The following is a 143,587-nucleotide window of genomic DNA, read 5'->3' as shown; positions in this document are numbered from 1 at the left end:
ATTCCAGAGAGAGACAGAGCTTCCATTCACTGGTTCATTCCCCAAATGGCTGCCATGATGCAGGCTGGGCCAGGCTGGAGCCAGGAGCTCCATCAGAGTCTCCCACAAGGTGCAGGGGCCCAAGCACTTGGGCCATCATCCACTGTCCAATGTCAGCAGACATTGCACAGAGAGCCACAAAAATTCTAGATCTGAAACACATCAGAGGTGGCAGAAGAGTCAGTGGACGTGAGGACGGAGTGAGAATTGAGGTGCAGCCCCCGGGTCACACCAGGACACCCCAGGTGTGTGACCTGTGACCCCGGGCCACACCAGGATGCCCCAGGTGTGTGACCTGTGACCTGTGACCCCGGGCCACACTAGGATGCCCCAGGTGTGTGACCTGTGACCCCGGGCCACACCAGGATGCCCTAGGTCTGTGACCTGTGACCTGTGACCCCGGGCCACACCAGGATGCCCCAGGTCTGTGACCTGTGGCCTGTGACCCCTGGGCCACAACAGGAAGCCCCACGTGTGTGACCAGACTCTCAGAAGGAGAGGGGTAAGGAACTCCCCACACCCCAGACCCCTGGGGTCTCCTGGGATGCCGATCCCCGGGATCCGTGAACACATGTACAGCTCGGGCCGGCCTTGCTCTGTGCAGCAGCGACCAACAACAGGGGCTCACGGCTGCTGGCACGAGGCCGGGGCCTCTTGGCAGTGGTGGTAGTCTCAGGGTTGATCTCACACTGGACTCTGGCCGACGTGAAGTGGGGACAGCCACAGCCAGGTGCACATGTGTGCACGTGCCAGGCCTCCTGCCCGCCATGGGGTCTGGGTGTAGAGGATTGCCGCTGCTGCCATTGCTGCTGGGTTTAAAGGTAGCGCTGAGAGCCTGCAGGACTTGGGAGGAACGCCGGGCACAGGGTCGGACAACCGGGCTGGGCCGGGAGCTCTCCTGGGCGCTGAGGGCCCCTCCCATGGAGTATGGCTGGGGGAGACAGAACCTTGGGCTCCTCCTGGCCCTGGGCCTGCTGCGCTGCCTTCCCTCTCACACAGCTCCGTGCACACACGTGTGACGGGGATGTTCGCGGCGCACCAGGCCCGGCCTGACCCACTGGGTCCTCACAAGCCGACCTCACAGGTGTGCCGACCACTGGCACTTCTGGGCCCAGGTGGAAGAGGTCACAGGCAAGGGGACCCAGGAAAGGGTCCAGGGCTCGGCAGCGGCACCGCTGCCTCCTCCTCCCCCCTGGCCTGACAGGGAGATCCAGTCCAGAGAGGCACGGAAGCCTGGGGTCTCCAGGTAGCCCCCAGCAGGCAAGAAACCCAAGGCCCCTCCATGCGCAGTCAGAGCCAGGGCCGGTCCCCCTAGAAACCTCAGTGCTCCAATTCCCTCAGTGACCGCCAGGGGGCGAGGAAGCTCCAGCTCCAGCTCCACTTGGTCTGGGGTGAGGCGGACACAGCGGTACTGGGGTCAGCGCCGCCCACCCCAAGCTGGTTATGGGGTCTGCTTCCCACCCTGCTCTGTCCCTGAGGGGCTTCAAGACCCCCGTATCCTCGCGGCCCCAAGTTCTGGACTGCTGGACGCCAGAGTGAAAGTAACCGCAAGGGGTCCAAAGCCCCAGGGCAGGGCAAGAGGCCTCGGGTGCCACCTCTCAGGGGGTCCCCAACGTCTGTCTGTCCCCTAGGTGAGCGCCTGGCCACCCTGCTGGTCACGCGCGCTGCCGCCGCCTTCTTCCTGGACGGCCTCGCGGAGGACATGCTGCGACATCTGCACGACGCCTTCCGCGAGAGCCCCTCCACCGCGCGCTGGCAGTTCCAGGCCGTGCTGTCCATCCGGGACCAGGAGCGCGTCCGGGCCCAGGCCCAGGAGGCCGCGGACCTGGGCTTCGCCTGCTTCCAGGAGGCCGTGCGGAGCCGCCCCGAGCTCCGCGAAGATGCGGACTGCGAGCTGCTGGCACAGGTGACTTGGGCGCTCTGAATCCTGCTCCACATGGCACCAGCCGGGGCCTAGCCTGCGCTGGGCACCCGCCTGGCCGAGTGCCTGCTGCTGGCCGGGGACGTACCGGATGCCCGGGCTCTGTGCGAGGGCCTTCTGCGGCCCACTGGCCCTGGGGACGCCGCGGAGGACCGCGCTGGGGAGCATGCACAGCTGCTGGGGGAGCATGCACCACTGCTGGCGCTGTGCGGCTTTTGTGTGCTGCACCCCAGGGAAGCACAGGGAGCCTGGGAGGACTTCCCCGCGGTGGTGGAGCAGAGAGGGCTGCACCCGCGGGCTGTTGCGGGTCTGGCCGGCAGCGCCTTCCTGGGCACAATGGATTATGTCACCGCGTGCGGGCTTTGGCCAGAGGAAGCACTGGTTGGCCTCCAAGGCCTTCGTGCCCTGGAACCAGCGCGGGCTGCTGCTGATCATGCTGCAGGAGGAGGGCCGCCAGATGCTGCAGTGCCTGCCCCCGCCCCCCGCCGGGTTGCCAAAGTCAGGCTGCCAGTAGTACCTCCACGCCCCTGCCAGGGCTGCTGTTCCTGTCTGGTCCTGCGAGGCGGCGGCGATGTTTCTTCCTGTTCTGGGCGAGCTCCCTGGACACAGGGGACACCTTGGGCTCTGGGTTGGACACACCCCTCTGCCAGACACTGAGAGACAACAGCACCCGTCACTCCCGGTTCCATTTCCTTCTGGTCCTCCTTTCTCTGTTCACATACCAGTCACAGCGCTGAGCTTGGCTGCGCCAGGTGTGTATCAGGTGTGCACCTGCTCCCACCCGACAGCCCCAGATGTTTTGCTCTTAGTTCCAAGGCCTCTAGGTGGCATCCCCCCTCCCCTCACCATGGAGATGGCCCTGGGGGTGCTGGGTCAGGGAGCAGCTCCCCTGCATGGCCCCTGACTTCAGAAGCCCCTCCCCCCATTTGAGAGACTTAAGGACCCAACGGGTGAATCTCCAGCTGCTGCCATTTGTTCTCCTCAGTTGGGGGGAGGTGTGTGGGAGGTGCTTCAGCGGGCAGGGGGCAGCGGTGACATCAGCACACACACAGATCCTGCAGTCCCCTGCTGGATCCCCGGGGGAGGAGAAACCCTCAGGACCAGGGACTCCCTCCATTCTCTCTGGGAAGTGTCACCATCATCCAGTCTGCCCCCGACCTGCGCCCCTGAGCCCACAGGGCCAAATGGCTCGCTCCTGCTTCTGCAGAACAGAGAACTGAGGCAGAGTCTGCTCAGGGTCAGCCCTCCTGCTGACCCTCTGCCCACCCCCAGGCCTGCTGTCTGAAGAATACCCACCCACGGGGTGGCAGGAGGCTGGAGCCAGAGGCTGGGGTCCAGGGTCAGCCACCAGGAAGGGCAATCAGGGTCCTGCGGTCAGCGCAGCCCGTGAGGGTCCCTCTGGGAGCCCAGTGTCTCCACGGCCCGACCAGAAGGGCTGCACAGGCCAGGTGCACAGGGAGGCCTGTGCACCCCCCCACACCTGTGTGGATGAGAGGTGCGTGGCAGGCCCAGCCTGAGCCACCTTCCCGCAGGGATGCCCGCGGTGTGTACCAGCTGGCCTCATTGCTAATGGAGCTGGACGTCGAGGATGAGGCTGCGCGCCTGCTGGCCACCGATGCCCTGGGCCGCCTGGGCCACCTGGATGACATTCACAGGGCCCTGCAGGCGGCGCTGGCGCAGGGACCGCTGGTGGCCGAGGTGCTGGTGCGGCTGGCGCTGCTGCAGCTTCGCAGGGGCTTCACCTTCAATGCCCACCAGATGAGGAGCCCAGGTGGGGGCTCTGCCCCTGACCCCGTCTTCCGTGCTCCACCTGGCAGGCTGTCCAGGACACAGCCAGGGCAGTTGTCCCCCAGTGGTTAAGGGAGGCTCCCGGCCCTCAGGGCCCTACCTGTCTGGCCCTGCGACCCCTCTGCTCCTGGGTGAGACCCACTCACACCTGCGTGCATGCTCCAGGGGCCACACTCTTGGAACAGGGGCAGCAGGTTAGGTGCGGAGGGGGGGACTTCAGGCTGGGGAGGCCTGGCCAAGGGTCCTGTCTGCCTCTCCCCGGCATCCCCCTAGCCCTGGGGGCAACAGCATCCTGGAACAGGAGCTGCTGGCCAAGGCACTGGAGCATGCATGAGCCGCTGGCAGGTGGCAGCAGGGGGTCTCCTTGGGGACCGCCTCGGGAGGTGGGGTCTGTCCTCCCAGAGCCTTCCTGCTTTGTTCCTGGCTCTGAGCTTGAGGATCTGGGAGCCTTCTTCCAACTCCAGCTGGCAAGGTGTTCACCTGTGTGTGGGAGCCTGGCGACCCTGAGACCCCCACCCCAGCCGCGCGAAGGCATAGCAGAGCCACACCCTGCACTTTCTGGGCTCCAATCCAGGGGCGAGTTGGGAGCACCCCCAGAGTCTCGGGAGCACGAGGAGGATCGGGCAGCCGTGCCTGAGGGGCTGCAGTGACCGGCTCCCCCTGCAGCTGGTGAAGAGGCTTGTCCAGGCCAGGGACACTGCCTGCCACCAACGCTGAGAGATGAGGGGTGGACGCCAGGACTCACCTGCAGGAGGAGGGGATCCCACCCCAGTGGCCTGGGAGACTGGATGCAGCGAGCCCCCTCCTTGGAATGTGAGACCGCCTGGAGGAAGCCACGGAGAGAGACGGAGACCCGAGCGGACCGGCAACAGTCCAGGGCCCCATCTGGGGCGTCCGAGACCCCCAACCAGGAAAGGCTTTGTGCCTGGTGGATTTCCCCGCGAAGCACCGACATTTAGAGAGACCCACAGAGGAGGGAGAGACCCTGACCCCAGAGCCAGGCAGGCGCCCCCTTCAGAAAGCAAGTGGGAAATGGCGCAAAGAACAAAAAAAGCAAAGCTCATGCAGACTCTGCATAACACGCGTTTTCAAGGACTGCTGAAGCCCTCCTGCAAGACCCCTACACCTAGCACGGGGCCCCCGAGCCCCCCGGGCCCCAAGGTCATCTTCTACACCTAGAGGTGCTGACCACGGGACCCCGCCCAGGGTAGGCAGGTGGGCCTCGGCCCCCCAAGCCCCGAGGTCTTCTACACTTAGCACAGGGCCCCGCCGGGGGGCGGTGCCCTCCGTCTCCCAGAGCCCCCAGGCAGAGGCCGGCTGTGGCCATGGCCACCCAGCCCGTGCCCAGGGCGGCGCCTTTGACCAGGTGATGGCAGGGTGTGCTCTGGGGGCCGTGTCCAGCCTTGTTCAGGGGCTCTGGGTAGCTCACTTCAGGATAGAGGCCGGCGAGAGATCCCTTCTGGTGCCCAGTAGAAATGGGGTGGGCGGTAATGGGGTTCATTGTCATGGCCAGAGTGCGGCAGGCAGGGCAGCCCCTCCAGACGGAGTCCCACCCCCGCCCGCCTCCCTTCCAGGAAGCCGTGGCCGACATCATCTCTGCCCTGAAGCTGGACCCGGCCGCTGTGGTCCCTGAGCTCCACTCTCTGAGGCGCGACGCCCAGGGCCTCCTCGAGCAAGGCCTGCACGCTCACTGCTGGGCGCTGCTGAGCCGGCCCCTCCAGGAGGACGACGCCCAGGGCCTTCTGGCCGCTGGGGAGGCACTGGTCCAGATGGACGGCGCACAGCCCAGTGGCACCTGCTGCTGGCGGACGCCCTCATGGCGCTGGGTATGCCCGGCCTGCGCCACCCTTTGACCTGATCCGCCGGGAAAGCGACCCTGGACGGCAGTGACTTCTGAGGCCTCAGCCATGACCACTGACCTCCCTCTGTGCCCCGCGGAGGTCCGGCCCTGCCCGGGTGGCCTTGCCCCACATCTCCCTTGTGCTGTGCCAGCAGCTTCCTGAGAGCGGTGTCCCTACTTCCGGTTCTGCTGGGGCTGGTGTGGGGACCACCCCTTGCTGTGACCATGGGGGAGAGGCAGGGGCTGTGCAGCAGGTGAATCCGCGTGCCTCTGCTCGCAGACCCTCGCCCACGCCCACACACCCCCTCCCACCCCCACAAGCAGCTATGAGGCAGCCGGTGCCCGTCTGCAGGGGCCCTGCACGCCGCTCAGGAGTCCGCGGCAGCCCGGGCGGGGCCTGCTCCTGCTGAAGCAGGGAGACTTGCGGGCCGCGGCCCGAGACCTGCAGGGCCTGGCCAAGCAGGATGCCGCGGACCTGGGCTTCCTGCTGCGGCTGCTGGAGGCCTCCCAGCAGCAAAGCCTCGCCCAGGTGTGCCCGCGGGGTGAGCGTCGCGTGTGCGGTGCGCGCGAGCAGCATCACCAGCTGGACCCGGGTCTCCGGCCGGCCGCTACGGCCAAGGGCCTCTGGGCTCGCTCGCAGGGGGCGTAAGCCTCCGGGGGGGCCGAGGGAGACCCCTCGGAGCCCGCGCTGCACCAAGCCCGCCTCGTGCAGGGCGGTGCCACAGCTTCTCCCGGGCCTGCGCATGCCGGGGGCTCCCGCTGCCTCAACCAACAGCACCCGATGGTGGGCTGGGTACCGGAGCCCGGATCCGGGAACACGCGCAGGGGTCAAGGCTCTGATGTGGGGCCGGGCGGGGCCTCTGGGGCTGGAGACGGGGCTGGGCGGGGTACTGAGCGGGTACTGGGCGGGGGGGGGGGCGCTGGGCTGGGCCTCTCGACTTGGGGAGCATGCTGGGGGCCTCTGGGCATGGAGGCGGGGTCTCAGAAATATGATAAGCACCTGGCAGGGATCCCTTGGCTCTAGGAGGAACTGGGCGGGGCTTCTGAGCTCAGAGGCAGGGCTGAGGCAGCATCTCTGAGAAGCTGCGGGCTTGCCTCTGGAGTCCAAGAGGCTGCTGAGCGACGCGAGCAGAACCGGAAGTAGCAGTTCCCCACTTCCGGTGGCTGGCGGCCGGTGCCCCCCACTCGGTCTGCGCACTCCTCCCGCTGCACACCCAGCCCAGCTGTGTGGGGCCTGAGCGCGCCCTCCGGGCCGGGCCGCAGTCTGGCGCGGGGTCTCTGTACAGCCTCTCCCGGGAGTTCATGAGCCCAGGAGGGTGACCGAGGGGGCTTCAGCTCGGCCTGGAAAGGAAGGCGCCGGCGGCATGGCCGGAGCTGGGCACTCCCCGCCGGCCCTGCCGTCCGGAGGGTGAGGTGGGGCCGGGAGTGGCTGAAGCGCCGAGGCCTGGTCAGCAGCCTGCTCGTCTGCTGCTCCTCCGCACGCGGAGGAGCCGCACCGGACCGGGCGCTTGTTGTTCCCTTTTTTTACAAGTCCTTTCTATAGTAAAGTAAGAATAAGTAAACAGCAAACTCCCAAAGCAAGAATGAGTAGAGAGAAATGAGAAAGAACGAAGTAACGAACTTCCCCGCGAACTCTCCAACGCACTCTCCAACCAACCCACACCACCATGCCGTCTCTCTCCTCCTATATAGTCCTCTCCACCAATCCCAACTTGGCTGCCCACACGCCGAGCACGCCGCTCTCCTCCAATCAGGAGCAGCTCCTGCAGCTTGTCAAGTTGGTGAGAGGCAGCTGGGTAGAAGCTGTTCACTTCTCTCCCAGCGCCATATTGTGGGAGAGCAGATGCATAGAATAAATCTTAATTCCAGTAACAGTATAGTCCGAATTGCTCCCCACAGATCCCCCTTTCTTTTTATTTTTTGGCATTGATACGCGCCTGTGTAAAGTTCAGTGTGATCTTCATGCTATTGACTCTTGTTTGTCGTGCTACTTCAGAGTTTGTTGAAAAATGTCCCGTATTCCAAAGATCTCAGGGATTGGTTATTCATTGTTTTCTTCCTCAAATGGAGTTTTCTTCTTCTAGATCTTCTGCTGGCAGGTTTATCAACCGAATTCTTCTCTCAGGGGTCCATATTGGTTGTGCCGCACCCTGTGGAAAAAAACAAACGGCGCCTCGTACTCTTCTGAGTAAGGGGAACGGGCCTTTCCATTGGTTGTCCTGTAAATCCTTCCACATTACCCACTGTATTGATTCCTTATCAGCTGATTGAGTATGCATTTCTGCAGGTGTTTTACCGTTCTTTTTCTTGTTCAAAAAATTAATTGTATAAAGAGCTAGGGCCAAGACGTCCTTGTTGGATGTGGCCATTTCCCCTATTCCCCCTTTTTGTTTAATTATTAAATTTTTTAAATATAAGTGAGCGCGTTCTACCACAGCTTGCCCCTGTGGATTGTATGGAATACCGGTAATATGGGAGATTCCAAATTCTTTCAAAAATGCAGCAAAACGCTTTGATGTATACGCTGGGCCGTTATCTGTTTTGATCACATGAGGAACTCCCCAGGCTGCAAAAGCCTGCAAGCAGTGTTGGATTACTTGTTGTACTCCTTCTTTATTCATGGCTGTGGCCATAATTACACCTGAGTATGTATCTACAGTGACGTGAACACAGCTTTGTCGCCCAAAAGAGGGGATATGTGTAACGTCCATCTGCCAGATATGTCCTGGTTTAAGGCCACGGGGATTGGCTCCCGCAGGAATCTTTGGAACTATGGTAACAACGCACTTTTCACAGGATCTAATGATATCTTCTGCTTGCTTGCGGGGAATATTAAATTTAAAACTTAAAGTGTGGGTGTTAACATGCCATTTAGAGTGATATTCTTTAGCTTGTTCCAAAGCGGTGCATGCAAGCAAGAATCTTGAATAGTGATCTGCCATCATGTTTCCTCGAGTAAGTGGGCCAGGTAAATTAGAATGAGCTCTTATGTGGCCTATGTAAATAGCATGCTCTCTTTGATTTAATAACCCCTGAATTTCACTTAGATAAGAATAGACTGAGGAGGATTTAAGAATAAGGCACTGTGTAGCGAGCATCTGAACTGCATTCACCACATATGCACTATCAGACAAAATATTCATGGGTGCACTCTCTCTGCGTAATACTGTTGCGATAATAGCCAATTCTGCATGTTGTGGAGAAGGGGATGCTGTTAAAACAAAATATCGTTGATTGTTAAATATAGCTGCTCCTGTTCCGCCTTTAGCTCCATCCGTAAATACGGTAACTGCCCCTTGAATTGGATCCCTTCGCACCTTCTGCACCCGTTTTATTGAAACCTGTGTGCAGAAGTTAACAAATGGATGGCGAGGGTAGTGATTGTCAATCTCTATTTGTAGAATGAGAACTATGTATGCCCATTGCCAGCATTCCCTTGTAAAGGCTTCTACTGCCTCTTGAGCAAAGGGAACTACACATCGCTTTGGAGTCTTCCCCGCCATTTCTGTCACCTTTTTTATTGCTGTTAATATTAAATCAGCCACTGCAATGCCTTGGGAGTATAGTACACGCGGTGCATGTGAATGTGGGTATACAAACAACAAGGGTCCTCCTTGCCAAATGACTGCGAAGGGATACAGCTGTTCCATAAAAATTAATATTTCTAGGGCTTGTTGTGGATCACATCTTTCCATCTGCATTGCTTTAATTTGTTTTTCAATTTTCTGTAACGCCAAGCGGGCTTCTATTGTCAGTCTACGAGGGGAATCAAGCTGGGCATCTCCTTCTAAAATATTGAATAATGGCATCATATCTTCGGTAGTTAATTTACAATAGGGCCTCAACCAATTTAAATTGCCACATAATTTTTGGAAGTCATTAAGGGTCTGTAACCCATCTATTGCAATTTCAAATTCTAATGGGGTTACCTTTTCAGAAGTTACTTTAAGTCCTAAGTACTGTACTACTTCCCCTTTTTGTATCTTCTCTGGCGCTACTTGTAACCCAACTTTTTCCAAATATAATAGCAGCAGCTTATATGCTTCCATTAGGTGACTTTCACTTTCAGCCGTTATTAACAAGTCATCCATGTAGTGTAAAATTTGTACTTTTGGGCACTGTTGACGAACCGGCTCTACTGCCTGGTCAACATATAGCTGGCATATGGCAGGACTGTTAGTCATTCCTTGGGGAAGCACCTTCCATTCATATCTTTTGTCGGGACCTTGATGATTAATGGAAGGTACGGTGAAAGCAAACCTCTGAGTGTCTTGTTCATGTAGAGGTATGCTAAAAAAGCAGTCCTTCAGATCGAGTACTATTAGTGGCCAATGCTTTGGGATCATAGTAGGAACCGGGAGTCCGGGTTGCAATGCCCCCATGGGTTGCATCTGCTGATTAACAGCCCGTAAATCATGCAACAACCGGTATTTCCCTGATTTTTTCTTTATCACGAATATTGGCGTATTCCATGGGGAGGTTGATGGTTGCAAATGGCCTGCCTCTAATTGTTGTGATACTATATCATTTACCGCAGCCAACTTTTCCTGGGTAAGGGGCCACTGTGGTATCCACTTTGGCTTGTTGTCCAGCCATGACAATGGCAGCGGCTGCATCTCAGTGGCCCCCACGAAAAACCCGTGTCCTGTCTTTTAAAATCGCCTATGGGCTGGGCTAGGTTCCTTCTGCCTTCTCTGGAGCCTAATCCTCTCTCCTGATATCCCTTTTTATACATAATACGCCGTCCTGTAGAACTCTCCAATTGATCCTCATTTGTTAACGTCAGTCCCAATTGTTCTAAAATGTCTCTTCCCCATAATGTGATGGGGAGTGCACTAACATAAGGTTGCACATTTCCCTTGTTCCCTTCTTGATCCTGCCAATGAAGCACCTGAGCACTCCTTGATGGTGTCATGGCCGCACCTAGGCCTACTAAAGTATTATCTCCTGGCTGAAGGGGCCATGACTTCGGCCAATCATTTTCCGAAATTATACTTACATCCGCACCTGTGTCTAGCAGGCCCTGAATCGACTTTCCTCTAATGGTTAAGGTCCACAGAGGTCGATCTGCTAGAGATAGGGACAAGGCTGCAAATTTCTCCCCTTGGGGTCCATGAACGTCCTGCGCTCCAATCATGATCAGTATTTGAGCCACAGGTTCTTCTGGTTTGATTTGAATAATACCCTTTGTAGATTGTATTAGCACTTTTAACTTATCAAAAGGTAACTGAATGACTCCGGTGATGACCATTAGGCCTCTCAAAGCATTTGTTTCTTTTCCTACGATTATTCCAAGTCCGTTATGCTCCGCTGAAATTGTTTCTGCCCTCACCTCTATGGCTTGTGGCCCCATTTGAGGTGTCAGTACCGAATATTCGGTGGCTCGTAACTCTGCGCGGTAAATATTTGGTTTTGGGACCGTGGCACCCACCGATTGTTTTGGCCCCGGGGTGCAGGGGCCCACATTCCGTTTTTTTGCTGTTGACCATATACACCTGATCTTCTTATGGGGCCCGGCTCATTTGGCATCCTCTGGGGATTGCCTGCGCTGTTTATTTTAAAGTAACATTCACTGACCCAATGATTTCCTCTTCTACAGCGTGGGCAAAGGCCTGGTCTTCTCGAGTTCTCTATGCCCTGCCGATCTCGGGCTGGAAATCTGGCCCTACATTCCCTCATTAGATGCCCTTCTCGACCACATCTAAAGCATATACGTCCCCTCATGTTCTGTCTAAATTGTCGGGTTACTGCTACTGCAGCATGTGATCCAGAAACTACATCATCCATGACATCCCTACAGATTTTCAAAAAGGTAGGGATGTCCTTATGCTGCCATGGTCTAAGAGCTTCCCGACATGTTTTATTGGCCTGTTCATACGCCAATCTTTTGACTAAGGGCATTGCTTCTTCCACGGTTTCGAAAATGTTTCCTGCTGCTTCCATTAATCGGTTCACGAAATCAGCGTAAGGTTCGGTAGGGCCCTGTACTATCTTAGTTAGGCTGTGTCTTACTTCTCCTTTTCTGGGTATCACCTTCCAGGCTCTTCTTGCTATCTCTCTCACCTGTAAGAGGACAGCTGTTGGTAATCGGGCCTGCTCATCGGGACAGGCAAATCGCCCTTCTCCATTTAACATTTCCTCATCCCATGCTTGATTCCCTGTTTGATAGTTCTGCTTTGAATATTCTCGCGCAAATTCTTTATAGGCAGCTAGCCACAAGAGGAAGTCACCCCCGCCTAACACCGCCTTTACTAAGTTTCTCCAATCCTCAGGTATTAGGCCTTGCTGCCCGATGTTATCAAGGATTGCCTGAGTGTAACTTGCATGGGGCCCATACAATTGTACTGATTGCTGCAACTCTTTAAGTAATTTATGGTCAAGAGGCGTCCATCCCCTGTTTCCCTGTGGATCCTGAATTACAGGAAACACCTGGCCTGGTTCCTGGTACTGCTCCCAAGCAGGTTTTCTATAAACAGCTCCCCTTTGCTTGTTTTCGGTTCTTGGCCTTTCTAGCTCCTCCTGCATACCTACTCCCTCCATCACTCCTTCTTCCTCCCACTCTTCTTCAATCTCATGGGGAAAAAAGGGGCTTTTCTTTACAGGAGGAAACTTTGGTAGTACCAATGGGCGATACCGGGGTGGTGATTCATCCTTTATGGTTGAATTTGCCAGCCTTGTATGGCCAGGCATCTCTCTCGGGGGCGAGGTTCCCTCCTCAGCTTCCTTCTCCCCCCCATAAGCTTCCTGGCTCTCTAAATCCTTCTTTGATTTTCTTCTCACTTGTTTGTTACAATAGTTGCTCGCCTGGCTGCCCTGCCATAATTCTTCCTGCATTTCACTCCCCTCATTAAGCAACAACTCGATCCCTTCCGTGGGGTTCTGAAGCACCTGATCAACGAGTTGCCACAGCTTCAGCACTTCTATCGGTTCCCCAGCCTCGTGCATTTTCCGTCCCACCTGCCTCCACTGCTGTGGAAACCAGGGGGACGTCTCTACGATTGCTCTTACGAATGCATGAATTTTCCTCCCCCCTCGTTTCCCTTGCTTAGAGGAAAAGCTGCGAGGAGGTGGGGAGTAGGAAGAGAGAGAGAGAGAAACCATATTTAGCCCATAGATGATCTTTAGGGAGAAACAGAGGATGGTGCCCAGCAGGAGGAAGAGGTAGCCAGTGGGCAAAGAGTAGCCAAAGAACTCCATTGTCTGTACCGTCTGTGACATGTTGGAGCAGTGAGCGTAATGGAAGACCGAGTCTCCCAGACGTTCCCAGTTAATACCTCCTTCCTAGCTTCTAATTTTCTTCCCCCGCGGCTTTTTTCCTAGGTTCTGACTAGCTTTTCACCGGCACTCTTTCCGTCCGGCCTTCCCCTAGGCTCTTTGCTAGTCTCTCTCTCCAGTAATTTCCCACTTCTTCCCGGTCTTTCCCTCCTAGGTTTCCTATCCGAGTCACGGCACCACTTGCTGCTCCTCCGCACGCGGAGGAGCCGCACCGGACCGGGCGCTTGTTGTTCCCTTTTTTTACAAGTCCTTTCTATAGTAAAGTAAGAATAAGTAAACAGCAAACTCCCAAAGCAAGAATGAGTAGAGAGAAATGAGAAAGAACGAAGTAACGAACTTCCCCGCGAACTCTCCAACGCACTCTCCAACCAACCCACACCACCATGCCGTCTCTCTCCTCCTATATAGTCCTCTCCACCAATCCCAACTTGGCTGCCCACACGCCGAGCACGCCGCTCTCCTCCAATCAGGAGCAGCTCCTGCAGCTTGTCAAGTTGGTGAGAGGCAGCTGGGTAGAAGCTGTTCACTTCTCTCCCAGCGCCATATTGTGGGAGAGCAGATGCATAGAATAAATCTTAATTCCAGTAACAGTATAGTCCGAATTGCTCCCCACACTCGTCCCTCGGTTGGTTCGCTGCCTTCCCGGCTTTGGGTCACAGAGGCCGGTGGGCCGCTGTCCTGGGGGCGGGGACAGCCTGCGGAGGCCAGCGGGAGGGGCTGCAGAGCCAGCTGGGACGCAGGGAGCACGGGGAGGGGGCCCCAGAGGTGGGCGGCGCTGGGCGCGGGCTGGGCAGACCCAGGCTCTCTCCCTCCCTCCCTCTGAGCAGGCCGCTGCCCGGGAAGCCAATGCCCTCCTGGACATGGGGCGGCTGCGGCAGGCGCTGGGCTTCAGCTCCCTGGCCGTGCTGGCTGGTGGTGGGGGCACCTGCCACCTGCGCCTGCGTGCCACCTGCCTGGCCCAGCTGCGGGAATGCGACCTAGCCCTCAGGGACCTGGACCAACTGCTCCAGGAGGGTGCAGGTGATGGGGACCTCCCGCGGTGGGCGGAGGACCTCTGTTCTGAAGGCCACCTGCTGCTGAGCTTGGGGACGAGGTGGGGGCCGCGGCGGCCTTCAGCCGGGCCCTCACGCTGGCACCTGCCCCTGCCCAGAGCAGCCTGTGGGGTCAGCCGGGCCGGACCCCCACCATCCGCTAGTTCCTGCACCAGGGGCAACGCTGCCTGGAGCAGCAGCGCCACGCAGAAGCCTGGACAGCAGCCCAGAGCGGCCTCCTGGTGGACCCCAGCCACCGCGGCCTGAAGCGGCTGAAGGCCAGAGCCCAGAGAGGGGTGGACTCGGGCTGCTGGCTGCACTGACCCAGCCATGGCGCCCTGTCATCTTCAGCCTCGGGGTATCGCCCTCGCGGCACCCCAGATCAGGAGGAGCCTGGCACCAGGGTGGGTCCCAGTGGGATGACCAGCCTCCATCTTTTTGGCCCCGGGAGTAAAGGGACAGCTTCCTGGGAGGGTCGTCCCAAGGCTGGGGACCCTGGCGCACGCCTAGAGCTGGGAGGCTGAAGCAGCAGCCCAGGTCTCGCCCAGGACCAGGCCACGCCCTCATGCTGTGCCTGGAAGCCCCTCTTTGGGCCTGAAGCTGCCTCCCACCTTGGCCCTGGCCTGAGTCTCAGGGCTGCTGCTGAGTGCTTTCCTGGAAGTCACTCACGGGGCTGCTCCCCATCTCGGGCCATGGGGGGCCCAGTGAGCCTGAAAATCCTGAGTGGACCCTGCTTGGTGCTTCCCTGGAGCTGCAGACAGCAGGGGACTAACCGTCCAGGCAGGCTCTTGCTTCCTGCCGAGGAGCATGGAGACCCCTCCCAGGCAGGTGGGGGAGCCCAGCCGTGCCCTGTCTCTGCCCATGCTGCAGCATGAAGAGGTGCTGGCAGACCAGACCCCAAACCCCCTCCCAGGCCGCCTGCCCCAGTCTCTGCCTGCTCCTCCCTTGGGCATGAGCCACAGCGCCCCCACCCCTCACCTCCTGTTATGCACCTGTCCCACCCCAAGCAGCAAAAGTGGCCCTGGGGGTCAGCAGCCCCACCCTCGTCCCCTTTGAGTGCTCCCGGCACCTGCTGGGCTCTGACCACAAGGACAGGGGCTACAGGGACAGTGCCTCCCACTGTGAGGATGAGGGGACCGTGGCGGGGGGGAGCTCCACTGCCTCTCTCCTCTCCGCCTCCCCACTCAGAAGCTCCCAGGAGGCCTTGGCGAAGTTTCCTGGGGCACCGTTTTCACCAAGTTTTTCCTCCAGTGTCCACTGTCCTCCTTCTGTGTCCACCATGTGCTCGTGGGCTCTACAAAGATGGCCTAACAGTGCGAGGAGCCAGGGATGGGGCCAGGTTCTGGTCAGTGCCCAGGCAGTGAGGTGAGGGCAGGTGCCGAGGGGCCGGGCAGCCGTGCCTCTGGCCTTGTCCTCCCCACCCTGGTGTCCTGCCCTGTCCATCCCTGGGAGGCCATCAGAGCTTGGCTGCTGGGGTGCAGACACCCGACCTGCCCAGCCCCTCCCACCCCAGGGGGCAACAGCACCCTTGGCTCATCTGGCAGCGGAGGCACCGGGCTACCACCAAGTGTCAGGTTGAAGCCCTCACCCCCCAGGGGGTGGGACTGGGAGGTGATAAGTGGTGGGACTCACGGGGGAGAGGACATGGCTGTGCCCTCCTCAGAGTCTGCTGGAGCCTTGGCCTAGAACCCCAGCCTCCAGACTGAAATAAACTCCTGTGCATTTTCAGATATAAAACTTAGTTTTGTTCATTTAGTTTCTGTTTAAGCACATTCTATAATATAACAGTGCCACTTAAGAAAGTAAAGCCCTACAGGTGTCTGTGGGGAGCAAACCGGACTAGACTGTTACTGGAATTAAGACTTATTCTATGCATCTGCTCTCCCACAATATGGCGCTAGGAGAGAAGTAAACAGCTTCCGCACAGCTGCCTCCAGTTCAACCAATTAACTGTAGGACTTGCTCCTGATTGGAGAGCAGCGTACTCGGCGTGTGGGCAGCCGAGTTGGGATTGGCGGAGGAGGACTATAAAGGAGGAGAGAGACGGCATGCACCAGTAACATCTATGGGGAACATCTAAGGGAACCCGTGCAGCCCCCGAGAGACCCGGCCGGCGGTGTGCCGCTCCCCTGCGGAAGTGGGGAATGCGGCCAGGGGGAACTGCCCTTCCACGGAGGTGGAAGGGATAGTAGCCAACCCGGGAAGAACCAGCAGCAAACCCGGGGAGGGCCGAGCAGACGAAAGAACAGCGCAGGGTCCTGTGTCGTTCCTCCACGAAGAGGGGGAGCGACATAATGGTGCCGTGACTCGGATATGAAGCCTAGGCAGGGTTTAGTGTTGCTCCTCCACGAAGAGGGGGAGCGACATAATGGTGCCGTGACTCGGATAGGAAACCTAGCTCGGATAGGAAACCTAGGACGGATATGAAACTTAGGAGGGAAGAAATGACTCGGATAGAAAACCTAGGAGAGAAGAAACGGGAAGAAGTGGGAAAATACTGGAGAGAGAGACTAGCGAAGAGCCTAGGGGAAAGCCGGACGAGAAAGGTGCCGGAAGAAGCTATTGAAAGCCTAGGCATAGACTTGGATATGGACTGTGGGAAAGAAGTTAGGATTTGAAAGCGAAAGTGAAAGCTTTCATAGACTCGGATGCGGACTATGGCGGGGAAGCTAGGAGATTGAAAGCGAAAGTGAAACCTATAAGAAGCTTGGACTCGGATACGAACTGTGGGGAGTAGCCAGGAGAAATGAGAGGAATATTGTTGGAAGAAAACTTAGGGAAACATACCGGGTAGAGAAAAATGTTAGGGAAATTGAAGCCGCGGGGGGCAGGCCGAGGCGGAAACGGAAGCCACTTTGGGATTCTCAAGTTAGCCCGGGAATAGGGGGCGAAAAGTTGAAACCAGAAGCTGAGACGCAAGCCAGGTTGGGATCCGTCTGATTAGCCCGGGGAGCAAAGGACGGGAAGCCAAACCGTGGGGCGGAGACGTACGCTGGGTTGAATTCGCCAGGCTAGCCCGGGGAACTTGGATTGAATGCTAGTGGTGGAGACGCAAGCTACGCTGTGTTACTCGCGGAAGCCGCCGCGTGCAGAGAGAGCACGGGGCGTGAATAGATAGGGAACGCTGGCGTAGGCCGTGGTTCAGACGCGAAAGGGTTAAGCGTGGAGACCGCGGAGCGCGCGAAGCCGAGCCGCGCAAAGCCGGGAAGCTGCGCAGATGAAAGAGGCGCAGGCTGAAGCAGCTCAGCTGGGAAGCCGCCGAGAAGTAGCCTCGGGGCGGGCAGCGGGAAGCTGCGGGGATAAGAGAAACAGAAGTTTTAGAAGTAAAGTGAGAGAAATAGGAATGCTGGAAGACAGAAGTAAAATGGGAGAAATAGGAATGCCCGGAGATAGAGAAATAGAGAAAAATAAGGCCTCCCCTCAACATGGCAATGAGAAAGCTTGGATTCGGTCTGCCTAATCAAGTGAGGCGATGAGCACCTGCGGGCAGCTAGCAGCTTATGCGCCGCAGGTCACCGAAGACAGGCACGAATTAACATCAGTAAGGCTTCCCCACAATACAATATTAAGCTTGGATTCGGTCTGCCTGATTTAAGGCGGTAAGCACCAGCAAGCAGCTCGACCAGAGTATGAGCTGCAGGTCACCGAAGATAGGCACGAACCAACACTAATAAGTCTCCCCCACAATACGGCAATGAGAAGGCTTGGATTCGGTTTGCCTGATAGGTTTTGTAAACACCTGCAGGCAGTTCTAGCAGAGCAGAGCATGCGCTGCAGGGCACCGAACACAGGCACGCATCAGCGCCTAAAAACCTCCTCACAACATGGCGAAGAGAGGACCCGGATTCGGTTTGCCTGATAGGACTTGTAAGAGCCTGTGGCAACTCTAGCAAGTAGAGCAGAGTGTGTGCCGCGGGACACCGAAGACAGGCGCGTATCAACGCCAAAAATAAAAAGAAAGGGGGATCTGTGGGGAGCAAACCGGACTAGACTGTTACTGGAATTAAGACTTATTCTATGCATCTGCTCTCCCACAATATGGCGCTAGGAGAGAAGTAAACAGCTTCCGCACAGCTGCCTCCAGTTCAACCAATTAACTGTAGGACTTGCTCCTGATTGGAGAGCAGCGTACTCGGCGTGTGGGCAGCCGAGTTGGGATTGGCGGAGGAGGACTATAAAGGAGGAGAGAGACGGCATGCACCAGTAACATCTATGGGGAACATCTAAGGGAACCCGTGCAGCCCCCGAGAGACCCGGCCGGCGGTGTGCCGCTCCCCTGCGGAAGTGGGGAATGCGGCCAGGGGGAACTGCCCTTCCACGGAGGTGGAAGGGATAGTAGCCAACCCGGGAAGAACCAGCAGCAAACCCGGGGAGGGCCGAGCAGACGAAAGAACAGCGCAGGGTTCAGTGTTGCTCCTCCACGAAGAGGGGGAGCGACAGGTGTCCCTCACGTCTTTTAGAACACAACAGAAACACCTTAAGTTAGGCCCTCTTGGTGCTTCATGACCAGATTCCTGCATAATTTTCACACATTCAGATACAAAGCATACTTGAAAGTCAGATTCAGACACCATCCAACACAAATAGAACATTTTTCCAAGTCCACGATTATACTTGCTCATTTCTCTCCCAGATTTACTTATACCGGAATCCTTGTCATGGCTCTATAATGAGTATACTCTCCATTTCTAGTCCTTTTATTTTTTTACAGTCTATTTTAGAATCCATTCTTTGGATTATTACCCTCCCTCCTCTGCTTGACCTTGAGTGTGTGACGTGTGGTTTTCTCTTGTTTCCAGCATTTCCAACAATCCTATCCACAGTGAAAGCCTGGTGACTACTTCATTCCCACACTTGCTTTCCTGCAAACACAGTGGAATCAGGTGCTTGTTAATCATGAGATGTAAACAGTGAGTACTGGGGCCGCATTGTGGCATAGTGGGTAAACCTCCCACCTGCAATGCTGGCATTCCATGTTAAGTGCCAGTTTGTTTATGGCTGCCTCTCTTTCAGTCCAGCTCCCTGATAATGGGAATAACAGCAGAAGATGCCCAAGTGTTTGGCCCCTGTCCCTCAGGTGGGAGACCTGGATGAGCCCCCAGCTTTCCCCTGGCCCAGCCTTCGTGGTTGCAGCCATCTGAGGAGTGAACACATGGATGGAAGATCTCTGTTTCTCCTTCTTTCTCTGTAACTCCGACTTTCAAAATAAATAAAAACTTTTTAAAAAGTGAGTTATCTGGAAGCTCTTAATGCTGGGTACAATTGCCCCATGCAATATGTAGGCTGCACTTGGTGAAGGCAATGGATATTTGGGTGCTTTGCCCAGGTTGTCTTTTCTGGAGAGAGCTGGAGATACGTAGAACAAGACTTCACAATAACCCCTTGTACTACTAACCTTCCTGCTGACCACCTCTCTGCTGTTTGTATTTTTTATCACAAAATAATTGAGGCTACAATTTAGAAATGATAATACAGGTCATCTCCTGAGACCATACATGGATTCTTTTTTTTTCTTTTTGAGGATATCTAGGGCTTTATTTTGTAATGCAGAGGCCATACAGCAGATGGAAGATCTCTCTCTCTCTCCCTTTCATTGTAAGTGTACCTCTCAAATAAATAAAATCTTGAATCAGGAGGAGAGGGAAGGGGAGGGGGAAGAGGACGGAGAGAAGGAGAAGGAGAAAAGACTAAAACATGCCTTCCCTGTCCCGGAGCCGGCATGGGTTGCCACTTGCACCATGGGCACCAGTTCGAGTCCCGGCTGCTCCAGTTCCCATGCAGATGGCTGAGAAAACAGTGGAAGACAGCCTGAGTGCTGGGGCCCTGCACCCACATGGGAGACCTGGAAGAAGCTCCTGGCTTTGGCCTGGCCCAGCCCTGTCCGATGGGGCCACTTGGGGAGTGAACCAGTGAATGGAAGACCTCTCTCTCTCTCTCTCTCTCTGTGTGTGTGTGTGTGTGTGTGTGTGCATGTGTCACTCTGTCTTTCAAACAAATGACCCAAGACAGCTTCAAAACCAAATGAGGTCTGAGCTCTGGATTAACACAGGGACCAGGATCTGCCCACTCTCCATGAAAAGTCCTCTTCTGCACAGGGAATGCTGGGAGCTCTCTTTCCTTACTCAAAGCTCTGCTCAAATAACACCCATCCCAGCCTTACACTAGCTGGGCCCCCGTTCAGGGGCAGCCAAGATGAGCCCGAGTTGTGGGGGCAGGTCAGCTATGTGTGGGCTGCCTCAGGGCCTTTGCACAAGCCAGTCTCCACCTGACTGCTCTTCCCGCTCATCTTTTGTCTGGTTGCTACTTAAGTGTCGCCTCCTGCACAGATCTTCCTCGGACACTTTATCCACGTCACCGGGAGTTAGGTCCTGTGTCTGACCATTGTCTCTGCAGTTATACGGCCTCACCTTACAGTGGCTGTCTCTGCCCACACACCATGAGCACTGAGGAGCTGGCAGACACGTCTTCCCCATCCCCCTGATTTTTTGCTTGGCAATTTTGCAAGATGATTGCATTTTTCCTGAGAAACCCCAAAGGAAGATTAGTTCACATAGTCAGTCAGATAAAGCTGAATAGAAATAACACAAGACAGAGAAATGCAAGGAGGGCAGGGTTTGGAAGCTTGCAGTCTTTGAGATATCAAGATTTATTTATTTATTTGAAAGGCAGAGGTAGAGAGGGAGAGATCTTCCATCTGCTGGTTCACTCCCCAAATGGCTGCAATGGCCAGGGCTCAGCCAAGCTGAAGCCTGGAGCCTGGAATGCCATCTGGGTCTCCCATGTAGGTGGCAGGGCCAAAGGACTTTGGCCACTCTCTGCTACTTTTTCAGGCACAAGACTCAAACGGGCTCATGTGGGTTCTGGCATCAAAGGTGGTGGCTTAACCAGCTCTCTTGCGGTTTGTTTCCTATTTTTTGAGAGATTCTCTAAAATAAGTTAACTTTGATTTTCATTTGTCAGAAATTTCTCAGTAAGTAAAACAAACTGCTGGTAGTTGTCATGAAAAGTGGAAAGAGTTAGCTATTTCTTAAAGGAGAAGAGACTTTCACACAGATAAACCAACAGGTCACTCTGGTTAGTCAACAGTTTGTGTTTGTGCACAGTGCCTTAGGGTCCCCAACCAATACAACAATCAGTTGAGCTGGAAAACAGGCTGAACTAAGTGGCATGCTTTCACAAAGTGACCAGTCAGGATTTCCCATACAAGAGTTCTGTGTGGTTCTAAAACAAAATTCCACCAATTGCTTTGACACACATTTGTCACTGGTCTAGTGATCCTCAATTCATTAGCCCTCAGACTTGGCTTGGCTTGGCTTGGATGTCCATCTAACCTATGCCTTCTAGAATGACTCCCTTTACAATCATCAGACAAAAACCTATCACGTTAAGACTTTGTATACATAAACAACTGCATCTTAGACTTTTAGTCCCTAGAACCATGAGCTTAATAAACTTCTTTCCTTTATTTTTTTAAGACTTTATTTCTTTACTTGAAAGAGTTACAGAGGGGCAGAGGCAGAGAGAGAGAGAGAGAGAGAGAGAGGTCTTCAATCGCTGGTTCACTCCCTAGATGGCCACAATGGTCAGAGCTGTGCTGAACTGAAGCCAGGAGCCAGGAGCTTCGTCCAGGTCTTCCACGTGGGTGCAGGGGCCCAAGGAATTGGTACATCTTCTGCTGCTTTCCTAGGCCATAGTAGAGAGCTGAATCAGAAGTGGAGCAGCTGAGACTAGAACTGGTGCCCATATGAGAAGCCAGCACTGCAGGCGGCTGCCTTACCTGCTCTGCCACAGCACCGGCCCCCAACTTCTTCCCTTTATGATTATCTAGTCTCAAGTGTTCTGTCTTGGTGACATAATAAGGACCAAGACAGTCACAAACTCTGAGATAGTAAAATACACTGAGCATCAAGAGCCCAGTGGAACTAGTCAGAAGTCAAATTACCAGTATCTCTACCTGACTGCAGATCCATTGGGCAACTGGAGTTTAGGGCCCAGTCAATGCACCTGTGTTCCAAGCAGTCTATGGGGAGTCAGCGAATGGTCTCAGTAGAATCTCCAGAATGACCACTGTTGAGGATCTGAGATAAAAAGACACAGCTGTGGTTAAGCCTTAGCATTACAAGAGGAAACTCTGCTTGCAGATAACTCCCTCAGAGCATAGCAGAATGCTGATCTTCCATGACTGCTTGGGGCAGCGTGGCGCTCAGGGACTAAAGGATGTTCAGAGGGGGAGTGAGCTTGCATCACCATTAAGTGTGGCTCCACGGGTGAGAGTGCTGCTGGCTGTTGGTGCTCAGAGGTACAGTTCGGTGGTGAGTCTGCCCTGATGGGCTGACTTTCACAATGAGAGCTGACACCAACAATTTAGTTTTGCAAATGTGTATTCATACAACTGCATTGTCCTTGATCTTTTAGAGAGGTTTAAACAATGAACACGGATCTTTATTGCCACAGCTACAGAACAACCAAACTTTCCTAAGTTTGCTGGAACATTTTTATTCTCACCCTTGCATAGTGGAACCAATGTGTCAGACTATTTCTAGTTTGAATATCCTGATTACTCCATCAGATTCTTGTGACCCATCATGCATTTTAACATCACATTGCTTTAGCCTGAAAAATCTCCTGAAACCACACTTCCCAAGTACAAGCTGTTTTTTTTAAGACTTATTTTATTTGTTTGTAAGGCAGAATTAGAAAGAGAGAGGGAGAGAGAGATACAGAGCTCTTCCACCCAATGGTTCACTCCCCAGATGGCTGCAGTGGCCAGGTCTGGGCCAGGCTGAAGCCAAAGCTAAGAGTCAGGAACTCATCCAGGTCTCCCACATGGGTAGTAGGGGCCCAAATACTTGGGTCAGTGCTGCTGCTTACCTGGGCCCAGTGGCAGAGAAGTAGAGCTGAAGTGTAGCAGTGAGAACTTGAACCAGGGCTCCAGTATGGGATGCCAGCATTGAGAATTAACCTGCTGTGCCACAGTGCCAGCCCTGCAGATGTGAGTCTTTGTCCCTTCATTCAAGTAGCTACTATTGATGGAAATCTATTGGTTATCTGAGATAGTAATAGGAGAGTGAAGCAGAATGGTTAGAGAGAATGTAAGAACATGCTAGGTTTGGGTTTGATCAGTAAATAATTATTCAGTATGTAGACACTTTAAAAGAATGAGCTCTAATGCAACTACCTGTCCCCAAAGAACTCATTTACTGGGGAAAGGTGAGGTTAAATGGCACAACAGCTGGGATGCCACTTGGGACACAGGCATCCAATATAGGAATGCCTGATTCGGGTCCTGGATCCTTTGCTTCCAATCCAGCTTCCTGATAAGGTGCATGCTGGGAGGCATCAGGTGATGGCTATAGAACTCGGGCCCCTGCCACCCATGTGGGGAACTTGGATTGAGTTCTAAACTCCTGGCTTCAGCCTGACCCAGCCCTGGCTGTCATGAGCATTTGGGGAGTGAACCAGCAGCACTCTGCTTCTTTCTCTATATTCATCTGTCTCTCTCAAATAAAATTAAAATAAACAAATATTTTAGAAGATGTTTATATATGAATCTGAAATTTTGAGGTATGTGTTTTAAATGTACTTCAGAAATTATTAGGAAAAATCTAGTTTGATTTGAATATTCACTTTTTTGAAAAAAAAAACTCTCTTTTTTTGTGAGTCTACTAATGAGCTTGTTGAGTACTTGTAGTAATGAACATGATCAAGTGCTTCATTGCAATCATCAATTAGTTGAGAGCAAAGAGCTAAGCGGTCCATAAGTCAGAGAGGCACAGAATGAGCAAATACATCTACATCTGAAGACATTAGAGACTCAAAACTAACAATCAAAATGCTCTTGACAGTTGAAGTCTCTATCATCCAGAGGTAGCCCTGTAAATTAACCACATTCTGTCTTCTGCCAAGGAACTTGATGTTGAATGCGGCACCAAAAGACGGCCCAGTAAAATGGTCTGTATTCACATTAGGGTAAAATACATGCATTTCTGAAAGACACAGAATTGGATGACTCAACTACAAAATATTTCTGACTCAAAGCAAATCCAAAGTGTTATCAGTATCATCATCAGTGTGAGCAGTAGCCCCTCATGACCAGTGTCCCCGGAATGATTCTGGATCCCCAGTGTCACCATCCCCGGCATGAGCAGTGAGACCAGTGTCCCAGTATGACCCATGTCACCATGCCCAGTATGAGCAGCCTCTCCGGGGTGACCATCTCTAGCATCCCAGGTCACCAGTATGTCCAGCATCACGAGGAAGGTGAGTCTGCAGAGGGGAGAAGAATTCAGTCAGAATTATTGTTCTAAGTCATCTTTGGACAATGGGGAAAACTGCCCTCCCTGGTGTTCTTTTGAGGCTTTAAGGAAACTGGTGGCTGGATTTGTTTTCTGTTACTGTAACCCAATAGCAAAGACTGGATAATTTATTAAGAAAAGAAATCCATTTCTTGGAGACTAGGAAGCCCAAAGTTGGGGGCTGCATCTGATGGGAGCTTTCTGGTTGGAAAGGAACTCTCTGTAGAGTCCTGCAGTTGTGCAGGGCAGCTCATGTTGAGACAGAGAAAGTGTATGAGCTTTGGTCTCTCCTGCTTTTCTTATAAAGGCACTAATGCAAACCCAGGAACCCCACTCCCATACCTCATCTCATCCTAATGACCTCCCAAAGACCCTCACCTCAAATACCATGTAACATTGAGGACTAATTTTCTTTTTTTCTTTTTCTTTTTTAGACAGGCAGAGTTAGACAGTGAGAGAGAGAAATAGAGAGAAAGGTCTTCCTTCCGTTGGCTCACCCCCCAAATGGCCACTGTTGCCAGCGCACTGCGTCAATCCAAAGCCAGGAGCCAGGTGCTTCCTCCTGGTCTCCCATGGGGTGCAGGGCCCAAGCACTGGGGCCATCCTCCACTGCCCTCCCGGGCAACAGCAGAGAGCTGGACTGGAAGAGGAGCCACTAGGACAGAACTGGTGCCCCAACTGGGACTAGAACTCGGGGTGCCGGTGCCTCGGGCAAAGGATTGGCCTAGTGAGCCGCGGCGCTGGTCTTTTTTTTTTTAATTTAAAATTTATTTGAGAAACATAGACACAACACCCCCCCTCCCACCTGCTGGTCCATGCCCTCAAATGCCCACAACTGCCGCCCAATCCCCAAAGGGCATGGCATGGCCTTCTGCTCTGGCCGCCCAATCCCAGGAGCATGGGGCTGGGCCCTCTGCACTGGCCTCCCTATCCCAGAGGGTGGGGCGGGGCCGTCTGTTTCGGCCACACCCAACCCCGCTCCCACCCTCCACCCATCCAGGCCGGTGCTCCGGGACCACAAAGGCCTGCAGACGCTGCTGCAGCACCTGACCTCCCGCAGCCTGACCATTGTGAGCAACGCGCGGGGCATGCTCTGGAACCTGTGGGCCCGTAGCGCACAGGACCAGGAGCTGCTGTGGGACCTGGGTGCCGTGGGCATGCTGCGCAACCTGGTGCACTCCAGGCACAAGATGATCGCCATGGGCAGTACCACCTCCCTGAGCAACCTGCTGGCCCACCGGCCTGCCAAGCACCAGGCGCCGCCAAGGCCGTATCCCACGGCACCTGCGTGCCCAGCCTCTACGTTGGCAAGCAGGGGCGCTGGAGGCGGAGATCGACGCCTGCCACCTGGTGCAGGCGCTCGGCCTTCTGGAGATGCAGGCCCTGCCCTAGGCCGCCGAGGCCGCCGCCAAGAGGCTGCTGCTGCCGCCCCTGTGGCACCTGGACTGGCTGCCGCGGGACTATGCCTCTGACTCAGGCTGCTTCGACGACAACGCCGCACCATCCCTGTCCGCAGCCACCCCAAGCCCGCCAGCCCGGCCGTGCTGTTCTTCTTCCTGGGCAGCCCCTTCCTGCAGGGCCAGGCGCTGGCCCGCACCCAGCCAGTCCGCCGCGGCCTGGAGCTTGAGAAGGAGGCCGGCGGCGAGGCGGCCGTGGCGGCCAAGGCCAAGGCCAAGCTGGCGCTGGCGGTGGCGTGGATCGACTGTCTGGTGGAGGACATCTCGGGCTTGCACACCTCGTCGACTGACAGCTTCAGCCTCAGCTCCAGGGACCCCCGGCAGGAGGCGCCGAAGGAGGGCCAGGCGCAGTCCTGCTCCTTCTGCCGCGGCCCCGAAGGCGGCTGGCCGGAGGTAGGGGGCCGGGCGCACGCCCTGCTCCGGCTCAAGGCGGCCCACGCCAGCCTGTCCAACCGCAGCTTTAACAGCGGCAGCACCAGCTACTGCCCGCGGGAGCACATGCAGCCCTGCCCGCTGGCCGAGCATCGCGAGGAGCTCCTGGGCGGGCAGCCGCAGCCAGCTTGGCTCGACCTCGACCCGGGGGGCAGCCAGGCCGAGGGGCCCACCCGGGACGCCGCTGGCGCCGACGCCTGCGTGTGCACCATCAAGCTGTCGCCCACCTATCAGCACGTGCCCCCCCCCCCGGCGGCCCCAAGGCAAACCCCCGCCGCGACCTGGAAGCAGGCCTGGCTGCCAGCGGAGGGCCTGAGCCAGGTGCCCGAGAAGCTGTGGGCTGGCCGGCTGCCCCCAGAGGCTGGTAGCATAGGAGGGGCCCCTCTCACTGTCCCGCTGCAGCTTGCTGTCTTCGCTGTCCTCCGCCGGACGCCCGGGCCCCTGCGAGGCCAGAGACCTGGACAGCGACTCCTCCCTGGAGGGCCTGGAGGAGGCCGGCCCCGAAGAGGCGGAGCTGGGCGGGGCGTGGCACGGGCCCTCCTCCCTGCCCATGGCCATCCCAGCGCCCCAGCGGGGCCGTGGCCAAGGCCTGGGCATGGAGGATGCCACGCCATCCAGCTCTTCCGAGAATTGTGTGCAGGAGATACCGCTGGTCCTGAGCCGCTGCAGCTCCGTGAGCTCCCTGGGCAGCTTCCAGAGCCTGTCCATCGCCAGCTCCATCGCCAGTGACCCCTGTAGCAGGCTGGGCAGCGGCATGGTGAGCCCCAGCGAGCTGCCCGACAGACCATGCCGCCCAGAGGGCTTCACGGTGGAGAAGCTGGACGAGAAATTCTGCGCCTCCAGCCTCAGCGTGCTCGCCCTGCAGGAGCACTCCTAGCAGCAGGACATGGAGCTGAGGCTGCTGCCGCCCGCCTGCCCCGACCACGGCACTGGCTGGGATGGAGGTGGCGCCTGGTGCCGCTGGGGAGAAGTCTCCGGATGCCAGGAGGGGCCGGCGCTCGCGGGCTCCCGCAACCACATGGCTGCGGACCAGCAGCTGGAGCTGCTGCACGAGTGCCTAGGGGCCGCAGTGCCCGTGTGACTCCGCAAAGTGGCCTCGGCGCTGGTGCCCGGCCGCCGGGCGCTGCCCGTCCCTGTCTACAAGCTGGTGCCCGGGAGGATGACTCGTGAACCAATTCGGCGGAAGGCATGCTGGTCAGCTTCTCCAGCGCCGCGTCCCTCAGCCACAAGACCCTGCAAGGGCCACCCAGGGAGCAGCCCTGAGGCTGGCTGGACAGGCAGGAGCCCCCCGGCCTTGCAGCCCCCTCTAGCCAGGTCTCGGGGCACTGGCTCAAGGCCGGGGGCACCAGCTGGAGCCCAGAGCAGGCCCGGGGCACAGGCAGGAGCCGGGCCGGTCTGGAGCTGCCCCGGTCCGGCTCCCAAGTGCCCATTTGGACTGGGCTTAGGATGAAGGGGGGGTAGTCCCTGTGCCTCAGGATGCCCACTGAGGAGGCCGGGTACTGCTTCTAGGACTCTGATGAGGCGCCCTCCTCGGCCGGGCTGCCCCCGTGGCGACCATCTGCCATCCCGCGGGCTCTGAAGCAGGGCGGGAAGGAGGCCCCGGCCCCAGCCAAGGCGGCTGCTCAGGTCCAGCTGCACCCCTGGGCCCAGCCCCAGGTGATCTCCGACAAGACCCCACCTTGCTACTCCCTGAGCTTCTTGGCCAGCTCGCTCAGCAAGCCAGAGCCATATGAGCGGCCGGCCAGCCACCTGGGAGGCCGGGAGCCCATGGTCCCCCAGGCCCTGCACCGGGCAGGTGGACATGACAGCTCCCCCAGCCTGCACTCTGAGGAGGCACTCCTGCACCACTGCATAGGCTCAGCCGTGCCCAGGCGCCGGTCTCCGGCCTCTGGCCCTCATTGCAAGGCATGGGCTGCCGGGCAGGACTAGTGGCTGGCAGAGGCGCCCCGGGACTGTAACCAGGAGGCGGCCAGCTCAGACCGGGCCACTGACCTGGAAAGCATGGAGTGGCCCGCCATCCAGGAGGGCACCAACTCCATGGTCACGTGGCTGCACCAGGCTGCCGCAGCGGCCCCCTGCGAGGCCTCCTCCCAGTCTGACTCCCTCCTGTCCCTGGGGCCTGCTCTGGAGGACTAATTTTCAACATGAGTTTGGACACACACACACACACACACAGACAATAGCAATAGCTTTGTTTCCTTATTGTCAAATAACTAAGCCAAATATTGTGGCTTGATTTCTATAAATGAATCCCCTGAAATGTATATTTAGATATGTATTAATAAAATCAGAAAAGTAATGCTGATTCCATTGGGGGTGACAATGAGGTATACAAAGAGAGATTTTTCACTAATTTTTAAAAAATTTTATATTTCCTTTTTTTAAAGATTAAGATTTTATTTATTTATTTATTTGAGAGGTAGAGTTACAGACAGTGAGAGGGAGAGAGAGAAAGAAAGGTCTTCCTTCTGTTGGTTCACTCCCCAAATGGCCACAATGCAGGAGCTGCACTGATCTGAAGCCAGGAACAAGGAACTTCTTCCCAGTCTCCCAAGTGGGCACAGGGGCCCAAGGACTTGGACCATCTTCTGCTTTCCCAGGCCACAGCAGAGAGCTGGATTGGAAGAAAAGCAGCCAGGACTCAAACAGGCACACATATGGCATGCCGGCATCACAGGTGGAGGATTAATTTACTGTGCCATGGCCCTGGCTCCAGATTTTTCATTTAATTTGTATGTTTTTAAGGATTGCTGTGTGATAGAGTATTTGTTTCAGTATTTGTGGTATCAATTGTAATGATACGATTTTGATGATTTGATATTTTGCTGTTTTTCAGATAATCAACAGTAAGGCTGTCATACTTTTTTTTCAGGGATAATAAATCTATTTTAATAACGTTACTTTTGACAGCGGTTTTTGTCCATGAATGTAAAGATAACTCTCGACACCCCCCACCCCCGCTCTCTTACAAACTGGGGGTTGGGCTGCCCTTGCCAGGAAGTGAGAAAGCTGCAACATGGACAGTCTGTGCCTCCCACTTGGAGAAGGGGACTCCACAACGTGTTGGGAAAAAAGACCTACGCGTTCAAATTCCTGGTTGTACACCTACCTGTACATTGGTGTCAATTGAATGGCTCAAATTAGACAAATATAGATTCCATATATACAAATATTCTATTATGTATAGGTATAGTATATCTATTGTAAAAGGAAAAAATTTTAAACTTTTGACTGTGCATGCACGGCCCAAATCTGGTTCTCACTCCTTAATCCCAAAGTGTGAACAGGTCCCCCTCTAACCCGCTGTGCCAACTTCACCCTGACCCTGCCCTTCTGTGCACACCCTGTCCCCCCCACGCTGCAGCTCCTGGGCTCCTCTCCTTAGTGTGACTGCGCCAGCTCCAGAGCCTCTGAGCCCAAGACAGAGCGGGATGACCTGCAGCCACCTTAACCTCACTTCCTTAACTGCACTTTAACCCTCAGAGACTTCTGCAGGCAACAAAGTTATACACTACAAGCCCCCATGCAGGAGGCAAGGCCTCCCCTCTCTAAGAGAAAAGACAGCAGGATTCTAGCTCCTGGAGTCTGCTAAGTTTCAAGTCAGTTTCTCTGCACAGCACCGGAAACGCCGTGGTCTGGGCCTGTGCTGTGTCCCGGTGAGCTAAGCCTCCACCTGCAGAGCCGGCTTCCCCCATGGGCGCTGGTTCCTGTCCCGGCTGCCCCTCTTCCCTTCTGGCTCTCTCCTAATGGGCTGGGGAAGCCATGCAAGATGGCCTGAGGGCTTGGGGCCTGCTCCTGCCTGGGAGACCCCTTGTAGTGGCCATCTGGAAAGCGAACCAGAGCATGGAAGACCTTTCTCCCTGCCTCTCCCCTCTCTGTAATTCTCTCTCTCCAATGAATAAACACCACAGTAAGAATGAAAGGCCTGGAGTTACAAACACCAGGAGGCTGTGGTCCCGGAGAGCGCCCCCTGCCGCCCGGGCTCCGCAGCCCCGCGGCCTCCTCCAGGGGGCCGGCCCTTCCCGCCCTCCCGGGAGCTGTGGGCGCGGCTCCCGCATCCTCCTCCCGAGGAGCTGCGTCCTGAGCCTGGGGCCGGCGCCCGTCCTCCTGGAACCCTGTCCCTCGGCGCGGGGTCCGCCCCGCGTCCGCGGTTCCCTGTCTTCTCCTCTGACTCCGGTTCCGGAAGGCGGCCCTCAAGTGACCCCGCACCACTGTCCCCGCTCCGGAGCCCTGGCGCGGGGTCCTCCATTGTCCACAGCTCTGTTTTCTGAAGCGGGTCCGCATCCGGGTTCCCCAGGGGGGCGGCAGCCCCCAGGGCCCTCGGCGGCCTGCAGGCCGGGCTGGGGGTCGTGATGGCGCCCTCGGGGCAAGGGGCCTGGGCTTCACAAGGGGCTGAGGGCAACGGGTGGGTGGGCGGGGCTAGCCGAGGGCGGGAAAGCACCGGGCCGCGCGGCGGTGGGCGTGGCCTGTGGGAGCCCAAGGTCTGGTGCGGGCTTGTCCCGCGTGTCCGTGTCCCCGCCCTTCCCAGCTGTGTGGGAGCTGGCGGAGGAGCGGGTGCGTGGCGCTGTGGCCTGGGGGGTTTCCCCTCTGTGGATTTAATGATCGCTCTGCCACCTCGAGCTCCGGCTTCCGTTCTCTCTAGGGGTCCCGACCCTTCCTCCCTTGCCCGTGGACCACTCTTCCCGGGGTCTCTCTGGCCCGGATCCTGAGGGAGCAGCAGAGTCCGGAGGAGAAACCAGCGCTGCCCTGGGGGAGCTCTTTGTGTCCCCTCTGCCCTGGCCCCTCGCTGAGCTGCTGTTGCTGTCAGGCTGTGGTGCCCGGAACTCCAGCGTGTGTGTGTGCGCATGTGCGTCCACGCACTTTCCTCACGGAAATGTATTGATTAAGAAGTGATTAGTCCCTGACCCCAATCACCAGTGCCATAAACCACAGCATGGGTCCCGTTATTTCCCTGTTACATGCGTTGATTGGGGAGTTGGGATCACACGTGGGGACTTAACCCACTGCACTGCCCTGTGTTCCGGCTCGGTCATCAATGTTGTTAAAGACGCAGGTACAGAGCACAGTGCAGAGGCAGGGTGGAGCCACGAATGAGGAACCTGCTGGAGGCTGTATTTAAAAGACTGCTGTGGCCAGCGCAGCAGCTCGATAGGTTAATCCTCCACTTGCAGCGCCGACACCCCGGGTTCTAGGCCAGGTCAGTGCTTGGGCCCTGCACCAGCAAGGGAGACCAGGAGAAGCACCTGGATCCTTGCTTCGGATCAGCGCGGTGCATCGGCCTTAGCGGGAATTTGGGGGGTGAACCAACGGAGGGAAGACCTTTCTCTCTCTCTCACTGTCCACTCTGCCTGTCAAAAAATAATAATAATAAATAAAATTTTTAAAAAAAGAATAAAAATTCTCTAAAAAACAAAAAGCCTGCTGCCTGTTGTCAGGGCAATTCCTGGGGACCCGATGTGCAGAGTGCAGACGTCCCTGTGAGGTCCAGGGTGCAAACCCGCCCTTTGGGAGCCACCTCTGCCCGCTCATCTCAGCTGCTGCTGTCCGGAGAGCCCTCTCAGAAGTTGGAGGAGTGACCCCCAAGTGCCCCACAGGGAAGCTCAGCTTCCCAGAGATTCATGGAGGTTGCTAGGGCTGGGTGCTTTGAAAATGCAACATAGTGTGCTTTTCCTGTTGTTTTCCTGTGGCCTCCAGGACTGGGTTAGACCTGGGGCCCGGAGAAGGATGGGGGAGGGGAAACCCAGCTGACAGCAGGCATGGAGTCCCTGTGTCTCTGTGGCTGTCCTGGAGTGCAGAGGGGGAGGGAGGGGCATGCTCATCAGGAGAATCCTGGAGGCCCAGGAAGAGCCCTCAGCACACAGCTGCCTCAGAGAGAACCGCTGGCCTCTTCCTTCTCTTTCTTGCTAGGCAGGGAACAGAATTGGATTCTGGCTGAGCTTGTCTGAAATCCACTGTGTGAAGGTGACAGGCATTGTCCAGAGGATCTTCAGGGACCCAGTGCACCAGGCACTGGAGACAGGAAGAAGGCACGAGTGCACTCAGACAGACCAGCAGGCACTGCAGCCCCCAATTGGAGGACACCTGAGCCCACCCTGAGTGACAGACCCTGGGCTGCACAGGTGACACCACTGGTCCTAGGAACTAGACACTGCCCGTGGACAGGGTTCTGCTGTCCCTGGACACTGTGAGGATCTTGAGATGGGCTGTAATTATGTTACAGGAGCCAGCATGAATTTTCCCAGTGCCTGCTCCTTGGGTCTCTCCTTTCACATCAAGAGCTGGTGTCACTGTGTCAGAATGGCCAGTCCATGGAGATCTTCCTACATGGTGGAGCCAGGGAAACTGAGAAAGCAGGTGTGGGGCCCTCAGTGTTCAGAACGTAGGACATTCATCACACATGGGAAGGGGTTTGGCAACAGCATGTCCTTGGTTGGACAAAACAGCCTGAGGTGGCCAACTCTGCAGGAGGCCTTCTGCAGACAAGTAGAAATACAACCCCAAAGGTGCCCACACATGTCTATGACCACCCCGTCCCCAGGATATCAAGTACTTGGGTTCCTGCCACCCACACAGGGAGACCTGGATCGAATTCCCTGCTCCTGACTTTGGCCCCAGTCCAGCCAGGCAGTTGCACACATTCGAGGACTGAAACAGAGGGTGGCAGTACTCTCTGTGTCTCTCCCTCTCAAACAACTAGTTTCTGTGATGGAGCAGTGGTTTACTAGCCCAAGCATTCGCCTGGAATGCCGGCATCCTATATGGACACCTGTTCGAGTCCTGGTTGCTCCTCCTCTGATCCAGCTCTCTGCTATGGTCTGGGAAGGCAGTAGAAGATGGTCCAAGTCCTTGGGCTCTTGCACTCATGTGGGAGACACAGAAAAAACTACTGGTTTATGGCCTCAGATTGGCCCAGCTCTGGCCATGGTTCCCAATTGGGAAGTGAACCAGTGATTGGAAGGCCTTCTCTCTGTCTCTGCCTCTCCATGATAATTCTCTTTGGTTCAAACTCTGCCATCTGGGCCCAGGAGGGTGGCAGCATTATCCCAAACATTTCCAGAGCCTCTACTCCTGGTCCGTGCAGTGTCCCATGGCTTCTGTCTTGCCTGTCAGCCTGGGTAACAGATGCAGGAGCCCTGATTATCTTGGAATCCCCTTCAGGGTCACCTTCATTCTTCTTGACAAAAACTGCATGTTGTCAACTGATGCCCTGCATTACTCCGTCCTCTCCATCCAGGAAGGCCGTCAGCCCACTTTCATTTCAAAACCATTCTGCTCACCCTTGGTGAAACCTGCAGATTCTGTCCATGTCATACAAGCATCTTTTTCAAGGCACAGTCTAGCCACACCCTGGTGTTCTCTTCCAGAACACATTTCATTTGTTGTAATATGGATAGACTCAACTTTCCAAATCTTCAAATTCTAGTTTCTTTTTGTTCAGAATTCCCAGAAATTAAATTCTCTTTTTGGACGTTACTATAAAGAGTCAGATGGCCATTGGCCAGTGCTGTGACATAGAAGCCTAAGTCCACACCTGCAGTGTCAGCATCAGGTATGGGCACCAGTTCAAGTCCAAGCTGCTCCACTTCTTATCCAACTCCATGCTAAGGTGCCTGGAAATTAAGCGGCAGTTGGACCACTTGCTTGGACCCCACACACATCTGGAAGGAGCTCCTGGCTCCTGGCTCCTGGCTCCTGGCTTTGGCCTGACCCTGCCCTAGCTATTGGGGATTGACCCAGCAGCTGACAATCTCTCTCCCAGTATGTCTGTATCTCTCCCTTTCAAATAAATTCTTTTGAAACACTGCCAGAAGGCAAGCCCCTGAATCAGCACTTTGCTGAGAATTCACCTCCATTTAATGTCCAGTTTCATTCCTGGCAAGTTATACCTTCTAGAAAAATGCCAGAAACCAAGTTCCCTGCCTCTTACAAACAACGTTCACCTTGTTCCTGGTCTTCAATCACATCCATTCCTCATTTCCACTGCAGACCTCACCAAAATCCCCATTCCCATCCATAGCTCAGTGTGCATCTGAAAACGCCTCCAGTGGGGACCTGTTCCCCAGGGGCAAAGCTGCTTCCGTCCTTGCAGGATTCATTAGACCTGCACCTCAAGTCTCAGGATGATAATCTGTGTCTGGTGAGACCCTGCAAGGACTTATGGAATATGGACAGTTGTCCATGAAGCTCTGTGTCAGATGGGGTCTGGGATCACTTGCAGGCACTAAAGTCACCATTGCTAAAGTCCTGTACATAAATGGGTAGCATTTGCATTGGACCAAATATTCTCCCATATGTTTTCAGTTGTCCCTAGATATCTTATAATACCTAAAGACACTACGACATAAATGGTATACTGTGTGTAGAAGAATTCAAGGGGAAAAAGATGGTATATGGACAGTACAGATGCATTCTTTTTCAATGTTCAAAATCACTGCGAATGGAACCTGCACTTGTGGTCCCCTGGATCCCAAGGGCATCATGGGATAAGGCACTGTGTCATGTGGTCATGTAGGCTAGGAAGTCCCAAGACCTGCTGGCAGATGGCTGGCCTTCCAGGAGAGACACTTTGATTCTGGCCTGGAGTCCCAAGTGCAGGAATGGAAACATTCAAGGCAGCCAAGAGGTTTTTCCTGAATTTGCAGGCATTTGGGGAGTGAACCAGTAGATGGAAGGTATTTCTCTCTCTCCACCCCAGCACTACCACCTCCCTCTCCCTTTTCTCCCACTGTTCATCCTCTGCCTCTTCACTGTAATGCTGCTTTTCAATAAACTTTTTTTTAAAGAAGGCAGGTGCTGACATCGTGGGACCATGGGTAAAGCCATCAATATGACAGCGGCTTCCATGTCAGAGTGCCTGGTTCAAGACCCAGCTGCTTCTAAGCCATATTTCCTGTAGTAATGGGAGGAAGCAGATGGCTCAAGTTGTTGGATTCCTTATTTCAGCCTGGTTTAGTCGTGGCTGCCGCAGGCATTTGAGACATGAATCAGATGGAACATCTCTGTGTGTGTGTTTCATTCTATGTAGCTCTCCCTCTCTCTTATGTTTGCCTTGCAGATAAATAAATCAGTCTCTCTAAATATTGGAAAACCTGGTTCTGGCACTGTGGTAGGGTGGGCTTTGCCTCCACCTACAGTGCCTGCTTCCCATGTGGACTCTGGTTCAAGACCCGACTGTTCCTCTTCTGATCCGGCTCTCTGCTATAGCTTGAGAAAAGCAGTCTACTTCATATATAAATAGAGAGAGAGAGAGAGAGAGAGAGAGAGAGAGAGAGAGATACAAGGGTAAAAAATTGACACACCCAATATGAGATGTAATGTATTATAACACTGAACTTAAAAAATCCAATGATAGAGAAAAAAAATCCAATGGTATGGGCTAACAGGATATTTGCAATAACATTCCATGTTGGGGTGAGAATGCTTTTGAACTACAGAATGCCAGGATCCAGTCTTCAGGAAGAATTCTATTAGAAATCTAGTATTAGACTTGAATATAATAACTGACACAGGCATGAATGGTTAACGCATGGTAAAATTGTTAAAGGAAGGCCATTTTCAAACTGGAGATTTATACATCTTCCAAGCAGCACTCTCCAAAGTTTTTATTTCAACTCTGAAATTTTATTATCCAAAGTGTATGATTTTTACAGAACAAAAGTAAAAGCAGGTATCAAAATCAGCAAAGAGTTTGCAAAATTTCTGCAGAGATTTTCACCTAAGTTAGGGCTGGTGAAAGTGGTATCCAAGGTAAAACCTAGATGACTGCTGATTTGTCTCTTGGCATAAATTACCAGGCGGTTTGTTCTGGAGGTACTGAATAACTTGTCATCATCAGTGGTCAGTTGTTGAGAACCAACTCGAGTTGTCAAACAAATCCAAAAAAATTTTTACATTTTTTTTTTGTTGCATTGTGGCATTTTACTGAAGTGGCATTTATTTTTTTCTTCTTGGTAATTTCTTTTTGTTTTGAAATTTTTTCATTTCTTTGTACCATTTTCTTATTTAGAAAGATAATTGAATTGGCATTGTACGTTGTTTCCTTAGTATTGCTATTTTTGTTTTAAGTTTGAAATTTTTGCAAAGTTGTTAAATTTTAATTATTTGGCATTTTCTCCATTAAATGAAACAGTGAATAGGAATGACATTTTACACTTGTCTGAATAATTGCTTTTCTCTTTTGTCATTTGTAAAGTATAATCATTTTTAAATTTAAAATTTTTTTAACATTTTTGTATTTACAAAAACACTGAACTTAAATGGAATTTTACTTTTTTTGCTGAGTTTAAATTTTTGAAAAAATTTTAAATTATATATATTTCTAACTTTTTCCTATTTAAAAAGTTACTAAAATGAAGTGGCATTTTAATTTTCCTATTACTATCTTCCTATTTTTTGTTTTTTATTCTTTTAAAGTTTTTAAAATTTTTAATTTTAATTTTTTCAGTATTTTCCTTTCAAAAACACTTAAATGACATTTTTTCTAATTTTTTCTTTTTAAAATTTTTAACAATTTTAAAATTTTTTTTAATCTTTCCTTTTAAAAAAACAAGCAAGCAGTACCATTTTTCTTTTCTATTTTTACTTAAATTTTTTTTTTCTTTTCAAATTTTCAAAATTTTTTTGGAATTTTTCTTTTTATAAACACTTAACTAAAACAGGGAATATGTATTGGGACCTGAATCAAAATTTTTGAGATTCCAGTTACACTCCTGGACACTGGAAACACTTCTGGGCCTGGACAGCGATATCTTAATGAGAAGTTGTAGATTTTAGGAGCCCAAGATGTGCTGACAGGGTGTCTAAGGCAGCTGTTACACTGAGAGGAGGCACACTCAGGTGGAAACATAATTCCCTCCCTAGGATCCCAATTTTCATGAAAGGAAAACAATTGTGTCATCACAGGTATGACAGACAGTGGAAGTAAGAATGGTAGCTGTGAAAAACAGGTCCACCACAGGGCAGTGGTGCCATTGGCTCGGATTATTCTTTCACCAGGAGCACGTACTAAGCAGCGGGCATCCAGAATCTGCGAGGACTCGATTTTCCATGTCGGGCTGGGGGCAGGCATATGGCCCCTTCTCGTCCTGCAGCTGCCTCAGGCCAGCAGGAACACGGCCTTGCTGTTTGCTGGGGCTCTGGATGCCTTGGCCCACGTCCTGCATCAGGAGCCCCCAGTTCTCCTGCAACACTGAGTGGAGTTGGCAGGACCAGCAGCTGTAGGAGATGAGCGTCCTCGTGATGAGGTCCTGCCCGCATCTGCGCTGCCTGACTCTGGACGTGGAGAGAGGAGTGTTCAGAGAGGTGTCTGGTTCCTTGATGCAGGCTCAGACCACCTTGCCCACCTGGGCCCTCCCGGCCACACTGCTGCATTCATCACCATGAACTTGCTGTTATCATGCCCATGGAAGGGTGCCTCTTGTGTTGATGACCGGACCTCTGCCAGGGCCGCTGCTCACTCCCTTTTTGCTCAGGCTCTGAGGGGTCACCCTCTCCACAGTTGTTAGGATACAGAGGAAGGAGCGCATCTTTAGGATGTACAGATCAACAGACAGCTTTCACCAACTGACCGATGCCAGGGTCAGGGGACCTGATGGGCACACAAGATGTTCTCTGCCTCCTGCGGGGATGTGGGAGGGAGTACACAGCATCCCTGCATCGGGTGCTTGGCCAAAGAGTGAGGCTGAGTGTAAAATTGAGGAAAGCATCAGAGGTCCTCAGGATGCAGACCCCGAGCCAGACACCTGGCCTGCGCCTTCACACAGTCAGCGTTCCCATCATGGAAGACAGCAGAAGGGGGAGATGGTTGGGGTTCAAAAGGAGGAAAGAGACTCTTCTTGTCCTTTTGAGCCCCAAAGTCTCCTCCTGCTGCAGTCCTCTATGCGGAACGCTGGCTGTGTGAAGGAGAGGGCCAGCTGTCTGGGTCAGGGTCCACATCCTGCAGAATCGATCCTCTCCTCTGCTCACATGTAGCCTTGTGTGCAGGGCGCTGTGTCTCTGACACTGCCCACACCGAGCTCGCCCCATCCAAAGGCAGTGTGTGCCCAGGGTCCTATGCTGTTTGCTTCCAGCTCCTCCTGACCTCAGATCTCAACAGGAGGCAGTTGGAGAGGAGCCAGGTGGTGTTCTCTCCAGAGCAGCTGTGGAGTCAGGCCTGGGTCTCCTTTGGTGTTTACTCAGATTGGAGTTGAAGACTGTGCCAGCTCTCAGGGAAGCAGCCTAGTGGATAAAAATAGCCGAGGGCAGTTCATGGTGTTGAAATTGCGTTCTTGGTGTTCTGGTTGCTGTTGAAGCGGAGCTCCTGTGTTAGATGTTTTGAAGAGGTGGGGATGTTACAATCAGCAATACTGTTCTGTACTTCCAACTGTACTTGGGATCTGAAAGAGGGAGAGAAGAAAAATCAAAGGAGAGCAGGGTCAGGTCCAGGTAAGAGCTGAGCCTGCATCTGGGCCACCGTGGGGCAGAGGCCAGGCAAACTCAATTCTAGTGGGGAGACTGGCTGAAGGGGAGCCCTGGGCTGCTGAGAGGGAAGTGGCAGCCAAATGAGCAGAGTCCTGCCCTGAACTCCAGCCCAGCTCTGCAGTGCTGGGGAACCAGGGCCCTTGGCCTTTCCTAACCAGGAGAGGGTGATGTCACCCCACTTCTTCCTGCTCTCTGGTGCATTAGAAATGGACTAGTTTTCTGCAGTAAGCAAAGAGAGCCGGGAGTGTAACCACAGCACAACTCATGTCAATAGAACAGACACCAAGTTTCTCTGAAGATGATTCCACATCTAGTTACACCTAGGACCATTCTGCTGTGTGCCTAATAGCTCACTCACTCAACTCTGAAGGGAACATTAACTTTAAAACAGGCACTCTTCAGTCATCCTAGAGTTTCCCCATTTTTTTTTTTTCAGTTCCCCTAAGAAATTTTCTTTTGGAGAATATCCTGTTTGTATACTGGTCAGAGGGAAGGACAAACATGGGAAAATGAGACCTAAGAATCTGCATTGGAAATTGGCCTAGGAATAAGATCAGATAAAATGTGATTGTTCAATGTATATTTCTCAACCCAATAGAGGACTTGCAATCAAGTGAGTGGATGGTGAACAGCATGTTTTAGGGAGAGAAGTTGAACTTCAAACATTTTAACTTGATTATGAGGGGAGGTATCCTATTTTGTGGGTCAGGTTTCTACATGACAAGGATTTCTTACTGTATCTTCTATTTCAAATTATTGATCCAAACAGAGAGGTTACAGTTCTACCCTATCTGAACAAATAGAAATGAGCTATAATCTGTGCACAGTGTAAGAAGGAACAAGTACATCTAAGACACACACACAGGATTACCTCTGTCTAGGCGTGAAGGCCCAGGAATCTGAAGGTCAGTGCCCACATGTTGGTCTGTGGTTTTCCCTTCATCTCCTGGCCAGGAAATTGGCACGTGATTTTCCTCTCTGTGGGCTGTGGTTTTCCCTTCATCTCCAGACCAGGGAATCGGCACGCAATCTTCCTCTCTGTGGGCTGTGGTTTTCCCTTCATCTCCAGGCCAGGGAACCGGCAGGCCAGTTTGCATTTCCTGGGCTTCCATTTTCCTTTGATAACATTTTCTTTTGGGGTACTTTGGACATCGCTGGGGCTGATGCTATGACTCTCACACTTTCTGGTGATGGGATCTTTGTGAGGACCTCCCTCCAGCTGGGAACAGGTCTTCCTCTCGGGGGCAGCAACAAAACTCAGTTCTGAAATAGAACCACAGCCATCAGGATTGGTATTCATGCTCTCTCTCTAGCAGTCAGGCCTGCAGCAGAGGGACAACAAGTAAGGAAAGGGGCCCTGCACAGTCATGTCCTGCACAGGCACTAAATTGTTTTCATTCGGGTTGATTTTATACATACTCACTGATAATTTATCACTAGGCAAAAGTAATAATCATGGCTCAGATGATCAGAATATTCAACAAAGTTGGACTAATAAAACACACAGCTCTTAAGTTTTAAGGCACAGAAACCACACTGGATATCTGTTGAAGGTTTGGGGGATGGAGCAGGATCATCTAACCTGGAGGGCATTGTAATGAGAGACAAGGACAGGGGACCACTCACAGCTGGAATGAACAACACTAGCACAAGAACACATGCATTTCATACATGCACATGCTTTGCTGAACATACACCAAGCACATCGATTCATAGGATATATGCCTTCAGTGCCTGTCATATAGATAATAATATATATGATGTGGCCATCACTTTTCTGGTCAGTTGAAGGGGGAATCTAGTTACAGACACCTGAAGAATGGAGAGACAAGCTAAGGTGAAACACAAAAGTCAGGAAGAAATCCCAGGTGGGCTGTAAGGCATTGCTCTGGCCTAGCACACACATCTCCCTCCTGAGACAGTGTCTGTGCACTTGCCTTCCTCCCCATGACTGCCCAGCCCTGGCACTGGGTGTTTCTGAGACAAAGCAACACAAGAACTGGTCTGTGGCAAAGACAAGTTCAAGGCCTCACTGGGACCCTGAGTACAAAAAGCCTGAGGGGAGAGACAAGGAACTTTCAGGCCATGGGACACTCCTGAGCTGGAGGTCTATCTGAGAACCTCAATGAGGTGCTGACCCTGCTCAGGGATGAAGCACACCAACGTCTTCCAAGTGGCAGATGTTTGCAGGAACTTTAGAAGTTCTTGTTTGCAGATCGGAACTTTTCTTCTGATATTTGAAATTCTCTCAACACAGTTTATTACAGAAGAAAAGTTTTAAGTATGAGTATCCATACTAGCCACATCACTGGCATGTCTGCTGAAAACAAGTGGACTGAGCCTACAGACAAGGGCCAGGCCAAGGAGTGGTCTCTGATTGCAATGCACACAAGGTGGGGTGACCTGGAAGAGTGACCTTGTTGAGCCTCAGGATCCTCTCCCCAAGGTGGGGACAGAATCTCCACCAGGAGAGGTCCAGTGAGGGTTGCATGGATCAGGACGGCACAGGGTCTAGCACAGCACAGATGCCCATGAGAGTGGCCTTCATAGCTGGGTGTGAATCGCTGTGTCCTGGGATGACTCTGCGCATCTCTGTATGTCTGTACAGAGGAAAAGCGCATGGTCTCACCAAGAAAAGGTGTCTGCTGATCTATAGCACTGGGGGGACAACTGTCACTGCCAATTCTACTGCAGAACACTGAGAAACAGGGAAGGACATCAGGATTTCGTGATTTTCCTACAGAATGATTTGATGAGTGAAGGTGCCTCAAACCCTAAAGATTCCTCCTGAGAGAAAGTGTAAAACCTCATCAAAGCTCAGATTCAAGGAAATTGGACTTTTTCTCTGCCCCCCCCAAGTAGCCATACTCCAGGGCTCCTACTCAACAAGAGGCACTCTGCCTGTGATGATGTGAGGGACCTCTCAGCCTCAATCAGTTACTGAATTGATTTCTGTCTTGGTGCAAGGTTATGGAGGCTTTGCATGAGAAAAAAATGCCGAGTTTAGACACTGGATTAAAACTACAGGCCTCATATGAGCACAAATCAGTACTGTGAAGCAGAAGATGAAAACCTCACCATGGACACAAGTGTGGGACTGGACTGCTGTGGTTAGCACCAAGCTGCTTCAGAGAAAACAGAGTCTGCTGACCAAGGATACCTAGTGTCAGATAACTAAGGAAACATTGTACAGACTGCCAAAGCTTTAAGCCTGAGAAGTTTGGAGGATGCTGTTTACAATTGCAACTGCTGTTAAAATTAAGAACATCACAGTGACTTGTTAAAGAAGCCTCTCCAAGAGAGCTGGTGGTGGCTCAGTGGTTGCCATCATGCCTTCCCTTCCCCTCCTTCCCTGTCTTGACGTCAAAAGCTGCACCTTGAAAGTGGGCCTGGTGATAGCCAAGGGATTCCCCCATTGGATGACTATGAACAAACTCCACCCAAAAGCCATATCCAGACGGAGATAAGTCCCCAGGGCCTGAGTGCACAGTGGTCTGTCTCACCCAACACAGGTGCAGCAACCCAAGACTACAGAGGCCACCTGGGAGACGAGTGGAGTGTTCCTGTTCACAATGGAGCACTCACTGTCTACAAGAGCAGAGCAGACAGGCTGTTTCTCCAGTGAGGACCAGGTGCTCCTAGAATGGGACCAGTCAGAAGCTTCCAGAAGAAGTGTAGGAGTTAAACACGTACCGTGAGAGTCTTGTGAGACATCTTGATCTTCAATCTCTGGAATCTCCCTGATGAGACTGGAGGGAGGGAAAGGTGGGTGAGAAACAGAAAGGGAACAGAAAGCCCCTTTCCAAGCAGTTCCAAAGAGGAGGCTTCCAGTAGTGGCTGGGCTGAGCAAGGGGCCACCCACAACCTTGTCCCTATCTGGGGAAGACTGGCTTCTAATTTCCTAGTAGTCCATGCTACTGCCTCCCAGTTACCTGAAAGTGTATGTGACAACTTGCTCTTGTACCTCCACTTCATGATATTGATTTTCTGCAAACAAATTCAGAGAGATTGACCAGGTTAAGCAGGTTTTGGGTCAGATATGAGTATCCGATGGCCACTACTACCAAGGGGACAGATTGTTCTCGTGTGAGAACAGGAGACTGTGACAGAAATCCTCCAGGAGGACTGAGTTGACATCAGGAGATGGCCTTGGTGAGCCATCCTGGGCAAGGGGTCAAATCTCCCTGTTCACAGTTGGATCAGCATCTCAATAACCTCTGCCCAGAACCCTTAGAAACAGCCTGCAATGGTCCTCAGGGATTCTAAGCTCACAGCCCAAGAACTTTCTAGGAGGCAAACTGCAGTTGTCAGGCTGCTCTCATTAAAGGACCCAGGTTGCTGACTGTGGAGAGGAGGTAGAACACTGGGAGAGAGCTATGCATGGAGTCTGCATGCCCTGGAATTGAAACCTGTTTGATGCCACACAGAATCTTGGCTATTCTAAGAGTTTCTCATGAATAATCTCCCTCTTGTCTTTGGGAACAATACAAGCAATTCAAGAGCATGTATTTCAGGATGAACTCTTCCCTAGTCAATTCATCTTCCAATGGAAATGCCATTGAGAACATGAATGACAGAGATGCCTATATGGATTCTGTGGCCTGGACAAGCATGGATGTCAAAGGGCAGAGCTGAGGTTTGGGATTGAAGAAAAAGTAAGCAAGTGGCGACAGTGATCCTCCAAGGTTCCAACCAGGGGGGAGCAAACACCACCGGGGCACATGCTGCTGAGCTTGCTGTGAAATGGTCACAGCTCTGTTCCACAACAAATAAACAATATGAATTCTAACTCCTGCTTACAGCTCAGTTCAGGATTTTGAGTCTACAACCACAAGTCTGTAGGTCTGGCATGTAGCAATGACTTCACTCATCCTCAGTGGGGATAGGAGTACAAGGACAGAGCAGTCACCAGGGGCAGAGATGAAGGTTTACCTGCTCTCAAAAGAGATCATTCTGTACATAAACTGCCCACCAATCTGCTCTGGCTTTCTGAGCATAAGCAGCTCCTGTATGCTTGCAGTCAGACATCCCAGGCACAACTGGAGCCTAGAAATGTTCATCCAGGGAACTCTGTTCTGTGAAACAGCAACCACTTTCGACAGAAATGCAGATGGGCATGCCTCACTGGGACCCTGAGTGCAAAATGTCTGAGGGGAGAGACCAGGAACTTTCAGGCCATGGGACACTCCTGAGCTGGATCTCTATCTGAGAACCTCAATGAGGTGCTGACCCTGCTCAGGGATGAAGCACACCAACGTCTTCCAAGTGGCAGATGTTTGCAGGAACTTTAGAAGTTCTTGTTTGCAGATCGGAACTTTTCTTCTGATATTTGAAATTCTCTCAACACAGTTTATTACAGAAGAAAAGTTTTAAGTATGAGTATCCATACTAGCCACATCACTGGCATGTCTGCTGAAAACAAGTGGACTGAGCCTACAGACAAGGGCCAGGCCAAGGAGTGGTCTCTGATTGCAATGCACACAAGGTGGGGTGACCTGGGAGAGTGACCTTGTTGAGCCTCAGGATCCTCTCCCCAAGGTGGGGACAGAATCTCCACCAGGAGAGGTCCAGTGAGGGTTGCATGGATCAGGACGGCACAGGGTCTAGCACAGCACAGATGCCCATGAGAGTGGCCTTCATAGCTGGGTGTGAATCGCTGTGTCCTGGGATGACTCTGCACATCTCTGTACCTCTGTACAAGCAAAAGCACATGGTCTCATCAAGAAAAGGTGCCTGCTGATCTATAGCACTGGGGGGACAACTGTCATTGCCAATTCTACTGCAGAACACTGAGAAACAGGGAAGGGCATCTGGATTTTTTGATTTTCCTACATAATGACTTGATGCCTCAAACCCTAAAGATTCCTGCTGAGAGAAAGTGTAAAACCTCATCAAAGCTCAGATTCAAGGAAATTGGACTTTTTCTCTGCCCCCCCCCCCAAGTAGCCATACTCCAGGGCTCCTACTCAACAAGAGGCACTCTGCCTGTGATGACGTGAGGGACCCCTCAGCCTCACTCAGATAATAAATAGATTCCTGTCCTGGTGCAAGGTTATGGAAGCTTTGCATGAGAAAAAAATGCCGAGTTTAGACACTGGATTAAAACTACAGGCCTCATATGAGCACAAATCAGTACTGTGAAGCAGAAGATGAAAACCTCACTATGGACACAAGTGTGGTTAGCACCAAGCTGCTTCAGAGAAAACAGAGTCTGCTGACCAAGGATACCTAGTATCAGATAACTAAGGAAACATTGTACAGACTGCCAAAGCTTTAAGCCTGAGAAGTTTGGAGGATGCTGTTTACAATTGCAACTGCTGTTAAAATTAAGAACATCACAGTGACTTGTTAAAGAAGCCTCTCCAAGAGAGCTGGTGGTGGCTCAGTGTTTGCCATCCTGAGTTCCCATCCCCTCCTTCCCTGTCTTGACGTCAAAAGCTGCACCTTGAAAGTGGGCCTGGTGATAGCCAAGGGATTCCCCCGTTGGATGACTATGAACAAACTCCACCCAAAAGCCACATCCAGACTGAGATAAGTCCCCAGGGCCTGAGTGCACAGTGGTCTGTCTCACCCAACACAGATACAGCAACCCAATACTACAGAGGCCACCTGGGAAACCAGTGGAGTGTTCCCGTTCACAATGGAGCACTCACTGTCTACAAGAGCAGAGCAGACAGGCTGATTCTCCAGTGAGGACCAGGTGCTCCTAGAATGGGACCAGTCAGAAGCCTCCGGAAGAAGTGCAGGAGTCAAACACGTACCATGAGAGTCTTGTGAGACATCTTGATCTTCAATCTCTGGAATCTCCCTGATGAGACTGGAGGGAGGGAAAGGTGGGTGAGAAACAGAAAGGGAACAGAAAGCCCCTTTCCAAGCAGTTCCAAAGAGGAGGCTTCCAGTAGTGGCTGGGCCGAGCAAGGGGCCACCCACAACTTTGTCCCTATATGGGGAAGACTGGCTACTAATGGTGCAGACAGGATGCGATGTCTTCCATTTGAGGAGGCTCCTTGCTGACCACCTGGGGTAGACAAACTGAACGTTAACACAGGCAGCTTTCATGTGAGGAAAAATCAAGTGCTCATATGAAGCACGTGGCAAATGGAATGCCAGGTAAAACAGAAACCCCACTGCCTTCACTGAGAATAGTTTGTATGTGTAGATATATAATATTTACCCATGAATCAACTACAGCCAAATATTAAACGTTATTAAATCTATGTGTGCTTGTAGACTTCTTTTTGCTTATTTGTACTGCTTGAAGTCAACGAAAAGTAAACAGTCAAACAGTACTGTCATCTTCTTGGAGAAAGAGTATTAGGTTTGAGGTGATAGGTGAGTAGCAGAAATATTGAAAGTGCATGGAGACAGAAGCAGAGAGAAATAGAGGATTTCCTCTGTGATGAGGTCATTAGGATCTCAGCCTGGAGAAATGACTCTCAGTTGGTCCACTAGTACCCATGAGTATTTGGAAAATGAAAACTGGCTTCAACAGATTTATGTAAATTACATGCAGAGTCAATGAATTCACATTTTAGGATACTGGAGAGTATCACAGCTTCAGCTGTCAGTCTTATTCTCAGTGCTGAGGCACTAGTTTCTGTCAGGTGGTTTCACGTGATTAATGGGGTGCAGAGAAGCTCATGAGAAGAGGAGACCTGTGAGCAGCACCCTGCCCTTCACTGTACACAAGAGAGGCAATGATGGCAAGGAATCCCTGGAGAGGCTCCTTCATGGAGTCAGCCTGCTGCAGGTCACTACGTGGAAAAGGTAGGGAGAAGTAGTACCCTAACGATGGCACACAGCAGTGCTCACGGGGTACCACAGGGTTGGCTCAATGGATGGGAGATGCCCAGTGGCACTGCTCTTCTTCCCTGGACCAGGAGTCTGCCCGTGTCAGCACTAAGCTCACTGCCCAGGGTTCCTAAGACTCACCTGGAGTGTGATAGGGCTTGTGTCTCAACTTCCACTTCATCATTGTCATTTTCCTTTTCTGCAAATGAATTCAAATAGGCACAGTCATCTAGGATGATTCCCTCAAAGCCTGTACAATGCGCTGTCCAGCGCTAGCACAGCACACCAGTATCCTCAGTGTCACTGCCGACTCCTCAGATAGGAATTGTCTAGAGGGTGGAGGTCATTTCTGAGGGAACTAGCTTGTTCATTTTTCTTTGACACATGAGGTAAACCTCCCTATTCCTCCAGTCATCACACCAATAATCGCTGACCTGATTCCCTACACAAATGAAACAAATTTTCCCAAGTGTGGGTGCTGTGGCATAGCAGGTAAAGCTGCTGCCTTTAACCCCAGGATCCCATGTGAATGCCGGTTCAAGTCCTGGCTCTTCTACTTCTGATCCAGATCCCTCTAATGCACCTGGGAATGCAGTAGAAGATGGCCCAGTACTTGGGCCCTGCACCCACATAGGAGACCTGGAGGAAACTCCTAGTTCCTCCCTGGGCCTGGTCCAGTCGATGCCATTGTGGCCATGTGGGGAGCAGACCAGAGTATGCAAGAGTTGCCTCTCTTCTCTCCCTGTTTCTCTCTCTAATTCTGCCTTTCATAAGGTAAAATCAAATCTAAAATAATATTCTCTGGAGACACTTGGTTCCTAGTGTGATTCCTTTCCATGAGAGGGAGTGCAGTGCCCATGGTTCTCAAACAAGCTATCTTGGTAGTTTGTGGTTTACCATATTTTGTGCATTGAGGATAAGATAAAAGGTGGAACAGGTGAATTTTCAGTTCTGGGTATCAGAGTGCATGTGTGCAGCACAAGAGAAAACTTGGCTACTCATGGAATCTCTAAGCACAGGTCTCAGACTTGCAGCCTGGGGACACACTACTAAAGGAATGGCAGAACATTCTGTACGTGTGGTAGGTAAAATGATGCCAACGTTGAAGGGACAGACAACGTGGTTGGGTTCAATGAAACAGGGGGAGTATCTTGACTGCAATGGAGATGAGCATGGTGCTGGCTCTGACAGGAAACAATGTCACATGACAGGGATGGGGAATGACTCGTGTGATCAACACTGCAGGGGGCAGAGGGGTCTGCTTCATTAGGCACAGACGGCAGAGACAAGCATGAGATGTGCTGCTTAGGTTTTGTGCATCTGTGACATTCTTCTGGCAATGACTGAGCACTGGAATCTGAGTGACAAAGCCACACAAGGAATGGGAGGACAGCAAGGCTGGATGGGCCAACCACACCTGTGCAACAGACTGGTTGAAAAAGAACAGATGCTGAGAATGTCTCAGACCATCCCATGTCCGGGAGCCCTCTCAGTCAGGTGGGAGTGAGGAGTGCAAGGATAGTGCGGGCTCCTTGGCAAGCAGAGGGGGTTGTATCACCTCACAGTGGGGGACTCACCATCTGCATCTGGAGCAGAGAGCATGTCCTGCTGCTGCAGGGGGCACCAGCTGCTCCACGTGGAATGGTCAAGCTCAGAAACAATCGGAAAAATCGAGGGAGTGAGGTAGCACTCGTCCAGCGAGTCCTCTGGGTCTTCCTGCTCTTGCTCCTCTGGGAGCTCCCTGCTGAGATGGGAGGGCAGAGACACTGAAGACACACATCACAGGTACAGAAGTGACTTTGTCATCAGACTACAGGTAAAAATATGTGAGGGATTTTCAAAGGGGGAATATAGAGGGAAACAATACAAAAGGGAACGTTAGGAACAGAGCCATTTCATCATTGGCTGAATGTTCCAAATGGCTCTAGTCACCAGTTCCTCCAGCATTTCGATTCCCTAGTAGTCCATGCTACACTGTCTGCTCTGCCTCCGAGTTACCTGGAAGTGTATGTGACAACTTGCTCTTGTACCTCCACTTCATGATATTGATTTTCTGCAAACAAATTCAGAGAGATTGACCAGGTTAAGCAGGTTTTGGGTCAGATATTGGTATCCAATGGCCACTACTACCAAGAGGACAGATTGTTCTCATGTGAGAACAGGGAACTGTGACAGAAATCCTCCAGGAGGACTAAGTTGACATCAGGAGATGGCCTTGGTGAGCCATCCTGGGCAAGGGGTCAAATCTCCCTGTTCACAGTTGGATCAGCATCTCAATAACCTCTGCCCAGAACCCTTAGAAACAGCCTGCAATGGTCCTCAGGGATTCTAAGCTCACAGCCCAAGAACTTTCTAGGAGGCAAACTGCAGTTGTCAGGCTGCTCTCATTAAAGGACCCAGGTTGCTGACTGTGGAGAGGAGGTAGAACACTGGGAGAGAGCTATGCATGGAGTCTGCATGCCCTGGAATTGAAACCTGTTTGATGCCACACAGAATCTTGGCTATTCTAAGAGTTGCTCATGAGTAATCTCCCTCTTGTCTATGGGAACAATACAAGCAATTCAAGAGCTCTCTCCCCAGGCCCTTTAGGATTTATTTATCTAAAATCTAGGAGTGTTGCTATAGTACTGACTCATCCTATCAGACTGATCATGGTGAATAAGGGTAGAGGAGTTTCTATAGAATGCTGAATGAACTCCATAACACCTCACATAAATAATTCTATGCAGTTATAGAGAAACATTGAACACTGATTTTGAAGGGATGTTCCTGGATTCAGCTATTTTTTGGAACTGTACAGTGAGTACAGTATAAAAGACTTTGTGTCCTGGTTTTGAGATGATTGCATAGCTAAGATAAGCTGTCTTAAAGGAGATAGAGACTAGGGATGGAAGTAGGGAAACTAGGATCACAACTTGGCCCACACATGGGAAGTGTTACCAAAAGCCTGCATGGGGCTAGAACTCCAGGGATGCAGTAGTAGAACAGAATGATATCACTGCAGATGACAGCAGGCATTATTTCTAAGTTAGAGTGTCTGAAAGGCACTTCCTATACAGGGCCTCTGTATGTTCCCATAGGCTGGGGTGCAGTGAGACAAACAGCATCTGAGGGGAGGGAAGCTCCTTGACTCTCCTGATGTCTATGTTCAGTGCCACAACCTGGACCCTGATTGAAACCAACTTGTGTCTGCAGGGCCTGTGCTCAAAAGTGACCCTAATCAACCCAAGAGTTATTGTGTACAAAGAATGGAGAGGGTACCTGGGAGAATGGTGACAGGTTCTTCTTTCTTGTGTGAACAAGCGTATTCCCCATCTACACCTAGCACACCGTGGGTGTCCTTAGCATCAGGAGACATTTGCACAGTGCCCTCAGGCAGGCAGGAGTCACTCGGCAGGTGGTCAACAGCACCAGTGATAGATGTTTCCTGCTGTGAACTTTGTGGGGTTTCCATTTCATCCACTTCCAAGAGCTCCCTGAGAAGCCAGGTGGGATAAGGATGACAGAGATGAAACCAAGAAGGAAGAGACACCAGGGGGTTGGCTGGTTTGGATGGGGTGCATAAGGGATCAGTCATAGACAGCATAGAGGTGGTTCCCTCCACTCTGGACACCGTGTGACTGCCTAGGGGGAGAGGGCCTGGGAAGAGATCAGCCTCTGCTCATCACACTCAATACACAGCAGCTAATGAGGAAGCAGCCTCCACTGTCGCTGCATGGCACAGTCACAGCACAAGCACACATTGACAGCCATACGGGCTGACACCCTGTGCTCAGGTTGGGTTGTTGCAGTGTCCTGCAGCCATGTGATCAAGGTCCTAGGGGCTTGGCAGATTCTAGAGGTGTGCTACCTTCTGGGCCTTCTCTTAACCAAGTCACAGAACAACAAACATGGTTTTGTAGAGGTGCTTTTCTGCAGTTGAACCTGGCTGGATTCTTCCTAACTGCTCCCTTTGCACATTGCCTCTTTGCTAGTTTTCTCTGATGAGAACTTCAGCTAACTCTGTAGAAAGGAGATGAGCATCTTCCTCCCTTTTCCAGAAAGCAGAGAACAGAGGTTCCCTTTGTGTGCAGGCAACACCTAAGGCTGTGAGTTCATGATGGATCCTATCAGCAACTAGGACCAGGACAACAGACAACTACTTGAACAGGGGGATTTCCTAGTTGGCAAGGAAGGACTCAACACAATCTGCAGTTGTGTTTCTGCGTGCATCTCAACTCCATGACTGTCTCGGCCCCTTTTCTGTTCTTTAGGAGACCCTGCGCATCCTTTACCCATTTGTTGCCAGCTCCTAATCATTCACTATTACCTGTCAGCAACAGGTCCTTGTGCTGGTGTTTCCTCCTCTTCAATATTTTCTGTAAACAAATTCAGAAATGTCCAATCAGATATTATAACCCCCTACCCCACTACAATCAAGGTGGCCTCTGTGTGCATATGAATATCTACATATGGGCCAATAGTGGACAAAAACTTCAAATATTCTGTGTTTAAAGGAACACCTTGCCATTCTCTTGTGGTCCATCAGGCTTTGTGTCTCTGCACTTGGAGATCAGAATCATGGCAGATTCTGCCTGAAACTAGGCCAACATCCTTTGCTCCCATATCACTGGAAGCTTCTCAAGCTTCCCTGGGACTTCTGCCTGTTATCCCTCATCCTGCCACTAGTGGGAGTCCAAGGCATGGGTTCTATGTTCCCATGGGTCTCACAGAGAACCTCCAGCTGTCATGAAGAAGCAAAGAACCCGACTTCCATCCCTCCCTCACAGGCCCTCCACGTTTTCTCTGCTGTATCATTAGAGGAAATTCTCTCTGTGTTATGAGTTCCCTTCTCAACAGCTTTCCTCACTGAAGTTCTACTAACGCTAGTGCCTGGTCTGGCACTCCCAGGGAGAGGAGGGCCTTTGTCCTATTGGGAAACATACAAAAAACAGCTCCCACCTTTGATGGTTACATCTGCTCTGCCCGAGTTTTTGGTCCATTTAGTGAATGAGGATAGAGAAATCCTGGATGGAGAAAGCAATCAGCTGTCTACCATTTGAAAACCACACTGAGCACAGAGCTGGAGGCTTCCATTCAACTTAGCTCAGTGACTTTGTTCAGCCTAACAGTGGCCTCACTCCACAAGGTCTTTCTGGTCTTAATATGAGGATGGACCCTGCCTCTTCCCCCAAAGGCCCACCACAATCAGGAAGGGAGGAGAGCTTTGGGATACTGCAAACTTGAAAGACTTCTCTGCCCCTGTTTTTCCCAAGCAGAGCTGACCTTGTCATGGCACACATGTTCAGTATCAAGAAGAGCTGAGGCAAATGCCCATGGCAGAGAGATGAATGCATCTGAACCCCTGAGGCTTCTCAAATGACAGCCTGTGCCCAGCTTACCTGCTCCAAGCAGGTCCTCAAGGCACGCTGACAGCCGGACAGCCTCAGTGAGCAGTCGTCGGAAGCCCTGCCCCGTACAGGTCTCAGGGTCATGCACAGTGAGCACGTCCTTCAGGTACTGCTGCAGGATGTGGGCTAGATTTCTCCCCCTTTGGACCTTTGGACGTAACTGGGAAAGTTCTTGGTCCTGATCTTCAAGGATGCCACGGCAATGTCTAAGGTGCAAGAGTGGAGAAAGTTCTAGATGGGAAGGGATGAGTGTTAGGCTCTCTGTGTTTCAACAGATTTTCATAACAATGCCTTATAGTGCCCTCCACCAGCATCACCACTCAGGTTTGGAGAAATATCTGTGCCAAGAAAAGCAAAGGACAACACAAGGCCTTTGCTCCCACTTTTAGAGAAAGATCTTGTCACAATTCCTGAGATTCCATTTGGGTTATTTTCTATCAACAGTGCAAGGATTCTTCCTTCCTCACCTGCCTTCATAAAGGTGCTAATTCAGTTCCTCCTTCCAGCCACAGGCATTTCCATGTAGGAAGACACACAGTGTACAGTGCAGTGACTGGGAATCATGGTGCATGCAGGGGTTACATGGCAAGAAACAAGAATGAAGGTCTGGCAGGGCCAAGCTAAGCATCAGTCTTCTATATCAGGAGGTGATGGTGACTAAGGGTAAATGAGGATTGATTGCAAGGTGACCAAACAGAGGAGCCCAGCATCCCCCCTCCTCCCCTGAGAAGACCCAATGCAGCTCCATCTCGAGGTGAGTGCCCACAGAAAAGCACCTCCACACTAAGGGAACCATGAGAACATGGGAAGAAGAGAGAACAGGCATAGCGCCACCTACAGAGGACCAAAGCTAACTGGTGACTGGATTCCCAGAAACACAGCCATGGGGATTTCCTGTTGCAGAAGAGAGAGTAAACAGGAGGGCCCCATGGGAGCCCATCCATCTGGACACCTTACTTACAGACTCCACACTTGCAGCTCTGAAATCAGATTCCTCTGCTCCCTCCTTGTTTTATAACGTCTGAGACACAGGGCTTTGCTGTAAATCTCTGCCCTTGTTTGGCACAGGCTGGCTCAGTTTTTGATTTGGGCTGCCCACTAGTGAAACACATCCCCACCTGCCTGCCCTACACAGAGAGCCTTACCTGAGCAGCTCAGCAGACCTGGGCTGCTTTGGCAGGGGCCTCCACGTGTAGCTTCTTGGTCAACACGGACTCCATGATGTCTTTTTTTATTATTATTATCTATTCATACCATTTTATTAGGGAAATAAACAGTAATTGAGGAGGGAAAAATGTATTTTCATTTTAATTTCTCCTGAAGGGAGAATTTTTTCAAAGTACCTATTCACTTTTACTTTCATTGTAAAATTAATTTTTACCATTTATTTTTAAAAATTTATTCATTCATTTATTTTAAGGAATATACATTTCATAAGACAACTTTAGGAATATAGTTATTCTTCTCCCCATACCCAGCGTACCACCCACACTCCCAGCCCAGCTCCTCTTCCCTCTCTACTTCTCAGTCTCATTCTCCATTGAGATGCATTTTCAATGAACTTTGTACACAGAAGACCAACTCTATATTAAGTAATGATTTCAACAATTCCCACACACACCCACACAAGAATAAAAACTGTTTGAGAAATGTTTCACTGTAACTCTCTCTTAATAAAACTCATTGAGGACAGAGGTCCTGCATGGGGAGTCAGTGCACAGTGACTCCTGCTGTTAATTGAACAATTAGCACTCCTCTGTATGTTGTCAGGGACCACACAAGGCTCATGACATGAGCTGACTAGGCTATGGAAGCATTTTGAAAACTCTGTCTGTATTTAGACAAGGCCATCAGCAAAGTGGAAGTTCTCTCCTCCCTTAGAGAAAAGTGCATCCTCCTTTGATGGCCACTTCTTTGTCTGGGGTCCCACAGTGATCCTACATGGAGAACATTTTTTGCCACAGTGCCTTGGCTTTCCATGCCTGAGATGCCTCAGTTCTCCCTTCTGAGCTGCCCCACTGGAGACACCCACACACCTCCCACCTGCCTGCCCCACACAGACACCCTTACCTGAGCAGCTCTGGGACCGTGGGCTTCTCTGCCAGCGGCTCCTCCAAGTGGAGCTTCTTGGTCAGTATGGACTCAATGATGTTTTTAAACTTCTCACAATCTGGGGAAAGACAGACACGCAGAACTCAGGGAGGTGCTTTTGTAGTCAGTGCCTGCTGAAGACCAAAAGAACTCCAGGGCCAGGCTCCAGATTGGGGGTTTCACATCTGTATTTCATCACCTCACTACATAGCATCTGAAATTTCCTATTTTTAAAAGATTTATTTATTTATTTGAAAGGCAGAGTTACAGAGAGACATAGGCAGAGAGAGAGAGAGAGCGAGAGAGAGACTCCATGAGCTGGTTCACTCCCCAAATGGCTGCAAGGTTGGAGCTGTGCCAATCTGAAGCCAGGAGCCAAGAGCTGTTTCTAGGTTTCCCATGGGGATGCAGGGGCCTAAGTACATGGGTTTTCTTCTACTGTTTTTGAGGCCATAGCAGAGAGCTGGATTGGTAGTGGACCAGCCAGAATTGAACTAGTACCCATATGGGATGCCAGCACTGCAGGCAGCAGCTTTACCTGCTGAACCACAGCACTGACCCTGCTATTTCCCAATAAAATGGGAAAAAAGAACCTCAAAGATACAGAAGGTGACTTGACAATGTGATTCCACTGGTGTTTACAGAATCAGAGTTCCCAGCCCCTGAGCTCAGACTGAATCATGAGCCACTGGACTCAGCAAGTCTTGCAGCCTCTCAGGTCAAACAAGAACCTGGGACATGATGTCATCACCTTCTGTATGTTTGGGAGCTTGATAAGGGTGTAGGACTGTTTCCTTGCATTGGGTAAGATTTCAAGTGTTTGTTATTACAGTCTTAAGGGACCATCTTTCATGGAACTGTGTAGAGTACAATGTATAACAAAGTAAGGCCCTGAGGCAATATGGCCCAATAAAAAGTATAGTTCCTGCTAAATTAGAAACAGTGCAATAAGGGCCTCATGGATTTTGTTGATCTTGAGCAAGGAACCATCCTTGGAGTTGTATAGGAAAGAAGGAGCACATTTTATTGTGACAATCTAGATTGTACCTATGAATGGGAGAGAAATCAAAGTTACAGAGAAGGTGGGCAATGGGGGGCACTCAGGTGAGTAGCCCTGATTCCCCCTGTACACCCTGTGTTCCCACTCCCAGGTCTCAGGCAGCGTCTTCCTCTTCTGGAAGAAGAACTTGTGCTCTGGGAGCAGGATTTTTCTCCCAGTGGGGAGGCTGTGTTGTGAGGGTGTTTCCATGGATACCAGAGTTCCAGTGCACAGGAGACTCTCTGTCTCTCTGGAAGCCCATCCTGCTCACTCTGAACACATGTCCACTTCTGGACCTAGGACAGTGCTTTGCCAATGGGAAGTCAACAGAAGCTTGAATTGAGTGACATACGTTAGCCCCAGAAATGAGGCCCACAGTGATGGTATAAGGCTGCAGGAGCTGACACAGACAGGATGATCATAAACATGCACTCAATATGGTGGAGCCTGAGCCTGAGGACAACAGGCAGCTCTATGCCTCATCAGGAATCCATGACAGATTCAGCACTCCTGTCACCCTACACCTCACTGCTACCTTGGAAAACTTGTGAACCCTGTGTGTCAGCTTGGGAGTGTGGTCAGGAGGAAATTAAGTTCAGCAAAAGGAAGACAAAAATCACGTAGTGAGGCCATTTAGTTCCTCAGGAGAAGATACAGGACAATCATCACTGTGGTGAAATGACCTGAGAGAACTTACTGTATTTTTTCAGCTCCATGGCCAGGGCAAAGTTTGTAGCCTCAGCTATGAGAAACTTCTCCTGGAGCTCCCAGCAGTCCTGTTGGCTCTTCGCCAGCTGGGATCGCAATTGCTGGCATTCGAGGTCGTTCAGTTCTGCCACGGGATCTGATGCAGGGCTGTGGGATCCTGCCATGCTGATGGTGTGTCACAGCAGGACAACAGGGACTGGGGAGAGGAAACCCAAACACAGGCAAGGGTCAAACAAATGACATCCAAGAGTTTCAGGTAGGCTTGAGGGGTGACAATAACTGTCCAGCTTCACTTACTGATGTGAAACTCCTGATCCACAGCCCAACAACACTGGGAAGTTCTTCACTGGACAAACAAGGATAAAACTGCCAAAGCCTAGATTGAAGGCACTGCCTGTAGCTCAGTCTCTGCTAGGACTGGCTGTTGTGTGGCAGCTAACGGTCTGCCGTTGCCATCGCAGAATTAGAAGGTGGAGAGCGTCACGGAATCTTTGGAACTCTGCCTTCCAGGGGCCTAAGCTAGGTTGAGGCACAAGACCCCCACTGGTGGGGACAACCTACCCATCTGCCAGTCTCATAGTTATAGATCCTGCACTGACACCACAGACCATATCCCCAAATCACCTAAGCATGTATCACTCATATAGCCATGTATGTGTATGAAAATACCGAGACAGAAAATGTGTCCCAACAAGCCTTCCTTTCTCTGGGCTGTTAGGAAGTCACCCCACCTGCTGTTTAAAGAGATCTCAAGGCTTTTCTACCTGTTTGAAATGATGAATTTTAAGCTTCCCTGATAAATGGGTCATTTTATTTTCTTAGAAAGGAATTTTGAGAGTTCTTTTACTTCACTGAATAGAATTGTTATATCAGGTATGTAATTTCAAAATGTTTTCTCCCTATGTTGGCCTGTCTATTCATTTTCTTATCGATGACTTTGAACAGGAAATTTGACATATTGGGACATTTACGAATTTATTCTCAACTATTTATATAATGATGACCTACTTATTTTTAGGAATATGTGTGTTACATATTTGAAGTAGTTTTTTAAATTAACTTCTTTATTTAATGTTGTATGTATGTCATAAATGCAACATTAAGAACGTAGTCCTTCTTCCCACCTACCTGCCCTCCCACCTATTCTCCCCCTCTTCCTCCTCCAACTCTCCTGTTTAGTCTGAGAAAGAAAAAAAGACAGAATGGAACAAGAAAACTAAGAGAACTGTTACTCAACAGCCTAGCAAAGGGCTGTCCAAGGTTACTGCTTCTCAAAGGTGATTATATCTCTCTGTGGTTTGGAATGGTGTTTCCCTGATGAGTACTGATAATGGGCAACTTGTCATAACCTGGTAGCAGTGCATATTCCTTTCATGGAGTAATTCTACTCAGGTCCTTTGCCAATTTCTCAGATGAATGATTAATTATTTTGGCTACTCAGTTCTGTGAGTGCTTTCACACTATAGCACAGAGAAAGCAAAAGCCTTGTGAACAATGTACATAGGTCTTGGCCCCATGTGGGGATCGTGGGGATCGTGGGGATCCTTACTTTGGGGCTGTGGAACTGCACCACTGCCATTTTATTGGATTGTGCAGTGTGTTGCATGGCAGAATTGAGCATGGATGAGAAAATGTACCTAGCTGAAGAGGGCAGGAAGGGTGCGCTTTCTCTTTCTCTCCCTCTTTTTTTTTTTTTTTTTTTTTTTTTTTTTTTTTTTTTTTTGGTGGTGACACTGAAGTTACCAGGATCTCTAGTTTGCATGGAAAGCTTGTGTTCAGCATAAACCTGCTCTGATTCCATCCAGGGATCTCCCTGGCCAGGTGCACAGGTTCACTGTGGAGTCAGTTTCTCTCCTGACCTCAGTGCTTATGGAAGGTGGCTCCTTCAGGGGCTGGACAGTGGAGTAGGCCTTTCTGAGTATCCCCTGAGGTTTCCGACACAATGTGTCCTTCATCTCACCCACACTTGGTCTCACCCTAACATTACCTTGTCATTCTCTGGGTCATTCTCACGTCCCATAGAGCTGCTCATCTTCCTTCATCTGCACCTTCAGTTCTGGGTTCTCAGGATGTGGACTCAGCTCCGGATCTGGGAGGAGACACAGAGGAGGGACTAGGTCAGCTCTCAGCCTCAGTTCCCAGGGCACGTGTGGTTCCCCAGGGACTCAGAGGAACCTAAGCAGCAGGACCTCAGAGAGGAACAATACACACTTTACCTCACTGATGAGGAACCTGGGGTCCATAGAGACTAAGAGGTTTTCTCAGCACCACAGCACCTGATGGAAGGAGGGCCACCCTATGAGCTTTGACCTTCAGCTTCCCTGTGCCGAGCATGGCTCTTATCTTCCAAGAATGCATTGTTGGGTTTTGTAGACTTCAGATAAAGCACTGCTATTTCTGCTGCTAAAAACAAACAAACAAAAGTATGAGGGTCATTCCTTGGACACAGCTTTTCCCACATTTCTATTGTCCCATTATGTATTCTCTGTCTGTTTTCAATCACTGGGTGATAGAATGGGACCAGAGAACACACAAGTTGAATGAGTATTTAACACAGCCCTGCCTGTCCTGTGTGGGCCCTTACCTCTGGAATTCTCCCTCAGGATTTCTCCTCTGCTGCAATGCTGGAGAGTGTCAGACCTTGTGGAGGTCATTTCTGTATGGAGATCCATGTTCTTCTTTTTGTCTCCTGGAGCCAGGGAGAGTAGAGATTCATTCTGGACCTCTGCGGACCTAGCTTTTCTGCTAGGCAATGTTGCCAGTTTCAATGATAAAAAATTAAAAACCACAATGACCAATGGATATCGGGTCAATAAAGATTTTCCTGAGGTGCCTGAGATCGTGAGAAAAGCCCCTGTTAGAAAGTGATCAGAGCCAAGCACGGGGCATTGGCAGACTGACTCAGGTAAAGTGTATGTGCAAAACAACCAAGAGAAGGCTGCTGACACCAGGAAGAAGACACACATCAGAGGAGTGTGAGAAGAAAGCATGATTACTGGATCAAATGAAGATGGAAGTATCACAGGCTGAGACCCAGAGGCAAGGCCCCACGTCACAGAGGATTAGTCCTCGGCCTTGAAAGCTATCCCAGGAAGTCCTGTTGGATTTACCCATCTCAACTTGATAACTTTTGGATCCATGACTTCCTTGTAGGCTCCATTTTTGCCCTTGCTGAATTAGAGTCACTGTCATTGTCACCCTATGTCCACTGCACATGGGGACAGATAAGCAGTGTGTTTATTGTCAGAGTAGCACAGATGGAAGGAATCACACACAGCATCCACATGTAACAAATGCCTCCAACACCTCATTCACATCTCCCTCCATGACCCAGGGAAATCCCACTTGAGGTGTCTACCTCACAGGTGCAGTGTTTCCTTTCCTCATATGTTCTGGATTATTAATTCTTCATTAGCTAACAGTTTGGAATTCCAAAGTCAATGGTTTTATTGTATACTCACAACCATCTTGATGAGAATTGATAAGTGCTATCCAATTCTATACAGATACAAAAAATTAAATACCTTATGAAAAGTTCAACCAGGATGTGAAAGTCCTCTTCAATGAAAATTCAAACACATTGAATCTAATGAAAGAAAATGAAGTAGACACAAAATAATGGAATTCCCTCATATATTCTTGATTTGGAAGAATTAATATTATTAAAATATCAAAACTACCCAAAACAACTTAGAGATTTAATGTAGCCCCCATCAAAATACTGATGACATCCTCACAGAATAAGAAAAAAATCTTAAAATTCTTATGAAAACACAAAAAGCTTGGAATACTCAAAATATTCTTAACAGAATGAAGCCAAAGCTGAAGGCACCACAGTTCAAAATTAAAGATATGCCACAAGGCTACTGAGACCAAAACAGTATGGTACCAACATAGCAATAGACACATAGGACAATGGAAAAAAAGAGAACCCCTAGAAATTCACGCACCTACATCCCACTTACTTTTGACAAAGTTGTGGAAAACAATACCTGGAGATATGCACATCTGTTTAATTGGACTGGGAAAATTGGATTTTAGTTTACAAAAATCAACTCAAAATGGATCATGATCTAAATCTAAGATCTGTAACTATGAAACTAACAGAGGAAAACATAGCACAAATGTTCTAAGAAATAGGCAGCATTAACACAGTTTTTGGGCTAAAACCAAAAGAACATGGACAGCAAAAGAAAATTGGAAAAATCTGATGTTATCAAACCAAGAAGTTTCTGCCCAGGTAGATACATTTTTACAGGCTGGGTAAGTGCACCCGATGCTGTGAAATCCAAAGAACTGCCTAGAAGTAACACACTGGCAAACACAGAGACTGTCTTTGGGAAAGGATGGGAAAAGATGCTTATGCTAATGGATACTAGATGTGAGCAAGAGTACCTATAGTTGGATCAGATAAAATAGGTTTGATGATAAAAACTGGAACAAGAGATGACAGTAGCTATAAAATGATCAAGGGTTTGATTCAACAAGAGGATGTGACAATGGTAAGTGCATATGCACCCATTGTTGTAGCACCCTAATTTATAAAACAAAACTATTATATCTAAAGGACACATGAATTCTAATGCAGTGATAGTGGGGGACTTCAACACTCACCTTTCATCAACAGGAAGAGTTCACCTGGAAAAAAAATTAACAAACATCAGAGAGAAGCTACTACAGACCAAATGGCCATAACAGATGACTACAGAATATTTCACTCCACAGCTGCAGAATACACATTCTTTTCATCTACATATGGAACATTCATTAAGACAGATCCATAAAGCAAATCTTACAAATTCAAAAAAATTATAATGTATGCTATAATAGTAGAAATCAACAACAAAAAACCCCCAAAGATATACAAATACATAAAGGCTGGATAAGAAACCAAGAGGGAAATTTAAAAATCCCATGAATCCAATTAAAACGGAAGCACAACACACTGGATTTGATGGGAAATTCTAAAAGTAGTATCAGAGGAAAGTTTATGGGATTAAGTTCCTACATCAAATAATTAGAAAGACTTCAAATAACCTAACAAAGTATCTCAAAAATCCTAGTAAAACAGGAGCAGACCAATCCCAAATCTGTGGAAAGAAAGAATAAGGATGCAAGCAGAAAGAAAGGAAAGAGAGACAGAGAAACGAGGGCCTCACACGCAAAATCCAGAACACTGCAGGAACCCAACACGCAGTGGCGTCCACCATGCAAGACTCGTGTGCTCGCAATGCTGTTGTCTGATTATCTCAGAACAGAGCAGTCATCCAATACAAGAGAACACAGAGCATCCCACTGATCGAAGCCTTTCCAGGCCTATTGAGTGTAATCTGAGTTGATAAAATCTCACAATAAAGAGTTAAGTGCTGGTAAAAGTTAACAGAAGGTAACAGGGGCTGTCTAGTTTCTGCAAGGGGGTATAGAAAAGAACATTCTCATCAGTGGCTGTGAACGTGAATGGGAAAATCTTCATGCCAGGCAATGGGGCCAGAACAGCACCATCAGGAATGTACCAGAAATTTGATCTTGCAATTGCCTTTATAGGATTACAACCTGGAGAAGTACTTTCACAATCAATAAGGGACACACCAAATATATGTAGATGATGCTCCTTGAGACATTATTAATAATACTAAACATTTGAATCATTTGAGGAATACTAACATAGGTGAATAGAAGGGTCCATTATACCATGAACAGTTATCCATGAGTCTAAGGCAATGAGGAGATTCTGAAAGAGCAGAGGGTGATGGGCTGGTAAGAACTAATGTGACTGAGTAGATACTGTGTGCTAGACACAGACAGGCCTCAATGCTTTGCCCCCACATCTCATTAAAACATGTGCCAAGTCATGTAGAAAGTACTCCTACTTGTTCATTGCTTAGTGTCTTCTCTACCATGACTATTATGAAACACCAGTGAAAGAACCTGAAGCAGACACAAACACTAGAAAGACATCCATGTACATGGATTACAAGAATTAACATAATGAAAATGTCTACTCTATACAAAGCAATTTACAATTCAAGGCAACCCACACCAAAATATGAAGCACATTATTCATATAACTAGAAAAAGCACCTAAGAATTTATGCGGAAAAAGCACAAAAGACACAGGTGTTGTTTTCACCCTATTGGAGGAGGGATCCTTCCCATACATCCCTGCAATCTCATTAATGTGAGCACGGGGTTCAGGCAGGATTTCTCCACATCTGATTTAAAGCAGAAGGAGATGGGGCCCGGCTGTGGCTTTGTAGGGGAAGCCTCTCTCAGTCGGGCCAGGATCCCGTTCATGTCCCAGCTGCTGCTCTTGCAATTCAGCTCTCTGCTTATCGCTTAGGAGAGCAGTGGAAGATGGCCCAAGGGCTTGGGCCCCTGCACCCATGTGGGAGGCCCAGATAAACTCCTGGCTTCAGATCAGCCCAGAGCAAGGCATTGAGGCCATTTCGGTGGTGAACCAGCAGATGGAAGCCCTTTTTCTCTGTCTCTCCCTCTCTCTGTAGTGCTAACCCTCAAGTAAAGAAATAAATAAATGAATCACACACACACACAAGTAGATAGGATGAGGATAAGAGAGAACAGGTGCAGAACAAACTGAATGACTCAAATCCCGGGGTGGAGCTGCCTCGGGCCTAGCAACCTTTCAGGGAAGACATGAGTGAACTCATGTGGCCCACGCGAAAGGACACCACCCTGCTTCTTCTTTTTTTAATAATTATTTTATTTTATTTGAAAGACAGAGTTACAGAGAGAGGTGTAGCCTGAGAGAGAGAGAGAGAGAGAGGTCTTTGGTTCACTCCCCAAATGACAACAATAGCCAGAGCTGAGCTGATCCGAAACCAGGAACTAGGTGCTTCATCCAGGTCTCCCACGTGGGTGCAGGGGCCCAAGGACTTGGCCCATCCTCTACTCGTTCCCAGGCCCCAGCAGAGAGCTGCAGAGCCAGTGGAGCAGCCCCCATGGAAGTCGGGGCTACAGGCTGGGGCTCTAACCCGCTGTGCCACCTGGCTGCTGGACCCTGCCCTTCTGTGCACGCCCTGTCGCCCCCACGCTGCAGCTCCTGGGCTCCTCTCCTTAGTGTGACTGCGCCAGCTCCAGAGCCTCTGAGCCCAAGACAGTGCGGGATGACCTGCAGCCACCTTAACCTCACTTCCTTAACTGCACTTTAACTCTCAGACACTTCTGCCTGCAACAAAGTTATACACTACAAGCCGCACGCAGGAGGCAAGGCCTCCTCTAAGAGAAAAAACAGCAGGATTCTAGCTCCTGGAGTCTGGTAAGTTTCAAATCAGTTTCTCGGCACAGCACCGGAAACGCCGTGGTCTGGGCCTGTGCTGTGTCCTGGTGGGCTAAGCCTCTGGCTGCAGGGCCGGCTTCCCCCATGGGCGCTGGTTCCTGTCCCGGGTGCCCCTCTTCCTTTCTGGCTCTCTCCTAATGGGCTGGGGAAGCCATGCAAGATGGCCCGAGGGCTTGGGGCCTGCTCCTGCCTGGGAGACCCCTTGTAGTGGCCATCTGGAGAGCGAACCAGAGCATGGAAGACCTTTCTCTCTGCCTCCCCCCTCTCTGTAATTCTCTCTCTCCAATGAATAAACACAACAGTAAGAAGGAAAGGCCTGGAGTTACAAACACCAGGAGGCTGTGGTCCCGGAGAGCGCCCCCTGCCGCCCGGGCTCCGCAGCCCCGCGGCCTCCTCCAGGGGGCCCGGCCCTTCCTGCCCTCCCGGGAGCTGTGGGCGCGGCTCCCGCATCCTCCTCCCGAGGAGCGGCGTCCTGAGCCTGGGGCCGGCGCCCGTCCTCCTGGAACCCTGTCCCTCGGCGCGGGGTCCGCCCCGCGTCCGCGGTTCCCTGTCTTCTCCTCTGACTCCGGTTCCGGAAGGCGGCCCTCAAGTGACCCCGCACCGCTGTCCCCGTTCCGGAGCCCTGGCGCGGGGTCCTCCATTGTCCACAGCTCTGTTTTCTGAAGCGGGGTCCGCATCCGGGTTCCCCAGGGGGGCGGCAGCCCCCAGGGCCCTCTGTGGCCTGCAGGCCGGGCTGGGGGTCATCGATGGCGCCCTCGGGGCGAGGGGCCTGGGCTGTGTGAGGGGCTGAGGGCAACGGGCGGGTGGGCGGGGCTTGCGGAGGGCGGGAAAGCGCCGGGCCGCGCGGCAGTGGGCGTGGCCTTGGGAGCGCGGCGGCTCCGGAGGCTGAGGGCCGCGGTGAGGCCCTGGGGTGGGGCTCTGGGCGCTCTGGGGCCCTGCGGAGGAGCGCGTGGTGCCGGCTGAATGGAGCCCGGAGGGGTTTTGTGTGTTTGCGTGCTTTCTTGTTTTTTGAAAAAGTCTGTCTTTTGCAAACAGTCACTATTCTGGCCCTGAGTGAGGGACAGGCCCTCGTCTCTGCTTTTGAAACAACTTCCCTACACTAGGTGGTTTCCTGTGTGCACGCCTGGGTCACACTGTGCTGTGTGCTCAGAAGGCGCCTTCTGTGACCCCCCCCCCCGGGCGCCCCCTACAGACTCAATGATACTTTGTCTTTCTTGGCCTCTCAGCTCAGTGTCCTCCTACCAAAGGGCCCACTGGGCCTATCTTCACCTTCCTCTCCCTCTGTTTATCTTGGAAACTCTGACGACAGTGAGTTGGAGCAATGACAGGGCTCACCCGCTGCGTTCCTGTCCCTGGTCTTTTTGTGCTAGCTGTCAAGGATCTTGAAAATACTGTCTATTTTGTCTATTGCTGTTATTTTTAGTTCTTTCAGGCAGGAGAGCTAATTCTTGTTGGTGCAGCACCCCTACTTCAAGAATTCAAAGTTGGGGGCTGTTGTTATGGCATAGGGGATAAAGCTGCTGCCTGTGACACCAGCATCCTCTTTGGGCACTGTTCATGTCCCAGCTGCTCCACTTCTGATATAACCCTGGTAATGGCCTGGGAAGAGCAGCAGATGATGGCTCAAGTGCTTCGTCCTACCACCCATGTGGGAGACCTGGATAAAGCTCCTGGCTCCTGGTTTTGGCCTGGCCCAGCCTTAGCTGTTGCAGCCAATTGGGAATGAACCAGTGAGTTCAAGATTTTTTTTCTCTCTCTCTTTTTGAACCTCAGATGTTCAAATAAATAAATAAATCTTAAAAAAAATTCAAAGTTGGAGAATGCCTATCTGGATTCTGAAAGGGGCTTTCACGGAATGCAGAAAACAGCCACAGACCGTGTGAAAGCTGTAACTGGGAAGACTTTAAAAAGCACCTTGCTTGTTCTAAGGCCATTTTCTGCTTGACCCTATGTGTGTGTGGGGGGGGGGGGGAGTGCAGAAGCCCCACCAGCCCTGCCCCAGGAGCTGAGTATACATCACTGTGAGATCCATGGTGAGAGCCTGCCCTTTGGGAGCCACCCCTCTATGATCCTTCAGCCTTGTTCACTGCTGCTGTCCTAAGGGAAGGAGGAACAATGACTACAGCAGGCCACATGGACATCTCAACCTTCTCTGAACTTTTTGGGAGATTTTCATGAATAACAACCAGTGCTAAGCTGACCTGTGTTCCCCGGAGAGCCAGGGAAGCCATGCGCTTGGCCTTAGGCTTCATACAGGACCCTCACTGGGTACTCAGAGACCCCTGGAAGAGAAGGTTCCACTCTGAAGGTCTTTCCATATTGCAGGAACAATCAAGTGTGTTATTGGCTAAGCTGCAGACCCAGCACTGGGTATTGTCTGCAAGTTGGTGTGATTGCTGTGCCCAGGACAGAAGGGTCAGAATGGAAGCAGGAGGGAGATGTGGCCAGGTGAGACATCTAAAACATCTGGCCCAGGTGAGTGAAGACTTGGAGGCGTTTTGCCCCCTTCTGCATAGTGGGGAAGGCTGGGTGAGTGTGAGGAGAGGACACCAGTGATGGGCGTGGTTACAGAACTCTCAAGGAACTGCAGGCCCTGAAAAGTGAAATCACAATTAGAGGAGGAAGAAGGGTAGGAGTGCGGGTGGGAGGGAGGGTAGGATGGGAAGAATCACTATGTTCCTAAATTTGTAGATATAAAATTCATTAAGTTTGTATACCTTAAATAAAAGGTTCAGGGGGGCTATCAATTAAATAAGAAATGCCAGACAAGGGGAAACTCAGCTCCTCCACTACTACAAATTTTGCTGGCTCAGACTGCACACTATGTCCCCTCACAGGTAAGGTCTCTCCTCCACAGGCAGGAAATTGGAGGATTCTGACTCTCCCAGAGGACACACACACTCCCCTTCCCCCTTATCAACTGTCTTGTTCATAGCCCTGAGCTCACTCCACACAGCTCTGCCTAGTCAAGTTCTTTTCTTTTTTTTTTTTTTTTGACAGGCAGAGTGGACAGTGAGAGAGAGAGAGACAGAGAGAAAGGTCTTCTTTTGCCGTTGGTTCACCCTCCAATGGCCGCCACAGCCGGCGCGCTGCGCTGATCCGATGGCAGGAGCCAGGTGCTTCTCCTGGTCTCCCATGGGGTGCAGGGCCCAAGCACTTGGGCCATCCTCCACTGCACTCCCTGGCCACAGCAGAGAGCTGGCCTGGAAGAGGAGCAACTGGGACAGAATCTGGCGCCCCGACCAGGACTAGAACCCGGTGTGCCGGCACAGCAAGGTGGAGGATTAGCCTAGTGAGCCGCGGCGCCGGCCCCTAGTCAAGTTCTAACAGCATCTCTGGCCTACTTCTACAGCTCTGGGATTATTGGCCATTAAGTGGCTGCCTAACTAGTAGCCCTGTGCTGCCTGATCAACATCAGACACTCCCCACTGATGACATCCAAGACCTCTCATTTTCCCCAAGATACACCCCACCCTCTACCCACCTCTCCCCTCCACTCTGCACAGCTGCCCCTGGGGAGCACACACCCAAGGGGGCAGTGACATCAATATCTCCACCCACTTCAGGTGCCCAGGCATCCATGGCAAGTTAAAGAGGTTTCTCTCTTCTTTGGGTGCTTAATCTTTCTCCCAAGTTACACACCAAGGAGAGGAATACTAAGATCATCTATTATGTCCATACAAACCTTTTAAGTACAGGGGAAAAAAAGGGATGTGAAACAATGTATAAAAATTATAACATTTCTATGAACAGAATAAAAGTTGATGTGGGGGCTGACGCTGTGGCATAGCACATAAAGCCACTTCCTGCAGTGCCGGCATCCCAGTGTGGGCAACAATTCAAGTCCCGGCTGCTCCACTTCCAACCCAGCTCTCTGTTATGGCCTGGGAAGGCAGTAGAAGATGGCCCAAGTCCTTGGGCACCTACATGCATATGGGAGACCCGGAAGAAGCTCCTGGCTCCTAGCTTTGGATCTGCTTAGCTCCAGCTGTTGGGACCATTTAGGAAGTGAATCAGCAAGTGGAAGACTGTAGCATCTCTCTCTCTCCTCCCTCTCTCTCCCTCTCCCTCCCTCCCTCCCACCCTCCCTCCCTCTCTCTCTGTGATGCATGAAGGGACCCTGTATGGGTCCAGGGTTATTGCTCAGAGTACCTATGGGTGCATTTTCTGTGTGTATCCTTCTTCCTTCTCTCAGTACCCAAGGAAGCATTTTTCCTTTTCTCACTGTACAGAACACAAAACATGAAGATTCAGAGAAAGGAGCTGCTGGCTGGAGAAAGGGATAGAGGATGAGTGTCTACAGAGTGAAGTTAGAGTAGAAAGCTCAGTTCTGTCTGTGTCCAAATACTTGGACCCCTGCCACCCCCATGGGAGACCTAGATGTAGCTCCTGGCCTTGACCTGGCCCAGTGCTGGCCATTGGGGCCATCTGGGGAGTGAACCAGTGGATGGAAAATTCTCTCTCTCTCTCTCTCTCTCTCTCTCTCTCATGCTGACATTCAAATAAATAATTTTTTTAAAAACAATAAAAGAGTAGTGATGTGTACAGTGCAATTTAACTTATCATCAAGACTGGATATCATCATGATAATTCTGGAAAAGATGAACTTACAAGCCATACTCAGTTTTCCCTTTATTTCTCCACCTGTACAAGTCTTAGCTTCAGTCCTCAGTGCACACTGAACACACATCTCAGTCACCCAGCGACTCAGAGAAAACTGAGCAGGAAAGGCCCCCAGACAGGCCCATTGCCTTATCATACTGATGAGGAATATGACTTCCAGAAAGAAAAAGAGATTTTCCCAAGCCCCTATCACACAAAGTAGGGATTCTTATCTGCTTTGGTTACCCTATATCCCAGAGCCTCCACAGGAGACTGTGGGTAAATCAATTAATAATTGTCATATTCATAGCTAACAATCAGCAAGGATAACACACTTTTTTGTTTCAATAATAAGCATCCCTTTCTTTGCTAATGCCATTACAAAAACAGATTATACTAGCAACAAAAAAGTATCCTCTTGAATTGAAGTCAGAGGCAGTTACTCCCCAAAATGTTAAGTAAAACAGTGTACAACATCAGTATTAAAATGTGAAATTTTACATTGTCTTTACTACAGGTAAAGCTGCTGCGTGCAGTGCTGGCATCCATTATGGCCACCAGTTCAAGTCCTGACTGCTCCAGTTCCCATTCAGCTCTCTGCTACAGCCTGGGAAAGCAGTAGAAGATGGCCCAAGTCCTTGGGCCCCTGCACCCACATGGGAGACCCGGAAGAAGCTCCTGGCTCCTGGCTTTAGATGGGCCCAGCTCCAGCTGTTGCAGTCATTTGGGTAGTGAACCAGTGGAAGGAAGACCTCTCTCTCTCTCCACCTCTGCAGGACATGAATGTGGGTGAAGCAAGGTTAAATTCATTAAGTGTTTGTTTAATAAAAGGCAGAAGTGAAAACCAGTCACTTAGCAAAAGAGACATAAATCGTAGGCAACAAAACTGCCAAAGGACTGTTTTAAAATTTACTGTAAATGAAAGAAGTTGAAAATATTTCCATTTGATTATTCTTTATGGGGCTAGCCTATTGTCCAGCCTGTACTTTTTATTAGTTGACTTTTTCTTTAGTGGAGCACTAAGTCTTTGATTATAATGTAAATTGAAAATATATTATCTCAAAAATACAAAACAATAAGTTGAAAATAAAACTGCCGAGAGAGCTACACATCTTGCTCATGGTCACGGATTAGTGACTGAGTTGGAATTGGAGTCAGGTCAGGCCGTCTGCAAAGCCCACGCTATCAGCTTCTGTGCTGTCGTGCCATGCTCTGTTTAAGGGTGGATCCAGGAGAGCACAGGTTACATTTCCAGGGCAGAGCACACCAGGGACGTGGAGACAGTGAGGGTGGCTTTTACTGCCAGAAAATGTGGAGAGCCCGTGAGGGTGCAGACAGGGCAGTTGGGCTTCCTGAGTTTCCTCCCTGTGACCCCACTCTTGTGGCTGTCATCGCCTGTCCTCCTGCCTTCATTACAAGTGCTTGGAGAACAGAAAACTGTTAGGACTTTATCATGCCTTTGAGGGAGGCCACAGCGCAGGCGTCAGTTCAGTCCTTCAATATCCACAAGGGTCCCCAGATGGACAGGGTTACTGATGGATGGTGAAAAAATCCCTAGGACCCAGTTCTTGTCAGTCGTCAGAGTTCTATTTTCAGCAAACAATGCTGAGATTTAATGATTTAAAAAATCATTAATAGGGACCGGCACTGTGGTGCAGCAGGTGAACACCCTGGCCTGCACCACTGGCATCCCATATGGGTGCCGGTTCTAGTCCTGGCTGCTCCTCTTACAATCCAACTGTCTGTTATGGCCTGGGAAAGCAGTGGAGGATGGCCGAGGTCCTTGGGCCTCTGCACCCATGTGGGAGACCTGGAGGAAGCTCCTGGCTCCTGGCTTAAGATCGGCCCTGCTCCAGCCGTTGATCTCATCTTCACATGATTACATCTGCAAGAACCTTATTTCCGCATAAGGTCACAATCACAGATAGAGGTGTTAAGACTTTAAAACATCTTTTGTCCTGGAACGGGGAGGGACAACTCAACTCATATGAAGTGGTTTGTGATAGGACTCTAAACTGCGTGCTCATTGCTACAAAGAGGGGCTGTTGATTCAGTAGGCTGTTTTATAGAATCCTCTATCTAAGGATGGAAACTTATGCAAGACCTTGAATGGTGATGCTGGCTGAGACCCTGTAGGCAGAAGAAGAAAAGCTGTATTTGCAGATCTCTTCAAAGGATGCTGCTGACTAGTGGGCTCAGCACTGGTCTCTCTTCCTAGGAAGTTGATTTATTAGGCAGCAGCAGGAACTAGATCCATCACTAGACCAGTGTCGCTGAGAGGGAGCACATGCTGGTTCACCTATGCATAGCTTTCACCCTTCCACCATAGCTGCTCCGTGCTACACTCAGGTGGCCAGCAACAAGGCTGGCTGTCATCAGTGGGCTCGGCCCTTCTACCTTTAGGGCTCTGTTCTGTGGTGAATAGTCTCTGGAGTGTGTTAAGAGTGAGAAAAAGATGCTCACACTTTGTGCTTCTTCCCTTTTGTTCTTCCATCTGCCTCTTTCACAGATCTCCTTCTTCCAAATCTTCCACCTTCCAGGCTGTTAGCACTGTTCATGAGTCTCTGTATGTATATATTCTTTCCTCAGGCCATTTCTCTTTCCACACTAAGTGTATGATCACAGGCACCACCTAAAGCTATGCCCACTGGAGAATCTTCTCTGACCAGTCTCATCAAGGTTATTCTAGAGTGGGACCATCAGTCTTCTTTTTGACCTGACCAGCACACCAGGCTGTCCTGTATGTGGACCACTCCCAGCTTCCCTCGTGCTGCACGGGCTTGTCATGCAGCCATAGCTCTGAGCTGGGGGGCAGGTGCTCAGGTGGCAGTGATTAACGACAGGGTGGTCTAGCCTACCCACTGGTGGAACTTTCTTATACACTTTGGCTCTGCTATGTACACTTCTGTTTTATGTCACTTCCCTGCTGCCCCCACCCCATCTTGATGGTAGGTCTGCAGTAATCTGATGGCTATATTTGTTCCATTGTCTCTTAATGTCTCTTGCTTAGATGCTGTTCCTCTGCTGGAGTCCTGGTGTACACCAAACTGCTTTTCAAATGGTACAGTGTTTTCTACTGCCAATGGTGTTTCTTTGTTCCAGAACCCTTAGAGGTCTACACTGTGACTCTTTTATTGATGTTTATCACAAAATCCACATGGAGCCTCTTCTAGTACCATAAGGTTGGCAGGGTTGCTGTCACCACAACCAGACCTGCTGGTGGAGTCTGTTCTGGCTCTTATCTAACAAAGCTGCCATCTTTCATGTCACTTACCATGGGGATCAGAGCAATATTCCCAGGTATGGTATGTGCTGTCTCTAGCACCCAAAGTGCCCAGAGAGCACTGGGCTTCTTTATTAGTGGCAGGAAGTCTCCGATGCAATATATTTTCCTTTATATTGGAAGGAATGTCTTGTCATGTCACAGTCTACTGGCCCCTAATATCTTCAATGATATGATGGACGTCTGAATCCTCAGAGGTTTTTTTTTTTTTCCCCATAAGAGCACATGCATGAAAAATGTGCACTATCATTTTAAAAAGATTTATTTATTTATTTTAAAGGCAGAGTTCCAGAGAGAAATGAGAGAGAGAGAGAGAGAGAGAGAGAGAGAGAGAGAGAGAGTTTCAATCTGCTGGTTCACTTCCCAAATGGCTGCAATGGCCAGGGATGGGCCAGGCCGAAACTAGGAGCCTCATCCAAGTCTCTCATGTGAGTTCAGGGGCCCAAATACTTGGCCATTTTTCACTGCTTTCCCAGGCATGTTATCAGGGAGCTGGATCAGAAGTAGGGCAGCTAGGAATCAAACTGATGCCCATATGGGATGGCGGTGTCACAGGGGGAGGCTTAACCCATAATGCCACAATGTCAGCCCTATGCACACTTCTTTCTATTACATCTTTCAAGGGGCCATCAAAGAAGGCTGCACTTTTCTCTGAAGGGAGGAGAGAACTTCCACTTTGCTTATGGCCCTGTCTAAATACTGACAGAGTTTGTGGTCACAAAAGGCCTCTGTAGCCTTGGCAGCTCATGGCAAGAGCCTCGGGTGATCACTGAGGTCATAAATAAGAGTGTTAATAGTTAAATTAACAACAGGAGTCACTGTGCACTTACCCCACATGTAGGACCTCTGTCCTTAATGAGTTGTACTATGAGAATTAACTGCAAAACTTGTTCCCAAACAGTACTTTTTACATTGTGTGTGGGTATGTGTGCAAACTGTTGAAATCTTTACTTAGTATAGAGTTGGTCTGCTGTACATAAAGTTAATTAAAAATGAATCTTAAAGAAGAATGAGATGGGAGAGGGAGTAGGAGGTGGGATGGGAGTGGTGAGTATGGGGGGGAAAACCACTATATTCCCAAAGTTGTGCTTATGAAAATTATATTCACTCAATACAAGATTTTAAAAAAAATTACATCTTCCATGATTTTTTGAAGTACCTTTGCATTTTTAACCAAAGATTTCAATACATTTGCAACTTTTCTTCTCACCTGTCCAGTTCTACTAAAATTCAACATCAACACAGTGGACTAAGGTGCAGTTATGATGAATGCGTAGAACAGGAATTCTCAAACATTTTGGTCTCTGGATCCTTTTATATTCTTTAAAATTTATTGAGCACCCCCACAGAGCTTTCTTTGCATGAGTTACACCTATTTATATTTACTAGGATATAAATTTAAATGGAGAACACCTAAACATATTTGTGTAGTATTAATTCAAAAATAAAACAATAAACCCACTGCAAGTTTATATAAATAATACAAATTTATGAAAAACAACTATATTTTCCAAAACAAAAAAAATGCAAGTGGCATTATTTAACAGTTTTTTCACATCTCTTCAACACAACTAGAATCCCATATCTGTTTCTACATTCCATCTGTTGTGATATGTTATTTTGGTTTAAGTTTGTGAGGAAAATCCATCCTCACACCTAGCTAGCTTGAAAGTAAAGGAGTATTTTAATATTCTTTTCAGATAGTTAGGGATATTTTTCTGTGATGCTGTGTTAAAATTCAGTTAGTGGCAGTTTCTTAAAGCTTTGTTATAATGTGAAATCTGAAGTCATACCATGAACTTTTGGTACCTGCTAGGCTGTAATTCATTGGTCTTAGGCCTTTTCCCACTTACGATTTTGTGGCAATATGTCCTGGCCATTTGAATAACATTAGATCCCTGAATTATCCCGATCACCCAGCTGTTGAGGAATCTCACATACTGCAATATAAAACATCACAGTTTTGAATATCGCATCCATCTTGTCAGAAAAGTAAGTACTGGGGAAATGTCAACTTCACAATGGTAGATAGGAGTTTTTCCAAATGCTGATTTTCTACCTACTGGTTCACTCCCCAAATGACTGCCTTGGTGGAAGCCAGGAGCCAGGAGCTCCTTCTGGGTCTCCCACACAGGTGACAAGGATGGAAGCACTTTAACTACCAGCTGCTGTTTCCCATGTGCATTTGCAGGGAGCTAGTTCAGAAGCAGAGTATATGGGATCCAAACCAGCACTCCAATATTGGATGTGGGTATCCCGAGTGGTGGCTTAACCTGCTGTGCCACAATGCCAGCCCCTGAGAGCTCCAATTTTGTCAATTGTTTTCCTTGAAGTGAAGGCTCACTTCATTCATTTTTTTAGAAATGGATTGTTTAGAAAATGTTTGCCAAATACCTAAGACCAAATGCTGATAGTTAGCTGTTGCTAATCCTTTCAAATAAAACTGATTTTATTTTCCTACTTTTAAAAAGATTTATTTATTTATAGATTTGAAAGGCAGAGTTACAGAGAAAGAAGGAAAGACATAGAGATCTCCCATCTGCTAGTTCACCTTCCAAATGGCCAGGCAGAAGCCATGAGCCAGGAATTCTATCCTGGTCTCCCATGTGGGTGGCAGGAGCCTAAGTACTTGGATAATTCTCCATTGCATTCCCAGGTGCATCAGCAGAGAGCTGGATTGAAAGTGGAGCAGCCAGGACCCAAACTGGCACCCATAGGATGCCGGCATCACAGGTGGTGGCTTAACCTGCTATCCACAATGCCAGCCCCTCATTTCCTTTTTTAAGGTTTATTTTATTTTCAGTTGAATGGTGGATTTACAGAAAGGATGGACATGCACACAGGTGAGAGTGAGCATGAGAAGAGAGAGAAAGAGAGAATCTTCACCTGCTGGTTCACTTCCCAGATGGCCACAATGTTCTGGGCCCCGGCCAAAGACTGGAGCCTGGAACTCTATCCAGGTTTCTTTTTCTTTAGAGATTTATTTATTTATTTGTAAGTCAGAGTTACATAGAAAGAGGAGAGGCAGAGGGAGGGGTCCTCCATCTACTGGTTCACTCCCCAACTGGTCACAACAGCTGGAGTTGCACCAATCCAAAACCAGGAGGCATGGGTTTCCTCCTGGGCTCCCACATGAGTGCAGGGGCCCACGGATTGGGCCATCATCTACTTCTTTCCCAGGCCATAGCAGAGAGCAGGATTGCAAGTGGAGCAGCCAGGTCTTGAACCAGCACACATATGGGATGCCGGCACTGCAGGCAGTGGCTTAACCTGCTGCGCCACACCAAGGCCCCCTCCATCCAGGTTTCTAACATGGGTGGCAGGGCCAAAATACTTCAGCCATCTTCTGCTGATTTCGCAGGTGTATTAGCAGGGAGCTGGATCAGAAGTGGGGCAGCTGGGACTCAAATCAGTGCTCATATAGGATGGAGGGGTCACAGGCAGTGGCTAAACCTGCTGTCCCACAACACTGACTCCTAAAATGATTTTCATTTCTGCCTCTGCTATTTCACAAGCACTTTTCCTTAAAATAGGCACCTTCTCTCAATGAGTACTCTATGCATACTTTCTAATTTGTTACACGGAATATTAAAAAATGTACATGCAAATGTTAAGATTTAATATAATCAATAACTTTATTGTTTCATTAAAGACATTCTTTTAATTTTTTGTTTATTTATTTATTTATTTTGTTTTATTTGAATGGCAGAGAGACAGAGAAAGGGATACAGAGTTAGAGACAGACAGATATCTCTTCTCTGTTAATTCACTCTCCAAATACCTGCAACAGTCTGGTCTGTGCCAGGGCAAAGTCAGGATCCTGAAACTTAATCCAGGTCTCCCACAGGGGTGGCAGGGATCCAAGTACTTGAGCTATTAACTGCTGCCTCCCAAGGTGTGCATTAACACAAAGCTGGAATCGGGAGCAGAACTGATACTCAAACCTAGGCACCCAATTAGGGATTCTGATATCTTAACCAGAAGACCAGGCAGTGGCACATTAAGGACATGAATAAGTGAAACTGGCAGTTTCCTCTCTTTTTCCCCTGTGTTTACACAGAAGTGAAGAATGGCAATGATTGCTGTCACAATTTCCTATCACTGCAGTGATCTGTGCTAGGCACTCACAGGTTTATTCATCATCACCAACGAGTGTCAGCACAATGAGGCAAGCAAACCATATCTCAATATCACTGTGAAGATTGCTTTGACCAGCCGGTGCCTTGGCTCACTAGGCTAATCCTCCACCTTGCAGCGCTGGCACACCGGGTTCTAGTCCCAGTCGGGGTGCTGGATTCTGTCCTGGTTGTTCCTCTTCCAGGCCAGCTCTCTGCTGTGGCCAGGGAGTGCAGTGGAGGATGGCCCAAGTGCATGGGCCCTGCACCCCATGGGAGACCAGGATAAGTACATGGTTCCTGCCATCAGATCAGTGCAGTGCGCCGGCCTTAGCGTGCCAGCCGCGGCGGCCACTGGAGGGTGAAACAACGGCAAAGGAAGACCTTTCTCTCTGTCTCTCTCTCTCACTGTCCACTCTGCCTTTCAAAAAATAAAAAAAATTAAAAAAAAGATTGCTTTGACCTTGCAGTCCCACAGAAAGGGCCTGGGAGATTCCTAGGGACTCATGGACCACAATGAAAACCATTGCTCTTTGATCTTTTACATGATACAGGGTTCTTCAGACTATATGATAACAGAGAGAGGGAAAGTTTACACAGTTGTAGAGCAAGAACATCAATGCTTGCCACTGTCTGTCCTAAGTTAGTTCAAACTGCTTTGATTCTACTTTGTGACAGGTGTGGAAAAGGAGTCAGTAGCCATGTCTGCAATGGCACACTTGGTACTGAATGCTCTGTTCATTCCATATTACAATAACAATATCCAATGTGGGGTTTGGAATCATCTCAATTGCATCCTTGAGCACTGGAGAAGTATACCCTGTGGGACCACTGACCCAATGCATTCACCATGAGCTGGATTTAGCCCAGGCCTCCATTCATCAGCTGGCCCCTAATAGCTATTTCTCCTTTAGTGAGACCACATTGGCACTTTGGGTTCCTGAACATCAATGTCAGTCCATTCCTGATCCAGCTCCCTGCTATGGCCTGGGATAGCAGTAGAAGATGGCCCATGTCCTTGAGGCCCTGCACCTACATGGGAGACCCGGAGGAAGCTCTGGGCTCCTGGCTTCGAATCAGCAGAGCTTGGGCCATTGCGGCCATCTGGGGAGTGACCAGCAGATGGAAGACCTCTCTCTCTGTCTCTACCTCTCTCTGTAACTCTTTTAAATATATAAAATAAAGCTTTAAAAAATGAATGTTTCTTATTTTCTGTGGCTATATAACTTCTGACCAGATTTGCTTGTAAATATGTGGGATTTCATGACACTCATTGTGTATGCACTTTAACAAAAATGCTTCTTGCCATCTTACTTTCCCTCTTATGATATCTTTTCTTTGTCCCAAGTTCCTCTATCTTGCTTTATCTCCATGAAGTACTTTAAATCCCAACATCTGGGTAGGAGCTTTAGATACTTAATCACTGCTGTGGATAGTGTGTGTGTAAGTATGCACATGTGGGGGAGTGGGTGATGCTCCCTCCTGTTCTCACTGAGGTGGAGCCTTCTAACGACTTACATGCGAGTTTCCCTTCATGAGAAGCAAATTTAGTACAGCCTGCTGAAGAGACTTCTCGCCTTCTTTATAATTCCGAGGAAATAGATTAATGTTCTGCCGCAATATTCAGCCTTCTCTGGGAGCAGCTGTAACTGCTGTCTTGCCTTTTCTCTTTTAAGGAAAACATCCCTTAAGAGAAGCAGCTCAGTGTTGTGTAAGAAGGAAGCAATCATACAAAAACCTCTGGAGAAGAAGTCCACAAGAAGACAAGCACCTACCGGGACTGAGAAACCGCTCAAGCACTCCCGACCACCCCTAGAGGGACGGATGTGGGAGGTGGCTAAAAGGATATTTCAAAAGTTCATTGGTCAACTTGTTCCCCGCAGGGGGTCATTTCAGGCAAACCGTGGCAGAACCACGGACAGCACTAAACGGTGCCCTCAGGAACGGAGAAGCCTAGGGACGGTGCGCTGCGGGCCCAGAGGTGAGAGGCAAGAGCAGCACCCCAGACAGCGCCAAAATGCGCGCTCCCGGAACCAGGAGGCGGGGAGAGGCGACCTCATCAGCTGACCGTGTTCCGTAGTGCTGGATAAAGCAGTCTGGGTGGGCGCGCCAGCGTTTGTTCTGATCCGCAGCCCCAGACGGAGTGGGGAGGTTGGACTGCGCAAAGCGAAAGGCAGGTACCAGAACGCTTGGCTTCCCAGCACTGCGCTGAGGCTGCAGGCGGACGCCTGGGTAGGGGCAGGTAGGGTGAGCAAGGCTGCGAGAGCTATGGCTCTGACGCACCAGCCCTTCTGGCGCTCACACGCTGCAGGGCTGCTCTGCCCTGCTCGGGCGGACATGGGAGCGATCAGACCGCTGTCTCCTCCAGGTGAGGAGTCCTGAGACAGGTGACAGCCTGGGCTGGTCCTGGCCGCGAGTCCAGCTCCTCGCCTCTGCTTTCCTAGCATCCGAGGGCTCCAACGTTAACAGGGCTTATAGCCCAGGGAGCGCCCTCCTCTCCACCACACCATCTCCCAGGTTCCCTCACCAGCGGGAGGCTGAAGACAAATTCACAGGCGCTTCCCAGAAACCCCGCCGCTGGCCCGGGGGTGCAAACATCTGGATTGGCTCTGGGCGCTGCTTTCATCTTAAGTCCTCCTGAATGTCCCTTCTGCACACACCCCGAGCCGGCTGCTAATCCAGAGATGGATTTACCTGTGAATTTACCTTCCTTTTCCCACTTGACTTCCTCTCCTCTGGAGACCAATGGCAGCCTTGGCACGGAAGACCTGCTGCCCCCCAGCCCGCACCTGCTCTCTGTCTTCGGTGTGCTTGTTCTGACCTTGCTGGGCTTTCTGGTGGCAGCTATATTCGCGTGGAACCTGCTGGTGCTGGCGACCATCCTGCGTGTCCGCACCTTCCACCGCGTGCCACACAACCTGGTGGCGTCCATGGCCGTCTCGGATGTGCTGGTGGTCGCGCTGGTCATGCCTCTCAGCCTGGTGCATGAGCTGTCTGGGCGTCGCTGGCAGCTGGGCCGGTGGCTGTGCCAGCTTTGGATCACGTGCGACGTGCTGTGCTGCACCGCCAGCATCTGGAACGTGACAGCCATCGCCCTGGACTACTGGTCCATCACCCGCCACCTGGAGTACACGCTCCGCGCTCGCCAGCACATCTCCAACGTGATGATCACGCTCACCTGGGCGCTGTCCGCTGTCATTTCGCTGGCCCCGCTGCTTTTCGGCTGGGGGGAGACTCTGAGGGCAGCGAGGAGCGTCAGGTCAGCCGCGAGCCTTCCTATGCCGTGTTCTCCACGGTGGGCGCCTTCTACCTGCCGCTCTGCGTGGTGCTGTTCGTCTACTGGAAGATCTACAAGGCTGCCAAGTTCCGCGTGGGCTCCAGGAAGACCAACAGCGTCTCGCCTGTATCTGAAGCTGTGGAGGTGGGTGCTATAGTGATCCTTAAAATACTCTACTTGCATCTGTACAGGCTGTATCCCTGGCACTCACACACACACACCGCGTTTGTAGAAAGTGGAACTTTTTGGTTGGCACGGAGGAGAGACTTTGACAGTTGTGTATCACAGAGATAATCATGTCAGTCATCTTCAATGGGTTATTTCCTTATGCATAAAATGCATTCATCTCCGGTGGATTATTTCCTTATCCATAAAATGAGGCATTTGGGCCACATACCTCTACAAGGTCCGATCTGGCTCCAGAATTCCATGGGTCTGTAACACCCTTTGGAACATCTGGAGAAGTGGGTGGCTGGGGGTACACTGGGGTTAGCACACTGAAAAATATGAAGCTTCCTGCACTTAAAGTAGGAATGTCCACGGGGAAAGGGAGTGATGGGAGCCTGGCTGACAGGAAGACTGCCACACATCAAGCACAGCAGATTAGTGTTTATTCCAGTTCATGTTCTTCTTTGCAAGTTCTACCAACTGATTTTGCAAAAATATGCCACCTCCTAGGTTACTGTCATTTTGCAGCATCCTGATCTAAGAGTAAAGATGTTGATTATAGTACTGTCAGAGCTTGCCTTTGTTACCTGCTTCCATTGTTTGTGGAACTACTTTCTGGGTTTTATTTCAATCCCCCACCTCACTGCACTTAGGCTGTCTGTGTGACTGAAAACCACCCCAGAAAAAGCTACAGGAGGAAATTAAAAATCCAGGATAGACGATTCCCACTCTCTTCCTTTCTCCCTGTCTTTGTTTCTCCCTCTCTCCCTCTTTCTTTCCCTCTCCATACACACATACTACTTCTAGACATTTGTGGAAAATGGAATTATAAAATGTTTATTTGGGTGCAGTATATATACTGATTTCTTTTTTCTCTGAAAGATCACTGTCTTGTGTTTTACGAATGTTTTATTTACTTATTTATTTGGAGGGATGAGGGTGGGAGGGAGGGAGAGAGAGAGAGTGTGAGAGAGAGGAGCGACCTTCTAGCCTCAGGTTCACTCCCCAGTGTCTGCAACAGCTAGGGCTGGGAAATGCCAAAGCCAGGAGCCAGGAACTCCATCCAGGACTCCCACATTGGTGGCAGGGATCCGGGTATCAGGGACATCACCTACTGTTTTCCACAATCACCAGCAGGAAGGCCAGATGCATGACTCAGGCTCTGGCCCTCCAGCCTCTGGTATGGGATGCGGGGGTCCCATGTGGCAGCTTAACCTGCTGTGCCACAATGCCTGCTCCTGTCAGATCACTCTCAAAATGAATCCTATGGGTTTGCGAGGCTGCCACATGATCTAGGGTTCTGCATATAACACCAGGGTTGCCTCTGCCCCATGTTTTGCTGAAGAATTAATTACACACCAGGCCTCTTGATTTCTCCATGGTAGTGGGTGTCAAAGTTTCTAAATACAGTTCTATCACTAGCTGTGTTGCCTAGGGAAGCCATAATATTTCCTTCCTGTTTCTTTGTCTGATGAATTTTATTCAAATGCATTCTGAAACCCTAACTTATGTCAGACATTGAGATGGGAACTGGTCTCATAAGATTAATCCAGATTCATCACTCAACAAACATCCGGATTAATCTGGATCCTTCAGGGGGATATTGTGCAACAGATTTCCTCATTTCTGTTTGAACTGCACCATGAAAACTGCTGCTGTCATTGTCTTTTGACCTCATTTTTGTTGAAGTCACATGGTTAGTGTTTTTGATGTGTTCTCTAAAGGAATTTACCCAAATATTCTTTGAAATTACTTGAAATGATAGCCCCCCAGGTCAAAGATGAACAATAAGCAAGTTAACTACTTGTATCTCCTGTGTAACTCAGGAGAAGGTAAAAGTTAATGGCTACTACTAACATCTGCATTTAGCTATAGACTGAAATTAAGTTTATTACCAAAGAAAGGTAATTGAACACGCTAGAGAACAGTTAATAGTAACGTTTTACTACATAATAGTATAGTTGACATGAACTTACACATTATTATACAGACACAAGAAGAGATTTCCCTCACAAAATAATTTTTTCATTAAAATAATAATTTTTCACTAAAAATTATGTTTGACTTTGTTCTAAGGACATATCTTGTGTTTGTATTCCATAAAATTAGCTTAAGTGTCATGAGCAAACAATAAACTGCTTGTATCTATAAAAAGGCCTTTATACATCTGGAATTGGGGCAAACTTTTAAGGTTCTTTGTTTTAAATTTGTTGTTTTTAGCTTCAGGTTTTAGGTTCTTTGAAAAAGCAAAATTCTGGGGGTCCAATATATCATATAATAGACTCAAATTCTTATACCTTATACTTTATTCAAAAGAAAAGAACTGTGATACTTAAATGGGGAAAAATAATGTCAAATAGAAAGGCTGAGGTTAGTGAAGAAAGAGGAGAACTAGAAAGGTAATTTTGTCTATTTATACTGGTTTGAGTTGGGCTGTCTGGAATTTCAAATACATCATGGTCTACAAAAATCAGCATCACAGATAAAAAGATATGATTAGCCCTAAAATGAGCAAATGATCAGGACGATCTATCCTGTAACCAAATCAAAATTAATGAAAACTGTGATGATGACTCATCAATTTTTATATAAATTATATTTTGACAAGTAAAGTTTCTTATGAATTACAAATTCAATGTGAATTCATTGAGGGTTTATTTTATTCTTGAACAAAAATCAGCATCAGGTAAACTGAGTATCTCACAAATCCTAAGTACTTCTCAATTTTACTTTTACATGATAAAACTTTTCAGATTATAAATGTTGGCATAGGAATTACTGTGAAATAAAGGGACAATCTTAACCACATCACCACCACTATTTTTCAAATCTTACTTAATTTCTGAAAACTCCACAGCAGAAAGTAAAAACTGTTATTTATTCATTTTTTTGACAGGCAGAGTGGACAGTGAGAGAGAGAGAGAGAGAGAGAGAAAGGTCTTCCATTTCCATTGGTTCACCCCCCAGTGGCCGCTACAGCTGGCGCGCTGATCCGAAGCCAGGAGCCAGGTGCTTCTCCTGGTGTCCCGTGCGGGTGCAGGGTCCAAGGACTTGGGCCATCCTCCTCTGCACTCCCGGGCCCCAGCAGATAGCTGGACTGGAAGAGGAGCAACCTGGACAGAATCTGGCACCCCGACTGGGGCTACAACCTGGTGTGCCAGCGCCACAGGCAGAGGATTAGCCTAGTGAGCCACAGCGCCGGCCGCATATCCTCTCTTTCTATTTTAATTGAAACTTGCATTTCCTTCAGAGTTCAAATCTGTTTCTAACATTTCTCATTCAGCCACATTATACTTTACTCTTCAAGATGTTGCCTTGATAGATATATTTTTTTCTAATAAAACCCATTTTCCCAATGAGATTACAAAATACCATAGAAAATCAATGACTGCTTTTATAGTTCCTTAAATAACTATGCCTAAAAGAATTCATCAGTTGAGAAAGTATTAATTTTTGTTGTTGCTATTGTTAAATAGAAAGGAACTCTGATTAAAATTAAGTAAGTGTATTTATTTAGTAGGAATCATGCTCATCATGAAATTATGAGACATGTATTGTGTGTGAATTTGGGTGTTGGATACTGGTAGAGAGATGGAGAGAAATTGAGAGAGACAACAAGAAAGGAAGTCCATTTTGCATGAGACATAGAAGGTAGATCATGTACCAGTGAATGATCATTATTGCTATAAAAACACAATTCTTTTTTCCTGAAACCAATTTTTAAATAATTCACAGTGAAAATGTTAATGTTTTATAAATATAATACAATCCTATTTAGTAATCCAATATTAAAAACATAAACCTTTTAAGAAACAGTTGTTAAAATTTTCCATTATTAGCCGGCGCCGCGGCTCACTAGGCTAATCCTCCGCCTAGCGGCGCCGGCACACCGGGTTCTAGTCCCGGTCGGGGCGCCGGATTCTGTCCCGGTTGCCCCTCTTCCAAGCCAGCCCTCTGCTGTGGCCAGGGAGTGCAGTGGAGGATGGCCCAGGTGCTTGGGCCCTGCACCCCATGGGAGACCAGGAAAAGCACCTGGCTCCTGGCTCCTGCTATCAGATCAGCACGGTGCGCCGGCCGCAGCGCGCCGGCCACAGCGGCCATTGGAGGGTGAACCAACGGCACAGGAAGACCTTTCTCTCTGTCTCTCTCTCTCACTGTCCACTCTGCCTGTCAAAAATAAAAAAAAAAATTTTCCATTATTACTTCTCTCCCTCTCTGTCTCTCAATGCATAAGAGTACAAATATGCATTAAATATGTGTTTTCTCACATAGGTGTATATGTATAGTGAAATAGACATGGGAGCTTACTATGTACCATTTATTTTCATTGAGTAATGTGCATACTTCAGATATACTGTGAGCAGTATATAATAATGCTTTTTGAAGAGTTAATTTTTTGACGGTCAGAGTTACAACAGAGGAGAGACAGAGAGATCTTCTATCTGCTGGTTTGCTTTCCAAGTGGCCACAATGGCCAATGTGGAGCCAGACCAAAGCCAGGAACTGGGAGTTTCATCCTGGTCTCCCACATGGGTGCAGGAGACCAAGGACTGGAGCCACCTTCCGCTGCTTTCCCAGGTGCATTAGCAGGGAAATGGAGTAGAAGTGGAGCAGCTGAGACTTGAACTGGGACCCATATGGGATGCTGGTGTTGCAGTCTGCAGCCTCTTGATATTTGAAATACAGCAGAAAGTTGGTTTCAGTGAAGCACAGAATATTATTTATTTCTTTCATGGATCATGCCTCTGCTGTTGCTTCTTAAATGTGTTGGGTCAGCACTTTTGTGTAGTGGGTAAAGCCACCACCTGCAGTGCTGGTATCCCTTATGCCAGTTCCGATTCCAGATGTGCCACTTTCTATCCATCTCCCTGCTAATGCACTGAGAAAGCAGTGACAGGTGGTCAAAGTTCTTGGACCCGTGCACCCACTTGGAGACCCAGAAGAAGCTCCTGGCTCCTGGCTTCTGATAGACTCAGCTCTGGCTGTTGTAGCCATTGATTGCTGAATCAATGGATGGATGATCTCTCATCTCTCTCTCCTTTCTCTTACTTTCTCTCTCTCTCTCTCTCTCTCTCTCTCTTTCTGTACCACCCCATGTGTGTGTGTCTCCCTCTATTTCTGTAACTCTGCCTTTAAAAAAAATAAATAATTTTTAAAAATTTTTCTGTTTGTGGGTATAGATGTGTGTGTTTTACAACTGTTTTAAATATTTAAGTAGTCAATTGTTGAGTGTTTTTTATTTTGTTATTGTAGTTGTTTTACCGAATTTTTTCCTAAAAATTATAAATTTTAAGGAGGTATCATGTGATGTTTAAACAAATGTAGTGTTCAGTCAGGATAAATAAATCTATTTCTCCAAACATTTGTCATCTTTTGTGGTGAAATTATTTAAAATCCTTCTTTAAGCTTTTGAAATAATACAAGATACCTTATCATTATATATTGTAACTATGTTTGCAAGAAAACAGTATAACTTCTTTTTTGTGTGCAGTGGAAGTTAAACTGTGTGTAATGAATGTGCTGTGTGCACTTGAATACAATATGTGTTTTGCTGATGTTAATGAAATGTTTTGTAGATGGCTGTTAGGTCCGTTTGGTCTAAATTTTAGTTTAAATCTGGTATTCCTTCCTTATTGTTCTGTCTGGATGGTCTGTTCATCATTGAAAATAGAGCACTGAAGTCTTCCATTTTTATTGTATTTCTGTCTGTCTTCTTTAGTTTTGATATTAACTTTATCTATTTGGCTGCTTTGATGACGAATGTACATTTATACGATGTTATGTTTTGATGAATCGCCCTCCAGATCCATTATGTAACACTTCAGCTTTCTTTTGCTGGCCATTGGAATGGAATATCTTTTTACATCATGTTACTTTCGTCTTGCGTTATTACAGCTAAAATGGATCGCTTTTAGGCAACATACAATTAAACTTTAAAACTTGATCCAGTCAACTTCATGTCTTTTACCAATTGACTCGCAATATAATTTTTTTTTCCGCCGAGGCCGGGCCGCCGCCGCGCCGCCCGCCTCCGTCGGCGCTGGGCGCGAGTCTCCCGGCTGCAGCGCCGCTCGCCGTCCACCAGGCGGCGCTGCCCGCGCCCAGGACTCCCCGGCCCGCCCGGTTCCAGGACTCGTTGTGCGGGAGGGGCCGGGGGGGGGGGGGAGGCCGGAGCGCGGAGACCGGCAGGGGGGGCAGATGTCCGACGGGACCCCGGGAGCCGGAGCAGGGGGTGGGGGAGTGAGGCGCAGGCGTTCTCGATATAAACATTGATAGATAAGGACATTTTTATTATTATTAATTGATCCCTGTTTTTTGCAGCTACTTTACTGTTTCTTCCTTTCTTGCCAGATATTTTCCTTGTGATTTAGTGAGTGTGTGGTGTGTGTGTGTGTATGTGTGTGTGTGTGTGTGCATATATACTCTGATTCCTTTCTCTTTATCTACTTCAGGTCTGTTTTATTCCTGATTACAATGAAACAAACATAAAACATTTAATGGTCATAATGGTTTACTTTTAATTCTTAACAACTTAAATGCCAACTGCATGCAAAAACTCACATTTTGACTTCTCTTCCGACCATATTTTGTAATTTTATAACTATTTATATTTAATTATTGCAAATATAGCTTTTTAATATTTTATCTTGTAATTTTTCTAATGTTGTTAAAAATAATTTTGACTCCAACATTGCAGTTTTGGAATATTCTGAACTGACTCACAGTCTTACCTTTACCGTGGACTTGATATTTTCATGTAGTAACTTCTGTTCTTTTGTTTCAATGCCAAGAACCCCATCATGTTTTCGCAAAAATTAAAAAAAGAGGATAGAAGGAGAGAGGTTCAGGGAGGAATGCAGGGAGGGAAAGAAATATGGTTATCTTCTTATAATCACACCTGTGAAATACATGAAATCTGATTCATATTAATAAAATTAAATAAATATATATCACAAACAAAAGCAAAACAAAAATGAAGTTTGAATAATGACAACATCTCTCTGCTTTGATTTCATGAACAAGTGTTTATCTAGTGTACAGTATTGGGAATAATCTAGGCTGCATCTTTTGTTATTTTTCTTTCAGCACCTTGATTATATTCTTCCACAGTCTAATATCCTGCAAGGTTTCTCCTGAGAAACCCACCTATTTCTCAGCAAAAATAAGAAGTTGTACATAGGATGGGGTATTAAATTCCTGTAAAGACCTCTAAAGAGAAAAGATGCATGACTTGTTTATTGATATTTTCAAAATTCCCTCTTTAAAAAAAAACTTAGACTTTTGAAAATCTATCATTAAAGTGTCTTGATAAACACCATACATAATCTATTAAGGATTCCTTGAACTTAATGGAATGAGCAATTATTTATCACTCCAATTTGGCAATTTTTCTGTAATTCTTTTTAAAGATTTATTTATTATTTGAAAGGCAGAGTTACAGAGAAGCAGAAGCAGAGAGAGAAAGAGATCTTCCATCTGCTGGTTCACTCCCAAAATGGCCACAATGGACAGAGCTGGGCCAATCTGAAGCCAGGGGCCAGGAGCTTCTTCTAGGTCTTCTGCATGGATCAGGGGCCCAAGGACTTAGGAAATCTTCCACTGCTTTCCCAGGCCATAGCAGAGACCTGGATCAGAAGTGGAGCAGCTGGGACTCAAACTGGATCCCATACGAGATGCCACCATAGCAGGCAGCAGCTTTACCTGCTATGCCACTGTGCCAGCCGTTAATTCTTTAAATAAGCCTCTGTTCTTGTCTCTTTATGTGCTCCTTCTAGGATTATAATAACACATAGATTAGTCCTTTTTTTTTTTAAAGGCAGAGTGGACAGTGAGAGAGAGAGACAGAGAGAAAGGTCTTCCTTTTGCCGTTGGTTCACCCTCCAATGGCCGCCGCGGCCGGCGCACTGTGGCTAGCTCACCATGCTGATCCGATGGCAGGAGCCATGTACTTTTCCTGGTCTCCCATGGGGTGCAGGGCCCAAGTACTTGGGCCATCCTCCACTGCACTCCTTGGCCACAGCAGAGAGCTGGCCTGGAAGAGGGGCAACTGGGACAGAATCCGGTGCCCCGACCAGGACTAGAACCCGGTGTGTCGGCGCTGCAGGCAGAGGATTAGCCTAGTGAGCTGCAGCGCTGGCCCTTATTAAACTTCTTATTTGTTTTCTCATATTGCTTCCCTGATTTCGCTTATTTTTTGTTTGTTACCCTTAGAATTCCCAGAGCTGATTTTTCTAAATATTTATTTTTATTTATCTAATGAGCAGAGATTCAGAAAGGCCCCACATCTGCTGGTTTGCTCCCCATATGGCTACAAAAACTGGGGCTAGACCAAGCCTAACCCAGGAAACTGGAGACTGATCCAAGTCTTCCATGCAATGGCAGAAGCCAAAGTGCATCAGTCACTTTGTTGGACTTAGTGTTGGAAACTTAATCTTTGGTACATTAAAGGCAGAGATATAGAACACCAGCCAGTAGATGGGATCATAGGAGACCCTCCCCACCACGTGGAGATGGGTCTTAGAGGGCTGCAGAAAAGTCACCCACTGGCTCCTGTGAAGGGCATTGAGGTCACAGGCTAGTCCTTTAAATCAAGGTTTATCTGGGCGGTTGCACCTGATCTAGGTAATGAGAGTTTTACATGTCTTGGGTGGAAGGCTCCATGTGCTTTCTGTGGTTTTATTGACTCTCAATTGGAGACTAAGTCACCCAATTAACCAGTCAAAAAAATCACTTCTCAATGCCTCTTCCAGACCAATCATGGGAATTTATAGTCTATACAAACCCCAAGACAATCAGCCCTCAATGGTTCCCTCCATTAGAGACCCATTTCACTGCTTGCAGGAGCTGTGTCTTTTACATTTGCTTTCCCCTTTCACTTAATAAACTACTTCTACTTTACACATTCTTTCTTGTACCTGTTCTTATTTCTTCATGGTCAAAAGACAGGATCCCTAGTGATTAGAACTGCAGACTTCTGCAGCATTTCTTGAGGGCTCACCTGGAATTGTCATAAGGGCAATTGAAATAATCCACTTTCAACTTTTTTTCCAGAGACTTTCTGAACTCCACCATAGTCCTTTATCAATCAAAAATGCCAAAACTCAGTTAAAAAGCATCTAGTGTGGCTGCCAGTATTAAAAGCCAGGAGGGGAGGCTTGTTGGGGGTATATCTGATTGACCTCTCTCTCCTTTTGGTGCTGGGAAAGTTGGTCTTCTTTTTTTGTAAATTCATCCAGTGGGTGATACTGGAGTATGGTCTTGGAGTAACTGAAATTTCCTAGGGAGGCTCCCTAATAGGAGCCAGACTCCAACAGCCCCTTAAGGTATTGGACCAAAATCTACACTCCTCATTCTCTCTCTCTCCTTCCTACCCCTACTCATTCAACGTCAAATGTCAGGAGCGGAGAGGGGAGGCCTCTAGCTACAACAGGACAGACAGGTTTCTTCACCAAATTTAGCAACAGACAAAACTCAATCCTTTGATCCTTTTCTAACCTGATGTTTTCATATCCTTTCTCTGCAGTTTGTGTTTTGTAGTGACTTTCTTCTTCATCTCTTGACAATAGGAGCATAGGATTCTCTATTGCTTGGTAAAACTGAGTCTTAAAGGGGTTGGCATTATCTGCCCATTTTTAACTGTTTGATTACCATAACTCTGATTAGATCTGGCCGACAATTTTGTTATTCTTTCTATTCCTGCTGCAGCAAGTGTCCCAATTAGAATCCTGGATCACCGTTCTCAAATGAAATCCTGAGTTTCTGAACCAACTTCGATCTTGGAAGATGACCTCAACATGTCAAAGGAAAATGAATATTCCTGCAAAGTTACCAAAGGACTTGAACTCCTGTATAAAAAAGAGTAATTAAAATGTTACACACACTCTTCCCCAGCTTTCACCCCTCAATTTTGTCATCCTTTAATTCTATCATCAAGATGGGGGATACCATTGCTACTCAGATGGCTAATTTTTTTCATCTTATTCTTCACCTGCTTATTTCCACTAATGGTTTGATGCCATGTTTTTAATGCTGTTGACAATGGAATACATGAAGGATGACAGAATTTCCCTGCATTTCAAGCACAATGCCCTTGACAATCCACTCTTAGAAAGCCCTGGAGTGAGATACTATACATACAGAAGCCTCTTTTGGTTTGCCAGTGTTCCCTCCTTGTAGAGATCTGTCTTAAATCTCACTCTTTTAGTTCAAAAGGGATGGGGGGCCACAATTATACCCATCAAGGCTGAACAAACTTCTTTAACTTATTAAGTTCTATGGTCTTGTAGTAAAATAGTAGGCGTTAGACATCCTCATGTCCCAACAAAGTGGGGCATGTAGGTTATTAAATGAGACATACTGACTTTGGATTAATACCTCTCATCTGTTATAAGAAAGTACATAAGTTCTAAATGGCAATATCAGGCTCATAAGACAATTAGATAGGTTTAAGTCCAAACTAGCTGAGTCCTTCTTGTCCTATTTAGGACTCTAACATACGGACATGAATTTTTCCTCTTGTAGCTCCTCTTTGCAGTTTTGTAATACCGCTTTTGTTTGGCCCTGTATGTGCAACTTTCTTATAAAGCTTGTCTCTTCCTGTCTAGAGGTTACCAAATGCTTGCAGATGGAACAACAGATACAGACCTTTGATCTGAGAACCCTAGACAGACCTTTGGAGGAGGAACACTTATTGTCTCCAACATCACCCATCTCCAGCTTGAAGTAGCCAGAGCAGTCATCATCCCTTCTCTCTAACAGCAGTTAGGGTACCTCTTAAGAGGGGGATTGATAGACTTCTGACTAGGTAGACAGGGACTGGGGGAGTGGGGGACTCTCCCCATCATTTGGAGATGAGTCTCAGAGGACATGAGAAAAGTCAAGCAACATTCTGTGAATGATGATGTCATGTGCCAATCATTTTATTCAAGGTTTTCTAATGTAGTTGTTACTGATCTAGGTAATGAGAGTTTTACACAATTTGGGGGAAAGTTTCATTTGTGTCTCAACTGTAGAATTAACTTTCAACCAATTTATCAACCAAAACTATCATTTCATAATTTGTTTCTTAGACCAATCATGAGAACCTCCTGTCTGACAGCCTGTAAAATCTAGACAATCAGTCCTCAATGGTTCTCTCCTTCAGAAACCCCTCTCAGTGTGGCTGGGAGCTTTCTATTTTGTTTACATTTTATCTTTTCACTTAACAACTACTTCAGTTTTGCACACTCTTCCTTGTACATGATTCTAAATCTGTGGTCACGTAACACAAACCAGGCATTTGGAATCACAGACTCCTGCAACAATATTAGAAAGGTGGACCTAATGGGAGTTCCTTAAATCATAAGGGCTCTGCCTTCATGAGTGGATTAATGGCATTATAGAAAAATTTGTCAAGCAAGAGTTTACTGCTTACCATCTTCCACCACCTGAGAATGTAATGACAAACTTTCACCTGATTCCAGTGTCTTAAACTCGGAATCCATCGCCTTCAGAACTGTGAGAGACAAATATTTGTTTTTAAATGAATTACTCAGTCTCAGAGTTATTCTGTTGTAGAAAAGTGAACAAGATTGAGGTACTTACTAATGCATATATTAAAATGTCAAGGCTTTAAATAGTCATACATATGTAATAAATTTTAATGTCCTCAGACAAGCAAAGGGAAAATAGAATTTAACAAAAGTAAAGTGGTCATATTTAAGATTATAATTTAAGAGATGCTTATGAAACTGAAGGTTTCAATTACTAAATGAATCCTAAACATTTATGGGAAAAAATCACCCTAATTTCTCTAGCATTGTTAGGTCTTTTTTCCCCTCTACAAGTGTTTTAGATATGATTTGTCCACTCAGAAGTCATGCTAGAATGTATTCTACATTGTGAGATATTACAGAGTGGAAACCTATTCCAACTATGGTGTTTAAAGTTTGTTCCTAGGGCAAGCATTGTGGCTCAGCAGTTTTAGCCACTGTCTGGGATGCCAGCATCCCATATGGGTGTTGGTTCATGTCTTGAGTGAGTGTTCCACTTCCAATCCAGCTCTCTGATAATGCACCTAGGAAAGCAGCAGAAGGCAGTTCAAGTGCTTGGGTCCCTACATCCACATTCAGGATCTGGATGAAACCCCTGCATCCTCATGTTGGCCCAGCCCAGCCCTGACAATGGTAGCCATCTGGGTACTGAACCAATGGCTGATTTTGTAGGTGTATAGAATGCAAAAAATATGGAATCTTTGCTGAGATTTCTGTGGAATGCCTGGGAGACCAGCAAGAAATTTGGTGAAGAACTAGAATTTTTGCAAAGAACACCCAGTGGATTAAATGTCTGGTAGAGCTATGGGAGTAAAGCCACAGTGGTGATGCCATAAATGGAGAACAATCACCAACATCCCATGCCTTTCTGTGAATGCTGCTGATAAGAGTGTGCAGCCACCAGCAGCAGTAATTTGAGCCATGTCTTGGGACAGTGCTGCCTAAAGCCTTGAGGAGTCCATATCTTGCTATAGTACACACAAAATGCCAGACTTGCTACTTTAGTACTTTTTTTTGCTGGGTTTCCAACAGTTTTTGGACCTATTATTCCTTTCTACTTGACTGTTCTTCCTTTTTGGAATAGAAATGTGTAGAGGAGATGGACTTGGAAAGTGAGGATATCAAATCCCCATGCCTTTATTTATTTATTTTGGTGTTCACATCTCTCTTTCTCTCTATGGTAACTGGTATCATAATAACTAACAGGTCCACTTCCTCGGCTAGCTGCCCACAATCTGTTAGATAACATCTTGCCTTTGATCTAATTTTGTCTGTAAATGTATATAAGCAACTGCAGGGGGCATAGCACATATGGTTGCCTATGGATGGGTATGGACAGGTATGTGATTGCTTGTGGGTGGGACTAATGACTGATGTGGCTATGTTTGGCTGCCTGTGGGCTCTATGTGGAAGTGTGTGTGTGTGTTTGTGTCTTACTGCAACTGTGAACACAACACCAGATAGCTCCTACGGTCCCACCACCATAGGGGCATGTGGCTGTCCTCACTGCCACTGTAAATAAAGGGCATATAAACTCACAAATGACTCCAAGTTGCTCCATGATCTGTTGAAATCTGGATTTGCTTGTCCTGGGCCTTAAGCCCTAGGCAAACAAGATGTATACCTTCTGCCTGTTTCATTATTGGATGTAGATAATTTCTTCTTATATTATAGGACTACAGAGCAAAGGATTTTGCCTTATGACTCAGAAGAGACTTTGCATTTTAACCTTTTGGATTAGTGCTGGCCTCTGGATATTTGTCCTATCAGTTAAGCCACCAGATGGGAATGCTTGGATTTGAATCCATATCAAATTGATTTGATTTGATTCCATATCAGAGTGCTTGGATTTGAGTCCTGGATCTTCTCCTATTTAAATTTCCTGTTAATGCCTGCCGTGGGAGAAGCAGGTCATGATTGAAATAGTTGTATTTTTACCACCCATGTGGGAGACCTAGATGGAATTCTCAGCTTCTGGCTGAAGCCTGGCCCAGCTGTGGGCATTCCAGTCATTTGGAAATTGAACAGTGAGTATAAGTGCCCCCCTCCTTCTCTCTGTCTCCTTCTCCCACTCCATCTTTTGAATATCACATTAAAAAAATTACATTAATGCTGGAATTAGGACTTTGGAATTATTGGAGAAGGAATTATCGCAGTTTGCATACTGAGGAAGTCATGGGTTTGGGCAGCCAGGCATGAAATGTTATGACTTGACTATAGCTTGATGTCTGAGTTGAATATTCATTGTGAGTATTAATTGGATGCAAACACAACTCAATTGTAGTGTTGAAAGGTGACATCTTTGGGAAACAAGGTTTAGATTAGGTCCATTGGGAAGAGTCCCCAAGATAAAACTCACATGGATCTACAAAAATTCACAAACACAAAGACATGGATATCTGTGCTCTCAGTCTCTTGTCATATGATGCTCTACACTGTTTTGGGACCCTGTCATCAAGAAGGCCATCACAGGATAACTCCCATAAGCCTTACACTTCCAGAACCATGAGCCATATTAATTCCAGTTTATAAAGAAATAATTAAAGAAAGGGAAAATATAAGTATCCTACTTCAGCTATTTGGCTATAATAATGTGCATTGAATATTATGAAAGGGAGCCATAGTTCCATGTAACTGACATTTTTCTGTATTGTTTAAATAATGAATTACAATTTAAATAAAAAGGAAACACTATTTCATTGAGATAGAGCTCAGAAATCTGCAAATTACATACAACTGGGAAGGTAATTATGATAATTAGCCAAATTTTTTCTAGTAAATGCAAAATGATTCAGACAACAGTGACTTCCAAAAGTTTAAGTGTCAAAATGTCTGTATCATGCATGCATGCATGAGTGTAAGTGTGTGTGTGTGTGTGTGTGTGTGTGTTGTGTATAAATTTATCTGGGAGAACTCAATGAGTTGGGAATGGAAATGACTTTTTCTTGCAAAGCAATCAGTGTTTGATTGATTATGCCTGTGCATACACACATTGGGTGTAAAAGTGGTAGTATCTTTAATTGCAAATTCAACACCTAATTAATGCTGTTCTGAAGTCTGGTAACCTTTTAAAAGAGAAAAGTATTTCACATCAATCCTGTATTGTTACTCACCTGAATTCCCATTTTGATTCATTTGAATACAACTTGCAATTGGACTACATGTCATTAGTCCTTAACAGCTAGGGGTAAACTGCTAAATTGCTTTCATAAACACACACACACACACACACACACACACAAAGAACTAGAGGTAAACTGTCTGGACTCTCCAGATTCACAGTATTCATTAGAAGCAGAATATTATTTTGGTTGAAAGAAATTTGAGTAGGACAGTCTATAATAGCGTTGAGTTCATGGTTAACTACTATCTGCTAAAGACCTTAGCAATACATCTAGATAAGATAAACTTCACATTTACATTAGTGACAGGCACAAAGTATGAATTCATTAACAATTGTGCATATACATCTATAATACTGATGTTTTATGCAACTATACAACTTTATGCAGTAGTGTCAGAATAACAGAGCTAAATTATACAGGTAAACACTTAACTACAATGATTAGTATACAATTTCAGACATTTAGGTTATTTTTAAGTAAATGTTATGTAAATATGTTTCAGTCAAGAATTAACAGCAAAGCAAACATGCTAAAATTTGAACAACTGCTAACATAAATGCTAAGCTGACACACAACTTTTTTGCTATTTGCTTTGCTTATCAGAAACTCTGTGATGTATGCTAGGTAGATGTCACTAATATACTTGTATATTACAAGGAAAAAGAAGCAATACATTTTAGTTAACATTTTTAAATAATTATATTTAAATATATTTAAACAATAAGTCACATATTGAAATTATTTTTTCTAAAATTTTACTTGTATAGCTCTGAGTCATAGTTGACATACAGTAAATAGCATCATATAAAATATGAAATCTCTGATTTTGCACCTTTTTACACCTTAGACATCCATTAATTCATCAAGATAATATTAAACACACCAAAATTCGTGTCTTTTCTTCTTCTTCTTTTTTTTTAAAGATTTATTTATTTACTTGAGAGTCAGAGTTACACAGAGAAGGAGAGGCAGAGAGAGTGAGAGGTCTTCCATCCGCTGGGTCACTCCTCAATTGGCCACAAAGGCCAGAGATGTACAGATCCGAAGACAGGAGCTGGGAGCCTCCTCTGGGTCTCCCGCACAGGTGCAGGGACTCAAGGGCCTGGGCCATCTTCCACTGCTTTCCCAGGCCATAGCAGAGAGCTGGATTGGAAGTGGAGCAGCCAGGACTCGAATTGGTGCCCACAGGGGATGCTGGCACTGCAGGCTGTGACTTTACCCACTATGCCACAGTGTTGGCCCCGCGTCTTTTCTTCTTAATCAAACTTTTCTGCTTTTCCTCATACTACCTCAAACTTTACATTCCTCAAAAAATCACCAGATAATTGTCACTATTAATTTTTGTTCTATGGAATTTCAGATAAATAGTATCATACAGGAATTAATCACTTTCTGTCTCTCAATTTCCCCCTTACTTAATTATTTTATACTCTTTGTAATTATTTTGAGATATAATCATGTTTTCTCATGCATCAATAATATTCTACTTTCTGAGGCTGGCACTGTGACATAGTAGGTTAAGGGATGGCTTTCAGGGCTGGCATTTCATATGGGTACCAGTTTAAGTCCCAGGCACTCCACTTCCAATCCAGCTCCCTGCTGATGGCCTGGGAAAGCAACAGAAAATGGCCCAAGTGCTTGAGCTTCTGCACCCACATGGGAGACCTGGAAGAAGTGCTTGGCTCCTGGCTTCTGCCTGGCACAGCCCTAGCTATTGCAAACATTTGGGGGAGTAAAGCAGTGGATGCAAGATCTCTCTCTGTCTCTCCTCTCTCTGTAACTCTACCTTTCAAATGCATAAATAAATCTTTCAAATAATAGTGAAATACTTTTTATTACTTCAATTGAATTGATTTTACAAAATTTATTTATCTATTCACCTATTGATGGATATTTTACCTACTTCAGTTTTAGAAACAAATATGACATAAACAGTTATGTAAAATCTTTTTATGGCCAAATATTTCATTTTCTTCAGATGAATAGCTACTAGTGAAGGAATTCAGACTGCATTATGCTGGAGTGAGTTACGCTGCCATTTGTGATCTGGCATCATAAGCAGGCCCTAGTGCCGCCTGTGAGGCCAGCGTCCTACATGAGTGTCAGTTTGAGTACTGACTGCTGCACTTCTGACCCAGCTCCTTGCTAAGGTGCCTGGGAAATGGTGAAAAATGGCACAAGAGTTTGGGCCCCTGCCACCCTCAGAGAAGATCTGGATGGAGGTCTGGACTTCTGGCTTTGGAATGGGCTTATGAAGGTATACAAGCACTACATGCTAATCAAACTTTTATATTTAAAGAATATAATAAGATACTCAGTGGAAAACCAAAATACATTTGTATCAAACATTTTAATGGATTCATCTCAGTTGAGTGGAAAATATTGATTAGTTTCATTTTCTAAGAAATAGTCACACTTGGGGCTGCTTCTGTGGCAAAGTAAATTAAGCCACTTTCTGCAGCACCAGCATCCCATATGGGCATCAGCTCGAATCTTGACTGCTCAACTTTCCATTCAGCTCCCTGCTAATGCACCTGGGAAAGCAGCAGTAGATAGTCCAAGTGCTTGGACCCCTGCACCCATGTGGGAGACCTGGAAGAAGCTTCTGGCTCCTGGCTGCTGGCTTTGGGCTGGCCCAACCCAGCTGTTGTGGCCATTATGTGAGTGGACCAGTGGATGGAATCTCTCTCTCTCTCTCTCTGCAACTCTGCCTTTCAAATAAATAAAAGTAAAATCTTAAAAAAAGAATTAGTCAAAATAAAATGTATCTAATACTTTTACAAAGGATAGCTTATAAGATTGATAAAGTATTCTATATAGTTACTGATCTTCCACTTGTTTCTTCTATCCGTTATTGAAGGTTATTGAAATCTCTTTTATAATTAAAGATTTTTAATTTATATATACTATACTTTTGATTCATATATTTTAAGCTTTTATTAGATACATTTTTATTCACTAGAACTCTTTGTTAATAGGCCTATTTATTCATGGGTATTGTCTAAGTTTATCTTTGTTAATATTCTTGCCCTGAATTTTTGTTATCTTATATTGATCTATCATTGCTCATAATTTTTAGTAAAAACTGTTGTAATGATATGTTTTTTTCGCTGCATTTATCCTTTGTATCTTTATATTTAATGTGAATGTATTGATTGGCAGGCTACAGTTGTGTGTTACTTTCTTTTTTAATAAATCTCAGTTTGTTTATTTCACATAGACACTTAGGTCATTTATATTTGGAATGTTTATTGAATAATTTACATTAAGTTTTTTAATTTGTTCGTTTTTCTTTCTATTTATCTGTTCTTATACATTTCACTTTACCCCTTTTTCACCTTGTTTAAATTAGTTAAGCATGCTCTAGGATTCTAATTTATTTTATTTATTGGCTTATTAGACAATCTTTTGCTTTGTGTTAGTAGTTGCTTTAGGAAATATAATATGTAAAATAATTTACAGGAGAGAAAATGGCGGCGGAACCGAGCAAGACCGAAATCCAGACTCTTTATAAGAGGCTTCGAGCAATTCCCACCAACAAGGCCTGTTTCCACTGCAGTGCCAGGAATCAGAGCTGGGCCTGCATCACGTATGGTGTTTTCTTGTGCATTGACTGCTGCAGGGCCCAGCGCTCCCTGGGCGTCCATCTCAGCTTCATCAGGTCCACAGAGCTGGATTCCAACTGGAGCTGGTTCCAGCTGAGTGTATGCAGACGGCCTTTTTCCACCAGCACGGCTGCACAGCCAGTGATGCCAACAGCAAGTGCAACAGCCGAGCAGCCCAGATGTACCGGGAGAAGATCCGGCAGCTGGGGAGTGCGGCCCTGGCCCGGCGTGGCACTGACCTCTGGATAGACAACGTGAGCAGTGCTCCTAGCCACTCCCCAGAGAAGAAGGACTCATTTCTTCACGGAGCACACTCAGCCCCTGACTGGGATGTGCCAGCCGCTGAGCCTGCAGGGATCCAGCAGCCAGCCCCGTCCGCAGAGAGCAGTGGCCTGGCCCAGCCGGAGCACGGCCCCAACACCGACCTGCTTGGCACCTCGCCCAAGGCACCTCTGGAACTGAAAAGCTCCTTCATTGGCAAGAAGAAGCCAGCAGCAGCTAAGAAAGGCCTGGGCGCCCAGAAGGTGAGCGGCCGGAGCTTCAGCGAGATGGAGCGGCAGGCCCAGGTGGCAGAGCAGCTCCATGAGCAGCAGGCGGCGGACTCTAAGAAGCAGGCCGAGGAGTCCATGGTCGCCTCCATGCTTCTGGCCCACCAGGAGCTCCAGCTTGATCGGAAGGAGGAGGAGAAGCAGCTCCAGAATCTGGAGGTGAAGAAGGGAGAGCAGGCGGAGCGGCTGGGCATGGGCTTGGTGAGCCGGAGCTCCGTGTCCTGCTCGGTGCTGTCCGAGATGCGGGTGATCGAGCAGGAGACCCCAGTGACCGCCAAGTCCTCCCGCTCGCAACTAGACCTGTTTGACGACGTTTGGACGTTCACCTCTGGACCCCCAAAGTATAAGGACACCCCCTTTTCCTTGGGGGAAGTTTTGGTTCCCACTGGGATACGGATACCACCTGGGGCATGGACAGGGTAGAGGAGAAGGAGGTAGAAGTGACCATCTCGAGCATCCGGCCCATTTCAGAAAGAGCCACAAGCTGGAGGGACGTGGAGAGCCGGAGCTCTGGCCTCGAGTCCAGCGAAGCAGGCCAGAAGTTTGCAGGTGCAAAAGCCATCTCATCCGACATGTTCTTTGGGCGGGAGGTGGACTTTGAGTATGAAGCCAGGTCTCGGCTGCAACAGCTCACGGGCAGCAGCGCCATCAGCTCTTCAGACCTCTTTGGGGACGTGCATGGAGCCCATGCAGCAGGAAGCGTGTCTCTGGGCAATGTGCTCCCTTAGGCAGACATTGCCCAGTTTAAGCAGGGTGTCAAGTCTGTGGCAGGCAAGATGGCTGTGCTGGCCAATGGCGTGATGAATTCTTTGCAGGATCGCTATAGTTCCTACTGATAGCCCCGTGGCTCAGGCATCGCTGGGGACAGCAGCAAGAAACCCATGATTCTCAGGGCATGGGTGCCTCCTGTGGAAGCTGGGTGGCTTGGTTACCTAAGTGTGTGCTGTGCAGGGGGGTGGCCCTGGAGGACCCTGGGGGGGGACTCCTGTGGATTGAGCCCCTCCCCTGTGTACCCTCAGCCTCTCCTCTGTGCAGTGTCCTTCCAGTCCTGCCCCTGAGCGCTGCTCACTTGTCCTGCACACTGGAGGGATTTCGCTCGGGGTGGGAGGCCCAGCCTTTCCCCACGCAGGGAAAGGGAAAAGTGTACACCTTCTGCTGGTTCCAGGATCCTTCTAGGTGGTCTGAGGGCTCGGGCCTCTGCCCTCTGGCACCAGGGAGAGGCCCAGCAAGAGGGGAGCTGCCGAAAGCCCCCAGGGAGGGGGTTCTGTGCTTGCTGCTGCCTCTGCTGCTGCTGCCAGTGCCTCTTCTGGGTATCAGGAGAGGGCAGAGGAGAGGAAGGACCTTGGTCTGGGCCTTACTAAGGGCTAGAGCCTTCACCTGGTACCTAAAGGCTTCATTTGGGACCAGGCCTGAGTGATCCCATGTGCCCTTCCCCCTCCTCCCCTGTGACTGTAATTGCTTGGAGAACTTTCTGGGCCTCTCTGAGGCCTGGCACACCATCTGCTGTGGGCCATGGGCCCTCTGTTTCCTGAGATGTTTGGCCCTTCCCCTGGCCCGTGGCTGCAGTGGTCCCATCTGGCCTGTGTCCTGACTCTGGTTGCTGTGAGCCTCACGCAGGCCAAGGAAGCAGAAGACATGAGGGAGAGAAGCAGGCTCAGAGGGACCTGGCCTGGCCTGCCCCTGAGAGCTCGAGGGGCTGCGTGCGGGCCTCTCTCTGGCAGCCGGGCCATGCACTGTGTCATCTTTGGTGCCATCCTCCCCTGCCATGCTGGCAGTCTGGGCCCCTCTGCCACCTCTGGGCTGCAGGTTGGGCTCCAAGCAACACAGCCCACTCCCTCCGCGCTTGCCCAGAGCAACAGGACTCTTTCTGGACTGTATTGAAACAAAGTGGTGTCAAAATAAAGACACCATAGGGCTGGGGCCCTGCCAAAATAATAATAATAATAATAATTTACAATGTTTTAACATCATGCTATATTAAACTACATGTACTACAATATTATATTTTTGCTTCTCTTTTCCTGGCTTTCATAATAGTGGTTAGTTTTTAAAATTCTATATATTTTTTATCTTCTATAAAATATTTCTATTTTTGCTTAAACAACTTATCTTTAAAATAAATTTAATTCCCTAAAAATGTCCATCTATATTCAGTATTTTTAGTGGTCTTTGTACATTTTTTTGGATGCCCAGATTTCTATGTGGTATTGTTTTCCTTCTAATTAAAGAGTTTCATTTACCATTTAGTTCCTAGGGGCCAACACTGTGGCATAGAGGGCTAAGCCTCCATCTGCAGCGTCAGCATCCCATATGGGCATTGGTTCTGGTCCCAGCTGCTCCTCCTCTGATCCAGCTCTCTGCTATGGCCTGGGAAGGCAGACGATGACCCCCAGTGCTTGGGCCGCTCCACCTGCATGGGAGCCTGGAACAAGCTCCTGGCTTAAGATCAACTCAGCTCCAGCCATTTTGGCCATTTGTGCAGTGAAACAGTGAATGGGAGACCTATTTTTCTGTCTCTCCCTCTCTCTGTCTGCAATTTCACCTCTCAAATAAATAAGATCTTAAAAAAGAAAAGGTTGAGTTCCTAATTCATTAACCTGGCACATTTCTGGCTGTTGTGGTCATTTGAGGAGTAAACCAGTGGATGGGGGAGCTCATTTTCTTTCCTATTAAAATAAATTTTTTAAAAAACCTAAAAGCAAAAGTTATTTAATTGAATGGTTTAGAGTCAAGAGCAAATTGATTCTAGCTGAAAAATCTTTAATTATTTTATTTGATTTTATTTGAAAGGGGGAGCATTGTGTGTGTGTGGGGGAATCTCCCATCTACTAGTTCAGTTTCCAAATGCCTGCAATTAGCATCTGGGAAATCAATTCACATCTCTCAAAGGGATGGCAGGGCTCAAACTGCTCGAGGCAGTATTTGCTGCCTTCCTGGGTGCACATTAGCAGGGAGCTGGAATCAGCAGCAGAACTGGGTTTCAAACACAGACACTGATATAGAATGTGGGCATCCCAACTGGCTGCATAGCTGCTCCACCAAAGCCTGCCCAGGTTCCATTGTAGCAAAAGCACATTGGTATTTAACAATGTCAACTATTTAAAAAAAACCTCATTGTTTAATGATGCAAAAATAGTTTTAGAACTGGAAAGAACTGCACATTAGTGGGGCTGGCTCTGTGGAGTAGAGGGTGAAGCTGCTGCCTGTAGTGCCAGCATCCCACATGGGCACTGGTTCAAGTCCTGGCTGCTCCACTTCCAATCCAGCTCTCTGCTATGACCTGAGAAAGAAGCAGAAGATGTCTCAAGTGCTTGAGACCCTGCATCCCCAGGGAGATCTGGAAGAAGCTCCTGGCTCTTGGCTTCAGAATGGCTTAGCTCTGGCCATTGCAGTTATCTAGGGAATAAATCAGTGGATTGAAGACCTCTCTCTCTGTCTCTTCTTCTCTTTCTGTGTAACTCTTTCAAATAAATAAATAAGTCTTTAAAAAAAGAATTGTTAAGTATTCATACATTATTTACTCTTTAAAAAAGCTCAGAAGGATGACTAGATAAAACACTACCCCAAATATCCATTTCTTTTAAAAAGACAGAAACTTAAATCATACAAATATTTTTGTAAGACCAATTGTATAGTTTGCATACAATACAATAAACATGACTTTTAGGAGTATTGAAAAGATTCTAAAACAATCATAACTTTGTTTTTTTTTAAGATTTATTTGTTTATTTATTTGAAAGTCAGAGTTACACAGAGAGAGGAGAGTCAGAGAGAGAGAGAGAGAGAGAGAGAGAGAGGTCTTCTATCCAATGGTTCACTCCCCAAGTGGCCGCAACAGCCGGAGCTACGCTGATCCAAAGCCAGGAGCCAGGAGCTTCTTCCTGGTCTTCCATGTGGGTGCAGGGGCCCAAGGACTTGGGCCATCTTCTACTGCTTTCCCAGGCCATAGCAGAGAGTTGGGCCAGAAGAGGAGTAGCTGGGACTAGAACTGGTGCCCATATTGGATGCCAGTGCTTCAGGGCAGGGCGTTAACCAACTGTGTCACAGTGCCAGCCCCTAAAACAGTCATAACTTTGGATATTAACATTCTATGGAGAAAAGAGTTGCAGAAAAATGAGAACATCAGGTTTTTTTTTTTTCTCTTGAGGCATTCTTAAAACCATCATGCCAAGAAATTGAGTAGAAGGTGATTGTCAAACAACATTTTCATTCAGAAATCTCACTAAATAAAAAAAAAAAACTACAAAATTTGCTGTCAAAATCCACTAAAGAGATAACACAGAAAAACATGAGCTTTTTAGAATTAAGCATTGTTGCAGGGCTATACTTAGAAATAGGAGGAAAAGTACCTAGCACACGATGTTCTCAATCATGTCTAGGGGATCTTCCTGGAACTTAGCTTCCTGCGAGGAAGCACATTTTACTGTTTCTCATAGTGGAATGAGTCTGATGATTTTTTGTGCTTTATTATCACTATAAGACTATCGACAGTTATGACAGAGCTGTCCTTTCCTGCCTTGTAAGACTTTAATCTGAACTATTCATACTGTAATTACCTCAATTGAATCATATGCATTGTCAGAATTATGCAGGTCAAGGTTGATTACTAGTCAAGATGTCTTTTATAATGTTCAGGTATGTTTCAGCATTGGAACACAAAATGTTATTGTGTGTGCAGAGGTACAGAAGTAGAATCCAGGGCATAAATAGAACATTTGTGCATCAAATATTCATTGAAGAAGGAATGGCTGCAATTGCAAAAAATTTTTTGAAAGCAAGAAACAATGGCTTAATGGGATGTAAGAAGCCACTGCCAAGTAGGGGAGATATGCTATTTTATTATCCTGCAATAGTCAGAAGGATGTTGGAACACTGGAAATGGGAAAGAATTAAGCAGACTAAATTGTCAGAATTCTAATAATATAAAAGGAACAAAGAGGGGAGGGAAGCATAGGGGAGAAGGAGAGAGAGACAGAACCCAAGGCAATTTGCATATTGCTTAGGTTGTCAGTTTCTTGGAATCTCCCAGGTACTTTTTACAGAAGTAGTTTAAATTCTAGGAATCGGGGCTGACATTGTGACATGGCAGGTAAAGCCACCACTTGCAGTGCCCGGATCCTATATTGGCACCGGTTTGAGTCACAGCTGTTCCTTTCCAATCCAGCTCTGTGCTATGGCCTGGGAAAGCAATAGAAGATGGCCCAAGTCCTTGGGCCCCTGCACTCACATGGGAGACCCAGAAGAAGCTCCTAGTTCCTGGCTTTGGATCAGCCCAGCTCTGGCCATGGTGGCCATCTGGGGAATAAACCAGCAGATGGAAGACTCTCTCTCTCTCTCTCTCTCTCTCTCTCTCTCTCCCCCACTCCCTCTCCCTCTCCCTCTCCCTCTCGCTTCTGCCTCTCTGCTGCAACTCTGCCTTTAAATAAATAAATAAATCTAAAAAAAAAACCTCTAAGAACAACTAACTACCTTGAGGGAAATAAATCACAATAAGAATCCAGTGAAATAAGATCTACTGATGTAACATCAACATCAAAACTTGAAAAATGGATTGCATTGGCTTGGAAGAAAGTTCTGGACATAATAATTAAGCATTTTTCTATAACAGTGCTGTATAACCAATATTCTATTGTGTGCTCGTATAAGAAACTGCCTACGATGAAAGAAAAATATTATCAAATGTTTAGGCTATGAAGGAGTTTTTGAGATTCCTCATTTATTTTTCATACTGTCCAACATCGATATAAAATAAAAATCCAAGAAATCCAAAATAGCTATTTCAAAAAATGTAAAAATTCAGTTCATACACAAAAGTTTAGAAAATAGAAATACTCATCTGGCTTGATAATCATTTACATCTGAAAATTCACAGAATTTATAGGAATCTGGATTCCTATGACCTTACTGCATTTTAAGGATTATGTAGTCATTTAGGCAAATTAGAGCGCTGAATCTTCCTAAAAGACTATCCTGTGGCCACTGTGGAAAGATAAACATTGTATTGCTGTGAGAGTGAGAAATAAGAGAATATCAGGTTTAGGGTGTGACTAAGGAATACACACAAATCAGCCATGAAAGTTTGCAGAAAAAAAATCTAGGTAATAACAGTGACTTCAGATAAATTTATTTCATCAGTTCATAAGATAATGTTAGACATGGTACAGGCTACAATGAGAATGTTTTTACATATTGATGACAGTTGAAATAACCATGTGAAAACAATCAAATCTGCAATTCATATTTTTATTTCCAGATAGCACTAATGGCATAGTTGATCACTGAATTAGCCACATAATTTTAGAACAAACTAAATTTCCCATTAAAAATTAAAAGTATAGAGAATGATGTTTTCAAAATATGATTATTAAATGAAGATTTTTGAGAAAGTCAAAGAAATGAATATTATTCCTTTACAATGAGAAAGCTATCTTCTGTATAAATGAATAACTGTGCTGTCACAGAAAGCTCCAATTTAGAAATAAAAACTAATAACTGATAGGAATAACTAATAACTAATAACTCTAGGTGCAGACATTCTGCAGCTTGAGACACACACAGCCCCAATCTGAGAGTGGTTATGTCTCAGCCACTCTGCTTCCTGTTGAGCTCCTTGCTAACACATCTGCAAGGCAGTAGCATGACAGCACCAGTGCTTGGGACCCTGACACTTATATGGGAGGCTTGGATGAATCCTGGCTTCAGCCTTGCCCAGCCCTGGGTGTTATGGCCATTTGGGGTGTTAATCAGCAGATGAATGACCCGCCTCTCCCCTCCTCTCTGCCCCTCCCCTCCACTCTCCTCCACTCTCCTCTCCTCTCTGCCCCTCCCCTCCCCTCCTCCCCCCTCCACTCTCCTCCCCTCCCCTCTCCTCTATTTTTTCTCTCTCTCTTTCAAGTAAGAAAATCTTTTTAAAAATTAATTACTTTAGATTAAATTGCAGATTTTCTTTTTTTTAAAGACATTTATTTATTTGAAAGGCAAAGTTACAGAGAAGCAGAGGCATAGAAAGAGAGACATATGTTGTCCATCTGCTGGTTCTCTCCCTGGATGGCCACAATGGCAGGAGCTGCACGGCTCCAAAGCCAGGAGTCAGGAGCTTCTTCTGGGTCTCCCACACGGGTGCAGATGCCAAAGCACTGGGGCCTACTTCTACTGCTTTCCCAAGCCATAGCAGAGAACTGGATCTGAAGTGGAACAGTCAGGATTTGAACCAGCACCCATATGGGATGCCGACATTGCAGGCGACAGCTTTACTTGCTATGCCACAGTGCTGGCCCAAAATTAAAAATTTTCAAAGAAACACTATTTGTCAACTGCTAATGTAATCATTAGTTATTAGAAATACCAGTGATCAGCCAGCAGCACGGCTCAATATGCTAATCCTCTGCCTGCAGCACCGGCACACCAGGTTCTAGTCCCGGTCAGGGCACAGGATTCTGTCCTAGTTGCTCCTCTTCCTGTCCAGCTCTCTGCTGTGGCCCAGGAGTGCAGTGGAGGATGGCCCAGGTCCTTGCGCCCTGCACCCATATGGGAGACCAGGAGAAGCACCTGGCTCCTGGCTTTGGATTAGCGCTGTGCGCCGGCTGCAATACCCGGCCGCAGCAGCCACTGGGGGGTGAACCAATGGAAAAAAGGGAGACCTTTCTCTCTATCTCTGTCACTCTTTCACTGTCCACTCTGCCTGTCAAAAAATAAATAAATAAATAAAAAAGAAAAAAAAGAAATACCAGTGATCAACAGATAATGGCAGTTATCTGAAGAGCAATTGAATATCTGTGTAATGATAAGGTATGTTTTTGCAACTAGAAGAAAAATAACACATAAAAGGAAGCAAATTTTCACAATTTTAATCTGCTGGCCAGTCTCAACACCACTCATATCAGGAGACAGGTGACTAAGTTCTATGCAACATTTTATGCAAACTTAACCATTAAATACCATGTATAATGCAATTTTTGCTGGGAAAGTTTAATTTGAGTCTAATAGTTCTTTACTTTTGAGTTCTCCATGTAAAAGAATTAGAGGGAATTGAAATGATTGAATCATCACCAAAATAGGGAATAGGGATATATGTCTACTCATCAATAAATCAGAATATTATTAACAAAAGGACTGTTGAAAATTAAAAAAATCTGGGTATATAACAACCACCTACAACTGGTTCTGAATAGATCCTGTTGTGGGAAATGAGTGTCATGATGATTTTGAGGAAAAATATTAAACTGGAATAGTTGGTGAGAAATTTTAAATTTGTGATATGTCATCTTTACAATGTAAGATAATTTCATCTGAAATATGCAAGAATTAAAAATCAAATTATTTATATTTTTGAAATGTTAATATTAACTGTACTTATTTAGAGATGCAAATTAAATTTATGTATACCATAAATAGTTCAGATTTGAAGGAGCTATACAGATTTGTGTGTGTGTGTGTGCATGTGTATACGTAGATACATGAAGCATCTTCAAATTTCAGCACGCACACACACACACACACACACACGGTAACCTAATACTAAAATAGTTGAGCTAGGGGCTCACTTTTCTCTCTGATCATCGGTATAAAGATTTCTTCTTTAGCACAGCAGAGAATTGTTTCTCCTGCTTAAGTGTTATTCAAAGTATTTTGTTTGAGGTAAATGCTGTTCAAGCATCCTTAGTGTCCATGAATGGGATTTATATAAAAATCAGCAGCTGACCCTTCAGATTCACAAGTTAGACAGTGACAGAAAGAGACAGAGAGAAAGGTCTTCCTTCCATTGGTTCACTCCTTAAATGGCTGCTACAGCCGGAGCTGCGCCAATCCGAAGCCAGGAGCCAGGCGCTTCCTCCTGGTCTCCCATGCAGGTGCAAGGCCATCCTCCACTGCCTGCCCAGGCCACAGCAAACTGAGAGATTTTCTTCTGGAGCATAGGAAAGATTATATTAATGCTTACAGCCACGTTCTGTCTGACTGTGGCAGGATGACAGACACAGGAGACCAGATAGACCAGGACGCGCAGATCTACATGAGGACCTGCTCAGAAGCAATTCAGCAGCTCAGGACAGATGCGCACAGGGAGGCCCACTCCCAGCAGGTGAAGGAGCACAGGACGGCCATTCTGGATTTCATCGAGGATTACTTAAAAAGAGTGTGTGAACTTGACTCAGAACAGAGAGCCATCCGAGTTAAACGAGTGGTGGATAAGAGGAGATTATCTAAGCTGGAACCAGAACCAAATGCAAAAGCAAGAGAATCCATCTCTTCTGAGAAAGCGTCACAGAATCCTTCAAAAGACTCTGAAGAGAAACCTGCCTCTGAAGAGTTCCCAGAAAAGACTGTCTGAAGAGCAGCCTGACTGGAGTGCCCGGGGAGACGGCAAAGGAGAAGACGAGTTATCCCCAGAAGAAATGCAAATGTTTGAACAAGAAAATCAGCGGCTCGTTGGGGAGATGAACAGCTTGTTTGACAAAGTGAGGCAAATCGAAGGGAAAGTAGTTGAAATTTCCAGACTCCAAGAGATATTCACGGAAAAGGTGTTGCAACAGGAAGCGGAGGTTGACAACATTCACCAGTTGGTGGTTGGAGCGACTGAAAACATCAAGGAGGGCATCGAAGACGTTAGAGAGGCCATCAAGAACAACGCCGGCTTCCGCGTGTGGATCCTCTCCTTCCTCGTGATGTGCTCCTTCTCCCTTCTCTTCCTCGACTGGTAGGACAGCGAGCCGGCCTCGGGCGGCGGCGCCGGCAGTCTGCACGGGCAGCCTGGCAAGCGCGCGCCTCTGCATGTCTCTGGCACTGGGGCGTGACTGTCACCAGGGTGTCACAGAGCTGCTTCAGGGGAGAGGGGCCTGAGCCACACCTGCGGATTCCCATGCGAAGCGACACCCAGACCTGAGTCCTTAGCTGAGCGCCTGGGAAAGAACATGACGAGCACACGGAAGTGGTCTGTGCAGCAGTCACTGGGCAGGGTGGGCTCGGGGAGGGGCGTTAACCACCTGACCGCGAGGCTGCCTGCCCTGCGGCTGCTCCTCACTCAGCAGAGTCTGACCCTGCCTGTCCCCGGAGCTCCAGGGAAGAACGCGTCTAATGACGGCTCTTACAAATGCTCGTTCCCTTGTCTCTGCACGGCTTCCTGTCAGCGGATGCGCGGTCCGAGAAAATTCCCACCTGCCTTGTTCATCCAATAAATCTGATGACGGCCCTCTGTTGTGTTGTCGGTGAGTTAACAGCCTGGGCCCTCGGCCAGAGGCTGCCTGGCCCGACTCAGCCCAGACCCACTCACGGCAGGGGCAGGCCAGGGCACCTGCGGCCTGCTTTCCCATCACTGGGTCTATGGAAGGGGCCATGGAAGCGCAGGCCTACTGTCCCAACCCCCGGAAATGTCAGCAGGGCAGCAGCCGGTTACAGCCAGAAACAAGGCCCGAGTCGGCTGTGTGTGCGGGGTGTGTATACAGGGTCAGCGGCAGCAGCACCGGCGGCCTAGCGTCCCTGCACAGAGTGGGCGTGGCGAGTGTGCTGCCTCTGCTCCTGAGCTCCCTGTGCCTGCGCCCAGGGCAGCACTCGCCCACCTGCTGAGGGCATGGGTGTCAATCATCCTTGATGTCGCTAAGCATATTCCGGGGAGCAGCAGTGGGGCTGACCGTGGCCACCGTGCCAGTCTCATCCTTTGTGATTTATTTCTGACCTCAGCTGTGTGATTTTTGGCGCGCAAGCCAGAGACAGCACAAACAACATGGAGAAAATGGCTGCGAATATCTTTTTTTCTATTTAATTGTCTTACACATTTAGTTTATCTAAATGGTGGTTTTTGTAAACATTTTAATGTCGAGATTCAAATTGAAACGTGATTTTCTTACAAAAAATAATCCTCTGGAAGAGGAGCAACCGGGACAAAACTGGCACCCCAACCCCTAACTGGCACTAGAACCTGCGGTGCTGGGGGTGTAGGCAGAGCATTAGCCTAGTGAGCCGCGGTGCCAGCAGCAATGTGCCTTCTTCAAGGCTTTTGGCATAACTGACAATCTGCACAAGAGCGACCAGCACTCAGTCCTCTGGTGAGCCCTATTTCTGTTTATGTGTTGCTCTTCCTGTTTGTGTGATCCTCAGAGCAGAGAAATTCTACCCAGGCAGGCTCTGCGGGAAGCAGGAAGAGGGGTGCTTCTTTGTAACAGTTCTTTGTGGAACTGCTACAAACACGGTATCATGCATGTCTCCCTTGGTTTCATCCTCACTACAGCTCTGTGAGCTAGATTGTCCTCATTTCGTGTAGAAGGAAACCAAGGCTCAGAGAGCTCAGCCAAGGTGCCTGAGGTCGCACAGCCAATAAACAGGACGCCAGAATACAAGGAGTCCCCACCTGTGCCCTTCCGACTCTGCCAGTCAGGGGCTGTGAGCCTAGGTAGGTTCAGACCAGCAGCTCCTCTCAGTGTCAGATGCAGAGAAGTCACCAATTGCATCGCTGCTCTAGCGCCTCCTTCAATGATGGGTCTCAAAGCCCCAGTTGCTTTATATTAATCAGCGCAATTCCGAAAATATGACAACTCCAAAATGTAATTAACAGTTCATCTTTTTTTTAATCAGCAAAGTGAATGATCCTTATTTTCTTTTTCTTTTTTCATTTTCGTTATTTATTTGACAAGCAGAGTTAGACAGTGAGAGAGAGAGAGAGAGACGGAGAGAAAGGTCTTCCTTCCATTGGTTCACTCCCCAAATGGCCTCTTAAGGGCAGTGCACTGCGCTGATCCGAAGCCAGGAGCCAGGTGCTTCCTCCTGGTCTCCCATGCAGGTGCAAGGCTCAAGCACTTGGGCCATCCTCCACTGCCTTCCCGGGCCACAGCAGGGAGCTGGACTGGAAGAGGAGCAACTGGGACAGAACCAGCACCCCAACTGGGACTAGACCCTGGAGTACTGGCACTGCATGTAGAGCATTAGCCTAGTGAGCCGCGGCACCAGCCTAGCCCAGCTTTTAATCAATAAGATTATGTCACTTGCCCAGAAAAAAAAAATACAAACAGAAGTGTTACTCTAGGATAATGTCACAATGCTCTCTAATAAACCTTCCATTCAAGGTTCTTTGCACAGGGTGAAGTCACACAACTGAGTGTTTTCAAAAGTGTAAGCTACTTGAGTTTATGCCTATTTTCTAATGTGTGCTTGTGTGTTAAAGTCTCTCACTTGACAACAGGTTTGGGTAGAGGGGAAAAGGAAAGAACTTTAATCCTCAATTGTTTCAAATTTTACTTACATCTAATGAAAGGAAGTAATGTATATGATTACCAAAACTGGTTTAACTGTTTACAGTATGCTTAGGCCACAAACATCCTTTATTCCCTTTGTTATTATCTCTTTCACATTAAAAAGCTCCATTTTTTTTCCAACTTTCTGTGTTAGGCAAACTTGCTCCACTATTATCTTAGTTATGATAACAACAGTTATAATTTTAGTTAAAGAAAATTTCTGTAAATGATCCAATGACAGCTTATCGTTTTATTTATCTTGAAAATACTTGCTTCCCTAAATATTTCAGACCATATATAATATAGGAGTACACAACATAGTGAAAATGTTATTTCCATGTTACCCATGAAATATATTTCAATTTACTGCTTAGAAGCTATCAGTACCCATGAAAACCATGCAACACAAGGTAGGAACATAGTATTAAATTTAATGGAAATCATGGAATGTGGGCTTTCTAATTACCAGTAGTTATCATTTTGATTGGTATGTATTAGCTAGAAAATCTACAGGAGAAAAAACAACACAAAGGATATTAATGAAATAAATTTTTATATATACTAGCCCATTTCCTTTAAAGGAAAAAAGATTCAAATAGAAACAAGAGTCAGTTACATTTAAATCAGTATTCTTAGAAAATTTGATCCCATCTGTTAGTATAAACATGGACATGTAAGTAAATCAATTTCAAATCAGTTCATCCTTTTTGCTTTAGATAACTACAGCACTTGTAAGTGAATGTCATGAGGACATTTAAAATGCCTTGCCAATGAGGTAAAGTCAGCTCAGTTAGTGGAAGGCTAATCCTGATAGTAATTCCATCATCACCAGGAAGATGAATCCTACTTCTGGGAATCACATCTCACTCTCAGCCAATGGTGAGCGGATAATAAGGTTGTGTATCTTTTTTTTTCAGACTGAGAAAAATTTTCTTAATAATTAATCATCTAAATGAATGCCCAGGTTTCTTCACCTTCAGTTATAAGCATGAATCATTTTCAAGCAGAACTTTAAGGAGAAAGAGAACAAGTGAAATTTTGCCTTGGAAAGAAGTGATGTGCAAAGGGTCAAAGTACTCCATCAGTGTTGTGCTTAGTAGAGCCATTTGAACAAATGAGGACTAAAAACTTTAAAATAGAAGTAGAATTGTGTTATTCCATCCATTAGCCTATGTGCTTTGTGAATTCTAATTACTAATAGTTCATTTATTCAGATGCAGAGACAGTTATGTCTCCTAGACTTATTTCTGATCTGTGTCGTTCAATCATAGGGATACTTGTATTTGAGTACAATAAATGACCTTGTTTCTACTTATATATTTTTGGAAACCATAAAATTAATAATCTTTCTTCATTAATCAAACTCATGAATCCCAGTATTTGATCAAAAGACATGTCTAATCATAGGGCTCGTTTCCATTCCAAAATTGATTTAGTTGAATAATTACCATGGGAAAGGGTTAAAGATCCAAGTAATTTTACCTTAATGTTGGTTTTCAATTCATATCTTCTATTAATATTTTATAATCCATTCCACCCTCTTGGACGTAAGTGTGTAATTGCTATTCTGAAAATTTTTGATGAGGAAGATGGAATTAGACTGGTTACAGCTTATCTATATGATCACTTGATTCATTGATGACACTGCAAAGACCTCAACTTCATTTGTAATGCTTTGTCTGTCTCGTTCACTGTAAGTTCCAAATAATGTCTTAAGCAATGCATTTCTCTTCGAGAATCACCTTTACATTACACCTAAAGAATTCTAGTGAAAACTGTCAATATTGAGCATTACTAAGGCCACATATTCAATAATCATGTTTCATCTAAACAAATATCATGCAAATTTCTAATCCAATCAAAATTTATAGCTGCAATATATATTCATCTCTCAAAACAGTCTACCAAATATTCTTACTTAAATGATACAACAACACTATGATCAACAACGATTTGAAAATGGGAAAGCTAAGATTTACAAAAGCTGTGACTACACGTTATAGACCTGCAACCTTAACTGGGCTTTTGATTTGGAACTTATGCTTACAAAAGTGATGTTGATGCATGTATGATAATTCAATGAATGTAACAACTGTGAGAAAATGATGTGAATGCTATTGAAATAATAATAATTATTGTAATTAGGAGAATTTAAACTTTTATCAGGAAGGTGATATTTGCAAGAATACTACTTTTTAGGTATATTTTGATTGTGAAAGACACATTTACATTTTGTCATGACATTACAGACTTGCTTCCTCTCCAGTACTGAAGGAATTACTTGAACTCTAATAGCCTGATTTGCAACATGGACACATTGATGTTCAGTGCTGCATAAGGAGGTTGTTATCAGAATTCGCATAGGTTATCTCATGTAATCCTCACCACCTTACAATGAGGTGATTTTTCAGATGGTTGAAGAACTAAATCTGGGGAGATTTAGTTAATAAATCTCTTCATTCTTACATAGGAATGAATTCTGATTCATATCCAGATTTCTCTGGCACAAAAGTTCATGCTTTTTTCACTATGCCATGTAGTTTACCTAATAGCATTATTTAATAAGACACAATATCACTGATGATGTATTTGTAGAATCTTTGAATGGAATTGGAATGCTGATCATTTTTAGGCAGCTATAGAAATACAGAAATTACTCTGCCAGAAAGCAATGTGTAACCAATTCAAGTGATACCAATGAGTTTTTAGAAATTGTACGCAAAGCCGTTTTACAAAATGGTTGATTTTTCCCAATACACACATCTGGCTATTCATAGCCTTTTTAAATGGAGAAATATAATTTTCAGAAATATGGGTTTACAAAACATGGTGGTCATGAACTCTTTTCTATATTTCCAAATTGGACAGCCAGACACAAAGTTCCTCTGGGTGGTTGGCCCAGTGAATCATGTCACAAAGATAGTACTGGTTGAAAGAACTGAGTGCCAAACTCAACTCTAAATGTTCTATTTCAATCCAGCGGATTCTATTGTGGCTGCTTTTGGAAAAATGGCAGGCTGGCTTACTGCCGTATTTCTCATTCACCCCTGTATTGGAGGGAAAGAGCCAAAAATTTAGAGAGATATATGGATTTTTTAAAAATTCCTTTCAGCTATATAATTTAATATCACTTTAATTGAGCACCACTGATAGCTAATAAATAATTCAAAAAGGGGTCTTCCTAACTTATGTTTAGACAGGATGAAAACTGATTCACATTTGGAATAATTGCTTTATGACTAGTTGAATTAATCATGTGTGCAGAATATAATAGGTGGTAATTGATTCCTTAAATTTAAGAAGTTTGCAACATAACTAAATGCAATGGTATTGAATTGCTTTCAAAGTATTCTATAACATGACCAGACACACTGAGAATTAGGAGCAATAAAAAGATTACTTGCTTACAGTCTTCAGGTCTAAGTAGGTATGCAGTCTAAACTGAAGGAATTTCAAGTAGTCCACAGCATAATCAAACAGAAGAGAAACTTAATGAGAAAACACAAATACCTGTGTTGTAAGCACAGGCATAATAATAAAACAACTTCACGCCCCTTGGTGAGATCAAGGACCACGACAGCCCCATCAAGGCCATCTGCACCAACGCCAAGCACATGTTCACGGCTTCCAGTGACCTGACAGTGAAGTTCTGGAGTGTGAGGAGGGTGCCCGGAGGCGCATCCTAGGAACAAGGCCTGAGGGATGCCCGACCCTTGGCCCAGCCGTCCCGCCACCATGGAGGGGAAGCTGTGGCTGGGGGTGGAGGCTGCGGCCCCCTCCCGCCCTGCTTGCTCTGGGCCTTCCCACAGAGCGCAGCCCCTCAGAGAGAGGTTGGGGAGACTGAGCCGCGAAAGCAAGGGGCGTCATCCCTCTTCCTCCCCCTTCCGCCGTGGTCTGCGCTGAGCCTCTGGGCTTTTCCCTGGGGCTCAGAGGGGAACTGAAGCAGCCCAGCCCAGCCCAGCCCCATGGCGCCCCCCAGCGAGCGGGCCTTCCCCTGTGACCCAGCCCGGCCTCCGGGCCACTGCACCTGCCTCTGAGCTAGAGTCCTCAGGTAGCCCCGGGAGCCAGGTGCAGGCAGCTGGCCCTGTGCCCTGGGGACCCCAGCAGTGGCTTGGGCCAGGGTGGAGCTGCTTGGGGAGATGGTCAGAAATACTCCCGCCGTTTAATTTATTATGTTTTTTGTTTTTGTTTTTTTGCTGTTGCCTCCTGGAAACGGACTTGAAGTTTCTTCCCACGTGTTCTCTCCAGGAATCCCCAGGGCCACAGCCTCCATGTACTGCGCACAGGAGGGTAGTGCCCCCTCCCACTCTGCAGCTTGGGCCTGTCCCTGCCCCTGCGCCCAGGGACCCTCCAGGCTGTCCAACAGTACAGTGCCTTCTCCTGTCCTGGGGCCTAGCACCGGTGCGGGGCAGCCTCACACCAGCCACACCCGCCGCGCCACACGTGTCTTCTACCCCAGGAGCTCGTGCCCGCCACCCCCAGAAAGGCAGGGCCTGCGAGGTCACACAGAGAGCAGCTCAGTGGACGGCCCCCCGGCAAGTTTGGGGGGGGGTGAGGGTGCCCGGGCTTCCCCACCCGCCTCGGGGGGCTCACGCTGTCTCTGGGCTCCCCGTGCTTCTTCCACCCTGGTTTTGTCAGCCGCGCTTTCTAGCGTTAAAACCGGCCTGGGCGTGGGCCCCCCACTGAGGAGCTCAGTGAGCTGCTTCCTCCTTCCCCTGAGACTGTGGCCTCCCAGCTCCAGAGTCCCAGCGCCCCCTGGTGGGGCAACTGTGGATTTGCAGGAACGCTCCTCATGCGCAGGCCCAGGCCCCTCCCCACCCACGCCAGCCCTGGGCTCCTTCCCCAGGGAACGGTGACTTTGGGACTGCGGAGCTGGAGCTAGGGTGGCTGCTGTGGCCCAAGGAAGGCTGGGGGCGTGTCCTCCTCCCACAGCTGCTCGCGTGTGGCCCTCAGGGACATGCTGCTTGACTCTGGCTGTGCTGACCTGCGAGGAGCACCTGAACCCTGCCCCTGGACACCTGGAAAGTCTCCCGGCGAGGCCTTCCTCTCCCCTGGGTGCCGGGCCCCTCAGCGCTCAGAAGTGGCCTCAAGTCTCTTCCTGCCCACGTGCACCCCTCCCCAGCCACCTGCCACAGAAACTTGCCACCTGTAGGGAGGACGCATCACACGGCCATTTACCTAGACTGCCGGAGCTGGAAGACCCGCACCCGGGCTGAACGTGCCTGGGGCGCTCTTGCAGTCCCTGGAGAGGTGCTGGGCGCCATGGCCGTGTCCTGCTGTTTCTGCTGGGTCAGCTACCTCACGTGGAGCTGGCTCTGCTGTCCTGGCGAGCGTCTTACCTCCCTGGGAGTCTTGGGCCGCTCTGAGCCGTGCTCCGCGGGCGCCGTCCCTGCTGTTCTCTCAGGGAGCCCGAGGCTCAGGGCCGGGGCAGGCCCCAGCTCCACTCAGCGCTCAATACCCCACGTGTCGGAAGCACAGTATTGTTGCCATGGAGCACAACGGTGGGCCCGGGCCGCAGTTAGACCGCGGGGGCCCAGCTGGTCCTGATCCTGGGATCGATCCCGTTACTTCCTGTCCCTCCATGCTAGTCCAAAGACTCGAGATGAAGCCGTGTGTGTGTGCCGGGGGCCCTGTCCAGACCCCGGATCTTCACACACCTGGGCACAGCCAGGGTCCCCACCCTATTGAGCCTGCAGAGCTTGGACCCCAGAGTGCCCACGTCTGGGGCCGAGACCCAGTCCACACCTTTGAAGCTGACTGTAAGCTCCCGGGCAGAAGGTGGCTCCCATCCCCGTGGCAGTTGGGACCAGGCCCCGGTCTCGGTGTGAACCAGGTCAGTGTTTGCTTTCCTGTGAGTGACTGACCCCTCCGAGGCTCCACCTGGTTGCTTCCAGAGCCTGCTGTGGACGGGGGAATCGGCCAGGCGGAGGCTGGTGCACCTGTGGCCCGGCTGCAGCTCGGGAAACACCCAGTCCTCGGTGATGGCCCTGCTGCCCACGCTGGGGCTGTGTGGTGGGCGCAGGTCACTTAAGGGCACAAGCCGCTGTGGGGAGGGAGGACGCTGGGTCGCTGGGACCCCTCGTGCTGCCTGGTGTGGGGGCTGTGGTCGGCACCCAGCCCCCCACTGATCCTGCTGGGCTCCCCAATGTCATCTGGGGCCATGTGGGCCCAGACCCTGCCCTAGCCGGTGTCCGCCCTGCAGGAGTGATGAGCACCTTCCCTTGCTGGGCCAAAGCCTCCTCAGGCCTTCCAGGGCCTGCCACCCCCCCCCCCCCCGCTGGCTCCCAGACCCTCTGCTGCCCTCTTAAGTGCAAGGACAGAATGTGCAGGGAGGTTCTGGGTCATCATCTGGCCCCTGCCCATCCCCAGCCCCCTCCTTGCCTGGCTCTGTCCTTTGAATCTGTGCCCCCAGGGCCTAGCATCATAGTGTGGGGGCTCGAAGTTCTGGGTGGGGCCGATGGTGCCGGTCACACACTCGCCCAGCTTGAACATCTTGACATAGTATTGGTCCTTGGAGCTGGTCACCACGAGGTCGTGTGTCGCTCCCCCTCTTCGTGGAGGAACGACACTAAACCCTGCCTAGGCTTCCTATCTGAGTCACGGCACCATTATGTCGCTCCCCCTCTTCGTGGAGGAGCAACACTAAGCCCTGCCTAGGCTTCCTATCCGAGTCACGGCACCATTATGTCGCTCCCCGTCTTCATGGAGGAACGACACAGGACCCTGCACTGTTCTTTCATCTGCTCGGCCCTCCCCGGGTTTGCTGCTGGTTCTTCCCGGGTTGGCTACTGTCCCTTCCACCTCCGTGGAAGGGCGGTTCCCCCTGGCCACTTTCCCCACTTCCGCAGGGGAGCAGCACACCACCGGCCGGCTCTCTCGGGGGCTGCACAGGTGTTCCCCTTAGATGTTCCCCTTAGATGTTCCTGGTGCATGCCGTCTCTCTCCTCCTTTATAGTCCTCCTCCGCCAATCCCAACTTGGCTGCCCACACGCCGAGTACGCTGCTCTCCTCCAATCAGGAGCAAGTCCTACAGTTTATTGGCTGAACTGGAGGCAGCTGTGTAGAAGCTGTTTTCTCCTCTCCCAGCGCCATATTGTGGGAGAGCAGATGCATAGAATAAGTCTTAATTCCAGTAACTTAGTCTAGTCCGAGTTGCTCCCCACAGTCGTGCTGGCTGGCAGTCTGGGTGACCATCAGACACATCACGGGGCCGATGTGGCGGCCATTGGAGGGTGAACCAATGGCAAAAGGAAGGCCTTTCTCTCTGTCTCTCTCTCTCACTGTCCACTCTGCCTGTCCAAAAAAAAAAAATTACCTTAAAATTATAAAAGCCACTCATGAAAAACCTACCATGAATGTCACAATTAATGATGAAATATTGAAAGCTTTTCCTCTGAGATCAGTAAAAAGACAAGGGTTAGATTTACCACATGATCCAGCAATTCCAATTCTGAGTAGACACACAAAAGAATTGAAAGCTGGGTTTCAAAGATATATTTGTACACTCATAGTCATCGAAACATTATTCACCACAGCAAGGACGTTGAAGTAACCTAAATGTGCATTAGTGGATGAAAAGATAAAAAAAAATATGACATACAATAGAACATTGTTGAACCCTGAAAATGTAAGAAATGTTGACACATGTTTAAACATGGCTGAATTTTGAGGATACTATGCTAGATGAATTAAGACAAATACTAGAGAACTTTAAAAATAGATATGAAATTAAAATAAAAATATAAACTTTATTTCTAGCATTAAAATCCATCAAGCTCAAGACACTTATTTAAACCTAGAAATCTTTTATTTAATTTGTTCAAATTTCATTAATTGCATATATACAAATTTAGGAACGTAGTGATTCTTCCCACTCAACCTTCCCTCCTGTCTTCACTTCCACCCCTCTTCCTCCTCCCTGTCTTATTCTCATCTTATTTTCTACAAAAATATTTTCAGCTAACTTTATACTAATGAGATATCTTTGTATTCATACCTTACATTAAGTAAAGAGTTCAACAAATAGCATGAAAAAAAAAAGTCCCCAACAGTGAAGATAAGGGCTGTTCAAAATCATCACATCTCAAAGTGTCAATTCTACTCTATAGATCACCTTTTAGGTAATCTATTAGTTACCACAGATCAGGGAGAACACGTGGTATTTGTCAAGACAGTTTTGCAAGTGATGGCATCAGCCATTTAGTGCTTCCCTAAAGAATTAAGTTTTTGGGACTTTAACTATGTAAATGCAACCTTTCTTATATTGTTAGTTGGGAAAAAATGGGTGTTCCTTAAAGACTTTTTAAGACTAGGAAGCAAAAATAAGTTTAAAGGAACCAAGTCAGTATTGTAAGATGGGTTTATAACAATTTCCCTGTGAAACTCTCACCAAATTGCCATTGCTTGATGAGAGGAATGAGCAGGAGCATTGTCACTGTGGAGAGGGACTCCCTGGTGGAGGTTTTTGGGTGTTATTCTTCTGAAGCTTTGACTACTTTCTCAAAACAATTCTTTTCAAAAATCCTTCAGGATTCCACTTGCTGACATTTTCCATTGGGATGCTGTGTTCTTGTCTGTGACTTATCTGGGCACAACAGTTTTGGTATGTGTGGAGTAGAAAGCACTCCACTTTAATTTTTCAGTCCAAGCTGAATCAATTGTGATGTCTATGGTCTTGACTTATTTGTTCTTTTAATCATTGTCCACATCAGTTAGAGCAGAAAAGTATTATGTTGTTTTCCTTGAAAATGGATGTGGATGGTCTGGCACTGTGGGCTTCATTTTCAGCATTGTCTCATTTCATCTTAAAATGAGCTACGCTTTTGCAAACTGATGATTTCTCTGGAGCATTGTTCCCATAAAATTTTATAAAGCATCAATGATTTCACCATTCTCCCACCCAAGCTTCATTATCAATTTGAGGTTCGTCCTTGCCTCAAGTTTTCAATAGATTAATTTATGTATTTTACAGAATGAGAGAGAGAGAGAGAGAATCTTCCATTTGTTGGCTCAGTCCCCAAATGGCCACAACCCCTGGGACTAGTCCAATCCAGATGGGTCCAGGAACAACATCCTGATCTCTCACGTGGTGCCAGGGGACCAAGCACTTGAGCCATCCTCCTATGCTTTCCCAGGCATATTAGCAGGGAGGTGTATAGGAAGCTGAGTAGCCGGGACTGGAACTGGCACTCCTATATGTGATCCCAGTGTTGCAGGTGATGGCTTAATCTGGTATGCCACACTGCCAGCCCACTCTTACTTCAATTTTAGTAGCATTCATGTTGCTATTAAAGAGGATTTTTTCTTTTTTTTTTCTTTTTAACGATTTATTCTTTTATTTGAAAGTCAGAGTTACACAGAGGGAGGATAGGCAGCGAGAAAGAGAGAGGTCTTCCATCCACTGGTTCATTCCCCAGTTGGCCACAACAGTTGGAGCTACACTGATCTGAAGCCAGGAGCCCAGAGCTTCTTCTGGGTCTCCCACATGGGTGCAGGGGCCCAAGGACTTGGGCCATCTTCCACTGCTTTCTCAGGCCATAGCAGAGGGCTGGATTGGAAGTGGAGCAGCCAGGACTTGAACCAGTGCCCATAAGGGATGCTGGCACTACAGGCAGAGGCTTTACCTGCAACACACAGCACTGACCCCAAAGGAGCTTTTTTCAAACTGATGTCTCATCCTTCTTAGTGACTCAAGCTATTTCCTGTTCTACTGTGGTGTGGATACTTTCGATGTTGTCTGTTTCACAAAGTTCAGTATTTTAAGACAGCAGGTGAAAACTCAGGAGACTGGGTCCTTGTCATTCATGTGGGAGACCTGGCTCCCAGGGCTTTATGGCTTCTCTTTGGGACATCTGAATTGGCAGCATTATTACTCTTGTACTTTGGGTCCATTATTATGTATACTGGAGGTTACTTGAACACAAACACAGAGATGTCATGAGAGTTAATCTGATAACTGAGATGACTGAGTGACTCATGGGAGGTTAATGTATACAATGTGGATATGCTGGACGAGGAATAATTCACATTCCAGGTGAGAGATTGCAATATGGGTCAAAATTTTCTCATGTTACTCAGAATGACACACAATTTAAAAATACACATTATTCATTTCTGAAAATTTTCACTTAATATTTAAGATCACAGGCAGTTAAAACTGCAGAAAATGAAACCACAGACACTGTACTTCTTTGAAGGAAGAGATCTACCTATGCTTTGCACTATCTAGTGTTATTCTCTTGAGAATTCTAGTTTCCAGGGACCTTCCAGTTAACTTGTGTTGAACCAGTTGCCAGGACACACTCAGGTGTGGCAGGTACTTTTAGTTGTTACTCTTTCCAAGTGCCCTCACACATAATGAGCAGGAAATCCTCTGGCCTGCTTGACTCTAAGCTCAAGTCTCATTTTTGTTCATCTGTAATGATTGCTGGATGTCAATTAGTCTCCAAACACAATTTAATTATAGGCAGAAGAAGGGCCAACATAGATCTCCAAGGATAATGCTGCAAGTGCACCAGTGGCAGGGAAAGATTACCTCAGTTCTTTGTCTCTGAAAGAAGAGTTTGCATGTGGACAAGGCAGAGAATAAAGCAAGATTTATTTATCAGAAACCTCCTCCCAAAGCAGCCAGAAGGGGGTTCCAAGAGAGCCAGAAACCCACCGAACTGTGAGGGTCTGAGTCTTTTAAACAATTACTGGGGAAAAGAAAAAAAAACTTAGCAGCAGCTAACAATGTTAGAAGGCAGGGACAAAACCCATCAAGAGTGCAGATTTGTGATCTGGTCTGTCCTCTCTAGCTTGCAAATGATGAGACGAAAACCACCAGAATAGTGGAATCACCACTCCTTTGCTACTTTCATAAGACTGAAAGCTCCCAAGGAGTGGGATGGCACTTTGATCCTAGTAAATGTAACTTTTGGGGAAGGCAGGCATTTCGTGCCCTCTTAGAGGGAGTCTCCTGTCCTCATTATCACCAGGACCAATTCAACTGCCTATTGACTCTTCTGACTCCTCATAGTATCAAAGCATAAGAACTAGATCAAGAACTTTTAAGGCCTCATTAGAATATTTTATATTTTCTGAGCAACACTGAACACCAGAAAGTTGATTGTTTTCTCCCCAAATCTCTGTGTTTTCTTCTGTTTCATAAAGAAACTAAGACTTAGTCTTCTTGCTATTACCAACAGATTGGAGAACCCCCATTTAGAATCCTTCTGAATTTTTAAATAAATAATCTCATGAAGTAGGACTTTTAGAGCAAATGCTATATTCCTCTATGAGAAGGTCACATGCTGTCATAATCTTTGAAATTCTTCCTAGTGAATTAATTTGGGGGAATATTGCTGGATGACATTTCTCCTTCTCACCCTTCCTAAGAGCATCCCAAATAACAGATTGAGTGGGCTAACCTCTTTGCATTGTAAATGATGTTAACCCAAATCAAGCTAACTTAAGCCCCAAAGGGAATTAAATGACTCAGTTTATAAAGCGCAGGATTCATTGTGGCACTGGCTTATTCCTGTGATACAATACTTCCACATCATTAATTTCAAGCTATCAATGTGACATTACTGAACATGGAGGTGAGAGGTGCATAAGTGGCTTTTGTAAAACAGTACAAACTGACACTGACTATATACAAGGTGTCAAATTATAGAGTTGAGTAAAGCACAGTCCCTATTTTGGCAGAATGAGAAGAGGTCACTTAGTATTTCTTATAGCATTCATATGGAACCTGTCAGTTGCCAGGTACTCAATTTCATTGTCTATTTGTTATAAAACATTAGACTATGAATCCAGAATGGTTAGGATTAGACACCAGATCCACAGTTTGTTAACTGTCTGATCCTGAACAAGGCATTTAACCCCTTTGTGTGAAATCCCTAATCTATAGAGGATAGTAGCAATACCTGCCTCATAGAGTTCCTTTATGAATGAAATGGATTGATACATATAAGATATTTAGGGTAATTTCTCACTCATGTTGAGTATTAATCAAGGATTCGCTTCCATACATTATTTTTAAGCTCTTCCTAATTGTCATAAAATTCCTTAGATTCGTATGTGTTATTATCTGCAGTGAAAAAGCTGACAGGTTAAGTGGGTTGACCAAAGAGGTATATAATTCATAACATGTTTAAGCTAATGTTTGACCCTGGGTCTGTATAACTACAAGTCTCATGCTGGTTCTACATGTTATAGTAACAGCAGCATCATTACATTTTAGCCACCTACCATACTAGAAACTTTAAATAGATTTTCTAATGTATTCTTTACAAAAATACAATGGTGGGTGGGTGTGGTGGCGCAGTGGGTTAAGCCACCACTTGGGATGCTCACATTGATATCAGAGTGCCTGGGATCAAGTTCTCATTCCATATCCAATCCACCTCTTTTTTGTGCTCCTGTTTCAAGCCCTGTTTCCTCATTTACCCTGAGACAGGACATGGAGCTTGGGTAACATGGAAGACGCCCAATGGGAGGGAGGGAAGTAATGCTTATTAGCAACAAAAGGAGGGGAGAGAGATTTCATTTTCCTTTTTCTCAGTGCAAGGTCAGAGAATACTTCATGGAGAAGGTAGCATTTTAACAAGGTCTCGTTAGGTGAATTATAAGCAGTTGATATACATGGGGAGTACATTTCTTGTAAAGGAAACAGCCTGAACAAAGGTACAGAGGCTGGGTAGCGGGCCTATGTTTGGGGAGGGCAGTAGACCAGGAATGCATGCATGGAAAGGCTGGCCTGGATTGTGGTGATCTCCCCAGCACCACACTGTGGAACTGGGACTGAATTCTATGGCCTTAGGAAACCACTCAAGGTTTTTGAAAAGGGGATCTACACAATCTGACCTGTGTTTCAGAAAATAAGATTTGTCACAGTATGTAGGCTAGACTGGGGAGGAGGAAGCCTGGAGCTGTGAAGATGAGTTATTGTTATTGCAATAGTTTGTGCAAGAGATTATGAAAGCCAGAATTAGGGTGGGAGTGGAGAGCGACAGAAGACTTTGAGAAATGCATTGCTCTAAAATATCATCAACAGAATACTCCCTGCTAATGAAAACAATAACTCAGCCTACGTAAGCTACTGGTGGTACATCAGTAACACATTTTTTTTTTTGATAGGCAGAGTGGACAGTGAGAGAGAGATACAGAGAGAAAGGTCTTCCTTTGCCGTTGGTTCACCTTCCAATGGCTTCCACGGCTGGCACGCTGCAGACGGCACACCGCGCTGATCCGAAGGCAGGAGCCAGGTGCTTCTCCTGGTTTCCCATGTGGGTGCAGGGCCCAAGCACTTGGGCCATCCTCCACTGCACTCCCGGGCCACAGCAGAGAGCTGGCCTGGAAGAGGGGCAACTGGGACAGAATCCGGCGCCCCGACCGGGACTAGAACCCACTGTGCTGGCGCCGCTAGGCGGAGGATTAGCCTATTGAGCCACGCGCTGGCCATCAGTAACACATTTCAATTCAACATATCTTTATTGACCAGCTACCAGAAGACAGATGTTGTGTTAGGCCCTGAAAGGAATACAAAAATAAATAGAAAACAGTTTCTCCACAACTATTTTTTTTTTACATAATTTTGCTGTGTATTATTCCAAGCCTTTTTACATACTAAACTAATCCTCAGGACAACCCCACATAGTAACTTATTTTCTCCATTTTATAGGTGAGAACATAGAAGATTAGGGGGATAAAACCATTTGCTAAAGGTCAAACAGGGAGTTTAAAGGTCACACTGTTTTCCTAGTACTCCCTCATACACAAACACATTGGGTTAGGCACAGATACCCTCCCCCCCCACAAGCTGGGCTGTGTAGAGCTTCTTAGCTGACATCCATGCTTCCACTCCTCCCTTAGCTGCATCTTCACTCAGAAGCTAACATCATATTTTTAAGAACCTAAAACTGGCCAGTGCCGTGGCTCAGTAGGCTAATCCTCCACCTAGCGGCGCCGGCACACCGGGTTCTAGTCCTGGTCGGGGCACCGGATTTTGTCCCGGTTGCCCCTCTTCCAGGCCAGCTCTCTGCTGTGGTCAGGGAGTGCAGTGGAGGATGGCCCAAGTGCTTGGGCCCTGCACCCCATGGGAGACCAGGAGAAGCACCTGGCTCCTGGCTTCGGATCAGTGCGGTGTGCAGGCCGCAGTGCGCCAGCCGTGGTGGCCATTGGAGGGTGAACCAACGGCAAAGGAAGACCTTTCTCTCTGTCTCTCTCTCTCTCACTATCCACTCTGCCTGTCAAAAAAAAAAAAAAAAAAAAAAAGAACGTAAAACTAAACACACAAGCTACTGCTCTGATTTCTCTGATTTACATCTTTCCATGATTTCCCACAACACTTTTACACTTTTTTTTTTTTTTTGAAAGAACTTCGGAGGATTTGGTGTAGATTTTAGCCCATAGAACTACCTTTCAGGACAACATATGCTTTTTTGTTTTAAAAGATTTGTTTTTATTTATTGGAAAGACAGAGTTACAGAGAGAGGTAGAGACAGAAAGCAGCAGAAGAAGGCCCGAGTCCCTGGGACCCTGCACCCTTATGGGAGACCTGGAAAAAGCTCCTGGCTTACCTGGCTTCAGGTCAGCTCAGCTCTGGCTATGGCAGCCATTTGGGGAATGAACCAGTGCATGGAAGACCTCTCTCTCTGTTTCTACTCTCTCTGTAACTCTCATATAAATAAAATAAACCTTTAAAAAATTTTAAAGAAAAAATTCAGTCCGTGATCTTGGGGGATGAACATAACTTGGTGAACTCAGTTTTTTAATTTGCAAAGTGGGACTAATGCTATCCATCAAAATGGCTCATGTTGAGCATTCAATAAGATAACATGTATAAGTTGCCTAAAGCAATATTTGCTGCCTTGTAGGTACTGAATGTCAGTTATTAATTTTAATGATAAGGATAAAAAACACTTAGATGAGTTTGAGAGTGAAATCATTTGTCCATTCCTTGCTGCCATCAAAAGTGCCATTTCGGCACTGACAAGAAGAGAAATAGACTTTCTTCCTGACTTGTCTTCCTGATGGGAGGAAGCCATGCAATCTTTTTCTGAAGCTGAGAGTCGCAAGGCTCTGAAAGTAATTTCCAACAGCTCCTGATTCTCACCTAACATTATCATCTTCTTATTTATTTTTAAAGATTTTATTTATTTATTTGAAAGAGTTACACATAAAGAGATAAAGAGAGGCAGAGAAAGAGAGAGAGAGAGAGAGAGAGAGAGAGAGAGAGAAAGTCTTCCATCCACTGGTTCACTCTCCAATTGACCACAGTTGGGGAAGCTGTACTGATCCAAAGCCAGGATCCAGGAGCTTCTGCTGGGTCTCCCTCATGGGTGCAGGGGCCCAAGCACTTGGGCCATCTTCTACTGCTTTCCCGGGCCATAGCAGAGAGCTGGGTCAGAAGAGGAGCAGCCAGGAAAAGAACCAGTGCTCATATGGGATGCCAGCACTGCAGGTGGTGGCTTTACCCACTATGCCACAGCACCAGCCCCCTGCCTCCTTGCTTTTAAAGTGGAGCTAATTTCTAGTAGATGCCAACCAAATTCTTTTTCCTGGTTTTTCTCTTCGAGCTAGCCAGATGGCCTGGTGCTAGAGAGGGGTAGGGAGGAGGCTCCAGTTCTGCCTGCAAGAGCTGTATCACCTCTAAAACAACTCCACATGGAGAGCGAGGAGAGGAGTGGTGCTTCATCTCCTGACCCTGAAGTCAGAGCAAGTGTTTCACAGGGGAGGGATGGTTTCAATCAGCCAAGCTTGCATGTGGAAGCCTCCTGGCTCCTCTTCTCCACCTTCTCTTGTGCCAGAATCTTACTCCAGAAAGACTGAACCAGGCCACTGATAGAATTATATCCAGTGCAGTCCTCACCCTGGGGTGAGCTTCATGACCCTGAGCATGATGTGAGTCTCAAAGCAGGCACCCAATAAACACACGTTGAGTGACTGATAAATTTTAAGTGTATAATGGACAACTTTACACACACACTCACAAATTTACAGGCCTCTGCTATGAGGCATCTGTCTCCAAACACTTTCTCCTTTGCATTCCCTTTTGTGTTTTTTTCTTTTGCTCCTTAGGTTCACTTGTTATGCCTCCTCCCATCCCCATATACACTTGCACATACGTGCACACACACAGTCCTTAGATCAAAAAGATATGGATGTGTAATAGGTCAGTTTTGATTATACTAAAAACAACATGCCCACTGAAATTGTAATAGACCTCAGCAAAATTTCTGTTCTGCTGCTAGTTTAATTACATTGAAAATGTAAGCAAAGAGTGATGGAGTTTATTCCACTATTAGGAAAATGTAATATCCTGTACACTCAGAAAATTATAGTTATTTATTTACTTCCTTTTTTATTTGTTTGAAAGGGAGAGGGAGAGAGAAAGAGAGAGCAAGAGTGATCTGGGTGAGGCCAAAGCCAGGAGTTAGAAACTCAGTCCAGGTCTCGCACATGGGTGGCAGGGTTGCAACTACTTGAGCCACTACCTGCTGCCTCTCAGTATGCACATTAGCAGGAACATGGGATTTAAAGTTGAGCCAGAACTAAAATCCAGTCACTCTGCTATGGGATGCAGGCATCTCAAGAGGAATCTTAACTGCTGTACAAAATACCTGATTCATATCATATTTAGGATGAGTTGGTGAGACCTAACTGGCTTTTTAAGCCTGGATAATACCCACAAAGGAAGACATTCTAGACTAGAAAGTAAGCAGAAAAGTGTGACAATATGTATTGACAAAGAGTAGCCAAACAAATAAAGGAAAGAAGGCTGCAAAGGCAGTATATAAAGAACAGGAAAGAGAGGGGTATTTGCCCATCTGCCATTGCTAAAAGCACTGTGATATATCGGTCAGGTAACAATAAAACCATTCACTGTGCATTTTATGTTTCAGTGGATACAAGAACCCATTAGAATGCATTGGAGGACATTTAACCTAATATGGAAGAATAACTATCAGGTGGTCAACACAGGTATGAGTAGAACTAGGCTCTTGAAATGGAGCTGTTGTGGAAGATCAAGGTATATCCGAATCTTGGTAGGAAGGGCACTGTAGTTGATAATAAGAAGTGACCACAAATTCTTCTCATCCAAATTCTCATTCCTGTACTCATGCCTTTATGCAATGTACACTTTTCAACTCATTCTATCCAGAGGTATAATCTCTTTTCCATCCATTCATTTAAGATTTGGCTATTTGACTTGTTTTCTATGTTTAATGTGTTGTAACTAAGTGCTTGAAAATGACATATTTTGGGGTTTTTGCCTTCTTCTCTCCTGTCCTTGAAAATCCTGCAGTTACTACCATGTAAAGATTCCTGGGCAAGCCTGATGAGTGGTGAGAGATATTCCCATCACCCTCTTTGCTCAAGCTGAAAAACATCAACAGGCTATCAGTCGTGAAGTCATCAAGCAAACCAGGAAGTTGCCTACAGCACATGAGTGAGCCTGGCCACGATCCACAGAAGAACCACCCCCAGAAAGCCAAGTCCATATTGCCAACACAGGGAATTGTAAGATAAATGAATGGTTGTGATTATAAGGCACTAAGTTTGGGAGTGGTCTGTTCTGTTATACAGCAAAAAAAAAAAAAAATTAAAAACTGAAATACCAGATGAGTCACTAGTTGAGTTTCTCAGAAATTAGAATTGAGCAAAGAGATGCTCTAAATCTTGAGAACAAATTAGGAGGCCAGTGACAAAACTGTACAAACAGGACATGTGAGGTAGATAAGGAGAACAAATCTGTCAGATTTGGGGTCATCACATTAAGGCTGGGAAGACTTTCAAAAGAAATTTTATTAAAGATTTATTTATTTTATTTGAAAGTCAGAGTTACAGAAAGAGAGACACAAAGAAATCTTCCATCCTCTTGTTCACTCTCCTGATGATTACAATGTCCAGGACAGGGCCAAACTGAAGACAGGCGCCTGGAACTCCATCTGGTTCTCCCATGTGGGTGCACACATCCAAGGACGTGGGCCATTTTATTTTGCTTTCCCAGAGGCATTAGCAGGGAGCTGGATCAGAAGTGGAGCAGCCCCAACTCAAACCTGCACCCAAATGAGATACTGGCACTGCAGATGGTGGCTTTACCAGTTACTCTGCAATGCTGGCCCCTCAAAAGAACATATTCATATTTAATGTGCCATTGCAGACACAAACTTCCCAAGTGCTTCCTGTGTCATTCAGTGTGGTTTCTAGGAAGCTTGAGTTTTAAATTTCCCTACCCATCTTTTCTATCCATTTCCACAGAAACTAGTTTGAGTCTTTTCCTAACTCTTCAAATAGCTGAGCACACTTTTTCTTCCTGTCTCAACTGAAGATCTTACCTACTATGTCATAGAGAAAGTAGAAGGAACAACGTAAGGACTGAGTCAATTCTCTGTGACAAGAGGTTCATACTCAAGCACCCCAACCCAGACTTGCCTCCTTCTCCCCAACATGGAAAAATTGCCACATGCCTGAGGCTAATCCTGCTGCCTAGGATGTGTCTATCATCTCTCTGTACTTTCTTCTGTTACTTCAGTGTCTTTTCTTTTACTCCTTCCTTCCCATCAGAATGGAAATATCCCAGTAATTTCCATTTCTGAAAGCTCCCCATACCACTTTGTTCTTGAGTGGCAATCCTATTTTTTTTCCCTTCATTCTCAAATTTTTGGGATAAAATGGTGCATGCTTATTGCTACTGTGTCCTGCTGCCCATTTGTCTTCCAACTTTGATTTTGCTTCTGCCATCAGCATTCCGTGAAACTGCTTTCATCTGTAGCTGTGGACCAGCCTGCGCCTGACAAATGCAATTACATCGATCTTGCTCTTCTTAATTAAATGTGAGATGTTATGAAAATCCATCAGGTACCCTTAGGATATTGTTTTAGATATTTTCTACAACTTCTCCAAGCTAGAGGATGTCTGATCAGTTATTTATTAGGAAGTGTCAGCCTCTTGAAAAGGACAGACTGCAAAGTTAAGAGCTGAATTCTGGTTAATCCTGATGGATCTGTGTGATGCTAAGGTTCTTTATGTGTGAGAAGCATAGTGTTGGGGTCACCTGCTTGCAGGAAAGCCACACCAGTACCATTAGTTTAACAACTGTGTGCTGGTCCAGAGTCTAGGATGTGACTACAGATGGGAGGAGAAAGAGACAGCCATAGCCTACATTATGTGCGGGAAGTTAGTCCTGTCTACAAATGGCCATGTGATGGACTTTTACACTGAAACTTGGAGCCTGCCCGGTGCAACCAAACCAACTTGATTCTCTACTGGTGACTCCATTCCCTGTTTACACAAGTTCTTTTCAGTGGTCCCTTGGTTTGTTCTGGAGAAAACTAACTTGCAGTCAGAAACCTAGTAGCAAGAGTGATGATGTGAAAACTGAGGTTTTTTGGATTGTGTGTTTTCAGCTTCTGCAATTCAGGAAAATAAGAAAGTGGAGATTGGAAATGGACATAGAGGGCTAATGCACAATATTCAGAAACAAGACTTATTTTTTATTTTATATTAAAAAATTCAGTTTACTTATTTGAAAGGCAGAGTTACAGAGAGAGGGGGAGAGACAAAGATGGATCCTCCATTTGTTGGGTCACCTCCCATATGGCTGCAATAGTCAGGGCTGGGCCTGGCTGAATCCAGGAACCAGGAGCCAAGGGCCAGGAGCTTCATCCACATCTCCCACATGAAGGTAGGGGCCCAAGTACGTGGGCCACCTTCTGTTGTTTTCCCCAGGACATTAGCAGGGAGATATATCAAAAGTGGAGCAGTCAGGACTCAAACAGGCACCTCTATGGGAAGCCAGAATCATAGGCTGATGATTAACACACTGTACCACAATGCAGGCCCCCCAAAAACTTACTAAATATTAAATGAAACACCTTGAATAAAGCAAATATGGAAGAGCCTTTAAAAACTATAGTCTTTAAAAGCTTTAAAATGGGAGAACTTCCAGAAATTCACCATCAAAATTAAAGCTAAAAATACATTTAAGTGTGTCAGCGTACTATTATTAACATTTAAACAAATAAAATTTTTGGTTATTTTCATTTTGTTATTTGAAAGAGGGGGAATGGAAGAGATAGAGAGAGAGAAAGAGAGAAAATATGAATCTCCTGTCCTGTCGGTTCAGTACTCCAAATGCCTGCAGTAGCTGATGCTAGGCCACGCCAAAGCCAGGAGCCAAAGCTTCAGTTGGGTATCCCACATGGGTAGCAGGAGCTCAAGTATGTGAACTACTATCTGCTGCTTCCTAAGATGAGTGCAAGCAGGAAGCTTTACTCAGAGTGGAGCCAGGAGTCCAACCCAGACGCTCCAATATGGGATAGGTTTGAGTCCTGGCTGCTCCACTTCTGATTCAGCTCTCTGCTATGGCCTGGGAAGGCAGTAGAAGATGGCCCAAGTCCTTGGGTCCCTGAACCCATGTGGGAGACCTGAAGGAAGCTCCTGGCTCCTGGCTTTGGATTGGTGCAGCTTGGGCTGCTGTGGACATGTGGGGAGTGAACCATCAGATGGAAGGCCTCTCTCTCTCTGTGTCTCTACCTCTGCCTCTCTGTAATGATGCCTTTCAAATAAATAAATAAATCTTTGAAAACCATATGCTATAAAACAATATTAACCAAAACAGCAGAAAACATGTGTGTAATAGATACATAGATCAATGGAGTAGAATAGAGAATGCAGAAATACATTTATAAACTAAAAGCCAATAGATCTCTGAATGAAACACAATGAATACACACTGGGAGAAGGAAAAAAAAAAACAAAAATTAAAACTTCTTGCATGGCAGAGAATAATTGGAGAAAAAAGGATCAAAAGCCAGATTCTTTTTTTAATATTGCATTTATTTGAGAAGTAGTTACAGACAGAGAGAGGGAGATAGAGAAAAAGGTCTTCCATCTGCTGGTTCACTCCCCAAATGGCTACAATGGCCAGAGCTGGGCTGATCCAAAACCAGGAGCTAGAGCTTCTTCCAGGTCTCCCATGCAGATGCAGGGGACCAAACACTTGTGCCATCTTCAACTTCTTTCCCGAGCCATAGCAGAAAGCTGGATAGAAAGAGGAGTAGCCAGGACACAAACCAGCACCAACTGGGACGCTGGTGCTGCAGGTGGAGGCTTAGCTGACTGTGACACAGCACTGACCCCCAAACCCAGATTCTTACCTAAGGAAAATATTCTCAACAACTATCATAGAAATAAGAATAATTTCATTAATGAATAAAACACTTCTATAACTGATTTTAAAAATGAATAGATCCAATAGAGAGTGGTAAAAATATTAGTATGCAAATTACAGAAAAGGAATTACAAAGTTCTTATATAAATACTTACTAATAGCAAGAAAAATATTAGGTAGATTAATTACTATATTCTTAATAATAGCTGTGCAAAGAGCTGAGTTTGATAGCACAACTTGTTGACAAATCTGTGGAACAATAGATACTTTTTCACATTACCTTTAGAAATATATTTTTTTTACTTATTTGACAGGTAGAGTTAGACAGAGAGAGACAGAGAAAAAGGTCTTCCTTCTGTTGGTTCACCCCCCAAATGGCCACTAAGGCTGGAACTGCACCGATCCAAAGCCAGGAGCCAGGTGATTTTTCCTGGTCTCCCATGTGGGTACAGGCACCCAGTCACCTGGGCCATCCTCCACTGCCTTCCCGGGCCACAGCAGAGAGCTGGACTGGAAGAGGAGCAGCCGGGACCAGAACCCGGAGCCCATATGTGATGCCGGTGCCGCAGGTGGAGGATTATCCAAATGAGCCATGGCGCTGGCCCCTAGAAATACAATTTTTAAAAGATTTTATTTATTTACTTGACAGGCAGAATTACAGACAATGAGAGAGAGAGAGAGAAAGACAGAGAGAAAGGCCTTACCTCCATTGGTTCACTCCCCAAGTGGCCACAACGGCCGGTGCTGTGCCGATCTGAATCCAGGAGGTGCTTCCTCCAGGTCTCCAATGCGGGTGCAGGGGTCCAAGCACTTGGGCCATCCTCCACTGCTTTTCTAGGCCACAGCAGACAGCTGACTGGAAGAAGAGCAACTGGGATTAGAACTGGTGCCCATATGGGATGCTGGCACCGCAGGTGGAAGATTAACCTAGTGCGCCACTGCACCAGCCCCAGAAATATAATTTTTAATTAATTTATTTATTTTTAAGAAATACAAGTTTCTTATGTACAACTTTAGGAATGTAGCTATTCTTCCCAGCATACCTGCCCTCCCACCCACACTCCACCCCACCTCCTCCTTCCTCTCCCCTTCCCAGTCCCATTCTCCATTAAGATTCATTTTCAGTTAACTTTGTACACAGAAAACCAACTCTATACTAAGTAAAGATTTCAACAATTTGCACACAGACACACACACAAAAGTGTTTGAGAGCAAGTACCACATTTAATTCTCATAACACAGCTCATTGTAGACAGAGGTCCTGCATGAGGAGTTAGTGCACAGTGACTCCTGTTGCTAATTTGACAGTTAACACTCTTATGTGTGATGTTAGTGACCATGCGAGGCTCTTGACATGAGCTGCCTAGGCCACAGAAGCCTTTTGAATGCACAGACTCTGTCAGTATTTAGACAAGACCATTAGCAAACTGGAAGATCTCTCCTCCCTTCAGTGAACAGTACCTCCTTGTTTGATGGCTATTTCTTTCTGTTGGGATCTCACTCACAGAGATCCTTCACGTAGAATATTTTTTTGCTGCAGTGTCTTGGCACTTGGCACATGCTTTTCAGAAATATAATTTCTTTTCTTTTTCTTTCATAGATAATTTTATTTCTGGTTCTAGAAACAAATGCTAAAAGGAGAAACAAAACTTCCTGATCCATATCCAATTATTTAATAGCTAAAAAGAACAGTTAAAATAAACAGAAAAGGTAGAAATTTTAAACTTTGTTGTAGCTTTAAAACATTAACATCTGATACAATTAGAAATCACATTCAGATCTAAAATTTTTTTTAAAAAGTATGGTTCCTTATTAAATTAAAAAAAAAAAAACAACACTGTACCCCACTGAATTGAGAAGGCACCCGGCGTGGGCCTGTCCACTTCCTGTCCCTGAGTGCCGGTGTGGGCGGCCGTGGGTGTGGGATGGGCGCTGTTCCAGGACCGGACCTGCACGGCCTGAGCTCTGGAACCGAGGTGCCCGCCTGATAGGACACCACTGCTTTTTAAAGCACTGATTATTCGACATAATGTAAAAAATACTCAGTCACTGTGAAAAAAAAAAAAAAACACACATTCACACGCTCTCCCACACTCTCGTACACACACCCTGAACACCTGTCCCTCCCCTCGAAATTATTTTTACGAGAGAATCATGGTTCAGGTAAGGAAAAAAAAAATTCCCTCCCGCACCTGGGCCTGTGGGACACAGCTCAGTCTAAGAACAGACCCGGAACACAGCTCCCACCTCTCCTCCGGAAACAGAAGTGAAGCCACCTAAGGTGTCCATACGTCTTCCATGAAGGGAAGTCACGAAGGAGGGTAGAGAGGGCCCGATGGTCACAGGGGCGGCCAGCTGCAGGATGGTGACCGTGTGTTCAGGGACTGCATGGGCCATCTGGCTGGCCATGGTCTGAATGACCCGGCTGGCCGCAGGGATTGTGGCAAATGCAATGGTGGGTTTCTCTTCCAATCCTCTGGCTTGAGTGCCCAGGTCCAGCACTGCCGAGCCCACTGCATCGTGGGGGCCTCCGGCCGAGGCCTGGCTGGCGAGGATGTACCCGTTGGCGGAGCTGGCAGTGGTGGTGACACTGGGACCATGGTGACGGTGGGGGCCTGCTGCACCACGTGGATCGCGTGGCCTGAGGGCTGCTGAGAGATCATGAGGGAGGCCGGCATGTAGGCCACTGGCTTAGCCATGAGGCTGGACGGCCGAGGGGGCACAGCCATGACCACTGGCTGGGCGCTGATGGGGGAGCCCGGCGCGCTCTGGGAATACCGGTACTCAGGAAGGGAGGCTGACTTTGACCCAAGGTCAGGGTCATGTGGGACGGGGGAGCCCTCCCGGAACAGACACTCTGGTGACCGCAGGCCACTGGAACGAGGGGACGTGAGCCCGGGGTGGGTGGGTGAAGCAGGAGCACTACTGGAGGACAGGGGCCCAAAGCAGGTGCGGAAGCAGGACACGCCCCGCTGCCGACGCTTCTGGAACGCCTGCTCCACCAGCTTGGCCTTGGAGGCTGCGTTGATCCACCGGAAAGACCCCTTCCCCGGCTCCCCCTGGGAGCGGGGGACTTTGATGAAGTAGGGGTTCAGCAAGACGTTGTGACGGATGGAGTTCTGCCAGCCCTTGTCGGCGGTAGGGTGGTGGGGGTAAGGCTTGGTGATGTGTGCGTAGATGCCGCTGAGCGTGAGCTGTCTGTCCTGGGCCCAGGAGATGGCCTGCATGATCAGCTGCGCGTAGAGTACCGCGGCTTCGACTCGTCCTTGGGGCTGTTGCCTCCGGACGCGTCTGCCTGCTGCTCTGAGGCGGCCTTTGCGGCAAACTCGGCGGCCAGCTGCAGGTCCGAGGGCACGTTCTGGACGAAGCGGTAGCCGGAGGACCCAGCTCCACGTGGACTGGCCGGGCAGGAGTTAGGGACGCTGATCGTGCCGGTCAGAGAAGGGATCGGGCTGACCATGCCCCGGAGATCCGGCTCCGGGATGTGGATCTTGAGCGGGGAGATCTGGGGATACAGCGGCTGGAGCGGGGACTCCGGGGCCTCCTCTTTGTGGTACAGAGACGTGAACTGGATCTATGGCCGTGGTGGGGAACCGGAAGGTGCACTGCTTGGGCAGCTGCAGGGCGGGCGCGCCGCGCTGCTGGAAGGCGCCGTCCAGGAAGACGCGGTCCTTGCCGAGGCAGCGCAGGTAGAAGTGCGGCTCCTGGAAGCTGAGCTGCAGGTGGCACCGCGAGATGAAGCTGGACAGGCGCCTGCTCTGGTCCACGGAGCCCTGCGACGAGCTGCGGCCGATGGTGACGCTCGGCTGCCGCATGAGGAAATCGAGCTGGCGGCCCTCGAGCCACGCCGGCCCCAGGCTCTGCCGCACCGAGGCGGCCTCCGGGGCCACCAGCGCCGGCGCCGCGCCCGCGCCCGCGCCTGGCCCCGGGCCCGCGATCGCGCCTGGCGACGGCGGTGGCGGCGGCCGCGGGGCACAGCACGGGGCTGCAGGGCGCGGGCGCCGCTGTCCTCGCCGGCTTCGGCTATGTTCGCCCAGAAATATAATTTCTAAAGGGAGATTGGGGGTTTTAGATTATTATTTGAAAGAGAGAGAGCGGAAAAAGGAGAGGGCGAGGCAGAGAGAAACAGAAATATCTCCCATCTGCTGGTTCCCTCTCTGAATACCTGCACTACCCAAGGCTGGGCCGGGGTAAAACCATAGATTGGAACTCCACCTGGATCTTTCATGTGGGAGGCAGGCACCTAACCACTTTAGCCATCACTTGCTGCCTTCCAGGTGCATATTATCAGGAAGATGGAAGCTTGAGTAGAGTTGGGACTCAAAGACAGACTCTTTGGTATGGGACACAGGTGTCCCAAACAGCATCTTAACCATTAAACAAATGCTTGTAAGTTCATGGCAATATCCCTAAGAAGTATTTTATAAGTTTGATTTATTTAAATGCACATGGAATTTTATTTCTGAGGATTTATCTTCTACAGAAGTATTTTCATGTATGTGAAATATTCCTTAAAAGTTAATAATTTTAGCATTATCTTACTGCAAAATAAGGGAAAATGCAGATAAGTTCCTCCAGTACATATTTTTTTCATTCTGTTTTCTGTTGCAATAACAGAATAGTTGAGACTACTTTAATTGGTGAAGAAAATAGGTTTATTTTTACCTCTGGTTCTGGAAATCCAAGAGTGTTGTGCTATATCTGCTTGACTTCCTATAAGGGCCATGTACTATATCAACTCAGGGCCAAAATATGTAAGCCAAGCATGTGCATATGGGCTAGAGGCAGGAGACAAAGGAGTTGACCTGCTCTACACAGCCTGCTTTCATGAGAATTGATCCAGCCTTGCAAGAAATAATTAAATCCTCTTAAAGTCCTAACCACCTCTTAAAGATCCCACCATGTCTTAGCACTGTTACATTGGGAATCAGATTTCAACATGAGTTTTGGTAGGGAAAACACTTTTCCAAATGATAGCACTAGGTGATTGAGAAAATAAATTATGGTATATTCTTAAAATGGAATAATTTAAGCCATAGAAAAGGAAACATTTTATGTACTAATAAAGAAGATACATAAGGTTTTATTACAGATAAAGCAAAATATAAAACATTCTGCAACAATATGTATAGCCATGACAAAAGTGGAAGAAGAGACTACATACATACTCATGACTCATGGTTGATGTGGCTAAAACACTCTGGGTGTCCCTGGAGGAATACTGAAGAAATGAGTGACAGCTGTATATGTAGAAGGGTACTCTATGGAGAGACAGAGGCTGGAGGATGAATCATCACAGGGTGCTCTCTTGCGTCTATCATTGTGAACCATGTGAATATATTACTATGCAAAAATTAAAGAAAATGTGGAGAGCAGAGAGAGAAAGTCAATGAGAACAAAAACAAAAATGCTTCTGTAAAAGAATGATAGGGTAGGTGGAGGAATTCGTTTTCTCCATGCCTGGAGTTTTAGAAAGATAAAATAATCAAGACTGTATCACATGAATAAGCACAAATGGATATATGGACTAGAATAAAGAACCCAGACCAAAACCCACATAGGCGATGATACCTGGACTATGAAAGAAGCAGTATTGTAGTTCAGTGATACTGCAATATTTGGCTTTCCTTGTAGTCACACCTTGAAAATGCATTCTTACCTCCTACTATACTAAAACTCAATGAAGATAAATTAGGAATTTACATGAGAAAGACAAACATTTAAAAGTTTTAAAAGAAGCCATAGCAGAAGACTTTCATAACCTGGAGATAGAAGATATTTTTAAAAAACAACAAAAATGCAATTCAAAAGGGAAGAAATTAGGTAAAACCATGAGGCAGCACAAGATCAGCGGTTGTCAGTGTCTGGGACGGGAAAGGAAGGGACAGGAGGAACACAGAAATTTCTTTTTTTCCCAGCTGCTGTGAAAATACTGTGTCTGATGCTATAAGTGCATATCCATGTTATTACACATTGGCCACACCCATGGAATACATAAACACCAAGAGTGAACCCTGCTGTAAACCATGCTCTTTGAGTGACAGTGATGTGTCAGTGTTGGCTTCTCACTATAACAAATGTCTCACTCTGGTGAGGAATACTGATAACAGTGGAAGTTGTGTGTGTCTGGGGCAGAGTACATGGGAAATCTCTGTACTTTCATCTCAATTTCATTGTGAACCTAAAGCTTCTCTAAAACAGGCCTTTAAAACATGAAAGGTCTCCCTAAATTTGATTATGTTAAAATGAAGAAACTAAGGTGCTTCTCACAAGGGGTTGCTTGTAGAAGCCTGAGTGGGGTTAGCCCCTTTCCCTCTCCTACCTGTCTCCCCTCCTCTCCCTCACTTTCCCTTCCTCTTCACTTCCCCCTCTCCAGCCCTCCCCCCACTTCCTGGCTCCCAGTGACCCTTCACCTTCATGCATGCTGCCATGACGGCATCTTCCACCCCCACCAGATGCCTGAACCACGGAGACTGCCTGACCTTGAACCTACAAACCTACGCTTCCTGCCATTGTACCTGGGCAGGCAGTGGAAGGTGGCCCAAGTCCTTGAGTGGGAAGGAGTACTTGAGAGATGCTCAAGCCAGGTAAAATCACCAGTTCTTTCTTTTCATTTATTTATTTGAGAGGCAGAGAGAGAGAGAGAGAGAGAGAGATCTTCCATTCACTGGTTAACTCCCCAGATTCCTGCCACAGCTGGGGCCAGGTTGGGGCTGATTGAAGATGGAAGCCCCAGGATCCAGGTCTCCCAAGGGCTGAACTTGAGCCGTTACCGCTGCCTCGCAGGGTCTGCATTAGCAGAAAGTGGAATCAGGAGCTGGAGCTGGGAGTGGAACCCAGCTGTGGGCATCTTCACCACCAGGCTGAATGCCTGCCCCTCTTCTGGCTTTTTCAAGCAAAGTCAGTTCCTGGTATTTCCTTGCCTTGGGTATTTTTGGGGATCAGAACATAGAAGCAACTGGAAGCCACTGGATTGTCCTGTCCTTTGTGATAACCTTGACTCTTTCTAGAGATCCTGTGAGGTGTCCTGGAGGGGGAAGGAAGAGAGGGTGGACCTTTGACAGCAACAAGAAGGAAGAGGGAGAGATTTTCACCCTAGAAGGGGAAGGGGCAGAGTGTGATGAGAGCTGGTAGGAGTGGGGAGAGGTCCCACCCCCTGATGCTAGGCAGTGTCTGGAGGTGACAAGGCCTGGGACCCTCAGGGAGGGTGGGTCTCAAGTTGAGAGCTTGTACTCCTCCCCTAAGAGTCCCACATCCCAGAAGGAGCCCCAGATCAGCACAGCCACCAGGCCCAAGGTGCACAAGGCCCCAGGCCCTGATGGGTATTGCCACAGCCACTGCTGAGACAGCAGCTTCCCCAAGTCCCTGACACTGCTTAAGGCCCTGGGACCTTGACAAGAGGTGGAGGTTGGGGGAGGGAGGCACAGTAGTGTGCCTGGGATTGGACTTCTTTCCAGCTTATTGGGATAGTGGCTTGAAGTCAGATTTGAATCAACTTTGGAAAAATAAAGAATTGTGCCAAATGCCAAAAAAAAAAAAAAATGAAGAAACTAAGTGCATCGAAATTCAAAGCACGAGTGTAAAAAGCCAGGTCAGAAATATTATATACATACACACAATCTAGGAATCGATAAAGAAAAGACAATAAATGCACTCTTGTCATTAACAAACATTTCACGGAAGAGGAAAGAACACAAATGGCGATGGGGGCAGATGTTTGGCCTAGCAGGTAACATGCCTATGTCCCTTATTGGAGTACTGGGTTCGATACCTGCCTCTGCCTCCTCACTCTAGTTTCCTGCTAATGGGGACCCAGGGAGACAACAGTGCAGGCTCAAATGAGTGGGTTGGAATAACTTGTGGAGCAGTACATAGCAGCACAAATGATTAAATTACCAAACACATCTCAACATGGATGAATCTCACAATGTTGCCCTAAAAACAAAATTTTTTGAAGATTTCATTTATTTATTTGAGAGGTAGAATTACAGACAGAGGGGGAGAGACAGAGAGAGAAGTCTTCCACCTGCTGATTCACTCTTTAATTGGCTGCAATGGCCAGAGCTTTGCTGGTCCAAAGGCAGGAGCCAGCAGCTTCTTTTGGGTCTCCTATGTGGGTGCAGGGGCCCAAGCACTTGGGCCATCTTCTATGGCTTTCCTAGGCCATGGTAGAGAGCTGGGCTGCCACAGCACTGGCCCCCAGTAAACAAATGTTCAGGTTAGTATTTACTAACGGGGGCAAGGACCATTGATGTGATTTGGGAAGAGAACAGAGGAAACTTCAAAAGAATTGTTAACTTTTCTTTTGTAAGTTGAGCACAAGGTATATGGTTGTTTTTAAAAAGATTATTATTCTTTAAGCCACCAATAGATGCATCATCACAAACATTTTTTCAATTAAAAAAGGAATTAATGATAGAACAACCCCCAAATTTGGAAACTATTAAAATTGTGCAATGACTATGTATAGAACTTAAGATAAATCAAGACAACTGTCGCTCCCCCTCTTCGTGGAGGAATGACACTAAACCCTGCCTAGGCTTCCTATCTGAGTCACGGCACCATTATGTCGCTCCCCCTCTTCGTGGAGGAACGACACTAAACCCTGCCTAGGTTTCCTATCCGAGTCACGGCACCATTATGTCGCTCCCCCTCTTCGTGGAGGAATGACACAGGACCCTGCACTGTTCTTCTGTCTGCTCGGCCCTTCCCGGGTTTGCTGCTGGTTCTTCCCGGGTTGGCTGCCGTCCCTTCCACCTCTGTGGAAGGGCGGTTCCCCCTGGCCACTTTCCCCACTTCCGCAGGGGAGCGGCACACCGCCGGCCGGCTCTCTCAGGGGCTGCACAGGTGTTCCTCTTAGATGTTCCCCTTAGATGTTCCTGGTGCATGTTGTCTCTCTCCTCCTTTATAGTCCTTCCACCAATCCCAACTCTGCTACCCACACGCCGAGTACGCTGCTCTCCTCCAATCAGGAGCAGGTCCTACAGTTTATTGGTTGAACTGGAGGCAGCTGCGTAGAAGCTGTTTCTCCCTTCTCAGCGCCATATTGTGGGAGAGCAGATGCATAGAATAAATCCTAATTCCAGTAACTTAGTCTAGTCAGGGTTGCTCCCCACAACAACTAAACTGTAAACATCTGTATTTAAGACTGAGTGGGAAACTGTAAATAAATAGCTAATTTTATCACAAGTGTGTAACTATTCTTTCAGTGTACAAAGATACTCTAAGAAGTTCATAGAAAATGTATATTTTGAAAAAAAGAGTGCCTGGATTTCAAAATGTTTTTGTATCAAAATAAACTTGTCTTTCAATTCAGTTTTTCAACAAACTTGTTGAAGTACCATCATGTAATTCTCATTTGATAAATGTCTTTGGTGGATAAATGGATGAATACGAAGCAGGGGTTGAAAACTCTGCTGGGACTTGAAAACTGTAGGCTTTATTGTACTGCTAATGGGAGATAAGGAATTACCAGCCAATGGTGAAATGCTTTGAAAATGTGTTCTGTGGAACTGAAGCTATTAAAAATGCAGAATAATCATATACTTAGGATTAGAGGGAGCCATGGACATAATGAAAACAACTTGTCAACTCATTTAATCGGCAGACTCACAGTCCCAACTCAGACTAATTTGGGGAGTATCCTGTGGGAAAATTCAATCTTCATGAGATTGAATTTACACTTAATAACAGATTCTTAAAAATACAACTCTCTTATGTCATATTTCATATTTTATATGTGCAAAATGTCTAAGTGTATCAACTACTTACAAGATTTTTATGATCATATACATATTTCATAATTGAGGAAATCCAAACCAGAAAGGTAATTTTTCACCTTGTCACACAACTAATTACAGAAATATTCAGCTGAGAATAGACACTGAACAGAGACGCCACTGTCCAATGCTCAGAATTAAGTGATATGTTGTCCAGGACACAAATTTGTGACCTGCCTACATTAGCTTGCAGATTGAATGTCCAAGATTCTTTTAACTATGATAGGGTTCAAGCTGAGGAAATGCGATTTTGGAATCTGCTACCATGTTGTTTCTGCAGCCACCACCCGTTTTCTTTCTCTCCAGGCTTTTGATGTGCCTGTGCTGTTTTGATTGCCACATACCACATATGATGCCCTTACAGCACTGAGTCTCTGGAAACTACCCATGCAAAACGAAATGACTATTCCTTTTCCTCCCATCCTTAACAAAACTGAGCATTTCATGCCTAATATCTCAGTAAACTAGGTAACTGTTATCCTGACCATTTCTCAAGCCGGTAATATGTTACAGAAAGAGGGAAGGTGACCTGGCAAGGACTGAGGCTAAGTTTGGAGAATGGAGCACTGCCCAAGGAGGCCACTCCCATGGGAGCATTGAGCAAGAGGACTCAAGGCTAACAGAGGAAGCGGGAGACAGTCTGTCATCTTGAATGTTTCCCAAAGGAAGGGAGGCCCTGTTGAGTGGAGTCATGGAATAGCCCCACAGTCTGAGGCCATCTACTCAGTTACTAGACTCAGTGCCTTTCACCAGCCCAACACCTCTAGGAGACTGGGAAAGGAAAGTGTCTAGAGAATGTCACGGGGGCCAGGGTTTAGGTGACCACACAAAGCAGGTTAAAAGGTGATGTTTTAAAAAAAAGTACAATGGTGGAAAATCAAGTGATTCAGTCCCCAGATAATAGCCTGGGATAGTAGCAGAGTAGCCCCTGCTACCCATGTGGGAGACCCAGATGGAGCTCCTGGCTCCTGGCTTTGGTCTGTCCTGGTAGATGAAAGATTGCTATTTCTGTCTCTGTCTCTCTATATATAATTCTGACTTTCAAAATATATAAATAAATTTTAGAAAAGACAGATGACCCTGGTGTAGTCTATTTCAGTTCTTCATTCTGTCCATTAATTCTTTATTGAATATGTGTGCAGGCTACTGTACCAGATAAAGACGGGTTCCAGAGAAGAGCAAGACATGCTGATAAGACATGACTTTCAATGAAAGGTGGAGACCATGCATACTAAAGAAATTCTAAGAAAGAGAATTCCTTTTGGTCCACATGGACTTGTGGGGAAATAGTTTTGAGTAGAACTTCAAAAATGCTTCAGGTGATTTAATGTAATGGAAACAAGAAGGAAATGTGGGAAGGGGACTGGCGCCGCGGCTCACTAGGCTAATCCTCCGCCTTGCAGCACTGGCATACCGGGTTCTAGTCCCGGTCGGGGTGCCGGATTGTGTCCCGGTTGCCCCGCTTCCAGGCCAGCTCTCTGCTGTGGTCAGGGAGTGCAGTGGAGGATGGCCCAAGTCCTTGGGCCCTGCACCCCATGGGAGACCAGGAGAAGTACCTGGCTCCTGGCTCCTGGCTTCGGATCAGCACAGCACGCTGGCCGCAGCGGCCATTGGAGGGTGAACCAACGGCAAAGGAAGACCTTTCTCTCTGTCTCTCTCTCTCTCACTGTCCACTCTGCCTGTCAAAAAAAAAAAAAAAAGAAATGTGGGAAGGGGAAGTAGGCATGCAAATGTAGAGATGTGACAGAGCTTCAAAGGTTTTCAAAAAGCAGGGTGAGGTGATGCAAAGAGGTCCATCACTTTCTTTTCTTCAAGATTTATTTATTATTTATTGGAAATTCAGAGTTACACACAGAGAGAAGGAGAGACAGAGAGAGAGAGAGAGAGAGTCTTCCATCTGCTGGTTCACTCCCCAGTTGGCCACAATGGCCGGAGCTGTGGCGATCTGAAACCAGAAGCCAGGAGCTTCTTCCAAGTCTCCCATGAGGGTGAGGGGTCCAAGGACTTGGGTCATCTACTGCTTTCCCAGGCCATAGAAGAGAGCTGGATCAGAAGTGGAGCAGCTGCGTCTCCAACTAGCGCCCATATGGGATGCCAGCACTGCAGGCAGCAGCTGTACCTCCTACACTATAGTGCTGGCCCTGGTCCATCACTTTCTAAGTGCCTTGATGTCATGGTCCCCTTCCTGGGTCAAATTCAAGCTTTCCTACTGGTGACTATGGGAAAATAGCACAATAACATTTTGCCTCAAGTGCGCTATTTGAAAAGAGATAATAACAGCATCTAACCTATAGGAACGCCCTAAGAATGGAAAATAATATGCAAATAACATGCTCAATGAAGTGATGGACACTTTTAACATTGGGTAATTTTGTGTATTATTACTTAATGTTTTTGCTGATACAGAAATTTGTCTTACCAGTAAGAAATGATGCTATAAAGACAAAATTGTTCCTTCATTGCCAAATGACAATATTTAGATTTTATTCTGTGGGAAGTGAGAGAGCTTTTGGAAACATGTTATAACTGGGGAAATTTATGCTGGTAGCAAGGAGTGGGTGTTCTTTAAGGGCTTGATGGGTGGAATGGGGGCTTGGAGGCTGCAGGAAGAGAGATCAAATGGGAAGCAGTGGCTGCAGCTGATGCATGAGGTAATATGGTCCTAAATTCACAAAGGACAGCAGAGGTGAGAAGGACATTATAAACGTGAAAGACACTGAAAGAAGGTACCAATTTGAATCTAGGGAGGAAAGTCAAAGTTCTGTATGATACTTTGAGCTTTAGTGATAAAAGCTGATAGGGGTCAAAATAAAAAAGAGAAAATGAGGCCTAAAGAACTGATTTAGGGAAGAAGAGGGGGCAAAATCTGAAATTTAAATGAAATGTACTATAGACAGCAGAAAATGCAGCATGTGAATTCAGGAGAGATGATCGGCTAGGGATGTGTCATCTTCTGAGTAATGATGGAGAGCAGATTGATGGATGACTTCCTTGCCAGCAAAAATGTCAGGGTAAGAGGTAAGTTAATGTCTGGTCTTTGGGGCATAGGCTGTGGTCTGGTGATTTGAGCTTCAAAGGAATACCATTATTTTATTCTCTCTTGGCATATTTATGCTGCCATAGCACTATTAAGCTGTGAGGCATACATCCATGTTTCATTCATGAAATCTTTGATCCATTTGTTCGTTTATGAATATTCAGTGTCCGATGCTTAGTACCTACTTAATAAATGAACAAAACCCATAGTGCTACCAAATCCTACGGAAGATCTTGCCTACCTCTATGCTCTAGAAGCTACCATCACCTCTGGGGTGAGG

The 143,587-nt window shown here is 47.6% G+C and overlaps 1 protein-coding gene and 6 pseudogenes across 7 annotated transcripts; 5 read left to right on the top strand and 2 right to left on the bottom strand.

Annotated features, from left to right (window-relative positions):
• Positions 1–15,601, top strand: part of LOC103345898 (uncharacterized) — an 18,496-nt pseudogene extending 2,895 nt beyond the window's left edge.
• Positions 15,602–24,989: 9,388 nt separating this feature from the next.
• On the top strand, positions 24,990–28,970 carry LOC100340624 (adenomatous polyposis coli protein 2 pseudogene; annotated as a pseudogene).
• A 6,162-nt stretch (positions 28,971–35,132) lies between these two features.
• On the bottom strand, positions 35,133–63,638 carry LOC127489429 (putative neuroblastoma breakpoint family member 5). 7 transcript variants are annotated; one of them, XM_070077236.1, is made up of 16 exons: positions 60,171–63,638; positions 59,081–59,142; positions 58,141–58,245; positions 57,773–57,959; positions 57,544–57,645; positions 55,546–55,752; positions 53,789–53,888; positions 51,710–51,924; positions 50,638–50,686; positions 49,590–49,804; positions 48,327–48,381; positions 47,906–48,072; positions 46,470–46,527; positions 42,231–45,354; positions 39,409–39,800; positions 35,134–38,452 (listed from the first exon to the last, which is right to left on the bottom strand). In XM_070077236.1, exons 6-14 carry the CDS (start codon positions 55,718–55,720, stop codon positions 45,105–45,107), a joined length of 1,284 nt encoding a protein of 427 aa, XP_069933337.1. In that variant the 5' UTR covers positions 55,721–55,752; positions 57,544–57,645; positions 57,773–57,959; positions 58,141–58,245; positions 59,081–59,142; positions 60,171–63,638; the 3' UTR covers positions 35,134–38,452; positions 39,409–39,800; positions 42,231–45,104. The 7 variants fall into 7 exon arrangements, with proteins under 7 accessions (XP_069933342.1, XP_069933337.1, XP_069933339.1 ...); XM_070077241.1 differs by having other exon boundaries at positions 35,133–38,452; positions 47,906–48,069; positions 57,544–57,959; XM_070077238.1 differs by having other exon boundaries at positions 57,544–57,956.
• A 13,097-nt stretch (positions 63,639–76,735) lies between these two features.
• LOC103345828 (5-hydroxytryptamine receptor 5A-like) lies at positions 76,736–93,667 on the top strand (annotated as a pseudogene).
• A 59-nt stretch (positions 93,668–93,726) lies between these two features.
• On the top strand, positions 93,727–100,707 carry LOC127489430 (ADP-ribosylation factor GTPase-activating protein 2 pseudogene; annotated as a pseudogene).
• A 1,482-nt stretch (positions 100,708–102,189) lies between these two features.
• Positions 102,190–106,847, top strand: LOC100339360 (syntaxin-18 pseudogene; annotated as a pseudogene).
• Positions 106,848–132,708: 25,861 nt separating this feature from the next.
• On the bottom strand, positions 132,709–136,914 carry LOC138850332 (forkhead box protein K1 pseudogene; annotated as a pseudogene).
• Positions 136,915–143,587: the final 6,673 nt, after the last annotated feature.

Source organism: Oryctolagus cuniculus, chromosome 7 (genome assembly GCF_964237555.1).
Source record: "Oryctolagus cuniculus chromosome 7, mOryCun1.1, whole genome shotgun sequence".
In the NCBI taxonomy this organism is placed as follows: Eukaryota; Metazoa; Chordata; class Mammalia; order Lagomorpha; family Leporidae; genus Oryctolagus; species Oryctolagus cuniculus.
The sequence above is the reverse complement of the archived record's forward strand: the minus strand, read 5'-3'. Positions and strand labels throughout refer to the sequence as shown.

Coding starts and splice junctions, on each gene's coding strand:
- LOC127489429 (XM_070077236.1), bottom strand. CDS start 55,720: ATGGCAGGATCCCACAGCCCTGCATCAGATCCCGTGGCAGAACTGAAC. Junction 53,889..55,545: donor CATGGAGCTGAAAAAATACA/GTAAGTTCTCTC, acceptor GTCTTTCCCCAG/ATTGTGAGAAGTTTAAAAAC. Junction 50,687..51,709: donor TGAGGACCTGCTTGGAGCAG/GTAAGCTGGGCA, acceptor ATTTGTTTACAG/AAAATATTGAAGAGGAGGAA.